This window comes from Lutra lutra, chromosome 5, assembly GCF_902655055.1.
Source record: "Lutra lutra chromosome 5, mLutLut1.2, whole genome shotgun sequence".
In the NCBI taxonomy this organism is placed as follows: domain Eukaryota; kingdom Metazoa; phylum Chordata; class Mammalia; order Carnivora; family Mustelidae; genus Lutra; species Lutra lutra.
This window is the reverse complement of record NC_062282.1, coordinates 153,207,686-153,351,864: the sequence shown is the minus strand read 5'-3', so window position 1 is coordinate 153,351,864 and position 144,179 is coordinate 153,207,686. Positions and strand designations below refer to the sequence as shown.

General features: G+C 43.3%; 4 protein-coding genes across 19 annotated transcripts; all 4 read right to left on the bottom strand.

The window, feature by feature from the left end:
• Positions 1–17,230: 17,230 nt before the first annotated feature.
• Positions 17,231–19,282, bottom strand: LOC125101234 (putative vomeronasal receptor-like protein 4). Its single transcript, XM_047731818.1, is given in 3 exon segments — positions 17,231–17,314; positions 18,442–18,641; positions 18,644–19,282. Coding segments are annotated over 3 exon segments (807 nt in total). The 5' UTR covers positions 19,167–19,282.
• A 23,210-nt stretch (positions 19,283–42,492) lies between these two features.
• MGAT1 (alpha-1,3-mannosyl-glycoprotein 2-beta-N-acetylglucosaminyltransferase) lies at positions 42,493–61,076 on the bottom strand. Of its 7 annotated transcripts, none has more exons than XM_047730824.1 (3): positions 60,925–61,076; positions 59,699–60,130; positions 42,493–45,091 (listed from the first exon to the last, which is right to left on the bottom strand). In XM_047730824.1, the coding sequence occupies exon 3, from the start codon at positions 45,002–45,004 to the stop codon at positions 43,661–43,663; it is 1,344 nt and encodes a 447-aa protein (XP_047586780.1). In that variant the 5' UTR covers positions 45,005–45,091; positions 59,699–60,130; positions 60,925–61,076; the 3' UTR covers positions 42,493–43,660. The 7 variants fall into 7 exon arrangements, with proteins under 7 accessions (XP_047586780.1, XP_047586782.1, XP_047586784.1 ...); XM_047730826.1 differs by lacking the exon at positions 60,925–61,076 and adding an exon at positions 60,203–60,835; XM_047730828.1 differs by lacking the exon at positions 60,925–61,076 and adding an exon at positions 60,416–60,835.
• Positions 52,466–54,935, bottom strand: LOC125101233 (translation initiation factor IF-2-like). The gene is made up of 3 exons (XM_047731817.1): positions 54,830–54,935; positions 54,378–54,714; positions 52,466–52,577 (listed from the first exon to the last, which is right to left on the bottom strand). Exons 1-3 carry the CDS (start codon positions 54,933–54,935, stop codon positions 52,466–52,468), a joined length of 555 nt encoding a protein of 184 aa, XP_047587773.1.
• An 8,641-nt stretch (positions 61,077–69,717) lies between the features above and the next one.
• Positions 69,718–113,706, bottom strand: ZFP62 (ZFP62 zinc finger protein). Of its 10 annotated transcripts, none has more exons than XR_007127591.1 (3): positions 113,618–113,693; positions 95,884–96,005; positions 69,779–69,842 (listed from the first exon to the last, which is right to left on the bottom strand). XR_007127591.1 is itself a non-coding variant. In XM_047730822.1 (3 exons), coding segments are annotated over exons 2-3 (2,781 nt in total). In that variant the 5' UTR covers positions 107,888–107,932; positions 113,618–113,706; the 3' UTR covers positions 96,949–98,020. The 10 variants fall into 10 exon arrangements, 2 of the variants coding, with proteins under 2 accessions (XP_047586778.1, XP_047586777.1); XR_007127593.1 differs by having other exon boundaries at positions 113,614–113,675; XR_007127590.1 differs by lacking the exon at positions 95,884–96,005 and adding an exon at positions 112,100–112,187 and having other exon boundaries at positions 69,783–69,842; positions 113,614–113,678.
• Between the last annotated feature and the right edge of the window lie 30,473 nt (positions 113,707–144,179).

Below are 144,179 nucleotides of genomic sequence, written 5' to 3'. Positions count from 1 at the left end.
GACAACATTTGCAAATGATATATTAGATAAAGGGCTATTATCCAAGATCTACAAAGAGCTTATCAAACTCAACACCCAAAACCCAAATAATCCAGTCAAGAAATGGGCAGAAGACACGAACAGACATCTCTCCAAAGAAGATATGCAAATAGCCAACAGATACTTGAGAAAATGCTCCACATCACTTAGCATCAAGGAAATACAAATTGAGGGGCTCTGGGTGGCTCAGTTGGTTAAGTGTCTACCTTCAGCTCCGGTCATGATCCCAAAGTCCTGGGATCAAGGCCGATAGAGGGTTATCTGCTAGCAGGGAGTCTGCTTCTCCCTCTCCCTCTGCCTGTTGCTCTGCCTACTTGTACTCTCTATCTCTGTGTCAAATAAATGAAAAACCTTTAAAAAAATTTTAGGAAATACAAATTGAAACCATGATGCAGGCAATTCAATGGCACTAAATTCATATCTTTCAATAGTTCCTTGAATGTAAATGGACTGAATGCTCCAATCAAAAGACACAGGGTATCAGACTGGGTAAAAAAGCAGGACCGATCCATTGCTGTCTACAAGATTCTCATTTTGAACATAAAGACACCTCCAGACTGAAAGTGAGGGAATGGATTCATTTACTATGATAATGAACCTCAGAAGAAAGGTGGGGTAGAAATTCTTATCAAAACCAAAGACTGTAGTAAGAGATGTAAAGGAACACTATAGCTTACTTAAAGGGTCTATCAAACAAGAAAATCTAACAACTGTAAATATCTATGCCTCCAACTTGGAAGCAGCAAATTATGTAAACCAAGTAATAACCAAAGTAAAACAGCATATTGAAAATACTACATTAATTACAGGAGTCTTCAACACTCCACTCACAGCAATGCACACATCATCTATGCAGATATCAAAAAAAAAGACATGAGAGCTTTGAATGACACATTGGACCAAATGGACTTTGCAGATATATACAGAACATTCATCTTACAATGACAGAATATTCAGTCTTCTCAAGTGGACATGGAACTTTCTCCAGAATAGACCACATGCTGGGTCACAAATCAGGTCTCAACTTATACCAGAAGATTGAGATTTTTCCCTGCATATTTTCAGACCACAGTGCATTGAAACTGGAACTCCACCTCAAGGAAAAATTTGGAAGGAACTCAAACACTTGGAAGTTAAAGGGCATCCTGCTAAAGGGTGAATGGGCCAATCAGGAAACCAAAGAATTTTCACGATTCACTGAAACTAATGAGAATGAAACACATCATTTCAAAATCTACAGGATGCTGCAAAGGTGGTCCTAAGAGGGAAGTACATAACCATTCAAACCTCTCTCAAAAATTTAGAAAAATCCCAACTACATACACTAACCTTACACCTATAGGAGCTGGAGAAAGAACAGCAAATAAAGCCCAAACCAAGCAGAAGAAGAGAAATAATAAAGTTTAGAGCAGAAATCAATGAAATAGAAACCAGAAGAACAGTCGATGAGACCAACAAAACCAGAAGCTGGTTCTTTGAAAGAATAAATAAGATCAATAAACCTCTGGCCAGACTTATCAAGACAAGGGAAAGGACCTAAATTAATAAAATCATGAATGAAAGGGGAGAAATCATGACCAACACCAAGGAAATAGAAACAATTATTAAAACTTATTATCAGCAACTATATGCCAAGAAACCAGGTAATCTGGAAGAAATGGATGCATCTCTGGAAATTTATAAACTACCAAGGCTGAAAGAGGAAGAAATAGACAATATGAACAGACCAATAGCCACCAAGGAAATGGAAGTGGTAATCAAAAACCTCCCAAAAAACAAGAGTCCAGAGCCAAATGGCTTCCTGAGGGAATTCTAACAAACATTTAAAGAAGAATCATACCTATTCTACTTACACTGCTCCAAAAAATAGAAATAGAAGGAAAACTTCCAAACTCATTCTATTGAGGTCAGCATTACCCTAAACCCAAAACCAGACAAGACCCCATGAAAAAGGAAAATTTCAGACAAATATCCCTGATGAACCTGGATGGTAAAATACTCAACATGATCCTAGTCAATAGAATCCAACAGTACATTAAGATGATTACTCACCATGACCAGGTGGGATTTATTCTTGGGATGCAAGGGTGGTTCAAAATTTGCAAATCAATCAATGTGATAGATTATGGTTTTTCTTCATTAAGATAAAAACTTCTGCACAGGGAAGGAAACAGTCAACAAAACTAAGAGGCAGCCCCTGAAATGGGAGAATATATTTGCAAATGACATTACATAAAAAAGCTGGTATCCAAGATCTATAAAGAATTTCTCAAACTCAACACCCAAAACAGAAATAGTTCAGTCAACAAATGGACAGAATATATGAACAGACACTTCTCCAAAGAAGACAGACAAACAGCACGGACACATGAGAAAATGCTCCACAGGACTTTGGCATCCGGGAAATACAAATAAAAAGCACAATGAGATACCTCCACACACCAGTAAGAATGGCTAAAATTAACAAGACAGGAAACAACAAATGTTGGCGAGGATGTGGAGGAAGTGGAACCCTCTTACACTGTTGGTGGGAATGCAAGCTGGTACAGCCATTCTGGAAAACAATATAGAGGTTCCTCAAGACATTAAAAATAAAGCTGTCTTATGACCCAACAATTGCACTACTAGGTATTTACTCCAAAAATACACAATGTAGTGATCCAAAGGGCCACCTACACCCCAATGTTTATAAGAGCAATGTGGACGATAGCCAAACTGTAGAAGGAGCTGAGATGTCCCTCAACAGATGAATGATAAAGAAGATGTGGTTCATATATGCAATTGAATATTACTCAACCTACTGAAAGGATGAATACCTACCATTTACATCAACATGAATGGAACTGGAGGGGATTATGCTAAGTGAAGTAAGTCAAGGAGAGAAAGACAATTGTCATATGGTTTCACTCATATATGGATTGGATTATAAGGAATAGCACTGAGGATCATTGGGGATGAGAGGAAAAACTGAACTGGAAGAAATCATAGGGAGAGAAAAACCATGAGAGACAGTTGACTCCAGGAAAAAAAAACAGGATTGTGGAAAGGGAGGTTGGCGGGGAGATGGGGTAACTGTATGATGGATGTTAAGGAGGTCATGTGATATGATAAGTACTGGGAGGAAAGTAATGAATCACTGAACACTATACCAAAAACTAAGGTTATACTATATATTGCCTAACTGAATTTAAATAAAATACAACAACATAAAATTTAATTTCATTTAATTAAAAAAATATATATGCATGGTATGAATTCAAACCTTTTTTTCTTTGTTGAGGTCTATTTTGTGACTTAATCTGTGATCTATTCTGGAGAATGTCCCTTGTGTACTTGAAAGAATGTGTATTCTGCTGTTTTCAGATGAATTTTCTGAATTTGTTACACCCATTAGGGCCAGTGTGTCACTCAAAGCTATTGTTTCTTTATATATTTTCTGTTTAGTGATGTGTTCATTGATGTAATTGGGGTGTTAAATCCCCCTACTATTATTATTTTATAATCAGTTCGTTCTTTTATTTTTGTTATTGTTTTATATATTTTCTTGTTCCTCTTTTGTGTGCATATTTACAATGGTTATATCTTCTTCCTGGTTTGTCCCTTTCGTTGTTTTATATTGCCCCTTTTCATCTTATTACAGTGTTTGTTTTAAAACACTGTTTTAGTTTCTCACTGAGGGTTGCTGGAGGGGAGGTATGTTGGAGGATGGGGTAACTGGGTGATGGGCATACAGGAAGGCACTTGATGTAATAAGCACTGGGTGTTATATGCAACTGATGAATCCTTAAACTACCTCTGAAACTAATAGTACACTATAAGTTAATTAATTGAATTTAAATAAAAAATAAGTAAAAATAAAAAATAATAATGAAGTTGTTTGTCAGATATAAATATCACTAGTCTGGCTTTCTTGTGATGGTCCTTTGCTTGATAATTATTTTTCCATCTCCTCACTTTCAATATGCAGGTGACTGTAAGTCTAAAATGAGTCTGTGGTAGGCAGCATATAGATGGGTCTTGTTTTTTTTTTTTTTTAAATCCATTCTGACACCCTATATTTTTTATTGGAGATATAAGTCCATTTATATTCAAAGTAATTTTGATAGATATATATTTATTGCCAATTTACTACCTGTTTTGTCAATGTTTTTGTAGATTTTCTCTGATCATTTCTTGTTTGTCACTCTTGGTCTCTCTTTTTTTTTTTAAAGATTTTATTTATTTATTTGAGAGAGAGACAGTGAGAGAGAGCATGAGCTAGGAGAAGGTCAGAGGGAGAAGCAGACTCCCCATGGAGCTGGGAGCCTCACTCAAGGTGTCCTCTTAACATTTCTTACAGGCCTGATTGAGGGGTCATGAACTTCTTTAGTTTTTGTTTTCCTGGGAAACTCTTTATCTCTCCTTCTATTCTGAATGATAGCCTTGCTGGATGAAGTATTCTTGGCTGCAGATTTCTTCCATTCAGCATTTTGGATATATTATGACACTCCCTTCTGTCTTGACAAGTTTCTGTTGAGACCTCTCCAGCCAGCCCGTGGGCCTTCCCTGGTAAGTCAATTACTTCTTTTGTATTGCTGCTTTTGAGATGTTTTTATTACTATATTTTGTAAATTTAATTACAACATGTCTTGTTGTTTGTTTGCTTTTGTTGTTTCTGTTTGGGGCCCTCTTGTATCCTGGATCTGAATATCTACTTCTTTCCCTAGATAAGGAAATTTTCTACTATTATTTCTTCAGATAAATTTTCTGCCCCCCTATCTTTCTCTTCTCCTTCTGGCATTCCTATAATAAACTTGTTATTATATTTGCTGGAGTCACTGAGTTCCCTAAGTCTATTGTCATTTTGCACAAGTCTCTTTCTTTCTTTCTTTTTTTCCTTTCACTCTCTCTCTTTCTTTCTTCCTTTCCACCTTCTTTCCTTCTTTTTTTTTCTTCCTTTCTACCTTCCTTCCTTCTTTTTTTTTTTTTTTAAGATTTTATTTATTTATTTGACAGAGAGAGATCACAAGTAGGCAGAGAGGCAGGCAGAGAGAGAGAGGAAGGGAAGCAAGCTCCCTGCTGAGCAGAGAGCCCGATGCGGGGCTCGATCCCAGGACCCTGAGACCATTACCTGAGCTGAAGGCAGAGGCTTAACCCACTGAGGCACCCAGGCGCCCCTCCTTCCTCTTTCTTTCTTTTTTTCTTCCTTTCTTGTTGTTCAGCTTGATTACTTTCTATTAACCTGTCTTCTAGGTCACTGATTTGTTCCTCTGCTTCTTCCATCCTTCTTTTCATTCCATCAAGCATGTTTCTCATTTCATATATTGTGCCCTTTATCTCTATTATGCTATTCCTTACCTCTGTGGTAAGGGTCCCACTCACGTTTTCCATTCTTTTCTCAAGTCCTGCAAGTATCCTTATGATTATTGCTTTAAATTCTTTATCAGGCATGTTACTTATATCTATTTCATTTAGATCTCCGGCTGTGGCCTTGTCCTATTTTTTTTGTTTGTTTGTTTGTTTGTTTTTCATTTGGGGTAAATTTCTGTCTCCTCATTTCATCTGCCTCTCTGTGTCGATTTCTCTGTGTTTAAAAAAAAGAAGTCAACTGTGTCTTCTGCTCTTGAAAGTAGTGACTTTATGATGAAGGGGTCCTGTACTGTTTTGTCCCCTGTTTACCAGAACCTGACATTTCAAGAGAGTATCTTATGTTTGTTGCTTACACCCTAATATTATGCCTAATTCACTTTTCTTTTCAATGTAGCTATCTGCCCTGACTCTGCCTGTTGAGGACTATGCTTGCTTTCTGTGTTATTACCAGGACCCACACAGGCCAGCTTTATGGTGGCATTCCCATTGGGTAACTTGGGAGTGGGGCAGCAGTGTTATTAAAATTTGCCCTAGTCCTATGCTGGGTTCCTGAAATACTGTAGTGTCTGGGGGCTGTGCACTTGGACAGCCAAGATGGTGAGGCTGAAGTGGGGCACTAAGTGGCCAGGGGTCATGTGGCTGGGCATGATGAAGTGGCTAGATGAGGTGTGGCTGCAGCTGTGCACTTGGTGGATAGGTGTGGTGCAAGAGGGCGGCCAGGGGTCCATGCAGCTGGGTTTGGTGAGTAAAGACAGCTGGGGCATGCAGCTGGGCCTGGCATGTGTTGGTGGCTGAGGGCACACAGTTGGGCTCAGCCAGGATTTTCTTTTTGTAATCCCAAACAATGGGCTATAAAATAGCTGGTTATTCACCATTAACTGTGACACTGGCTGTACATCTTTCATAGATGCTCTTTGGTGAGTCTAAAAATTTTTCTTCTACTCTTAGTTTGCTGAGAGTTTTATGCAATTGGGTCTTTGCTTTTTCAAGTGTTTTGTATATTTATTGTAATAATTATTTTTAATTCTATAATCTGTCAGTATGTTGCATTACATTGCTTGATTTGGGAATAAAGAAATAAATCAAACAAAATTTGCATTTGAGATATAACCTTTCTGATTCATAGTGTATAATTATTTTATATGTTGGTAGATTCAGTTTGCACATTTTTAAATTATGTGTCTATATTCATGAGAGATAATAGTCTATATTTACTCATGATGGTTTTGTCTGGCTCTGTTTTCTGAGTAATAAATTGCTTCATAAAATGCATTGGTAAATGAATTGGTCAAATTTCTAGTTCTCTTCTTTTGAAAGTATTTGTAAAGGATTGTTATTTTCAAAATTTTTCATTAAATATTTCATAGAGGCACCTGTGAAAGAGTCGATTAAGCATCTGAGTCTTGATTTTGCCTTAAGCCATGATCTCAGGGTCCTGAGATCTAGCCCCATGTCAGGCTCTGTGCTCAGCATGGGGTCTGCTTGTCTGTCTCCCTCTGCTTCTCCCCCAACACTCTCTCTTTCTCAAATAAATAAATAAATAAGTAAAGGAAGAAACAACTAATGTTTCATAAATTTAAGAGGAAATCTATGTAAGTCTGAGCACTCTTCATGTCTGTGAAAACATTTCTTTACTCTCTTTACTTGTTATAGGTCTATTCATTAATTCCTTCTTGAGTTTACTTAGATAATATATATTTATTTGGAATTTAATCTAGTTAGTAGCATTTCATGTTTTTATACTTCCACCAGCTGAAATGGAAAAATAAGGATTAATAATGTAGAAGAATGAGATTTTGGAGGCAACTATAAATACCACACTCACAGTTTCTTCTGTTTTAAGAAGGAGAGTATCACTATCACTGCTATACTTACTACTCATATATATATATATATTTTAAAGATTTTATTTATTTATTTGACAGAGAGAAATCACAAGTAAGCAGAGAGGCAGGCAGAGAGAGAGGAGGAAGCAGGCTCCCCGCTGAGCAGAAAGCCCGATGTGGGGCTCGAACCCAGGACCTGGGATCATGACCTGAGCCGAAGGCAGCGGCTTAACCCACTGAGCCACCCAGGCGCCCCACTACTCATATATTTATGTGGGACAAATACAATACAGAATCAAAACAAATAGGAAACTGCCTTTTGATTTTGGATCTTGTCAAGACCACAGACTAACGCTTCCTTCACTTCTGCATCAATAATTACATAGCAAAAATAAATTTGAGCTAAAACATATAAAATGACATAAAGAATGGCATTGATATGTGAATTTAATGAAATGGAGTGGCTAACAGTTACACATGCAAGTTTGGCAATGTCCAAAACATATCCACATACAGATATAATACCGAAGAATTTATGTATGAAACAAGTATTTGTTGCAAGACAGACACTAAGACACTTACAATTGTATTAGGTGGCAATAAAACTATCATAGTAATAAGGAGTTTGTATATATAGAAAAACAAACTTTTTATAAGTACTAAATAACTTTATTAAATAACTGTATTAGGTAGTTTGAGTAGTCCAGGAGACAGACAAATTGTGAGTGTTGTTGAGAAAAGAGATGATGAACATTTTATATTTGCCAGAGAAAATTATTCTAAATGGCACTACTCAAGGCATAAAAAAAATCATAAAATGTATGAAAGCAGAAACCGTACATGTCATATTCTCTGGGCTCTGTGAAATTATAATGCAAACTGTCAGTTTAAATGGAATCAACAAGTAGTGTCTCACTAAATGAGTATTTCAAGTAAGATCTTTTGCATAACTAACTACTAGATAGAAAACCCAAACAGAGATACTTCTTCAAAGACTTGGATGTACTAAAGAAACATGGCAAGTGGAACACAAGGACTGGAGTTTATAAAACTAGTTCTACCAAGAGTAACTTAATGTCACAAAATAAATAAATAAATAAAGCAATTGTGATGTATGGACACACTCCATTAATAGTGGAAGATTATCCCATTAGAAATTTGTGCAAATCTGGAGAGGAGTCAAGATGGCAGAGAAGTAGCAGGCTGAGACTACTTCGGGTAGCGGGAGATCAGCTAAATAGCTTATCTAAAGATTGCAAACACCTACAAATCCAACGGGAGATTGAAGAGAAGAAGAACAGCAATTCCAGAAACAGAAAATCAACCACTTTCTGCAAGGTAGGACTGGCGGAGAAGTGAATCCAAAGCGACGGGAAGATAGACCGCGGGGGGAGGGGCCGGCTCCCGGCGAGCGGCGGAGCAACGGAGCAAAATCAGGACTTTTAAAAGTCTGTTCCGCTGAGGGACATCGCTCCAGAGGCTTAACTGGGGTGAAGCCCAGGCGGGGTAAGCGTGGCCTCAGGTCCCGCAGGGTCGCAGAAGGATCGGGGGTGTCTGAGTGTCGCAGAGCTTACCGGTATTAGAACGGGGAAGCCGGCTGCAGAGACAGAGCCGAGGAGTGACTCTCAGCTCGGGGTTGCCTTGAACCGGTCGCAGGCTCGGTCAGCTCGGAGCGCGGCCGGAGGCCAGGGTGACGGGAGTCATTTGGCGCTGTTCTCTGAGGGCGCACTGAGGAGTGGGGCCCCGGGCTCTCGGCTCCTCCGGGCCGGAGACCGGGAGGCCGCCATCTTTATTTCCGTCCTCCGGACTCTACGGAAAGCGCTCAGGGAACAAAAGCTCCCGAAAGCGAACCCGAGCGGATGACTCAGCGCGGCCCCGGGTAAGGGCGGTGCAACTCCGCCTGGGGCAAAGACGCTTGAGAATCACTACAACGGGCCCCTCCCCCAGAAGATCTACAGGAAACCCAGCCAGGACCAAGTTCACCTACCAAGGAGAACGGCGGAATTCCAGAGGAGAAGAAAGCAAAGCACGGAACTCATGGCTTTCTCCCCATGATTTTTTAGCCTTGCAGTTAATTTAATTTTTTTTTCTTTTTCAATTTTTTTTTCTTTTTCTCTTCTTCTGCTAAATTTTTTTTAACTTTTACCATTTTCTTTTTTTTAACGTTTTTTAAATAGTTTATCTAATATATATATATATTTTCCTCTTTTTATATTTTTTTCTTTATCGGCTTTCTTTTTTTTAATAGTTTTTTTTTTCTTTCTTTCTGAACCCCTTTTTATACCCTTTCTCCCCCCTCACAATTCAGGATCTCTTCTGATTTGGCTAAAGCATATTTTCCTGGGGTTGTTGCCACCCTTTTAGTATTTTACTTGCTCCTTCATAAACTCTTATCTGGACAAAATGACAAGGCGGAAAAATTCACAACAAAAAAAAGAACAAGAGGCAATACCAAAGGCTAGGGACCTAATAAATACAGACATTGGTAATATGTCAGATATAGAGTTCAGAATGATGATTCTCAAGGTTCTAGCCGGGCTTGAAAAAGGCATGGAAGATATTAAAGCAACCCTCTCGGGAGATATAAAAGCCCTTTCTGGAGAAATAAAAGAACTAAAATCTAACCAAGTTGAAATCAAAAAAGCTATTAATGAGGTGCAATCAAAAATGGAGGCTCTCACTGCTAGGATAAATGAGGCAGAAGAAAGAATTAGCGATATAGAAGACCAAATGACAGAGAATAAAGAAGCTGAGCAAAAGAGGGACAAACAGCTACTGGACCACGAGGGGAGAATTCAAGAGATAAGTGACACCATAAGACAAAACAACATTAGAATAATTGGGATTCCAGAAGAAGAGGAAACGGAGAGGGGAGCAGAAGGTATATTGGAGAGAATTATTGGAGAGAATTTCCCCAATATGGCAAAGGGAACAAGCATCAAAATCCAGGAGGTTCAGAGAACCCCCCTCAAAATCAATAAGAATAGGTCTACACCCCGTCACCTAATAGTAAAATTGACAAGTCTTAGTGACAAAGAAAAGATCCTGAAAGCAGCCCGGGAAAAGAAGTCTGTAACGTACAATGGTAAAAATATTAGATTGGCAGCAGATTATCCACAGAGACCTGGCAGGCCAGAAAGAGCTGGCATGATCTATTCAGAGTACTAAATGAGAAAAACATGCAGCCAAGAATACTATATCCAGCTAGGCTATCATTGAAAATAGACGGAGAGATTAAAAGCTTCCAGGACAAACAAAAACTGAAAGAATTTGCAAATACCAAACCAGCTCTACAGGAAATATTGAAAGGGGTCCTCTAAGCAAAGAGAGACCCTCAAAGTAGTAGATCAGAAAGAAACAGAGACAATATACAATAACAGTCACCTTACAGGCAATACAATGGCACTAAATTCATATCTCTCAATACTTACCCTGAATGTTAATGGGCTAAATGCCCCAATCAAAAGACACAGGGTATCAGAATGGATAAAAAAACAAAAACCGGGATGCCTGGGTGGCTCAGTTGGTTAAGCAGCTGCCTTCGGCTCAGGTCATGATCCCAGCGTCCTGGGATCGAGTCCCGCATCGGGCTCCTTACTCATTGGGGAGCCTGCTTCTCCCTCTGCCTCTGCCTGCCATTCTGTCTGCCTGTGCTTGCTCTCTCTCCCTCTCTCTCTCTCTGACAAATAAATAAATAAAATCTTTAAAAAAAAAACAAAAAAAAAAAAAACAAAAAAAAAACAAAAACCATCTATATGTTGCCTACAAGAAACTCATCTTACACCCGAAGACACCTCCAGGTTTAAAGTGAGGGGGTGGAAAAGAATTTACCAGGCTAATGGACATCAGAAGAAAGCAGGAGTGGCAATCCTTATATCAGATCAATTAGATTTTAAGCCAAAGATTATAATAAGAGATGAGGAAGGACACTATATCATACTCAAAGGAACTGTCCAACAAGAAGATCTAACAATTTTAAATATCTATGCCCCTAACGTGGGAGCAGCCAACTATATAAACCAATTAATAACAAAATCAAAGAAACACATCGACAAGAATACAATAATAGTAGGGGATTTTAACACTCCCCTCACTGAAATGGACAGATCATCCAAGCAAAAGATCAACAAGGAAATCAAGGCCTTAAATGACACACTGGACCAGATGGACATCACAGATATATTCAGAACATTTCATCCCAAAGCAACAGAATACACATTCTTCTCTAGTGCACATGGAACGTTCTCCAGAATAGATCACATTCTTGGTCCTAAATCAAGTCTCAACCGGTATCAAAAGATTGGGATCATTCCCTGCATATTTTCAGACCACAATGCTCTAAAGCTAGAACTCAATAACAAGAGGAAATTTGGAAAGAACCCAAATACATGGAGACTAAACAGCATCCTTCTAAAGAATGAATGGGTCAACCAGGAAATCAAAGAAGAATTGAAAAAATTTATGGAAACAAATGATAATGAAAACACAACAGTTCAGAATCTGTGGGACACAACAAAGGCAGTCCTGAGAGGAAAATATATAGCGGTACAAGCCTTTCTCAAGAAACAAGAAAGGTCTCAGGTACACAACCTAACCCTACACCTAAAGGAGCTGGAGAAAGAACAAGAAAGAAACCTTAAACCCAGCAGGAGAAGAGAAATCATAAAGATCAGAGCAGAAATCAATGAAATAGAAACCAAAAAACAATAGAACAAATCAACAAAACTAGGAGCTGGTTCTTTGAAAGAATTAATAAGATTGATAAACCCCTGGCCAGACTGCTCAAAAAGAAAAGAGAGAGGACCCAAATAAATAAAATCATGAATGAAAGAGGAGAGATCACAACGAACACCAAAGAAATACAGACAATTATAAGAACATACTATGAGCAACTCTACGCCAACAAATTTGACAATCTGGAAGAAATGGATGCATTCCTAGAGACATATAAACTACCACAACTGAACCAGGAAGAAATAGAAAGCCTGAACAGACCCATAACCAGTAAGGAGATTGAAACAGTCATCAAAAATCTCCAAACAAACAAAAGCCCAGGGCCAGACGGCTTCCCGGAGGAATTCTACCAAACATTTAAAGAAGAACTAATTCCTATTCTCCTGAAACTGTTCCAAAAAATAGCAATAGAAGGAAAACTTCCAAACTCATTTTATGAGGCCAGCATCACCTTGATCCCAAAACCAGACAAGGATCCCAACAAAAAAGAGAACTACAGACCCATATCCTTGATGAACACAGATGCAAAAATTCTCGCCAAAATACTAGCTAATAGGATTCAACAGTACGTTAAAAGGATTATTCACCACGACCAAGTGGGATTTATTCCAGGGCTGCAAGGCTGGTTCAACATCCGCAAATCAATCAATGTGATACAACACATTAATAAAAGAAAGAACAAGAACCATATGATACTCTCCATAGATGCTGAAAAAGCATTTGACAAAGTACAGCATCCCTTCCTGATCAAAACTCTTCAAAGTGTAGGGATAGAGGGCACATACCTCAATATTATCAAAGCCATCTATGAAAAACCCACCGCAAATATCATTCTCAATGGAGAAAAACTGAAAGCTTTTCCGCTAAGGTCAGGAACATGGCAGGGATGTCCGTTATCACCACTGCTATTCAACATAGTACTAGAAGTCCTAGCCTCAGCAATCAGACAACAAAAGGAAATTAAAGGCATCCAAATCGGCAAAGAAGAAGTCAAACTATCACTCTTCACAGATGATATGATACTCTATGTGGAAAACCCAAAAGACTCCACTCCAAAACTGCTAGAACTTGTACAGGAATTCAGTAAAGTGTCAGGATATAAAATCAATGCACAGAAATCAGTTGCATTTCTCTACACCAACAACAAGACAGAAGAAAGAGAAATTAAGGAGTCCATCCCATTTACAATTGCACCCAAAACTATAAGATACCTAGGAATAAACCTAACCAAAGAGACTAAGAATCTATACTCAGAAAACTATAAAGTACTCATGAAAGAAATTGAGGAAGACACAAAGAAATGGAAAAATGTTCCATGCTCCTGGATTGGAAGAATAAATATTGTGAAAATGTCTATGCTACCTAAAGCAATCTACACATTTAATGCAATTCCTATCAAAGTACCATCCATTTTTTTCAAAGAAATGGAACAAATAATCCTAAAATTTATATGGAACCAGAAAAGACCTCGAATAGCCAAAGGAATATTGAAAAAGAAAGCCAAAGTTGGTGGCATCACAATTCCGGACTTCAAGCTCTATTACAAAGCTGTCATCATCAAGACAGCATGGTACTGGCACAAAAACAGACACATAGATCAATGGAACAGAATAGAGAGCCCAGAAATGGACCCTCAACTCTATGGTCAACTCATCTTCGACAAAGCAGGAAAGAATGTCCAATGGAACAAAGACAGCCTCTTCAATAAATGGTGTTGGGAAAATTGGACAGCCACATGCAGAAAAATGAAATTGGATCATTTCCTTACACCACACACGAAAATAGACTCAAAATGGATGAAGGATCTCAATGTGAGAAAGGAATCCATCAAAATCCTTGAGGAGAACACAGGCAGCAACCTCTTCGACGTCAGCCGCAGCAACATCTTCCTAGGAACATCACCAAAAGCAAGGGAAGCAAGGGCAAAAATGAACTTTGGGGATTTTATCAAGATCAAAAGCTTTTGCACAGCAAAGGAAACAGTTAACAAAACCAAAAGACAACTGACAGAATGGGAGAAGATATTTGCAAATGACATATCAGATAAAGGGCTAGTGTCCAAAATCTATAAAGAACTTAGCAAACTCAACACCCAAAGAACAAATAATCCAATCAAGAAATGGGCAGAGGACATGAACAGACATTTCTGCAAAGAAGACATCCAGATGGCCAACAGACTCATGAAAAAGTGCTCCATATCACTCGGCATCAGGGAAATACAAATCAAAACCACCATGAGATATCACCTCACACCAGTCAGAATGGCTAAAATGAACAAGTCAGGAAATGACAGATGCTGGCGAGGATGCGGAGAAAGGGGAACCCTCCTACACTGTTGGTGGGAATGCAAGCTGGTGCAACCACTCTGGAAAACAGCATGGAGGTTCCTCAAAATGTTGAAAATAGAACTACCCTATGACCCTGCAATTGCACTGCTGGGTATTTACCCTAAAGATACAAACATAGGGATCCGAAGGGGCACGTGCACCCGAATGTTTATAGCAGCAATGTCTACAATAGCCAAACTATGGAAAGAACCTAGATGTCCATCAACAGACGAATGGATAAAGAAGATGTGGTATATATACACAATGGAATACTATGCAGCCATCAAAAGAAATGAAATCTTGCCATTTGCGACGACGTGGATGGAACTAGAGGGTATCATGCTTAGCGAAATAAGTCAATCGGAGAAAGACAACTATCATATGATCTCCCTGATATGAAGGAGAGGAGATGCAACATGGGGGGTCGAGGGGGTAGGAGAAGAGTAAATGAAACAAGATCGATTGGGAGGGAGACAAACCATAAGTGACTCTTAATCTCACAAAACAAACTGAGGGTTGATGGGGGGAGGGGGTTGGGAGAGGGGGTGGGGTTATGGATATCGGGGAGGGTATGTGCTATGGTGAATGTTGTGAAGTGTGTAAACCTGGCGATTCGCAGACCTGTACCCCTGGGGATAAAAATATATGTTTATAAAGCTGTAAAAAAAAAAAAAAAAAAAAAAGAAAGGATGAATCCCCAAGTTTTGTAGCAACATGGACGGGACTGGAAGAGATTATGCTGAGTGAAATAAGTCAAGCAGAGAGAGTCAATTATCATATGGTTTCACTTATTTGTGGAGCATAACAAATAGCATGGAGGACAAGGGGAGATGGAGAGGAGAAGGGAGTTGAGGGAAATTGGAAGGGGAGGTGAACCATGAGAGACTATGGACTCTGAAAAACGATCTGAGAATTTTGAAGGGGTGGGGGGTGGGAGGTTGGGGGCACCAGGTGGTGGGTATTGTAGAGGGTACGGATTGCATGGAGCACTGGGTGTGGTGCAAAAATAATGAATACTGTTATGCTGAAAAAAATAAAAAAATTAAAAAAAAAAAAAAGAATACCCCCCCCCCAAAAAAAAAAAAAAAGAAATTTGTGCAGATCAAAGTATTTTCAAACACTATCAAAATAATCACATTCTACAAATAGTATTGTGATATAGTAACTTAGAAGATGGAAGAATTTGTCCAAATACATAAAATAGAAATTTTTATAAAATGCTGTTGTCTGCTGGGGTGCCTGGTTGGTGCAGTTGATTAAGTGTCCGATTCTTGGTTTCAAGCTCAGGTTGTGATCTCAGGGTCAGGATATCCAGCCCCATGTCAGGCTCCATGCTCAGCATGGAGGGTGCTTAAGACTCTCTCTCCTACTCTTCCTCTCTCTGCCCCTCCCCACAACTCATTCTCTCTCTCTCTCAAATAAATATTTTTATTTATTTTTTTTTAAAGATTTTATTTATTTATTTGACAGAGAGATCACAAGTAGATGGAGAGGCAGGCAGAGAGAGAGAGAGAGAGAGAGGGAAGCAGGCACCCTGCTGAGCAGAGAGCCCGATGCGGGACTCGATCCCAGGACCCTGAGATCATGACCTGAGCCGAAGGCAGCGGCTTAATCCACTGAGCCACCCAGGCGCCCCTCAAATAAATATTTTTAAATGCTCTTGTCTGCCACAGAAATATCTATGCAAATTATTTTCTCGTGTGCATGTGGATATCTGTGGTTTTAGTATAAATATATATAAATTCCAAACTCCCTTTACTACAGATACCTAAAATTATTCAAAAGTTAAAAGAATCCTTAAAATGTCCAACAAAATTAACAAGAAAATAAAAGAACCAGGACCTGAAGTAAGTAAAGAATCTAGAGAAGTAGTCAAACTAAGAAGCTATTTCTCCATCCAGACACTAGCTGACCACTAGGAGCTCAAACCTGTGTGGATTATCCAACTTGCCTCCAGGGTGATTGGAACAAAGAAAGAAAGGAAGTGCCTAGAAAACTCGAAAATGTGGTGTCCCAAATTTTACAACTGAATTAGAACGATGAGAGACTGTGGACTCTGAGAAATCAGCTGAGGGTTTTGGAGGGGAGAGAGGTTAGGGGTTAGGTGAGCCTGGTGGTGGGTATTACGGAGGGCATGCATTGCATGGAGCACTGGGTGTGGTGCATAAACAATGAATTCTGGAACACTGAAAAAAATAAAATTAAATTAAAAGAAAAAAGAAAGGGTGAAAGACACAAATAAATAAGCTAATGAGTAAAGGGGCAGAAGAAATTACATGTCACATGCTAAAGATATCAGCAATATATTTGTTTAAAATATTAAAGACAATGAGAAAATACAAAATGAAAATGTGGAAAGAGCAATAAAATACACATTTGTCAAGAATATTTGAAAGGAGCCGAATATACTTAAACCATTGAAAAATAAAATAACTCAGTTTTGTACACAACTTTTTGTGAAATATTAAATTAGTCTGAAATGATGAGAGAAAAAATAAACTTGAATAGGGAGCAGAAATATTGCAACCAAGGACATTAAAGAGAAGACATTTATGGAAAATTCTGTAGTCACTATACGTAAATGAGGATTTGAATGAAAAGAAATAAAAATCATTTAATTTGGGGCGCCTGGGTGGCTCAGTGGGTTAGGCCACTGCCTTCAGCTCAGGTCATGATCTCAGAGTCCTGGGATGGAGCCCCGCATCGGGCTCTCTGCTCAGCAGGGAGCCTGCTTCCTCCTCTCTCTGCCTGCCTCTCTGCCTGCTTGTGATCTCTCTGTCAAATAAATAAATAAAATCTTTAAAAAAAAATCATTTAATTGTTTTACTAGAGTATACCAGAGTAATAAAACAAAATTGAAGAAATGATGATGAGGCACGCCTGGGTGTCTCAGTTGGTTAAGCGTGTGCCTTCAGCTCAGGTCATGATCTTGGGGTCCTGGGATTGAGCCTTGTGTCAGGCTCTGTGCTCAGAGGAGTGTCTTCTTCTATCTCTGCCCTCTGCCACTCCTGGTCGCTCATGCTCCTGCACTCTCTTTCTCTCAAATAAATAAATAAAATCTTAAAAAATCTTTAAAAAAACCTTAAAATCTTAAAAAAAATGATGAAAATTTTCTACTTTCAAAAGATATTTTTTAAAAAAAGGTAAGTCAGAGATGCATTGTAACAAAGATGGATAAATAAAAATGCCAGAAATATTAATAAACCGTGTATCACTAAATGAAAGGAAAAAATAAAAGCACTGTAAAAAAGGGAAAATGTTTAAAGGTAATGAAAGATAAAATGAAGAGAAACCTACAAAAGTGAGAGCAAAATCTCTCCAGCCTTAATGGAAGCCAGAACACAGAGAAATAAAGAGTGCAGAGAGAGACTACTGTTCAACTAAAATTGGGTACGTAGTTAAATCTCTTGAAGTAAAAAGAGTAAGTTTAATTTTCAAGAAAGTATTACATTGTCAATAGGTAATACCAATATTGAACGAAAGTACAATTAGTACTTTAATTAATCACTTTAATCACAATTAAATTATTTAATTACTTTTAGTTAAAGTTTATTTTTTATTCATTATAATTATTATTTATAATTTTATTATAAACTAATTTTATTTATTTAAAGCAATTAATAATTATGGAATCAATTAACTGATTATTAATCACTTTAATTAATTTAATCACTAATTAAAGTTCTTTGATTAGTACTTTAAAGTACAGTTAATCCCTCCTTAAGAGAGTTTTAGAAAGGAACTTGTAATCATATAGGAATATTGAATCTCCTTGATAGTAAACTAAAGAAACTGGAGGATTGATGATATTACAGGTTTCAAAAATATTTAGATAAATTCAAATATAATTTAAAATTACATTTAAATTAAAATTAAATTTTAAATGTTATTTAAGTAAATACCATGTCATTTGAAGAAAGGCCAAATAATCATTTTGGGGGGTACCTATCTTATGAATAAGGAGTTAGAAATTGTAATTTTTCCACACTCCCGAAACACATTTTCATCCTTTTATCAGAACTAATGAGTACCAAAGCACTAACAGTGGCATAGACATTGGACAGAAGCCTCTGGAAATCCAAGACGACTGGGTCATAAGTCCATAGCATTGTTGAGGAGAATGAGATGATGACGTCCACCCAGTACACTACCACAAAGAAACTCACCAACAAGAGGACTGTCTGGGTGGCCCTTTTCTCTGGAGAGGCTCTTGAGGAGAAGCTGGTGATGTGAAGGTGTTGGCAACGCCTCTGATGCCTGGACAGGAGAATCACCATGTATGCACTCGAGAGCAGCATGACTCCGACAAAGTAGACATCCCTGGATATCGTTAATGCTAAGATCAGCCCCCTAATGATGGAGTCCAGGGGGAAAGTGAGCAGTGTTTACCGACATTCAGTAGATTGGTCTGGGTCACGTTGAAAGATGTGACAGAAAACAATACGCAGTTACTGCTGAGAGACAAACTGAGAAACCATAAGATGACAAAAGAATGAAAGATGTACTTTGTGCATTTAGATTTAAACCTGGCCAACCAGGAGGTGCTGGGGCTGATGGTGATGACCTGGAGCACACTCAGGAAGCAGGTGGTGCAGATGGAGAGACCCCTCGTCACCCTGTTCAGGCAGAATAAAGCCTTACATTCAACATCATTCGTAGAGCTCAGTGATTCCAACACTTCTGCAGACAATAAAGACAGCTCAATAAAGAGTTTCATTAGGTGAACAAAGGACAAGTGACAGATGATCAGGTCAGTGGGCTTAGGCCTGTGATCCAGAAGGAACATGAAGATGTGGAAGACAAGGAGGAGGATGTTGGCTGAGACTCCAAGACCAGCTTGTAAAAATTGGCATATTTTAACAGTAACATAAATGGCAGATGTGATCACCATAGTGGCAAAAAAAACATATTTTGTATATCTGAAAAAAATAGACCTCACATCATCAATGTCATTATCTTTGTTGTCGAAATCACCACCATCACAATTTTTATTTCACCTAATTTTTATTTTGCCCAATTAATCAGTAAAACTATGTTATATAAAGTCTGAGAAATGCAGTCTCAACATTATTTGTTCACCAATTTGGGTGTGTGAATATATATATATTCACACACACATGTATATACATGTATATATATAATATACATATATATATATATGCCATCTATCTACCTATTTGTCTATCTATCTTTCATCTATCTACAAAAAGAGAGAGAAGAGGAAAAAGAGGTAAGAGAGCGGTGGGGAGAGAGAGGGAGACAGATCTCAAACAACATATCCATAATCATGCCAGGATAATGTACCCATTCTCCATACTCTTATGCATTTCTTTCGTGGAAAGTTTTGCTTTCCCGTTGTGCATTACCCTGTCTCATACTCAATACCAAGAATGCTAAAAAACCATATAAGGACTAATAGATGTTTGTGTAATTAAACTGTTGTAACTTTTATGGTAATGTCAAAAGAATCACCAAGCAATTAGGAAAAAATAACATCCAGGTCATTGTTACATCACACTGTGACATTTTCTCTTCTTCCTCCTTCTGCATTTAGGGACCCGCATGATTACATTTGGTTTATCCTGATACTTCAGCATAATCTCCCCACCTTAAAATCAGATAATTATTAATTTTCCTTGTATCTATAGCTTTAGTTGTTATTGTCATATAACCTAATGCATTCACACTAAGGACATGAAGATTTGGAAGTGGACTATTTATTTTTATTACAAATCTTATTAACAAAATTTATTCAACATGATCCTAGATCACTCCCCTTTATTTTCAATCACGGAGTTTCCTTCTATAATCTCTTTTTACATCAGAAGGGAATTGCTGAAGACCAACTCTCAATTTTCAGGAGGACAAACACACAATTCTACATTATGTCATCCACAAAGTTGTATCAAAATGTTTATATGAAGATTTTTTTTCATGGGACTTCATTTAATAAAAGGATATCCTCCTGTGCCTTTAAGAATCCTCATGTCTTGTCAGAATACTTCCAATATCAGAACACTTTGTAAAATGTCACTGAACAATTTTGCAATTATTTTATCACGTTGTTTGCCCTCTAGGAAAACATAATTATTTTACCTAATTAATGTGATCCAGGAATTTAAAAAAATAGCTATATTACTTATTCTTTTATTTACCCTTCTGTTGAAAGGAAAGAGTATTCATTTTTGTTTTCAGGGGAGAAATTTTGAGAGTTAATATTCTTGGCTGAAACTCAGAACGTCATTGCTGAGGTAAATATCACTCTATAATCACCTGATATATGTGATTTTACAAAGCAATAATTATATATTTGATTAAATGGCTATAACCATTTTTCCAAATGTTTAATCTGTGATGTGACAAATTTACCTCCAATGCCAGAGCCAAAAAACTAGTAGTTCCCACAAGCATATATCTGTACTCATAGAACACCTGGGTTCTGCTGTCATGTTGAGTCCCAGAGATTAGGGTGATATTTGCTTAAAGAGACAAATGATATTCAAATTTTAGGGATCACAGTCCAGTACCAGTAAAACAGCATTTGGGTGTTGACCACTAACAAAAGCGTAATTATTTAATAACTGTACAAGTGAATCATTTTAAAGACATACAGCATGTATCACAAGCCATATGCCAAAAGGAGATAATAAAATATATTAAATAAAATGACATAGATAAAAAATTTTAATATTTAAAACATTTTTAAAATTTTATCATTTTATCAGTTCATGAGATATATGGCTGGCCACTTCAAATTCATGCCTGCTTTCTGTAAATCGCCATCACATACTGAAAAAGTGTATTCTTGCTGGATATATAAAAAAAAAATTTCCAATGACAGTCTTGACGGTATTGGGCCTGGACAGGAAAACACCATGTTTCTCATAGAATCAAGCTGAGCAATAAAATGTAATATACTTGGTTAAATTTGATTATCAGGCAAATAATGACAAATTATTTTAGTATATGTATGTCCTAAATATTGCATACACATATTACATGGAAGTAAGCAAATATTGCATAGTGGTACAAAAAAGTCATTGTTGTCTTTCTGAATTTCAAACTGCTCTGCATCATATGTTTCTATTCAGTAAATCTGGCAACCTTACCATGGAGAAATAATAGGATTTGGAAAACATTCTCAGCACTCACTCTGAGACAAGACAGTTAGTTTTTCCTGGGGTCGAGGGTAAAGCCCATGAGCAGTCCCAGAAGACAAATAATGCTGTTGAAGTTTCTTCTCATTATAGCCTCACCTGAAGTTATTCTCAATATTTTAAACCCAAATTATATACATAATCATAGATAAAGGTGGATAAATATCATCAATAAATAAACCTGGGATGAAACACTCATCACAAATTCCTTGGACTGGCCTGAAATGTCCAAAATAATGAAGTATAATAAAAGGAAGAAGTCATTCACAAGAACTCAAGTAATATTTCTCATTAAACTATACTTTATTGTATATTTTATTGGAGAAAATACAGTTTGATAAAATTTTTTTCCTCATCTTTAGAAAAAAGCTTTCATTTAGAGTTGTATTTTAGTAAGTTATAGAATATATACAGTTGTTTGCAGACTGCCACACACATATATAATATATAATATTTATATTATAAAAATATATAAAACGTGTAATCTATATGGCAAAATCACATCTTTGTTTCTGTTTTATTATTGTGTCACTCGATAATATTATATTCTTCATTAATTTTACCATATTCTATAAAACACTGTAAAACCTATGTTTAGTCATTGAAAGCACAAAGTCATTATGAGAATTACAAGTGACAAAGTGCAGGTAAGTTGGTTGGTTCAGTGGCAATAGGGATGCCATGAAAAACAGAGCTGGCAATCTCAAGAAGGAAAAAATAACTTTGTACATAGATCAGTTGCACAAAAATATTTTGTAAAATGTACAAATGCCTAAAGAATTAGTATGTTAACTATTAGATACCACTGAATGAACTGAAAAGCATGCAACTCGTCTTTCTCTGACTGCCTTAAAACACAATGCTTATTGACAAAGATACCATTCTTTAAAGGCACTATATTCTCAGTAATTCTGGGGAAAAGCACAGGCAGGGAATGTGAGGAAAAGTAAAAAGCATTCAAATTCAAATAGAACATCACAAATATTCCATAAATCTACAAATCTGTATCCTGAAAACATTAAATAAACTTACCTTTAATATGGAAAGGACTAATGGTAGTTATAATTCAGTAAGATAGAAGACTGAAAATATGAGAAATGAATTCTAACACTTCAACAAAAACTCCCATCTAACTCTTGAGCATTCTCTGTTATTAAAACTGAGAAATGGTCACTTACCCAAGTGAGACTTTAGAGTGAGTTTGCTTGTGTGAAATGAGACTATAAGTAGTTGTAGGGAAGGGATGTCCTCAACCCATCTCCCTAATGCCCATTAGTGTCATGTCAGCTGTAGAAGCAGGACAGCCCTAGCTTTGGGATTTGTAGGAAGGAGACAACCACAGGGAAAACTGAAATTACCTGATTGCTGGATAACAAGAGATGGGGGATACCTGGATGCCCAATTTTTCTATGTGAATGATCATTTTCTTATGTAACCTTCCTGGTGAGTTGTACATGTCAGTACATGTTCATGAGTCAGTACATGTCAACAAACAAAAACTACCAATAACCCTACCTTCAAATGAATAGTACGCCATGTCAGATTGCCCAGTGTACCTCCAATGGTTCAAGAACTCATTGGCAGAGGGAGGCCAGATGACAGAGGAGTAGGGGATCCCGTTTCAACAGGTCCCCTGAATTTAGCAGGTTATCTCTCAAACCATTTGGAACACCCACAAAATCAGCCTGAGATATTTTATGTGTATGGATCTCTACAAGCAGAAAAGTGACTGCTTTTTGCAAAGTAGGACATGCAGAGTCATGAATCTGAGGAGAGATATTGGAAGATAAACAGAACGGGGAGAAAGCCTCTATAAGCTGGCTCCTAGAAAGTGATGTAGCACTGGAGCAAAAATTTGGAACCCTTAATAATCTGCTCAACTGAGAGGCAGCCCTCTAAAGGGGCTCTGGAAATGAAAAGGCAGAATTCTAGGTGAGGCACTGTGGTCTGGCAATCCAAGGAGTCACAGAGTGAATGGGGATGCCAGAACCTGTAGAGTGCCTGAACAGTGGAGCAGGGAAGCATGATATGGTCCGTGAGCCACGAAAAGACTCTCAGCTTGGGTCACCATAAACCATTATCCAGGCCAGCTGGTAATCACTCTTTTCCTGAGCAGCCTGAGGACTGGAACCTGGGGGCATTTTACCATCCCCTGGGAGGGGAAAACAGCTGTCCGCATGACTGGGGAAAAGATTACAGGCAATAGCATCCTGGAAAGGACGTTAGGGTGACACCCAAACACAATCCAGGAGTTGTGGGAGCCCTCAGCCACTTATGGTTTTGGAATCACAAAGGGCAGTGGCACTCCTGGGTCCCTGGGACTACCTCTGAGAGAGCTGCAGTGGGTACACACCACAGGAGGCTGTTGTTTTCAGCAATGCATACAGAAGTGGAGACTATTTGTCCAAGACTGCGATCTTGCTGCTCTGGGCCAGAGGTTTGGGCAACGGCCATTTTTTTTTTTTAAAGATTTTATTTATTTATTTGACAGAGAGACAGAGATCACAAGTAGGCAGAGAGGCGAGAGGCGGGGGAGGCAGGTTCCCTGCTGAGCAGAGAGCCAGATGCAGGGCTCGATCCTAAGACCCTGAGATCATGACCCGAGCTAAAGGCAGAGGCTTAACCCACTGAGCCACCCAGACCGGGCAGGCATGTCCATTTTTGCTCTGATCCTCTGAAGAGGTGCAGAAAGCCTCCAGGGAACAAAAGCCACACAGAGGACAGTTTGCACTAAGCCCATCCCCCTGAACAATTTGAAATGAGCCCATCCCCCTGGCGCAACTCCACCCAGGCAGGGATATGTGAGAAACAGTGCAACAGGCCCCTCCCCCAGAAGATGGGCTGGAAGAACAGGTGGACTGCAAGCCTATGGATCCCACAAGACTGTAAAATTCCAATGCCAGGGTAGACTGAGAGCTTTCTGCTCTGGGCCAGAGGTTTGGGCATAGACATTTTTGCTCTGATCCTCTAAAGAACTGTGGAAACAAAAGTTACACTGAACCCATCTCCGTGACAGGGGGTGGGACAACTCTGCCCAGGCAGGGATACCTGAGAAACAGTGTGGTGGGGTCCTCCCCCAGAAAACAGTCTGGAAGAACAGATGGATGACAAGTGTATGGATTCCACAAGACTGCAAAATTCCAGCATCAGGGTAAAATAGTATATTGAGCTCCAGGTGTTGCCACATGACTCACTTATTTTTCAGATAAAACTCTTCTTTTTTCTTTCTTATGCTTTTTCTCTTTTCTCTTTTTTCCTTTTTCCTATTTCAACTAGATGCTTATTATACCCACTTATATTTCATAGTTGCTTTTTAACTTGTATTTTTTCACATCTACATTTTATAGATATATGTGTCATTTTACTCTTTTTTTTACTTTATTCAATTTTACACATACACACATATATAAAGTTATATACATAATATGTATATAAATATGTATATAAAGTTTATATATATAAAGCATATATATGTATGCTTTATATATATTTATATGTATATATGTATACATACACATACATATATGTATATATGTATACACATAAATGTATATATACATATATACATATACATAGGTATATACATGTATTATGTATAAGTATATATAATGTATATATATACATAAGTAAAACTTCATATATGTGTGTGTGATATGTATACACATATGTATGTGTATATGTATACACACATATATACACATACACATGTATATGTGCACACACATACATACATATATGTATGTGTATGTATACATATATACATATGTGTGTATACACACATATACATGTATGTGTGCATATGTATATATGTATACACACATATATATGTGTGTGTATACATATCACATACACATATATGAAGTTTTACTTTCCTTGCAATGTATTGTCTTCTAACACACAGACCAAAACTCACACAGGAACAAGTGGATCACCGTGTTTTCTCTACACTGTGAGATTACAGTCTCCCTTCCCCTCCCTTATTTTTTTTTTCAATTTTATTCTTGTGTTTCCTTTTGGTTTTGTTTATTTTTCTGTGGTGGCTTCTGACCACTCCAGGTTTTTCTAGGGTGCATCTTGCTTGGGTCCTATTGATATTTTGGACTCTGTTCACTTGCCCACCCATCATTCTCTGGGCAGAATTATTAGAAGGAGGAACTCACACACAGAAAGAAAGAAAGAAAGAAAGAAGAAAAGAAAAGAGAAAAGAACCAGAGGCAGTGTTCTCTGCCACAGAGATAATCGATATGAATATAAGTAAGATGTCAGAAAGAGCATTCAGGATAGCAATCAAAGTTAACAGCTAGGCATGGAAAAAAAGCATAAATGACAATATAGAATCTCTAAGTACAGAAATGAGATCTAGTCAGGCCACTCTTAAAAATACTATGGATGAACTTATTATTTTAGAGTATTGGTTGGTTATGAAGATACTATTATCTATTTGTAAATCGCTACTTTGTATTTTATGCATGCTCTGTAACTTGATTTATTTTTGTTTTAATTTTATTTTTTAGTTATTGATTTGGAATATATTCACATTCTAATAAACAGTTATAGGGGGAAAAAAAATACTATGGATGAGATTCAGTCTAAACAGGATAGGCAAACAGCTAGAGTCAAAGAAGCAGAAGAGAGAATAACTGACCTACAGGATAAGCTGATGGAAAGGAAGGAATTTGAGGAAAACAGAGATAGTCAACTAAAAGCCCATTAAAAAGGGGCACCTGGGTTCTCAATGGGTTAAGCCTCTGCCTTCGGCTCAGGTCATGGTCTCAGGGTCCTGGGATTGAGCCCTGCATCAGGTTCTCTGCTCAGTGGGGATCCTGCTTCCCACCCCCCCGCCTGCCTCTCTGCCTACTTGTGATCTCTCTCTGTCAAATAAATAAATAAAACCTTTAAAAAAATAAAAGCCCATAAAAAAGTCTTGGAGAGATTAATGATGTCATGAAATGTTCCAGTGTCAGAATTATTGGGATCCCTGAGGGGCATGGAGAGAAAGAGAAGACTAGAAGGTATATTTGAGAAAATCATAGCTGAGAACTTCCCTAATCTGGGAAATGAAACAAGCATTAATGTCCAAGAGGCAGAGAGAAACCCTCTCCAAATCAATAAAAATAGATCAACACCCCAACATATAATAGTGAGGCTTGCAAATCTTATAGACAAAGAAACTATCCTGAGAGCAGCTAGGGAGAGGAGGTTCCTAATGTATGGAGGGAAGAACATCAGAATAATATCAGACCTATCTCCAGAAACCTGGCAAACCAGAAAAGGGCTGCCAAGACATATTCAGGGTAGTAAATGAGAAGAACATGCAGCCAAGAATACATTATCCAGCAAGGCCGTCATTCAGAATGAATGGAGAGATAAAGATCTTCCAGGACAGGCAGAAACTGGAAGAATATGGGACCACCAAGACAACCCTGTAAGAAATATTTTTTTTAAAGATTTTATTTATTTATTTGACAGACAGAGATCACAAGTAGGCAGAGAGACAGGCAGAGAGACAGGAGGAAGCAGGCTCCCTGCTGAGCAGAGAGCCTGATGTGGGGCTTGATCCCAAGACCCTGAGATCATGACCTGAGCCGAAGGCAGAAGCTTAACCCTCTGAGCCACCCAGGCGCCCCACCCTGTAAGAAATATTAAGGGGGATTCTGTAAGTGAAGAGAAACCCCAAGAGGAATATAGACCAGAAAGTACCAGAGACAATCTACAGAAACAGGGACTTTACAGGCAATACAATGGCACTAAATGCATATCTTTCAATAGTTACTCTAAATGTAAATGGGTTGAATGTTCCCATCAAAAGACACGGGGTATCAAATTGGATCAAAAAAGCAGGACCAATCCATATGCTGTCTACAAAAGACTCATTTTGAGCTGGTTCTTCGAAAGAATTAGTAAGATCAATAAACCTCTGGTCAGACTTACCCAAAAGAAAAGAGTAAGAATCAAATTAATAGAATCATGAATGAAAGGAGAGATCATGACCAACACCAAGGACATAGAGACAACTGTTAGAAATCATTACCAGCAGCTATATGGCAATAAATTAAGCAATCTGGAAGACATGGATGCATTTCTGGAAACTTATCAACTACCAAGACTGAAACAAGAAGAAATAGGCAATCTGAACAAACCAATAGCAGCAAGGAAATTGAAACAGTCATCAGAAACCTCCCAAAAGGGGCACCTGGGTGGCTCAGATGATTAAGCATCTGCCTTTGGCTCAGGCCATGATCCCAAGGTCCTGGGACTGAGCCCCACATCGGTCTCCCTGTTCAGTGGGAAGTCTGCTTCTCCCTCTCCCACTTCCCCTACTTGTGTTCCTGCTCTTGCTCTGTCTCTCTCTGTCAAATAAACAAATAAAATCTTTTTAAAAAATAAGAGTCCAGGGACAGATGCCTTCCTGGGGGAATTATACCAAACATTTATTTATTTTTTTTATTTTTTTTTAAGATTTTATTTATTTATTTGACAGACAGAGATGACAAGCAGGCAGAGAGGCAGGAATTCTCAATTGATACAGAAAAAGCTCTTGACAAAATACAGCATCTTATCTTGATTAAAAATCAAATATATAGATAGAAGGAGCAGACTTCAACATCATAAAAGTCACTCATGAAAAGCCCACAGCAAATATCATTCTCAATGGGGAAAAACTGAGAGCTTTTCCGCTAAGGTCAGGAACATGACAGGGATGCCCACTCTCACCACTTTTGTTCATCATAGTACTAGAATTTCTAGCCTCAGCAACCAGACAATAAAAAGAAATAAAAGGCATTCGGATTGGCAAAGATGAAGTCAAATTCTCTCTCTTAGCAGGTGACATGATACTTTATGTGGAAAGTCCAAAAGACTCCACCTTAAAATTACTAGAACTTATACAGCAATTCAGCAATGTGGCAGTATACCAAAATCAATGCACAGAAATCAATTGCATTTCTATACACTAACAAGATAACTGAAGAAAAAAATTAAGGAATCCATCCCATTTACAATTTCATCAAAAACCATAAGCTACCTAGAAAGAAACCTAACCAAAGATGTAAAGGATCTATACTCTAGAAACTACAGAACACTTATGAAAGAAATTGAGGGAGTCACAAGGAAATGGAAATACATTCCATGCTCATGGATTGGAAGAATAAACATTGTGAAAATGTCTATGCTGCCCAGAGCAATCTACACATTCAATGCAATCCCTATCAAAATACAATTGACAATTTTCAGAGAGCTTTAACAAACAACCCTCACATTTGTATGGAACCAGAAAAAGACCCAAAATAGCCAGAGGAGTGTTGAAAAAGAAAACCAAAGCATTACATGCCTGATTTCATGCTGTATTACAAAGTTCTAATCATCAGCATGGTACTAAAACAAAAATGGACACACAGGTTAGTGGAAGAGAATAGAGAACCCAGAAATGGACCAGCAACTCTATAGTCAACTACTCTTCAACAAAGTAGAAAGAATGTCCAATGGAAAAAAAGACAGCCTCTTCAATAAATGGTGCTGGGAAAATTGGACAGCCACAGGTAGAAGAATAAGATTGGACTGTTCCCTTACACCGTACACAAAGATAAACCCCAAATGAGTGAAAGACCTCAATGTGTGACAGGAATCCATCAAAAGCCCAGAGGGGAAGACAGGTAGTAACCTCTTTGACCTTCACCAGAGCAACTTCTTACTAGACACATCTCCAGAGGCAAGGGAAAGAAAAGCAAAAATGAACTATTGAGGCTTCATCAAGAAAAAAAAAGCTTCTGCACAGTCAACAAGACTAAAAGGCAGCTAACAGAATGGGAGAAGATATTTGCAAGTGACATTTCCGATAAAGGGTTAGCAACCAAAATCTATGCAGAACTTATCAAATTCAACGCCAGGGGAAAGGACACAGGGTTTGAAACATGGCAGATGATATGTACCAGCAATAAAGGACCAACACTGCAGAACCATCCCTGGGTCTCATCAGGTTCAGCCTGGATGAATGAATTTACATGAAAATGAGAAATGACAGAAAGCTTCAAAGCAGATTACATGCCTATGGTCAGCATTTAAATATGATTTGGAGGAAACGGTGACTGCTATAGAAACTGATGAGGAAACACATGAAAGAGATATATAAATCAACAAAATAGAATATTCTGATGCTTTTGTCTGGGGAGATGATAGTGTATGAGTTGTTCCTCCATTAAGAGTTGGTTGAAACAAAGAATTTATTGTGTATGGAATACAGAAGACTTTGTATGGCTGCCTCTTCAAATGTAGAAGACATTCAAAATAGAAACCTGTGTAAATTTTGATATAAGACATGATCAAGGATTCTTCCACTACTGAATTTAATTTTCTGATAACTCAAGAATTCTTAATCTAAAGGGCATTTTTATTTTTTTTCCAACTGTTTCAATAAATGTGATCACCAACATGCAGCACTCTTTTTTTAGGAATTTATTTGCTCTGTTGTCTTCTCAGACAATTTCTGGGTTTTTTTTGTCTTTAAATTAAATTTGATGTTTCCTTAAAAAAAAAACAAACTCAACACCCAAAGGAGGCATAATACTCCATAGTGTATATGGACCATACCTTCCTTATCCATTCGTCCGTTGAAGGGCATCTTGGTTCGTTTCACAGTTTGGCAACCGTGGCCATTGCTGCTATAAACATTGGGGTACAGATGGCCCTTCTTTTCACTACATCTGTATCTTTGGGGTAAATACCCAGTAGTGCAATTGCAGGGTCATAGGGTAGCTCTATTTTTAATTTCTTGAGGAATCTCCACACTGTTCTCCAAAGAGGCTGCACCAACTTGCATTCCCACCAACAGTGTAAGAGGGTTCCCTTTTCTCCACATCCCCTCCAACACATGTTGTTTCCTGTCTTGCTAATTTTGGCCATTCTAACTGGTGTAAGGTGATATCTCAATGTGGTTTTCATTTGAACCTCCCTGATGGCTAGTGTTGATGAACATTTTTTCATGTGTCTGACAGCCATTTGTATGTCTTCATTGGAGAAGTGTCTGTCCATATCTTCTGCCCATTTTTTGATATGATTATCTGTTTTGTGTGTGTTGAGTTTGAGGAGTTCTTTATAGATCCTGGATATCAATCTTTTGTCTGTACTGTCATTTGCAAATATCTTCTCCCATTCCGTGGGTTGCCTCTTTGTTTTGTTGACTGCTTCCTTTGCTGTGCAGAAGCTTTTGATTTTGATGAAGTCCCAAAAGTTTATTTTGGCTTTTGTTTCCTTTGCCTTTGGAGACATATCTGAAAGAAGTTGCTGTGGCTAATATCGAAGAGATTACTGCCTATGTTCTCCTCTAGGATTCTGATGGATTCCTGTCTCACGTTGAGGTCTTTTATCCATTTTGAGTTTATCTTTGTGTACGGTGTAAGAGAATGGTCGAGTTTCACTCTTCTACATATAGCTGTCCAGTTTTCCCAGCACCATTTATTGAAGAGACTGTCTTTTTTCCACTGTATATTTTTTTCCTGTTTTGTCAAAGATTAACTGACCATAGAGTTGAGGGTGCATATCTGGGCTCTCTACTCTGTTCCACTGTTCTATGTGTCTGTTTTTATGCCAGTACCATGCTGTCTTGGTGATCACAGCTTTGTAATAAAGCTTGAAATCAGGTAATGTGATGCCCCAGTTTTATTTTTGTTTTTCAACATTTCCTTAGTGATTCGGGGTCTCTTCTGGTTCCATACAAATTTTAGGATTATTTGCTCCAGCTCTCTGAAGAATACCAGTGGAATTTTGATCAGAATGGCATTAAAAGTATAGATTGCTCTAGGCAGTATAGACATTTTAACAATGTTTATTCTTCTGATCCAAGAGCATGGAATGGTGTTCCATCTTTTTGTGTCTTCTTCAATTTCTTTCATGAGTGTTCTGTAGTTCCTTGAGTACAGATCCTTTACCTCTTTGGTTAGGTTTATTCCCAGGTATCTTAGGGTTCTTGGTGCTATAGTAAATGGAATCGATTCTCTAATTTCCCTTTCTGTATTTTCATTGTTAGTGTATAAGAAAGCCACTGATTTCTGTACATTGACTTTGTATCCTGCCACGTTACTGAATTGCTGTATGAGTTCTAGTAGTTTGGGGGTGGAGTCTTTTGGGTTTTCCATATAAAGAATCAAGACAATTCCTTTTTAATTGATCACCAGCTAGGCTCTCATGGATACCTCAAGCAGAAAATCAAAGGCTGTTGCATACTTAGAAAGCAAGATATTTTATATACTACATTTGGTTTATTTTCTCCTGTCAGCATCATTTGAAAATTTTCTCCTTTTTAAAATTAAAAAATTTTTTTATTATGTTCAGTTAGCCACTGTGTAGTACATAATTAGTCCTTGATGCAGTGTTCAGTAAATCATTAGTTAAGTATAGCACCCAGTGCTCATAAGAGCACATGTCCTCTTCAATACCCATCACCCTGTTACCCCTTCCCCCACTCTCCTCCCCTCTGAAAACCCCAGATTGTTTATCAGGGTCCACAGTATCTCATGGTTCAATGGCACCTCCTTCTCTTCAGTTACTCCTGCAAGAAATCCAAGAGTCACCTGCTGGTTCACTTTCTATCTCCATTCTCCTCTTCATCTTTAACAATAGACTCCCACATCATGTTTTATTTATGTGTGAATTAATTTACCTATTTATAATATAATCATTATATAGAAACACTCTGACACAAGAGCTATATATTTCCAATAATTCATATATCCCTATTGTACCCTGTTGCTGTTTTCTGCACCATCCTGTCCACACACCTCCCCACAGGTGGTAAGTGCTAGTCTGCATTTGTGTTTTTAATTCCTTTGCATCACAGATAAGCAGGGAGGAAGGTACACAGAGATGTATGCCTAACCAACATTGTTTAGTTTTGCTTGTATATAGCCCTTCTACAAATGGCATTGTACTGTATATATTCTTCTAGGACTTGCTTTTCCCACTCATCATTGTTACAAAGACTCAGCAAAGTTGCCCCCATTAATTGTGGGACAGTTCCTTGTATTGGGATTACCATTCCATGGTGTAGCTATACCATAATTTATGTTACCTGCTCCCACAAATGGGCATCTCAGTGTTTTCAATTTTTTGCTACCATGAACAGTGTTGGTATGGACATCTTTGCACACATCTCCTGAGATTCGTGTGCAAGAATTTTCCAGGTTCTATTCATGGGTGTTAAAGTATGCAAATATTCAACCATCTGAATTCATCGCAAATTGTTTTCCAAGCAGTTGCTCTAAATCACATTCCCTTGACCCCCAACGGTGGATCCACTTCTATGTTTGGTAATGTCAAATGTCTTAATTTTGATCAATGAAGTGTCTATAAAATTATCTTAATGCAGTTTTGGTTTTCATGTCCCTGATTAATAGAAATTAGGGATCACTTCATATATTTAAAGGCTAAAAGGTTTTCCTCTTTTCAGAATTGGATATCACATCTTTTGCCCTTTTTCTACTGAAAAAAATGTTTGAATATATCTTCTGGTCTGTAAAAGTTCTTTATCCATTGTTCCAATCCCTTGTCAATTATACATATTACAATGATAACTTCACAGTTTATGACTTTTTTTCCCACTTTCATAAAGGCATATTTGGATGACAACATTTAATTTTAATGAGGGACCTGAGATCTGTCTACATGGAGCTCATTTTTATTTCCACACATTTGGAATTCAAAGAACTCTGTGTGGCCTGGGTCAGAGCAGTTGTCCACCATCCACTGAAAATGAGTCAGGTATTTAAGAAGGCTCCCCACCTGCTAGTGGAAGGAGAGTGAGAGCAGGTCCAGGTTAGCTTAAGTGGAGAGCACTGTGAGACACATCTGTTCTAGACATCACATCAGGTTCTCTGAATGGCTGAAACAGCAAAGGGTTTGGAACAGTTTCACATTCCAAAGCACAATGCTTTGGAGCCCCTTGGGAAGGAGCTGACATAGAAAAAATGAGGCAATGGGGGAACTATTGGCTGAAAAGTCAGAGAGTGATGTAGTCCTATCCCTTTGTTGGACTTCAGCCCATTCTAGATTGATGCTTCCAGTTTTTGAGATCTTCAAATGCCTCCCTCCCTCCTTCACTCCACTCACTACACTCATATCAAAAACCCAAATCATCCCTTGAGTTTCCCCTGGTAGAAAGATTATGGCAGTAAACCTTGAAATTTTTAAATTACTGTATTCATTTACCTTAAATCACTTCAGTTTCTAACATGGGATGAAGGTAGACAACAAGGTAATTAAAGGTGAGCTCAGTGTGATGGCTGTTTGGAACAATGTTTATAGCAGCAGTGTCCACAATAGCCAAACTACAGAAAGAGCCCAGATGCCCATGGACAGATGAATGGATAAAGGAGATGTGGTATGTATATATATATATTTGGATGACAAATATATATATATACATATATATATGTATATATATATATATATACACACACACACACACACACACACAAACAATAGTAATGGAATATTACTCAGCCATCAAAAAATGAAATCTTACCATTTGCAATGATGTGGATGGAACTACAGGGTATTATGCTAAGTGAAATAAGTCAGTCAAACTAAGGCAAATACCATATGATTTCACTTATATGTGGAATTCAAGAAACAAAACAGAGGGAACATAGGGGAAGGGAAGGAAAAATAAAGTATGATTAAAAACAGAGAAGGAGGCAAATCATAAGAGACTCTTAAGACTTGGAAATAAATTAAGGGTTGCTGGAGGGAAAGTGGGTTGGAGGAATGGGGTAACTGGGAGACGGGCATTAAAGAGGGCACTTGATGGAACAAGTAACCGATAATCACTAAATTCTACCCCTGAAACTAATAATACACTGTATGTCAACTAAATTGAATTTAAATAATTTTTTAAAAAAAGAAGTGGGCAGAATATTAAGGGGGGGTTAGATGGAGAGAGGTGTTATTCTTTTTATAAATCTTATAGAGACCTTGTTATAGAAATGTGAATACTTGAATGTGCTAATTTTCCAATGAGGCATAAGTTGGTGGAAAAAAGAAGAAAAGTAAAATGAATTCATCCCCGTGGCCCCAGAAGTGGTAAGTGTAAACAAGACACGATTGGAGAAAAAGAGATAAGAAGGAAAAACCAAAGGAAGAAACAGAAAAGGAATCTAAGAAAAATTGAGATTGTTAGTTCAGTGGGAGAAGACCGGTGTTTGGAGCCACGCACGTGTGTCCTCATGGGGTGGAGAACACCGGGGGCAGATTGGAGCCTATGTTCATCTTTCACAGGAGCAATATAGCAGATCAGACAAGTCAGACGAGCTGTTGGAGGTCAGGCCTCACCCAAGACCCTGGTAAAATCCCCAGGCAGGGGTCCATAAGGATCTTTTCTGCGGTGTGGTGTATAAACAATGACTCTTGGAAACTGAAAAAATGAAATGAAATGAAATGAATAAAAGTAAAATAAAACTAAATAAATAAAATAAAAAATAAAATAAAATAATAAATACTCAACTTTTCCGATTCATCCATGAATAAGGAATCTGAGGAGGAATCGTTTCAACCCAAATCCCCCAGAGACTATGCAAGTGGAAATCCCACTACTTGACAAATCACCAAGCTGTCAGCAGAGGGCGCGCCTGCCCAAGGAAGACAGAATTCAGATCCGCAGCTCGTCTTTTTCAGATCTAGAAGAGTTTATTTTGGAGAAGGACTGTTATATTTTCTATTTTTTCCCCTACATTTTACAAGAGCTATAATATGAGCAATATTATTTATACGATCAGGAAAAAATGTTATTTGAAAATAAAATTCATTCTTCAACTTTCTAGTCAAATAGTACAGAAAATTATAGGTATTTGCCATATGGCAAAATACCAATTGTTGAATCATCTCAGTAGAAGAAATATGAATCTTCTTGGCACGAGTCTTTCAAATCTGTGGGTTTGGGAATTTTTGTAATAAAACTTTGGGGAATATCTTGAATATAAAATTGAGAAAAGTCTTAGGAGAAAAAAAGCAATTCACATCTATAAATTCTAGGACTTCTATCTAAATAATAGAACCAGTCTCTTAGACACCCTCACTCCTAGGTACTGATGAGCAAATGTTGAAAAATTCTCATTCTTATTAAGTATTTGTTCAAACATTCCCTTCTGAGTATGTAAAATCTTCTAACATTTCCATGACAGAACATAGACTACCAGGTACTGTCGTCACTTAACAAATTACCCCAAAACTTAGCGTCAGAAAACAGCCACTTTAGTTTGCTCACTGTTTGTGGGTCATAAATGCAGGAAGGGCTTGGCTTGCCTGGACAGTGGCCACTTGGGATGTCCTGTGCAGGTGCACTCGGAGGTCAGCAGGCTGGTGCAAAATGGCTCGCTCACATGGCCGTGGCCTCCCCAGCAAGACAGTCTCAGAGTCATGAGACTTCTCACATGGGAGCTCTGCCCAGCCCACGGCTCCTAGCTTGAGCAGCCCAGCAAACCAGGCAGAAGCTGGGTCCCTTTTCATGTTCTGACCTCAGTCCTGCTGCATGGCTTCATGGTTGGTCCCACAGTGGGACAAACCTGTTGTCTTCATCCAGGAGGGCATTAAGGGCTCTAGTGAGGCCTGACCACCACTCACCTACCCCATTTGGGGCTGAGGGGCTGCTCCCTTTTCTTAAATAGAAACTTAAAAAAATAGTAATAATAATAATAAGCAAACGCTATCTTCAAGGAGAGGTTTTTGACGGGTTTGGCCACATGGCTCGTACTCAGAGAAGACTGACTGACCCTCATATCTTTTACAGGGTGAGAGAAGTTTTAGCTGAACACATGGCTGCCACTCCATTTCCTTAGTCTCCCCTGAAAGCTGGGGAGCAAGAACAAGTTCTTGTGAGTGGGAGGTGAGGGAAGGTCTTCTGTACAAAGTCTGGGTATCGTTCTAAAACAAAAAAGGTTCATCCTCTCCTCCGTCCTGACCGGAGCCGGGACATCATCTTTGACTGGGAGCTGGGATGCGCGTGTTGAAGATATTAGGATGACAAATGAAAGACTGGGTCCCTAGTAGGTGTGGATGTGTTAGAGCAGTCCAGAAACACCACCCACTTGGATCCTTGAGCAAGTGAGAAACAGTCCATCTTATTTAGGCCAGGATCATGTTGGGTCTCTGTTCCAGCTGCCAGACTGACATCCCGTCAGATAAAGGTCCTCTGCTTTTTAACACAGATCGACTGTGCATCTCCTGGGAAAAGGCAAACAGATCCCTGGGTACATGGCTTAGGCAGTGGTCACAAGAATGTAAGTAAGTCCTTTCTCCTCCCCTTAGAAAGAAAGAGCAGTAGGAATAATAAAATAAAATAAAATAAAATAAAATAAAATAAAATAAAATAAAATAAAATAAAACGGAATTATAACATCAAGTGGGGATCAATCAGAAGGTGCCAGGCTCTCTGACTTTTCCTGGAGGGTCTCCCACAACAGTGCACCAGCAGCCAGAGGATCTGGGAAGGATGTGGGGTCTACACTGTCAAAAATAGTGGGTGTCTGGGTGGCTCAGTCGGTCAGGCACCTGACTCTTGGTTTCAGCTCAGGTCAAGATCTCAGAGTCCTGGGATCAAGCCCCGTGTCGGGCTTCGTGCTCGGGGGGGCTGGGGGGAATGCTTTTGGATTCTCTCTCTCCCTCTGCCCTTCCTCCCCCATTTGTGCACGCTCTCTCTCTCAAATAAATAAATCTTTTTAAAAACACTTAAGGAAAAACAATCTGCTCCCTTCTCAGTAAGCATTTCTGGGGCTAAGTGGCCTTGAAGAATTTCAGTTGTCATGTGTGACCCTGGGAAAGCCTCTCCCGCGGAAGCACCCTGGCCTTGCTTCTCACACAGTCCACTAGGATTAGGGCCATGCGGCTTAAACTCTGCCCCCCTCCAGGTCAAGGTTCCTAATGCACTCCCCAGGATCTCTCCACCACCCTGCCCTCTCAAATACTCTCTGTCACTGTCCTAAATCAGGCCCCCGGGCCCAGTGTGTGCCAGAGGTCCCAAAACTTCCCACACAATCACTGGTCCCTCCCTTAGTAAGAGGAATCTGACTAAACAGTTACTTTTTCCAGCAGGCTGGTATGTCCGTGTGAGCCAGTTCCGGCCAGGGAGCTATAATCGGGCTGTTTGCTGGCTTCCAAGAAAGGAGCGCTGGCCTCAGGAATTCACCTTTTGCCCTTCTTCCTTCCTCTTTCGTCCTGCCTAAAACGTGAGCATGCTGACCAGAGCTCCCACAGATGAAGAGTAACATCTAGGATGGCAGTCCCCTGCGAAGGAGTGAGACACAGAGACAGAAGACAGCTGGGCCCTATACCCACCTAGAGCCCTAGACCACCCGGCTCTCACTTCCCTAAGATGCTGTGATGAGTTTTCTGCTGTATGCAGCTGGATCTGATCCAGCATCCTGTCCGAGTGTTTTAGTATCAAGAGCCAGATTTCAAGGAAGCTGAAGGGGCAGCAGGAGAGAGAGTAACAGCCTCAGGACCACCCAGGCCCCTTTCTCTCAACAGATAAGCCTGTACTCACTCGCCTTCCTCCCACCATCAGGTGGGGTCAAAAAGGAAACCTGGGGAAAGAGAGCACCCGGGACAGAGATTTCTCAAGGACGTAGACGGTTGCTTTCCACGCATACTAATCCTCACAAGCACCCCAAAGGGAGGCAGGCACTGTTGTCCCTGCCCCTCAGGAAGAGGCCCTGGCAGGACAAAATGGCTGAGGCAGAGCTGGGCCCAGTGTAGGTCTTCCCGTGACAGGACTTCACCACCACGCCCGGTCTCTGGGCCTCAGAACAGAGGTGGTGCTCCTCCCCTCCCCTCTGCTCCAAGTATAAGCTCTCTGTGACATGCCCAGGTTAGACAGAGGGTGGTTGGGACAACGGATGGCGGTTCAAGGGCCCCACCTGAGGCAAACCACTGATCTCTACAGAAATCCTGTTGGGAAGCCTGAAATCCAGCATTTGTGGAAGATTATCAAGAAAGAGGATAAGTGAGGAAAATTATGACACAGGTAAATATTTGATATGGTTATGAAACAGTGTGCAGAGCATATATAAGTGTTCCACTCATATAAAGCTAAATAAATATTTCTGTGCCTTCATGAATTTTATTGATGAATAAGTGTTTTATTTATTTATGCAAGAAAGAAACTTGGCAGGTATAAATAGAGACGGGGGGGAATGTGGAAGTGTGAATGTTTTTATTATTATCTGCTTCCTGATTTTCTAAGATGCAAATGTATTGCTTTTGTAATAAGAAAGGCTAAGTGGCCTTTAAGAATTTCAGTTGTCAAGTGTTGGAGAGGATGTGGAGAAAGGGGAACCCTCTTACACTGCTGGTGGGAATGCAAGTTGGTGCAGCCACTGTGGAAAACAGTGTGGAGATTCCTTAAGAAATTAAAAATAGAGCTTCCCTATGACCCTGCAATTGTACTACTGGGTATTTACCCCAAAGATACAGATGTAGTGAAAAGAAGGGCCATCTGTACCCCAGTGTTCATAGCAGCAATGGCCACAATGGACGAATGGATAAGGAAGATGTGGTCCATATACACTATGGAGTATTATGCCTCCATCAGAAAGGATGAAAACCCAACTTTTTTTTTTTTTAAAGATTTATTTATTTGACACACAGAGAGAGAAATCACAAGTAGACAGAGAGGCAGGCAGAGGGTGGGGGGGAGCAGGCTTTCTGCTGAACAGAGAGCCCAATGCGGCACTCGATCCCAGGATGCTGAGATCATGACCTGAGCCGAAGGCAGAGGCTTAACCCACTGAGCCACCCAAGCGCCCAATACCCAACTTTTGTACCTACACAGAGGGGACTGGAAGAGATTATGCTGAGTGAAATAAGTCAAGCTGAGAGAGTAAATTATCATACGGTTTCACTTATTTGTGGAGCATAAGGAATAACACGGAGGACATGGGGAGATGGAGAGGAGAAGGGAGTTGAGGGAAATTGGAAGGGGAAATGAACCATGACAGACTGTGGACTCTGAGAAACAGACTGAAGGTTTTGGAGGGGAGGGGGGTGGGAAGTTGGGTGAGCCTGGTGGTGGGTATTATGGAGGGCATGTATTGCATGGAGCACTGGGTGTGCTGCGTAAATAATGAATTCTGGAACACTGAAAAGAAATTTAAAAAATAAATAAAAATTAAAAAAAAAAGAATTTCAGTTGTCATGTGCAAACCTGGGAAAGGGTCACACATAATTTTTTATTATTCTTTAAAAGATTTTATTTATTTATTTGACACGGAGAGAGAGAGAAAAAGAGAGCACGAGCAGGGGGAACGGCAGGCAGGGGAGAAGCAGGCTCCCCAGGACCCTGGGATCATGACCTGAGCCGAAGGCAGCTGCTTAACTAAGCCATCCAGGCGACCCTACTTTTCATTTTTAGAAGGCATTGAAATCTAACATCAAACGCAGACCCCTCCAGCCCAGTCAGGTCCCCAGCCTCAGCACCTGCTTGGTCCCCTACTGTTCCCTGGTCCCCATGTTCCACTCCTCGCCCTTGCACCTTAGCCCTGGCAGGATTCTGAACACACCCAGGAGGGTCAGCTCAGGGAAAACATGGTCAGGGTCATCACCCATTTGTCCACACTGATGTATCTGTTACCTCACAAATGAAAATCCACCAGGAAGAAGAGAGAAAATCCACCAGAAAAGAGAGAAAACGGCTAAAAAGAGAGAAAATCCACCAGAAAAGAGAGAAAACGGTTAAAAAGAGAGAAAATCCACCAGAAAAGAGAGAAAATGGTTAAAAAGAAACAATAGATCCAAAATGGAGTCACTTGTGGTAAACCCATGTCGCTAAACAGGGCTTCATACCCAACCTGAATGCAGTTTCAATCTTCCCCAAGAATGCAGTCTTAACCAGTTTGGAATTTCCTGGTCAGCCCTGATGATGTAATCCACCAAAGACCCTTCTGTTTCGCAAAAGGAGGTGAACTTGCCCAAAATAAGTTTTTTTTTGTTGTTAAGTCTGTTTAGGACTTCCTTGTCCTGCCTTTAAAAACCTTCCCTTTCTGGAGCCCTTTACAACTCTTTTCTAGTTGCCAGATGGGATGCGACGATCATGAAAAGATTCAGCAAGGCCAATTAGATCTTCAAAATTTAATATTTGTTATTCAACAACAGCAAAGGCCAAGAGACTGGGGGAGAGAAGGCAGAAAGAGTGGTTCTCAGGAATCTGGAGCGGGAGGATGGCTGGAAGTGGAGGAAGGGCTAGGGGACACAGGCAGAGGTCTGGCCTGAGCAGCTACTGGACCCACAGGCACGCTGCATCCCTGCAAGGCCTTCTGTAGGCAGCTGAGACCCTCTTCGCCCTGGGAACTTGCCACCAGCACCAGCCATGCCAGTCAGTCACCAGGTGTTTTGGGGAGGACCCACCCAGCAGGGGAGCTGCAGGGAGCTGGGTGAACTCTTTGGAATTACCTTTGAATCTCTGACCTCAAGGTTCATCCTGACATTTTTATCATGTACTTTTGTGTTATCATGTACATTTGTGCACACAGGAGGATCACAGTCCTTCAGGGACAGCAGCCATGCACCCATAAACCACACCTGAAGATGACGTGACAGGGCAAATGCGGCCTGAGGACCTACATCAAAAGGGAGAGAAACAGGACCCGGAGGCCTCTGGAAGTTCTCCTTGCTTCAGGAGAAACCTGAGAAATCAGCCGGTATCTTCCAAGAGTGTCCTCTCCTCGGAGATCCCTCCCAGAGGGCTGCCCCCCACCAGCCCACCATGTCAGGCTGACCATGTGCTGCTTGGCCAGGAAGGCTGGCCCCATCCACCACTCTGTGGCTTGACAGAGGGGAGACCAGAGTACAAAGGAGACCGGGGAGGCATCCCTGGAGGAAAGCAGTAAAGGACAGAAGGGAACAGTCCAGTAGTAGGTGGTCGTTAATAGCATGTGCCCTGTTCAAATCTGCCACTCCATCCCAACCAGGTGGTGGGTCAAAGGAACCTCGGTGTGCCCATTTCCTCACCTATAAAACAGGAGTTTTACCCCCACAATTACCTGGAGGATTACATGAGTTCATGTTAACCACGGAGCACTCAGAACAATGCACTTCATGAGCAATTGTTTTAATACTTTGAGTGCTAAGAGCATGGAGTTTGGCAGCCCAAGTACTCCCGGCCAGGGCATCACTGCACCCTTCCCCGTCTGCAAATCATGGATAACAACCCTACCCCAATTTATTTACCCCACAGGATTAAATGATCCGTCTGCGAGCACACGGGAAGGCAAAACTAGCTCTACAGAAATCTGAAAGATTAAAATGAATGTCTGACTCCGGTTCCCGTAGCACACTCAGCATTCCTAAGCCCAAGAGAAGGGAGGCCGGAGCTACTCCCTTTGGCACCAGGTGACCCCACTCCCCCTACAGCTAGTATGTGTGAAGCTCCAGAATGGTATAAGTGAACAAAGTCACCTCCCCAGGGTTGTCAAACGCACTAGTGAATCATCAAAAAGAGAAGGAATAGAGAACAGAAACTCTCGGCATGTGTTTCCCATGATTCAAAGTCTCAGGGCATGCTTGCCAGCTGTGTGTGTGTGTTGTAGGTGGCAGGATAAAAGCATTCTCACTGGGATCATGGTCAGGACTCTGAATGTCTCTCCCTGACAGAGCTTGCCCTGATATCAGGTCTGCATCCTGGAGCTCGGGGGCAGGCCCAGGAAATGGGGCACCCAGCACATAGCACCCACTTTGTGAGGGACTGCCTGGGTCCTCTCAGACCAGGCCTTCAGCCTTACAGCAAGCTCAAGTCCACCAAGGGCTCACAGCACAACTTCAGAGATGAGCAACAGGGTACTGTAACCTTGGACCAACCCCTCCACCCCTGCACCTCCTCTCCCAACCCTACCCACACGTCTGGCCTTTCTTTCACACCCAGCCCCTCCCAGCTCCCATCTTCCGGTCATCTGCTTTCCTTGCTTTAGCTGATCCACTTCCTCTTGCCATCCAGGCCCTTCCCTCAGCCGTTGTCCTCCCTTCTTTTTCCTTCTTCCTCTACCCTTCAGCTCCTTCCTGTTCCAGGACACAAACACATGCACACAGTTTTTCAGACAATTCAGCCTTTATTTTTGAAAATAATTCTGTAGCTTCAACTTTCTTCCATGAACTGAGGTCAGGCCAGAAGCAAACACACATACATTGCTCTCCGACCTGCCATCCTCACTACAATCTGAGCAGACAGGGGGATGCCCGGTGGACAGGGGAGGGAGGCAGGAGCTATCTTTCCACATCACCCTGAGAGGGCCACCTGAGGCCTCAACCTTCAGAGAGGGGCCTGTGCCCCAAACCCCAGGGGAAAAACGACACAAGGAGCTAATCTGTCTTCCAGAAAGCCAGCATGAAACCTCCTACTGCAACAGGAAAGGGGTCAATTTTTAGAAAGGCCAGGATCCAGGAACAGAGTCTGTTTCTTTGAGGCAGGATGAGGGAGGCATGTCCCAGCACACCAAGGCTTTCTCCCTACCACATTCTCTGCTCCTCCCACCCCAACTTCTGCGGATAAGCTGAGAAGTCTGGCTTTCCCCCTTCGACTTCTCATCTTAGAATCACACACTGCTAAGCTGCAAGGAAAGAAGAGCAGAGAGGAGGTCAGGATTAGGAGAGGGGCAGAAGAGAAACAGGGGTGGGCAGCAGTAAACCCTGAAAGCCCAACAGCTCCACCCAGACTCTGATGATGACACCCCTTTGGTTAGTCTCACTCTGGCCACAGGTAAGTGCCCTTTGCAAAGAACCCAACAACCCCTCCAACGGGGGGAAGGTGGGAATGGGGAGCAGATACAGGAGGTGAGCCCACACCCTGGTTGGAAGAGGCAGGACAGGGATAAGAGAGCTGGTCAAGACAGCTAAAGCTGCCCACCTCTGCAGATGCTCTGAGAAAACCTGGAATGTGGAAGTCTGTGGCCCCAACATGCCCAAGTATCTCCCTGCCACACAGTGGCTTCCTGCTAATACCACCCAACATACCCCGCCAAGGTTCCCCTGATCTGACCCCCTTGAGAACAGGAGAATAACCCTCATCTCACCCTCTGTGCTCTCGAATGCCATTCAAAAAAGAAAAAGAAAAAAAAAAGGAAAGAAAAAGAAAGAAAAGAAAAGGTAAATGTACCCAAGAGAGACACACAGAGAGGAGATGCAGCCCAGGGGCTCGGTCTGTCTCAGCCCACCATGTGTAGAGGAAGGAGCCCAGCAGGAGCAGGGCGGGCAGGCGCAGCTAATTCCAGCTCGGATCGTAGCCATCCCAAGTCTGCGGGGGCGCCAGGTGGACACGGCGGCCCCGGAACAGGAAGCTGACGATGCCCCGGTAGCCGGCCCTGGGGACTCCGGACTTGAGGTCGTCCATGACACCCAGGGCTTTCGCAAAGGCCTTGAAGCTGTCCCTGCCGGTGTACTGCACACGCACCTCCCCCAGCTCGCTGCGCTCACTGGTCCTCACCTTCTCCACCTGCAGCAGGGGTGCCGCGTAGACGCGGGCCAGGAAATCTCTGTCGTAGGTCTCCTGCCGCAGGTAGGACAGGTCCAGCTGGGTGAAGGGCACGAAGTGCTGGTTCAGCTTGATGAACTTGAGGTGCTGGTCGAAGAACTGCCCGTGGCTGACGCCCTTGCGGCCAAAGGTCATCGTTCTGGAGATCTCGGGGCGCACGCAGGCCCGGCCCTGCCGCTGCTCCGGCCGGCGCATCCAGTCGTCCCAGAAGGCCCGCGGCCACTTGGGCTCCAGCTCGGCCCAGAGCTCGGCCAGCAGCAGCCAGCCGAGGCCGGGGAAGAAGTCGGTGCGGTAGAGCAGCTCGGGCTTGCCGGCGTCCACCATCTGCTCCTTGCCATTGTCGTTCCAGGCTGACACGCACCAAAGGGACGGGTCGGCGCGCAGCAGCGGGTAGGTGGCCTGGAAGTACTCGAAGAAGTCCGGGGCCACTTCCAGGTCATCCTCCACCACCACGGCGGCCGCGAACTGGAAGCTGCGGAACACCTGGCCCAGCGCCCAGCGGTAGTGGCGTGCGATCTTGTAGTAGCCCTGGAACTTGCGGTGGTCGGGGGGCACGGCGATGCTGCTCAGGTCCGGCTGCCGGATGTGCGTGACGGCACTGCCATAGGAGGCGATGACCCGCGCCGTCTCCTCGTGCCCGCAGTCCTGGCTGACGATGATGGGGAAGAGCTCGGCCGACGGCCGGTAGTGCAGCAGCTTGTCCAGGCAGCGCCGCACCGTGCTGCGGTCACACGCGATGACCAGGATGGGGATCACGGCCGGCGCGGGGGACGCGGGCGGGCGTGGCGGGCCGGGCGGGGCTGCTGAGGGCGCCCGCCACCGCCGGCTCCAGCGGGCATGGTGCTCACGGATCTGCTGCAGCAGCCCCCGCTGCCGCTCCAGCTCGGCCTCGGCGTCCTCGGCCAGGCGGATCACCTCACGCGTGAGGCCGGCCGGGTCGTCCTCGAGAGCGCTGTCCGAGGGCAGCCTGCCGGGCGCCGGGCGCGTCCAGAAGAAGAGCAGCAGCAGGGCGTTCCAGGCCACGAAGAGGACGGCGCCCCACAGCACCAGCCCTGCGGACTGCTTCTTCAGCATCCTGGCCCCCGCGGGGGAGGCCGGCCGGGGTGGGACCGGGGGCTGCCCGGGGCTCGCCTACTACGCGGCTAGGAAGGAGCCATGCACCTGCGGAGAGGACACAGAAAACCAGCCTTCATCACAGAGGCAAATGGCGTGCTGGGTGGAGGGAGGCCAGGAGGCTGACCCAGAGCTCCCTCAGAAAAGCGCTACCTGTCTCCTAAGCTGGGACAGATGGGACAGGACACCATACTCCCCCCACTCCGCAGTGAGTCCATGAGTCCTCAGAAAAGCAATGTGGTGTGAAGGGGAAGTAGTGAGTGATGTTGCAGAGGAGGAAGCAAGGGAATCCTCCTTTCCCTGCCATACCAGACACCCTTCTGTCTCATCTTCCATTCAGAGTTCAGGGGCAGGGCTGGACGTGAGACCACCTGTCTCCCATTGCTCAAAGATTACTGCTTTTAAAACTCTAATGTCAGCGGCACCTAGGTGGCTCAGTCAGTTGAGCGATGACCCTTGCTATCAGCTCTGGTCAAGATCTCAGGGTCCTGAGACAGAGCATGCAGGGGCTCTGGGCTCAGCCGGGAGTCTGCTGCAGTTTCTCTCCCTCTGCCAGCTCACAAGACCATGCTTTTTTCCTCTCTCTCTCTCTCAAATAAATAAATAAATAAATAAATAAATAAATAAATCTTTTAAAAAATAAAAATAAAAACTCTAATATTGCACCTTTAAGCTAAAGTCAGACCTTACCCAGTAAGGAAGCACTGGGGGCATTCTCACAAGGGTCAGGGGCAAAGCCAAGCTGCCCACCATCTATATGATTATTTAACCTTCCGTTGCAGGGATCAGCCAATGTGAACGGACTACAGAAGACAAAGGCAGAAGTTGCAAAAGAAGCAAGACTATCTTTATTTGTTGATACTGTAAGAATATGCCTGGAAAACTCTAAGAGAATTAATGATAAAACAAATCCAGACAACTGAGGAATTGAGAAAAGTAGCAGGATATAAAAAGTAACCTGCACAAATCAATAGCCTTCATATCCACAAATAATAAACTCATTACAAGTCACAATGGCTGAGAAGACCCTATTTACGGCAGCCATAAAAATGATAAGCTATGTAAGAATAAACTTAACAAGAAATATTCAAAACCTATATGAAAAAGACTATGGTTCTTGAAAGACACAAAAGAGGACTTACATATCCTTGTTCTTAGGACATTTCAGCATCATCAGAAATCTCAATAAAAATATGGCTTTTGGGAGCCAAAGTGACACTAATGGGCACTGGGTGTTATATGCAATTAATGAATCCTGAACATTATATCAAAAATCAATGATGCACCATATGTTGGCTACCTAAAATTAAATTTTTTAAAAAATGAAAAAAATAAACATACAAGATCATCTAGGAAAATAATGAAGATGTGAAAAGGGACTAGCCCTACCACCACTAAAGTACTACATATTACAAATCTTCTATAAATAAAACTATGTGATATTAGTACATAGATAAACAGATCATCCAAAGGAATACAATTTCAACTACAGAAAATAGCCACAAATTCAGGTAGAAATCTGATATATGATACAGGTGATATTTAAAATTACTAGGACAAAAAAATGGTCTTATTAGTTGTTACAGCAACTATATAGCTATTTGGAAAGACAAAATTAGAGCTGTACAGAAGAATAACTTCCAAGTGGATTAGAGAACTAAATATAATAAATATAACTATGTAAGTGCTAGAAGAAAATATGGGTCAATTCCTCTATAACCTGGGTACAGAGAAAGGCTTTCTAAGTTTGATTCAAAATCGAGAGGGAGTAATAAGTAAAAACACTTTTGCATGATATAAACACCATTAGCCAGCCAAGTTAAAAGACAAACTGGAGAGAATATTTGTAATATACATACAAATAAAAAGCCAATACTCTAAGAGACAAAGAACTTTTAAACTGAGGGGATAAAAAGCCAAAACACAAAAAGATACTGAAATGGTCCTTAGACATATGAAAAGATAATCAATTTCACTTAAAATAAGAAAAATGCAAACTAAACTATACGAAGATAAAATTTTCTCACTCATCAGATGCAAAAGTTCAAACAGTTGTCCTCTTAAGAATGTCAAATGAAAAACAGAAGTTATTAATTTTAATGATATTCAATTATCAAGGGTTTCATCTTTTATGGATCATGCTTTTCACACTATATCTAAGGAATCTTTGCCAAAATCACACATATCTTTCCCTCTGTTTTCTCTTTCAGGTTTTACATTTAGGTTTATAGTTCATTTAGAGTTAATTTTTGTATATGGTGTAAGGTATGAAACTAATGTCCTTTTTTTTTTTTCTTAAAGATTTTATTTATTTGACAGACAGAGATCACAAGTAGGCAGAGAGGCAGGTAGAGAGAGAGAGGAGGAAGCAGGCTCCCTGCGGAGCAGACAGCCCGATGTGGGGCTTGATCCCAGGACCCTGGGATCATGACCTGAGCTGAAGGCAGAGGCTTTAACCCACTGAGCCACCCAGGTGCCCTGAAACTAATGTCCTTTTACAGCAGTTTGGTAGTTTGTCAAATGCTAAACAGAGAGTTACCAAGTCCACACTTAGACATATACTGAAGAGGAATAAAAACATACGTCCATGCAAAAACTATCTGGAATGTTTATAGCAGCTTTATTCAAAATCACCACAAACTGGGGAAAACCCAATGCCCATCCACAAAGGAATATGGATAAACAAATTGTGGCTTACCTATAAAGCGGAGTAATACTCAATGGCATAAACTACTGATATAACACATGGGTGGATCTCAAAATAATCCAGTGATATGTGAAAGATGGAAAGAAGAGCACATACACTGATTCCACATACATAAATCTCCAGAAAATACAAAGTAACCTAGAGTGACAGAATGCAGAGTGGTTGCCTAGGCATGGAGGCAGTAAGGACAGTGAGGGGAGGTATTACAAAGGGACAGTTGGAAAGTTTGCTATTATCTTGACTGTGGTAACAGCTTCATGGGTGTATATATACTTACAGACTTATAATACTGTACATTTTAAATATGTGCCCTTTATGTCAATTGTACCTCAATAAAACTTTTTATTTAAAAAAAGACATTATTTGGTCAAATTACAAAACTGGAATGTAGATAGTCAATTAAGTATCAATGCAGACTGACAAATAGCCATACTGTGCTTATGGAAAATAAAATCCCAATTCTTAGCTAATTCAGACTGAAGTAATTAGGAGTAGAGAGCCACGAAAGATGCAACTTCTCAAAAGGCTCAGAAAAAAAGTATGTATACAGAGAGAGAGAGAGCAAATGTGGCAAAATGCTAATAGGTGAATCTGAGTAAAGGAATGAGTTTCCTTACACCATTCTAACTCTTGATCTTTTTTGCAAATTGAAATTTCCAAGTAAAGTTTCTTAAAATCAATATGGGAATGTGGCCCACAGTTTTGATTAACTTTGTCCAAGATGGCCCCAGTTAGGCACCTTAGTAGGGGTAAATGAAGCAATCCATTTGTCCTGAACTCCTTAAACACCCATGGCACACACCTGCTGTCTGCCAAGCTCTGGGAAGGGACTGGGACACACATCTTACAAGAAAAAGGCATGGTCCTACCAACCCTCTTACCCAACTAGAACCCACTACTTGAAAGATCTACCATACCATCCAGTTTCCAGACAGCTGACGTTATTGACAATGCAACTCTCTCCCTGGCCCTCCTACTTCTGGTCCCACTTTTCACACCCTAAAGCTTCAGGTATGTGCCCTCTTGTGCCCACTGCTCTGCCAGTTACCCTCTGCCTCACCGCCACCAAAATCTCAGGTTCCAGATCTCATATCTGCACTTCTGGACTCTTGGGCAGGCAGATCCAGGGTCAAAGAATCAAAGTGTTGATCCTGAAGGATCTCTAGAGGAACCTGGATTCAGTCTCCCTCCCGGGGAGACTCCCGCAGCCTCTGCTAGCAGCACCACCACCTATCTTCCTTTGAGAAACCATCCACCCCCACAACTCCACAGCACCAGTCTTCCTCAGAAAACTCAAGTCCATTTCCACTTTACTGTGTCATTAAATTCCTGTGTTATCAGTGCTCATACACAAATCAGAGTTTCCTAGAAGAGAGAGACAACAGATTTCCAGTTTCTTTCTCACTCTGCCTCAGAGAGGATGTGGTCATTGATGGACCATTCCCTCTAATCTCCTCGTCAGGATTTCCTATCTCCTGAATTCCTGCCTCCTAACTGACTGGGCAGGAACAGTCTTTAGATAAAGGGATGGCAGAAGGAAAAAAGAGACTGACCCCCATATCCGAAGCTACCTCAAGGCTGGAGAAGCAGATCTGTCTCTGACTTACTGATGAACCATCTCAGACCAGGAAGCTTTCAGACTGGTGGCAAAACCCCAGGGGACCACATCCTCTCTGCCCTGCAGATGACATGTAAAAGCCTTCACTCTCCTCCAGACATTAGAACTAGGTGGCTCACATCTACTTCCAGAAGACCTGAAGCAGCCCCCCCATCCCATACACCCATCCTTCTAAGCCATGCAGTTCAGAGCACTCTTGTCAGTCTCTCAGAGGACTGGACTCTAAGCAGGTCTGTAACCATCAGGCCTGGCCAGATGGCCCACAGGAAACAGCTGTCCCAGTCCAGCCCAGGCCTCTACCTTAGCACTCAGGCCCTCATTCTTCAGACCATGACCACTTTTTGCTAAACTGTGTCACAGAACTTGCTCTTCTTTCCGCAGAGAACACAACATGTCTATTCCCAAGCCCCACTGTTTCTCTACACAGACTCATCCAGAGTCCCAGTGCCATTTCCCACTGCTTCCTCACACATTCTCTGGGACAGGACCCTCCTTTCTAAATGGAAGTTAATGAACGGTGTGTGTATACACAAGCACCTGTGCTCTCCAGCAGCTGGCTGTGTCCGAGGGATGATGAAGCCCCAAAGGCCAGCCCAGCCTTTGGCCAGCAAGCCAACCAGTTCATTGAGGAGGTGCAGCTCTTGTTCCTACTGTCAGGAGTAACAAGGGCAAGCCGAACAAATGCTTGGCACCATCCCACATTTTTTCACATCTCTGAAAACTCAAACTTCTCACCTCTAAGACAGAAATCATAATAGAATACATCACTGGACTGCTAAAAAGCCTGGGTGAGATATCTACATCAGGTGTTTAGAATAGTGCCCATCTGTGACACAGATGCTAGCCAGTCCTTCCTCTGTCCCCTCTCTAGCTGGCTCTCTTTGCTCCACTCTACTAGATCCTTCTGGGCTACAAACACCTGAGCCTGCCTCAAGGCCTTCACATGAGCCTGTATGCCTGGTGTCTTCTTCCCTCCCTCCTTCACTTGGTGTGCCCTCATGTCTCTGCCAGGGAAGATGTCAGACAATGTGAAGTCTATCTCCCCTTCACCATCACTGACATCAGTGCAACTTCTTGCTCAAGATCTTTTAAATCCCCAGGGCTACAAGCTATTCAAGGACGGGGACCAGCTCCCCCAGTGCATCCAAGCTGTTGTGCTAGGATCCTTGACCATCAAGAGATTTGCTAATGACCTAAAAAGTGACTTCTGTATGGATGCCACTCACCCACAATCCCTTAACTGCAATCCCCAAGCCCAAAAAGCACTGACAAAGAGAAGTTTCCTTCACTCATATGGCAGTAAAACCTTTGGTGAAATCCGATGTGATCTAATGTAAGGCTATTTATAGTATTTATTATCCATTTAGTGTGACTATTTATATATTTGCCAAAGAAGTCAAGATGCTGGATTATGGTGCGGTTCCACACTTTACATCATAAATGTGCCAGATTATCTTTTTAAAATCCAAAAAAATTTTAAATTCTGAAACATATCCAGCTCCAAGCATTTCACAATTCTGAAAATCGAAGAGACAGTTACTCATTCACTGCCAGTGCCCTGAACTCTTTGCTTATGCCATACTGCTTTAAGCCTGAACTCCTGATATATGTAGCTCATCTACCTATCGCTAATCTTGCTTCCCCCTAAGCAACCTTCCCAACAGCAACAGAGCACCCTTCTTTATTAAAATGCACAGCTGGTCACAACACCAGTCTGCCATAAAAAACCATCAGGGGCTAGCTACCACTGCCTACAGAATAAAACTCAACTTCATCATGACACACAAGGCCTTCAGAAGAAATTAACTCAAACATCCTTTTTCAAGCTCACCTCCAACCACTAGCCTCTGAACCCCATTCTCTGGTGTCAGCAAGCTACTTGTTTCCCCTAATGAGTACACTTACTTACATGCTGCAGTCTTTGCTCTGGCTGTTCCTTCATCCTGAAACATCACCTGTGGACCCACACTGTGGGCACCTGCAAATCCTTTACAGCCCAGGTCAGCAAATCCTTCCACAGCACCACAGCCAGAGCTAGGCCTTCCCGCAACTACCCTCACGCCACTCTCTCTCCCCTCCTCCTGTTTCTCCCCTCCACACTGTAACAGAATCTGTGACTGTGCTTATGTGGTTCTCACCTTACTCCTTAGGGGAAAAGCTCTATGACCCTTAACCCCGCTACAGTGCTTGACGCACATTATGAAGTCCAAGTGGCTAGCTGGCAGACTGCTTGCATTATTAGCTAAATTAGGGAGAAAGAAGACCAAACCAGCAGCATGACAGGGCTTTTCCAAAGATGATCATCACATATCCCATCCCACATGCTCTTCTTACAAGGACATAATGCCATTTCTCCCACTAGAGGTGGGGGATGTGAGGTCTGTGTTCCCTCTTTGATCTGTGGCTACAGAGGAAGTGACCATGCATGAATTGCAAAACCTGTCCACGAAAGGCAATGCAATTTCCACCTGTTGCTCCTGAGATGCATGCTCTTTGACTGTGACCACAGAGGTTAGAGGAAGCCCAAGCCACATGAACAGGACACCTACAGGTGTTCCAGCTCACGACCCTTAGCTCACCAGCTAAGGTTCTAGCCAACAGCAAGCACCAACCACTAGACATGGGAGGAGGGCTTTTGGATGATCCCAGCCCTGGCCACACTGGACTGCAACCGCAGGAATGACCATGAGGAAGAACCACAAGCTAAGATAGGAATAAAATGCTTCTGCTGTTTCAGACCATTAGGTTTTGAGTGATGTGTGATAGAGCAGTAAGTACCTGAAATAATGAGAAGAGAATCTAAGCACCCTTGGTAAGCACAGCACGTGCTTCTCCTGTCCTCTGGCTCAGATCCCCAAGTCCAAAATCTGAGGGTCTGCCTCTACTGCTATTCCCTTCCTCATCAACAGCTATTATTGAACAATAAAAACATTTAATGTCCAACAGCAATCATTTACTCTCTCTCACAGTTTCAACAGGTCAGGAATTTGGACTGTTGGGCAGAGGGGAATGACCTGTTTCTGCTCCATGATGTCTGGGACCTCAGCTGAAGGCTCGAATGTTGGGGATGGGTGGAGGGGAACTCTCCCTCAAAGGCTTATTCAGGCACATGCCTGCAGGTTGATGTTAGCACGGTTAGATGAAGTTCTGGCTGCAACGCCCTGCACATAGCCTCTTCACATGGCCTGGGTTTCCTCTGAACTTGACGGCTGGGTTCCAAAGATGAGTGTCCCGAGAAAAACAGTAAGCCAGGTGAAACTGTATCCTTTTCATAATCCAGCCTGGGATCACTTCTGTATTTTACTCATAAGTCAGAGGAATCATAAGTGTCTGCCCACACTCAAAGGGAGAAAAACTACAGATCCACCACTCGTGGGGGTAGAACAATGTGCAATTTTAACAAAAAGTGGAATGGGATATTTATGGAGTGACCATTTTGGGAAAATATAATCTGCCACACCTTCCTTTACTAAAATAGAACGATAGTCCTTAACCCTGATATAAGCTCCTGATGTTCTGAAATTAATGACATTTGCCTGCAAGTCGCAGATTCAAACCTAGTTGTGATTTGCTAGTCTTTACACTCCTTTAGGGAAGTGACACAGCTGATCCACACCACCAAGTACAAAGACATCAGCACTGTGGTGGAAGATGAGGAGTGAGCATTTTTAGTGTGAACCCTCAGCCAAAACCCAGGAAGCTCTGAGGAGGTCCCACCAACTCCTGTGGGTCTCAGTTTCTTCCCCTGAAGGACTGCCTAGAAGCTGTGATCCCTTTCCACCACCCTGATTCCATGGTATTCTGCAGCCAGCTCCCCCCTCTCTGGCAAAACTATTTTTTACACAGTAAGAGAACACTAGATAGTTAACTTCCCTTCATGAGCAATAATGGAGAAGTCATACTTAGCTTCAAAAAGTATGGGAGTTAAAGTAATATTGACAGGCTTTCCCTTCTATCTTTGTCTTGCTTACCAGGTTAAAATGCACTGCCTAAAAAAACCCAAAGCACAGAATATACTTCAGACAATGGAGACCTAACTGAATTACTTTCTCGTTCATTATTAGACCTCTGCTAGACTCCTGAATCATGTATCAGTCTCCATACTTTCACAAGGACGGAAGAAATGAGAAGAAGTCAGGGAAAATACACTAAATAATTCAAGAGCTTAGAGAGTAAGACCTAGGAGGAAGGCACGCAGGTTATTCATCCTGAAAAAGAAAAGACTAAGAGGAAGCATGATGTTAGTGCAGCAAAAAGCCTTAAGGCCTGGGAAACCAGGTAACCTTGGGCAAGTCCCTTGACCCACTTGTGCCTTGGTTCCCTTATTTGAACAGAAAAAGAATCGATTTGGATCTTCCTCAGGTTCCCTGGTTTCTGATGATGAAAAGGACAGCGACAACTTCCCCAACATCCCAAACAGGAAGTGAGCTGAAAGTGTCACATATGGCACCGAAGTTAAACATGACTACAGTGCGGTCCGACTCTGACAACAGGACACAGGCAGGAATCCAGAAGAGCTCAACAGTCTCCCGCAATGGGGTCAGACGGGGGTGATTCACCATGGGAGGCAGACTCGGGGGATGTAAGCGTCTAGGAGAAAAGGCTCCGGGGTCTGAAAACTGTGACAAACGACAGAAAACAAAGCTGGTCCCTCAGCCAGTGATGACCTAAAGCAAAGAGTCATGAAACAGGCCTCAGGGGCAAGGGGTGGCCGAGGTGGAGCCTCTCACCCTGGGCTCACGGGTCAGTCCGAAAGCGGATCAGCGGGCCACACAGCGCCCCCGCCCCGGCTTCCGAGATGGGGCCCCGCACGGCTCCGAGACCCCGACCCCACACACGCTGGCTAACAGGTGGTGAAAGTTTTCTTTCCCGTCTACATATTTTTCACATGGAGTCACTCCTTCTCGAGGCTGAGGAGGAGGAACCTCAGTCGCCCGTGGAAGGACGCTGGGGTGGGTCCGGGGAAAGGCCACCTCCCCTCCCCGCTCCCCGCCTCCCCGGCCCCGCACCCACGGACGCCCCGCCAGCGCGTTTCACAACCGCCTCCCGCCCGCGGAGCCCGCCCGTGCTCCAGCAGCTGGAGGCCCGGGGTTCCGAGAACCGAACGCGGAGTTCCCCTTCCCGGCTCGCGAGTGCCGCGCGGCCAAACCCGCGCCGAGCCGAGCCCTTCCCGCTGGGGCCGCCCGGGGCTGCGCGGGGCCGCGAAGCGCTCAGAAAGCCGCTGCCTCCCGCGCCGGGACCCGAGCCCCGGAGCGCCCTCTCCGCTCCGCGGGGCCTCCTTCAGCCCGACCCCCGTCCCCTCCCCGGGGCCGGCCTCCCAGCCGACGGACGCCGGCGCTCCGGGCCCTACTCACCAGGTCCTCCCGACCTCCCGGCCCCGAAAGCGGCCGCCCCGGGGCGCGTAGCCGGCGCTCGCGCGGAGGCCGGCGCCCCGCTCCCGGCCGGCCCTCCCTGCTCGCGCCTGGCCGGCCCGCCAGCAGAGCAACGTGGCCCTTCCCCGGCGAGGGCGGGGCGGGGCGGGGAGGGCCGAGGGGCGGGGCCGGACGCCCTCGCCGGAGCCCCTGCATCCCGGGCCCGCCCCTCGGCCGACTTAGCCGTCCCCGCCCGCCGGGCGTCCCAAGTTCCCCGGGTTCCGAACTTCGGGACGCGCAGTGCCGAAGCGGCTACACAGCGCCCTTCCCGGCTCACGATCCCGACCCCACTCGCACACTCAACCCGTCCCGCGGAGACTTCGGGAGCCTCGTCATCCCCCTCAGCCCCCAGCCCCAGCGCCTGGAGCCTCACAGAGGGGATGGGGTCAGTCCGGCCTCAGGTAGGCCTGGCAGCCGGACGGTGCGTCCACCAAAGTCCACCAAATCCAAGGCCGAGGTCGTGCGGACAGCGCTCATCAACCCGCTAAAGTCTAGCTTCCGGGGGGAGGAGCCGGGGCAACAGAGGGGCCCCCAGAGTGCGGGGATGTGAGAACAAGAACCAAGGTGCCAAAAAAGAAGCCAGAGAGGAAACACCTGCTGCCAGAAGCAGAAGGGGGGCCAACTGTTTTCTTATTTCTTTTTTTTTTTTAATACCTTTTTTTCTTTCGAGGTGGGGAATGAGAGCTGTTCACTCTGAGTAAAGGAGCAGAGGACAGACCTGTCCCAGGGATAAGAACCATAAGACCCAAGGAATACAGGACTTCATCTCAGGATTTTGTGGAAGCCCTGTGAAAGGGGGTGAGGGAGCACCCTGGAAAAGCCCCGATGTCTGTATCTGATCCTGGGACGTGAGGGTGGGGCACTGAGAGCTCCTGGCTACTCACGCACACCCGGTCTAGAGCCAGCCCCACCAAGTGATGAGGACAGTCTACAGGCTCCAGGCCCTCCCTGAATCCACTTCCCTCTTGTGTTCCACACAGCTGGCAGGAACTTAGCAGTGTGGGGTTACTGACTGCTTTCACTCACTAACGTGTTTCTACATGAAACCAGGAATGATGAAGGGTTCCAGACCTCCCCCCAAAAAGGCAGAGTATGCCCTAAAGCCCCCACTCCCACCCCCACCAGGGGCTAAGGAAATAAACCAGTTGCACAGAGGCCTCCACATGCAGAACCTTCCCAACAGCAGAGTGTGCATTATCATCCCATTCTACAGAAGGGGGGCCAACTCTATCCAAGGCAGTGTGAATCTCAGGGTAAATGCCAACTGGCTGAAGGTCACAAGACCTAGTGAGGGGCATGGCCAGGTTTTAGACCCAGGCATTCCTGCACTCATTCCTTCCTCTTACACACCCTTGAGTGAAAATACACTGAGATGGCTGTGTGTCCAGCCTGACAGGTGCACACTGGGGCAGCAGGGAAATTCTCGAAGAAGCAGCTGGAGCCTAGCTCTGAAGGGGCAGAGTGAGAAAAGAGCGGACACCTCACTGAGACTGGACTGTGTGTGTGTCTTCAAGGTTTCCAGCTGAGCTGACTTTATGGACCATGGTAAGAAATGCAAGCCCACACTCATATGCTAGCCAATAGCCACTGTCTCTGCACATCTGCCCTCTCTTTATGCTTTCCTTATGAAGGGAGTTGGGGGATGCAGGAGGCCTACACACTCACACTCCACATCAAAGTAAGAAAGAAAACAGTAATTCCTAAAAGTGTAAAGAGTTGGGAAGTACTAGTTTGTAGATCCAAGATATCAGAAGCTAAAATCACCCTCTGGGACAAAGGACATAGTAGGGTGCTGAAAAATGAAAAAGACCAGCCCACGAGATGTCACATTCCCACTCTAATAATCCTCCTCTATCCAAGGCAGTTCAGTGAGGACAAGAATGGGGAACTGCTTGTGCATGAGAACTAACACCCAATGACTACTCTGTTGAAATTCCAAGGCTTACAGAAGATCTACAGGTAGAAATTCCCCAGCTACAAAAGGACTGTCCCAAGCAGAAAGAGCCTGGTTAGAGAACTGGTTTGGGCTGAATTCTTGGGATGGAAACAAAAGAAAACACTTGGTCTAGGAGGCAAGAAGCCAGGGTGACATGTGCCACACTGACCTGGGAAAAGAGGCCCAGGGCTTTTGCTGGAGATTTCATGAGGAGGTGTTATGGGCTGAGGGGGAAGGGGAAGAAGGGCAGAAACAAGGAGCTAGGTGCCTGAATTCTGGGAATGAAACCGAAACTGGAGTGTGCGAAAACGGAAAAAATAGGAAGATCTGATCATAAGATAAGAGAGAATTTAGAAGCGAAAATACTGTATCCTGCCCACCCCCACTACCTCCAAAAGAGGACTGGAGACATAAGGAGAAGGACATGAAAATCTTCCAATTGCCTTCCCATAAACCATACCTAAGATACCCTGAAATTTTTTACAACTTGGAAAGAATTCATGATCTGAACTTAAGGCAGATCTTGGCTAGAAACTATCAGAAGAAGTAAAATCAAAGTTTTAAATCAGCGTTGTGTCTAATTTTCCCTCTCCCATTCTCCCAACATCGATACCCCCCTTGGAGGCCCAGAAACACAGCTCATCAAGATCAAAGTAAAGAGAAAAGATTAATAAAAGGACCAGTGAGCAATGTCTATGAAATGAGACTTTTGGTTAACTACATACAATTCCTTTTGTGTGACACAATGGTATAAATAAATTCAGTTAAAACACATCCACAACTTTTGATTAAGTCTACCACTGCTCCTGGCTAAGTGGTCTGAGATCCTGTACCCCTGTGAGAAGGCACTCCTGTGAGAAGGCCGATGACAGTCTTGAGAAGACTATCTTGAGACAGGGTCAGGCAGAGCACAGGACTAGCACTTTCAGTGAAAATGACAGGGGAGACGAATTCTGGTTCAATCTAGGGAGGAAATGTCTTACCAGAGAGGCTGTCTGACAGGGCACTAAATTTCCCTCCCTGAAGGTTTGCAGCAGGATCCAGATGGCCCTTATTAGGTCAGATGCTGTAGAAGCAGCCCAGCACTGGGCAGGCAATTACGGTATCTCCCTCTCAACACTGAGGCAAGTCCTTTGTGCTCAGAGCTTCTGTAGCTTCCCCTTACCTACCAAACTAGGGAAATAATCCCTGCTCTCTCTTCCTTACAACAGCGTGGTGACAGAAAAGTGACCCAACTGGACACTTCATGTAACAAAAGCGCCATATATATACAGCACAACTCTGTACACTCGCAGGCCTTCCAGGTAAGATGAGGGCTGCAAAAGGATCCTGGGACCAGAAAGCCCTTGCAAGGACTGGCACTAGGAATGTGGGAACTAGGAATGCCAAGCTGGGGCAGGTGACTTGCCACCCTGAAATCTAGACCTTCTAAAGTAGAACTTTGGCCTGAAAGGTACTGCTCCAAGCCAGCCTCAGACCAGAAAAGAAACAGCTCACCACTGGGGGAAGGCAGGCAAGAAAGGAAGGAGGGGAAAAAAGAAGCTAAGTCATAAATAACATGATTTTCAGCTTGCAAATGATCTTAGTTATTGCGCCAACCCCAATGAATATGAGCTCCAGGTGTTACACAGCTACTGAGAGGCAGAGATGCTAGAAGCCAAGCCTTCTGCCCCATGCCCCCAGGCCACCATACCCTACCACCTATCAAAATTGCCAACATATCTCCTTTCTGTTTGTTGTAACTGAGAAAAGCAGGTATCTCGGCATAAGTAAACTGGGGTTCAAGGAAGGAGCAGGAAGGAGGTGAGACGGTAACTATGAACAGGTCTGTGGGAACAGCCTGCAAAAATAGAAAGGACTAAGAGATGGAAGTCCAAAAACACTGTCATCTTCAAGAGCAGGAGAGAATACCAGGATATGGCACAGGAAGAAAGGCCCAGAATTTACTCCAAGAAATGGAGCTCCACCTCCTAACCACACACTTGGCCCTCTTTAATCTGCTACCCCAAGAGGCACACTTATCACAAGTGTGGAGAGCCCTAAGGACCAGAATCCCCAACCTAAGCTCTCCTAGGACCTGTGTACCTTTTCCACTACTTGATGATCCCAGGGATTGTTTAACAGCAACAAGATGAGACACATTCAGGGCAGGCTTTTAATTGAGGACATCCAAGGCTTTTGCCAATATACTGATTCAATAAAAGAACAGAACTCCTCATTCAGAGTTTTTTTGTATGTACCAATTACACAAGCATTATCAAGCAATGTCAACAGTACTGTTTTCCACACACATGGCCCTGGACACTTTTCAAGATCTATCCCCCATTTGCTCCCTGTGACAACCTGTGAGGAAGCTCTAAAGCTAGGTACCCGTCTTACAGGTGAACAGAACATGACAGATCTTAACCGACATTCCTAGGGTTACACACTAAGAAAGTCAGAGCAAGAACGAAAATTCAACTGATTTTAAACCTGTGTTCTGTTCTTCTGTGGTCTGCATAAGGTTTCATGGCCTAAATCTGAAGAGAGACAATTTAGGAAGTTATCCAGACCATCGTCTAACCTCCCCCCAGGCAGTTCCACTCAGTTAGTTCCCCCAAAACACAGCAGCCTGCCTCTGCCTAAGTAACCCACCCTAGAGTCTTATTTAGCCTAAGATGTGTTGACTCAGTGTTAGTCCTTATTGATAGTCTAACCCAGCCTCTCCTCAGAAGCTGAAATTCTCTTCATGTTCTCCTTAGCCTAACCTCTCAAATGCCACCGCACAAAACATCTTACAACGTACTCCTCCTACCTGGGTAATGAGAGGCCGGGAACAAGTCTACACTCTTATAGAGTGAAACAGAGGTAAAGCTTCCTGTGTATCCTTTGGGGTAAGGGATCTCATCGGGCACTTCCTAAATGGCAGCATCCCCAGATTGGCCCCACTCAACATTTTCTGCGTAAGAGCAGCAAGACACCCACTGGGAAGTGAGACAGGAACCTTACCTTTCTTCTCTCAGCTGCTCCCCTGGAGATCATCAAACCCCCTTCTGGCACTCCATTTCCAAAACTCAGAATCCCAAATCAGATACAACAAACAAAGTGCAGCTTCTTTTCCCTTATCCAGGTCCAAAGTCCATGGCTGAGTGGACTCTGAGGGGGAGGAGTCTGGGGGGGAAGGGGTATGTCCAGGCCCCTCCCCCCCCACGGCAGGGTTCAGTGTCCCTCCCAGGGGTCTGTTACATTCCTTCATTCAGCTGGCTTATTACGCCCAGAGTCTGGTGTGGGGCAGATCCCGGGTTCTATCCCATCTCTTGCTCAGGGAAGGGAAGTCATCCACTGTGAGGACCCGCCGGTCTGTCTTCTGCTGGGGTTCATGAGAAGAAACAGGCCATAGAACCGGCATGGCCAGAAGGCTGGTGTCAGTGTTAACCTGTGGAATATTTAAACATTACGACACTTTCTATCCTACGCTGTACCCCAACGGATGCCTAAGGCCCCTTACCTAGATTGGATTCCTCTACCATCAATGGAGACTGTCTTCTAAGACACATGGAAAAGAACATCCCTCTCCCTTCTCCCTCTTGTCCTGTTACTGCCACACACTAATCAACTCCAGCTTCCAAGCTTAGGGAGTTCAGTGTTTTAATCGCCCGGTCAGCGCTCCCAGATTGAACTCAATCCACTCCAGACCCCGACCCGGGCCCCTTCCGCATACATTCTCTGCTCCTTTCCCTTCGGCCTCGCCTCTCCCTCGGCTCCCAAAACTGTGGCAGGGCTGGGATTCCTAATCTCGAACTCCCTCCCGGGGCCGCGGAGAGCACTCTGCGGGGAGAGAGGCCCGAGTCCGGCCGGCAGCAGCCTCCCCGCGCTCCAGTTTCTCAGCTGGGAAGCCCATCCCGGTCGCCCCCTCTCTTCTAAGTTTATTCTCACACACACACACCCCGTCGCCTCCTCCCTTCTAAATTTATTCCTAAACACACACACACACACACACACACACACACACACACACACACCCGTCCTTCCTGTAGGGGCGTGGCGTTCACATGACCCCCCCCCCTCCGTGAGTTTAACTCCTCCCACCCGTCTCCTCCGCACCCCATGCTCCGCGCTCACCCGGGAAGGGAGTGACACGGCGACCCTCCCTAGACTCTGACCCCCACCCCTCACCCCGCACCCCCTACCGCCCGGACGACCCTCGCTCCGGCGGCTCTGGGTCGTTACCTGGATCCCGCCCGCCTGGTCTCAGCTGGAAGCCGTGGCCCTCCCAGGTCGGAGTCCAGGCCCCAAGCTGGGTCCCGACAGGCGGCCCAGGCCCCACCCCCTCGACCCCCGGCGGCCGGGCCCTCCCCTTGCGCTCCTTCCCCCCCTCCCACCATCCCCCGCAGCCACTTCCGCCCGTGCTCCGGAAGTGAGTCCGCGGTAACGGCCACCTCCCTTCGTCCCGCCTCATTCTTCCTTCGCACCCCGCTCCCTCCCCCCCCGCCCGTCACCACCGCCACCACGGGAGCGCGGGACGTGGGTCTGCACTGTTCCCAAGACCGGAGACGAGGTGTGGGCCGGACCGGGTCTGGAAGAGAACTGAGCGTGGGGCGAGAGTACGAGAAGGGGCGGGGCAGAGAGTACGGCGGCGAGCGGGAGCGCGCGTCACCGGGCGCCGCGCGGCGGGAAGCGCGCATGCGCCTCGGCGCCCCGGCCGGTCGCGGGTGTTGACGCTCCGCGGGCGGGGCGGGGTGGGACCTGGGCAGGGAGGGGGGAGGATCGCCTTGGCCCCTGGCCCTGCTCGGGTTGCCTAGCAACCGCCTGTCGCCCGGGTGGTGCGGTAGGCCGGGGCGGCTCGGCTCTCGGGCTGCGGGTCTCGCCGGCCGGGCGCGGTTCGGGAAGCTGCGAGGCCCGGGTTAACCGTGCCTGCGCCAGCGGCTCCGGAGCGACGCCAGCGGCTCCGGAGCGGCACCCGCGGGAAGTGTCGCTCTGCGCGTCGCTTCTTTTTTCTCGCTGCTTCTGTCGCCCCTGCAGGACGTTTCCTTGGGTCAGAAAAGAGAAATAAAATGGTAAGAGTGCTCTAAAATGAATGCCCCCCCCCCCCGGCCCCGCGCCCTCAGTGCGCGTTGTACACGCTGTGCGAAGCACTTTGCAAGTATTAATACTGCGGTATTAATTGTATTACTTGGTCACCACCACCCCCCGCGAACAGCGGGGAGTCAGCCTTTGGTTACAGGACAGGAGAGCGGTAGAGGCGGCCTCCGACCTAACACGACCCCGCGCGGCCGCTGCCGCCTTCCGCTTGACACCTCTCGAAAGAAACCTGTCCGCTTCTGCAGGGGGCTTGCAAGTCCCAAAATGGCCCTGGTTGCTTTTTTTTTTCTTCTTTTTGTCCTAAATATATTGGCCTGACTCGCTCAGCTTGAATCAGTAGTAGTAGAGGAGCTACTACTAATTTTTGGAGTTAATGTGTCATCCCCTAAGGACATGTCCTAGAGTCTTGCCGAGACAGAATGGATTGGCAGCCTCTGTTTTTACCTCCTCTCTGAAAACGCTAGCCTGGGCTTCAGTCTTCTGGCCTGCCTTGTGAGATGTTATGATTTATAAGGATTGTGTATGTTTGCTCTTCATTTCATTCCTGGATCAAAGTTCCTAAAACCCTTGAAACTTCCTAAGTGGTAACAGCACTAGGTGCATCTTCTGTTCTAATGTTTGGTCATTGACAGCGGTTCCATTGGTTCCTAGCTCTTGGTAGCTCTTCATCTGGCTGTTCATCCGTATCCTTTTTTTATATCCTTTAATAAATTGTTGAGTGTAAGTAAGTGTTTTCAGCTCACAGAACTGCTCTAGCAAATAATCAAGTCCAAGAGAAGGAGGTCCTGGGAACTGCCAATGTGTAGCCAGGTCAGGCAGAAGTTGTGGGTAACTTGGGGACCTGCTACATGTCATTGGTGTCTGAAGTGTGGTCAGTCTCAGATGGACTGTGGAGTCTGATGCTAGCTGTCTCCAGGTAGATATTGTCTACCTGGATAGTTAAATTGTAGGACAACCAGCTGGTGTCACAGAAAATTGCTAGGTGGGGGGGAGTAAACCCCACATATTTGGTGTCAGAAATTATCAGAAGTGAAGAGTTCTATAAAATAGGAAAGAAGACATGGAAGGAAAGTCTGGGTTTTTCTAGTACATGCATTGGTCTGACTTGTTAGACTCCAAGCTGAATCCAAGAGGAGCTGTAACTAATTTTTGGAGTTCACTTGTTCTAGAATATGGCCAGGACTGTGGATGGATTTGCAGCCCTCGTTTTTTTTTCTGTTTTTTAAAACTGGAACCTGGGCTCCAGTCTTCTGGCATATCTTCTGTTCCTGTGATTTCTCCAGTTTGCTAGCAGTGACTAACACATATTTTCAGTAGTGGGAGTGTAATAATTGCTGAGTCAGGAGTCTTGAAATGATTTATTTGGAAAGATGTCATATTAGAAACATTCTTTAAACAGAACTTATATTGCTGTTACACTCAAACATAACAGGTTCACAAATAAGTTCTTTCTCCAACCCAAACCTACTGCATCCAGCTGTCCTTCTCATGTGAATTAACAGCAACTCCACTTCATTTATTCAGGCCCAAACCTTAAGACTCATCCTCATACACTGCTCTCACATCCTCTACCCAATTGGGAAATTTTGTTGACTGTGCATTCAAACTATATCTAGTATCCAACACCTCAGCATCCCCACAGCAACCTGCATCTGTCACCCAATCAGGTCTCTGCTGTACAACCCCTCCCCCAAAAGCCTAATCTCCATACAACAGCCAGAGGAATCCTGGCTTTGGTTTCCCTGTTCACTTGGAGTGAAAAGCCAAACTCCTTACAGAGCCCAACACCTAGTAGCTGCCCTGCTTTTCTCTGACCTGCTCTCCCTCTGCTTAGTCTGACTCGGCCACACTGCCTTCATTGGTTTTCCTTGAGCCCATTTCAGGACCTTGGCACTGGTGGCTCCCTCTGCTTAGAAGGCTCTTCCAGATATTTGCCTGACTCACCTCTCACCTCTTTTCAGACGTTTTCTCAAATGTCAGCTCAGTGAGGCCTTCCCTGATCAACCCCTGTAACCCTCCTCCTCACTCAGCTGTGCCAGTCTGTCTTCATCATCTCCGGTTTCTCCGTAGCACTCACTTAACCGACATATTTATTATGCTTACTGCTTATTGTCCGTCTGCCCCTACTGCCATATAAATTCCATGAGGGGGGCCGTATTTGGCTATTTCATTCCTTGCTGTCTCCCAAGTGCCTAGCCCTTAGTTGGTGCTCAACAAATATTTGTGGAATAAAGGAACTAATAAATGAACTGGAGAAACTATTTTCATGATAGAGTATTCCCACCCAGGCCTTTCCCATCAGTAGGTACATGATATAGTATATTTTGCATTATGATTTTTTTTCTCCCGTACCATAGATAGACTTCACATTTCTAAATATTCATAATAATGCTTGTTAAAGATACTTAGATTTTTTGCATGCTTGTTCTAATTAGTCAAATGATAAAGAATAGCATCAAGAAAAAATTAACTATCTTCCTCTAATCCCACCCTGCTGAACAGGACCACTTTTAAATTTAGTGGATACCTTTCCAAATACTTGCTAGACACACATATAAACACATAACAAGTACAGACTTCATAGTTCAGAGACAGGTAATGCCAGAATTGTAACTTTATTTTCTGTAACTCAAGTCACTTTTAATTCTAGGCCTTATTACCTCTGATGGCAGAAAAGCTAAATCTAGTTAATTCAAGGCAAATGCTGGCACTTTATGATTTATTTGTTAATGATCAGCTACAGTTTAATTCCAGTGAATTCAGAACTTATTAATACCTTTGCTTCTATCCTTTTATTTTCACATAATTACCCAGTTTTTAAAATTATTATAAAAGAAATGGACATTCATTGCAGAAAAACAGTAAACCATAAATAAGCAAAATGAAAAAATTAAAACATCCAGAAATAATCAAATTTTAAAAAAACACCCAGTGATAGTCAATCTTAAAATCTTATATCTTAATCTAATCAAATCTTTTTTAAAAAAAGATTTTATTTAGTTATCTCTCAGAAAGAGAGGGGGAGAGAGAGCATAAGCAGGGGAAGCTGCAGGTACAAAGAGAAGCAGGCTCCCCTGCTGAGCAAAGAGCCCAATGTGGGGCTCCATCCCAGGACCTGGGAATCATGATCTGAGCCAAAGGCAGAGGCTTAACTGAGTGAGCCATCCAGGTGTCCCAAGTGGAACCTGTTTTTATGTCACTTCTGTGAATTGCCTACTTTTATCTTTTACAGTCATGTTACTCATTTGCTAGGACTCTTTATAGACTATAAAATAAAATACTGTGTTACTTATGTTGTAAACATTTTCCCAGATTGTTATTTGCCTTTTAAGTCTGTCTCTGGCTCATTTGACATTGCAGGTTTCAACAGCTCTTAGGCCAGAAGTCTGGTCTTGCTGCCCATGCTCTGCCTTCAGAATAAATTAATGCTTAGGAGTTGACTAGAGACTTTTGTGTCTGTTTTTGCCCATGTGATATAAGGAGTAAATAAGAAGACAGGACCATAGTCTCCAAAGAAAAGGCCAGAGTCCCCAGATGTAGAAGGAGGCGTTTGGGGGACCATTTGTGTTTTCTGGAGAGCATTGATACCCAAGTGCCATCCTAGATTTTTGGAAATCTCAATTTTAAATGATCTGTTATTCCTATTAGTTATCCCTATCCATACACACATAATTATCACACAATTATTCTTCTGTGTCAGGTGACGATAGTCCTGACCATGGGCATGTTCTGACTTTGTCTTCTCTTTGGCCTGGTTGGTATTCTTTCCTAAAACACCGTCCTCTTAAATGTCTTTCTTAGTGTCTGATGCATTAGTCACCACATCGCTCTCTGAACTCTGCTCCCTTCAGCAAATCCAGCGGGTGAGGGCGGACTTTTTGGGAACACTGAAGATAGATCTCCCCCAATCCCTTTTTCATGTTCCTTGTGGCAAAAAAAAAAAAAAAAAAAAAAAAAAGCAAGAGGGTGGGGAGGGCCGGAGTTTCACTGCGAGTACAGGACTGAAGAGGATGTGACAAGCTCAGACATCACCATAGCTAAGTGTAAAGCTGGACTTCTTACAGACACTAGGATTCCTTATCCTAGTAAAACCCAGGATATTAAGCAGAGACTTGAGATGAAGGTTAGGTAGCAGGTGGAGGACGCTGGGGATTGCAGTTCAGTCACGGGATGAAAGCTACTTAAGTACACTTAGAATCCTAGTGCTTTCTTCATTTCATTTCACAGTGAAGGATGCACTGATCATACTGCACTGTACCTGGTCTTTCCTTACTAAATTGTATTGTTATTTTAATTATTTTAATTTTGAGCATCTCTCCCCAAACAGACAATGAATTTCTTCACTTGATCTTAGCCAAAAGGCTGAGAAGTGATGACAATGAATTTCTTTGGGGCAGAGACCTGTTTACCTTAAAACACTTCTATATTTCTGTATTTGTTTAATTTAGTGAACATTTACCTGCCAGCTCAGATCCTGGCTCCTCTGATTTCTGTGGTGGAAGATCTGGTTTCCTTTTGCAAGGTGCAGATAAGGAAATGTATCCTTCACCCCTGGCAAGGTATTCATGAGGATCAAATGAAACCAAGACTGTGGGAATGCTTTTAAAACTGCACACAGCAATGTAAATATCTGTGAGGTTTAGAAGTTTACAGATAGCAATCGGAAAGTGCCAGGGTGGTGGTCACATTGAATTTTCATGGGAGATCACTTCATGCCCTGACCATCTGAGACCAGAGAAAGCCTGAGGGCCACCTTCCCCCTGGTCCCCTTAGGAAACCACTCCTGTTTCTCACCTGGTCTGTCCCTTTTTCAGGGCTCTCAAAGTATGATTAGGCCATAGTGAAAGCTGGTCTGCTTTCAAACACCATTCTTTAACAATTACAAGTTCTGACTATCCCTGGGTGATTTTGTTTTTAAATCTGTGAATTTGCATTTAAACCCAGAGCAGCTTGGGTCAGCATTTCCATAGACCAGCACCATTAGTGAGGGTCATCCAGTTACATAGTGAGTAAAAAACCTTGGCTCCCGATGCCAGGAGGCTGAGGTTTCCCTGTACTGAGCCTCCATAGGTGGTGGGGGTGGCTGGGAGAGAGGAGGAGATGGAGAAGGGAGAAGTCAAAGGAGCACAGACAGTCCAAAATAAAAGTGCCTTTTGCCTTCAAGACTTACCAGTCACAGGGAAAGAGGAGACTTATTCTCAAGAAAGACCAGGGAAATTTACAAGTAAAAAACTGAAGACATTTCAGAAGTACTGAAGAAGTGTTTGGAGAGACAAAAAAAAATAATCCAAGTAACTCCTGGTTTGGGGTCATGAATGCTTTGCTTCAAGCAGAACCAAGCTCAAATGGGAATATTCCTACTCCTTATAACCTAAGCTGGTTTTGGTGTCAGGGTGCTTGGATTCTAAAGGTCCTGGCTGCAGTGACCAGCTCTCACATACCCCAGCCAAATCCTTCAAAGCTTCTCCTATACTGGAGCAGTTCAAAGTACTTGGGAGAAAACGATTACAACTCTTACCCCCAAATTATCATTATAACCTTATCATAATTCCCTTATCTTTTTGAAATGGGTTTTAAACCCGAATAACTATTTCTAATTATTGGAAACATTTTAAATAACTTTTAGTAACAATCTTTATGAGTCATAAAAAGGAAAGGACATACCTAAATTTTTTCAAAGGAACATCTTTGATCTTTTGCTAGGTGGGTGTTTCACTGTTTTCCATCCTATTCTGGGACAAAGGTGTCCACATGTGTCTCCACATTCTCCTCCACCCCACCCCTACAATAGGCTACTTGGGAATAATGGAAGAATGTATAAATTAAAGGCAACCCAACACCCCAGCTAACACTCATTAAGAATCATCTGGAAACTGTTTAAGGAAAAAAAAAAAAAGCCACAGGATTCTGGGAGTTAAATTCTTCCCTGTGCCTCCCAAATGTCTCACTGCAGTGTGGCAATCACCTCTTGTGTTGTGTCATACACTGATTCATTCCTAGTGCCTGTTAAAGGGCTGGCCTGTTCAGGTGACTGACCCTGCTAAGGAATCAGACCCATTTGAAGTCATGTCTGGAAATATCAGGCTTGCATTCTTGCATTTTCTTTTAAGATTCATTTATTTATTTGAGAGAACATGCATGAAGAGGAGGGCAGAGGGAGTGGGAGAGAGAATCTCAAGCAGCCTCCACACTGATCATAGAGCCTTATGCAGGCATTGACATGGGGCTGGATCTCATGTCAAATGCATTTTATTATCTACTTTTAGGGCCATCCTGAAATGGCTTTTTTTTTTTTTTTTAAAGATTTTATTTATTTATTTGACAGACAGAGATCACAAGCAGGCAGAGAGGCAGGCAGAGAGAGAGAGAGGAGGAAGCAGGCTCCCTGCGGAGCAGAGAGCCTGATGTGGGGCTCGATCCCAGGACCCTGGGATCATGACCTGAGCTGAAGGCAGAGGCTTTAACCCACTGAGCCACCCAGGCGCCCCCTGAAATGGCTTTTTAATGTATTCAGATCTTGACCTGTGCTATGATTCTTGAATGCAGGAACTTGTGTCTTCACCTTGTGTGACCCTAACAGTGTTAGGCACAAACAGCAGAACTTAATAAATATCTATGAGGGGTTTTGTTTTGTTTTGTTTTTTTAAATAAAGAATTTCAAACTTATCCCAGTGGCAGCCATTTAGACAGTTAACAAGGGGAGAGAAGGCCCTGGAAGAAACTTTGGCCTAGGCAACAAGTCCTGATGGATCTCAGCAGTCAGGAGGGAGGCGTGTTTCCTGAAAAAGTCTGATGGAAGGGACAGCAAGGATCATGGCCCATACCTTTCAACTGCCCCTCTCCATCCACCTGCAGCAGACTCTGCTACACGTACTAATTCCACAAATGTGGAGCCCCTGTCCTTGTGCTGTCACTGCTTCCTGAAGAAACACAGTAACTACCTTACAACCCAATCCAAGCCATGAAGGGAGGCCCTTGAAGGCCCCCAAGCTCAGAACTCAGACTCAAAGCCATCACCAGGAGGTGAGATTTATTCTTGCCATTAACCAAACGGGAAGGGAACGGCCAGAACAACCCAAACAGCACACAGGGAGGGAAGATCCCAGCACTTTGGACAATGACTGATTGTCTTAGGGTGTCATGGGGTGGACAATGAGAGGAAAAACCAAGTCCAAAGATCCTAATTCTGAGGGGATGAAGAGGCTTGGCCTGTATGGACAGATAGTGCGTTTTGATGGCAAGGCAAGGCTTTTCTTTGAGATACATAGACTTGGAAGCAGACGGAGGCTGGGGATGTCTGCCGGGAGGCGTGGAGCAGGACGCAATTCCCTGTCCACCTTGCAGGCTCTCCCTCATGGAGAGGATCACTTATGGAGATTGCTGCAAGGAGAGACTGTGATTCTGTGAAACAGCTAGATAGGGCTGGTGACTCACCTTTGGCATCCCTGAGGTTTGGATGCCAAGGTTCCAAGAGGATCTGAAGGCCAAGTGGACACAGCAGGAGCAGGGTTTGTAGCATCTTGCCTATCCAATGCCAAGTCTAAGAGGGCGACCACCAGATGGGAGAACCCTGAAGGGGGTTGTGGGCCATGTAGCCAGCAGTTAAAACTGAGGAAAGCAGAAGGAGGCTAAGCCAAAATGCCCCCCCCTCCTAAGAGCAGTGCCTACATCCTGTCCAGCCTAGATCTATCCTTAAGACTTAAGATGTTCAAAGTAAAAGGAAACAGTGTGGCCAACTGGGTTGTCAGATACAATACAAAACACCCAGTTAAATTTGAACTTCAGATAAAGAATTATTGTTAATGCATGAGACATACACTAAAAAATTGTTTATCTGCAATTCAAACATAACTGGGCATCTTGGTTTTGTTGGCTTGCTTCACTTTGCCAAATCTGGCAATCCAAGCGATGTGCCAACATGGTAAGTGAATCTGAACATTTTTGAAGATGTAATAAAACAAGTAGTGGCAGCTTCTACACTGAGTCTTCCAGGCTCCAGAGTTTAGTTATTGATTCTGAGATGACCGTACCTTCTCCATGCACTGAGCCTCTCTTCCTTCTGGGAGCTGTGGGACAAAAAGAGAAAATAAATATTTGACACAGGCTGGTTTGATTGGCCAGCCAAAGCAATAAGCAGTGACAGCTTAGGGATTTCACACATACAGGGATGCCGGCATTTGGGGAAAAGGAGGGGATAGAGTAGAGTAGGTCGAGGGGAGGGGATCAGACTGTTTTACCTGTACTATGTCTCATGAAACTTTGCATCTTTGAGTGGCTGTGTGTATACAGTGCTAACAATATTTCTTACTGTAGTTGGGATCCAAAATATTTGGAAACCACTGACAAGAGGTTGGTGCTTGCAGGGCAGTATGAAAACTGTTGGATCAACAGGCAAAATGAGTTTGCTTCACACTCATAGGGGAGGGTGAGCTTTGCCTTGATTTAGAACAATCACCTTCTGGAACCACCTTCCCTTTTCACGGAATCTGCAGTTCCTTGCCTATATGGATGGCCAATGCTTCATTTAAAGTGGAGTTCCTAGTTTTGTCATTTTGTTCATTTTGCTGCAATCGCTTACTAGAAACACACTGGGATCCAGAATTGTTGCACCCAATTTTAGCAATAAATAGACTAATTAAACATACCATATAAATATAACAAATAATGTGGGACTAAATGCACCATCGAAATGGCCTTTAGAAATTTTTTTATTTCCTCCTCTAAAAGGAAGGTTTTTCAACTTTAAAATCGTTGGAGCTTACGTGGCTTAATTCCTCAGAACTACCCCAAATGGTTTTCTAAGAGTCACTATTTCTCTCATGCAGTGAACATATGATGCTTTTACTGAGGAAGAGGCAGAAAAAAATGTTTACCGTCTGTCTCACTTTGTACTTTAAGAGATGTCTATAACATTAGCTCTTGATTCAGAAATTATAAATAAAGCTGTTTTATCTTCCAATGTTACTGAAACACTGTGTCCTGTGATGTTTTCATCTTTATTGTTCCAGGGATTTCATTTTTATTTTGCACTTATTTTTTGTAAGAATAGCTTATTAATTCTAAGCCTAAATATTTACTCTCCCACACCAGTTGCTCTGATCTCCAGCATTTCTGCAGATTTTGCTTTTATGCATGGATTGAAATGGGTTTGCTGTTTTTTTTTTTTTAAGTGAACAATACCAGATACACCTGGATCTGAAATTAATCCCAACACACAGGAACACCATAATTTTGAAAGGCATATGGAGGCTTGAAGCCTCAATGTCCTTTGCTGTAAAATGGGCATAGTAAAAGTACCTATGTTGTAGAGCTGTGGTGGGATTTCTATGAGAGAATGAATGTGAAGTCTGGTGTGGCAGAGACAATGCTCTATGATTCACCAAATTCCATTTCTGTTTCCTCTTCATGAAGAATGAGACACATTTTCAACCTCTCTTGTATTGGTTTGGGGCCATGTGACTGGGCTCTGGCGTGACTACTCAGCCTGGCTACCACGGGGGACATCTGTTCCAAGACACGTGGCTATAAGACATGGTGGGTGTCCTACCATACACAGGACTTTATGTGAGCAAGAAACCAAACTTTATTTGTAAAGATTTGAGGATTTGTTACTACAACATTGCCTGGCCTATCCTGACTAATACACTTGACATATATATGTAGTAAACAGTTAATGAATTTTAGTATTTAACTTAAATCTATGAACAGTATGAAACAATTTCTTGCATATATGTTACAAAAAGAAAAAAATCTAGACAAAGAACAGTGTGTAGTGTTCTGCATTTTGTGTAATAAGGAAGGGGAAATTAAACTGTATTTGACCCTTGAACTGTAGTTTGAACTGTGTGGTCCACTTATACAGTATAGTACTGTACTGTAAATGTATTTTCTTAACCTTTCCTCTAGCTTACTTTATTATAAGAACACAGTATATAATACTTACTATAGTAAGGTAATTAAGTGTTAAGGGAGTCAAAAGTTGCACATGGATTTTCGACTGCATGGGAAGTTGGTACCCCTAACCCTCATGTTCTTCAAGAGTCGACTCTAGCTCCGTATTTGCTGATTTTTGCAAAAAGAAATACAGTAAAGGAGAAACCAGGAACTAATGAAAATGAAACAGTGGAGAGGATGCTCAATGGGAGAGGGCTTCTCTGATTAAATACGTTGATACAATGTTCATTTTTGAATCATGTATTTTATATACTCAAAAAAAAGTTAATCATAAAGAAAAGGCATTAAACCTGGACCTTAAACAAACAAATGACCTCACTCTATATAAAATTAGTTACTAAACCAACAATGAAAGACAAAGTTATTTTGGTAACTTGAGCACACTACTCTGACTATACCTACATTAATAGTATTGGGAACCAAGAATTTCCAATATCAAGGGAAAAATAAAATATAAAAAGTATTTTAAGAAAAGTATTGTTTAATAAAACCAAAAACAATATGAACTCATGCTACTTCATATATATATGTATATAAGTATATATGTGTATGTTTATGTATATATATATATACATAAACATACACATATATACTTATATACATATATATATGAAGTAGCATGAGTGTATATATGTATGTGTATATATATATACACATATATTCCCAGTTGTGTTCCTGAAGAACCTAGAAGAAGTGACACCCTAGTATAGTAACAGTGGTTACCACTAGCCCCCATACCTTGCAACTCCTGATGTAACAAGTGATTCAGGCACAAATAAACAATGGGTACTAAAACCAGTGCATAAAAAGTAGTTGGGCAATAGGCTAGTCCAACGGGGGCAAACTATCATTCCGCAGCATTACTAGTTTCAAAGAGAAAGATGTTCCTTTTGGTATTGAATCCAATATTTGCCCATTCCCCACAGATGTGTCTGGCCCTGTCTGCCGGCCTGCCTCTCAGGACCCACTTGCCCTGATGAGGTCCCAGTGATGGTTGTAAAGCTCCAGGCTCCATCTTGTCACCTCTCCTCCTACAATAACAGGTATCTCTGCCTCTGGCAAGGCTGTCATTACACTGGAAAGCTCTACAGAAGCTCCCATACCCAAGTCAAACACAGTGGGACCCACAGAATCCTGACTTTCCCAGGGGCTGCCCAGAGGCACTGGTAACACAATCTGGAAGTACAGGGGCATTTACACACTGTGGGCTTTTTGCCAGAGAACAGCTCCACCCATATGAAACGGTGCCCAGAGCACCTCCAGAGATGCCCCACATGACCAAGTGGGGCTGTGTACGAAACCATGGTCAGCTTGGCAACAAACTATGTTGCATTCATTTTCCCTTTTTTGCTGCTTTAATTCTTTTCTCCCACCTTTTTTGCAGTCATAGGATTGCACCTGTCATCCGACATTAGCATGTGAACGTTCCCTCAGTCTCCATGGGAGTTTCGCAGTCACTTTGTCAACTAAGGCATTACCCTCTGCATCACTATGAGTGGAAAAACCCGATGCATGAACATTCTGAGATGCTTCTGTGGTATTCCTGGAAAAAAAAAAAGTTTAAACCTAATTGAGAGTCTCTAGATCTAACTTCCATTTTAAGGACAATACAGGCTTGAAAGCAAATGTTAAAGAGCACCATCCAGATACAATCAGACAGATGAAGAATGTGTGACTTTCTGTGAGTTATTTGGTCTGGATTCTTGAAAAATCAGCCTCATAGGTCAAAACCAAACAGAAGTTAAGGTGGAGAAAATTTTCCAGATTAACCTCCAGATGGAATCCTTAAACCTTGACTAGATCATAGCAAATTGCATAGAAATCTCTAGGAGACAATGGGGGAAATTTAAGCATGGCTTGGATATGAGTTACGATTGTAGAATGATTGTTAATTTGCTTAGACGTGATAGTGACAGTGGGGTTATTTAGGAGGTTGCCCTTGTTTTGAGGAGATTCGTGCTGAAGTATTTAGAGATCATAAAGGTCAGATTAATAACTTGTTTTCAAAACTGGTGTATTTGGGTATGTTGGGAGGGGGGAGAGAAGGGAAAAAAAGAAGTATGGTAAAACATTAACAACCACTGAATCTAGATGGAAGGCGTTTGTGGTTCTAGTCTTTTAACATTTTTAAGTGTTTTTAAATTGTCACACCAAAAGGTAGGAAGTTATTAAATACCAAAAAACAAAAACAACAAACAAAGCCTAGATAAAATTCAGGATATGTTTGTAACTGAAGAAATGCTTTAAGCTATGTTTTATTTTCCTCAGTTTCAAATAAGCAGCTAATACTAATACAGGGATGAATTCATCTACCTCAGAAGGGATATTCACCACTAAACTGCTGTGCTTTCCAAAGCTTTTCACCTCCTGCATATTTCTAGCAGTGTCCCGGGTAGAAAAATATTCAATGCCAATCCTGTATACTCAAGTTCTTGGCAGAATAGTCAGCAAGTAATACGGAGAGCTGCCTCCTTCAAAAGGCTGCATTTATCACACAAGTTTTGAGTGCTGTGGAGCCAGGGCACCGTGGAGAAATGCTCCTTTAGAGGTAAAGTTTGATCCCGCAGAAGCAGCAGCTGTCTCCCCACGCATTGCTAAACCTGTATGGGATGCAGACCGGAGTGGCCGCTTTCTCCCCAGCCATACTGGCAACAGATGGACACTGATTAACCATTTAATATGCTGAAGCGCACATTTATTTCAGGCTGCCACTGTTAGCACCACCTCTCGACTCACAGAGAAAACTCTTCCCAAACTTTTTTAGTTAGTGGGACCATCTTGTTAAGGCAAACAGTTTTCCATTATCATCACTCTCCCACGCAGAACCTGCCCTTCATTTCCAAGATGCCTCTGGACAGAGGGGCTCCTGGTCTGCTCTCACCAGTCCACTTGGCCCAGGTCAGCCCATCTCCAGGGCTTCCATCCACAATACAGTCTCAGGAAAGGGCTCCCCTCATGTTATATTCATGCACATTACACTGGCTCGGCCATCCTCTGATGCCTAAAGGAGCCCTCCACAAGTTGCATGGTCCTGCTCTGTCCAGAAAGGACCCCTATCTTACCCACGGAATTCTCATGCTACACCAGTGTTAAGATTTTATTTACGGGGCGCCTGGGTGGCTCAGTGGGTTAAGCCTCTGCCTTCGGCTCAGGTCATGATCTCAGGGTTCTGGGATCGAGTCCCGCATCGGGCTCTCTGCTCACAGGGAGCCTGCTTCCCCCTCTCTCTCTGCCTGCCTCTCTGCCTACTTGTGATCTCTCTCTGTCAAATAAATAAATAAAAATCTAAAAAAAAAAAAGATTTTATTTACTTATTTGAGAGAGACAGAGAGAACCCAGAGGGAGAGGGAGAAGCAGACTCTCCACTAAGCAGGGAGCCTGATGCAGGACTTGAACCCAGGACCCTGGTATCATGACCTGAGCTGAAGGTAGATGCTCAACTGACTGACCCACCCAGATGCCTGCATTCTTTCCATCTTTAACAGTAGAACTCCTCAGTGAAGGCTGAACTTGTGGGCACTGCATGAAGTTTCTGTTGCGTAGCAAGCAACCCCAAATCTCAGTGACTTCCCTCCCAAAAGCCGTTTATTTTTCTTGCAGTTTAACAGAGGCAGCTCTGCTTCAGGCCATGAACAGATTGAGGGGGGCTCCGCTTGTCTTGAGCTCTGGCCCCCTTAGCTCTCTGGGGCAGGCTCTTATGGAGGGTGGCAGCTGTGCCGGTGGGGTGGGGAGGAACACAAGAGGCCACTTAAGGCCTCAGCTCAGAACTGACACATTGTCGCTTCTGTCCACATTCCCCTGGCCGGAGCAGAACATCAGTGGAGTAGGGAAGTACTCCCCGCCTTGGGGAAGCTCGCCAAGGGCAGGGAGGGGAGGAACAAGGGCAGGCGCATGACACCTTCAGCCTCAGCCTTTCTTGTAGCTTGATGTGTGCCTGCAACTCAATCCTGGCCCAAGGGGAGCAATGTGCGCAATGTCTAGGCCTTGCACTTGGAGGCACTGGGCATGCCAGGACTTTCCCCTGCCCATCGGCTGAGGACATGGTGGGCTGCAGCCAACCCCGGGCACAGAGGCAGATGGCACAGCCGTCCTCACCAGTCCTACCTCTGGACTGTGGACTGTTGTATGGATGTCATTTACGTTGGTGGATTTTTGCATCCCCTTTCTGGCTTCTGAGAACCCTAGCTAGCTAGCACAGCGCTCATTCACTCAACGAGGATTTACTGAGTGACTTCTTTGCGGCAGCCATTGCTCTAGGTCTGGGAGGAAAGGAGTGTGAACAGAAACAAGGTTGGTCTGTCTGCATCTTGGCCATGGAGGTGGTCACACAAACCCACACACGTGATAAAACTGCACAGAACTAAATGACACACACACACACACGAATACAAGTAAAACTGAGGACCTCCATACAAGATCTTGGTGTTGTACTAATATCGACATCCTAGTAGTGATATTACATTAGAGTTTTGCAAGAAGTCATTGCTCCGGAAACACTAGGTAAAAGGATCTCTGTGTTCTTGCAACTGCTTGTGACTCTAATGATTGCAAGATAAGAAGTTAGAAGCAAAAACATTTGGACTCTGGTGTCAAATGGTGTCAAGAGAAAATCCAGAGAGACTTACTTGATATGAATATTTTATTGAGCCAGGAAACAAGCTACTGGTGAACAGGAAGACTTCGACAGAAAGTGGTTATAGCTGGCTCCCAGCAACTGATAGAGCATGAGGAAATACTTTGTTTCTCTTGCGATTGATTACTAGGAACTGATAGTCCTTCTAGGGTAGAAAAGCAACGGAAGTTTAAGTGTGTGTACGCTATAGATTATGCTGACATGAAGAAAGCTTAATTTTTTTATGACTTTCTTCTTTTTTATTTTTTTAAGATTTTATTTATTTATTTGAAAGACAGAGGTCACAAGTAGGTAGAGAGGCAGACAGAGAAAGAGGAGGAAGTAGGCTTCCCGCTGAGCAGAGAGCCCGATGCAGGGTTCAATCCCAGGACCCTGAGATCATGACCTGAGCCGAAGACAGAGGCTTTAACCCACTTTAACCCACTGAGCCACCCAGGCGCCCCGAAAGCTTAATTTTGATTATGGTGAGAATCAGCATTATCAAAAAATCACGACAGTTTTAGGTTTCAATACATGACTAAGAGTGTTTGGGCTAGGGGTATATTCAAACTGTGGCCTCTACCTTGGTCTTTCTTTAACCATGGGAATTGGAAGATTCAAAAAATTAAAAAGTTGGGGTGCCTGGGTGGCCCCTTTGGTTCAGCATCCGACTCTTAATTTCGGCTTAAGTCATGATCCCAGGGTGATGAGATCAGGCCCCACAGCAGGCTCCGCACTAGGCGTGAAGTTTGCTTGAGATTCTCTCTCTCCCCCTCACCTCTCCCGACATGAGCACACTCACTGTTACTCTCTAAAAAAAAAAAAAGAAAGAAAAGAAAAAAAAAAGAAAGGAAGGAAGAAAAGAAAAATAAGTGAAAAAGTCCCCGATGACAACTTCTGCCTGGCAACAGCCCAGCTCCAACCATCCAGATGACAGCAGCGCCCTGAATTCTGCAGAGCCATTACATAAAAGGAACTCAGGACAGAGCTGCCAGGTAGGAATGCTCACTTTGGACTGGGAAGCGAGAGAGATTTAAAGTTCTTTGTTCCTTAAATAGGGTGTCCATATAACATCACCCACATGGAGACACCTGTGAAAATAATCACAGGGAGCAGGCTGTGTAAACAGATCTGTCAGTTTTACAAACATTGTGTCATTGATTCTCCATGTTCCCGCAGCCTAGCTTCCTCTAACCAACAGAGACTAATGGATGCTGCCTTTGTCAGCCCAGACTAGCCTAGGAAGAGGAAACCAGTAAACCCCAAATCTCAGTTGAGTTAATGTGCAAGGGTTATTTCTTGCTCATACAAAGTCTAATATGGTGCCGGTGGCCCTGTTCCTTCTTTTCGTCAACTCTTTTTGAGCATGAACTCACCAGGTCGCGGGAATGGGGGAAGAGAGAGCTGGAGGATTACAGAAATTTTGGGGGGCCACGCCAGGAAGCAGTTTACATCATACCACCCACCCTTCCTTGACCAGAACCCAGTCACAACATCACCCCTAACTGCAAAGGAGACTGGGAAAAGCCATCCTCCTACGAGCCCAGGAAGAGGCACTCCTTCATGCATGTGTGATTACAGACTGGGAGAGGACACCAGTCTGGCCTCAGCCTCATTACACAGCTCACGACCCCCTGTGCCGTTCACAGAGAAACCGCTGAAGATGCTGGACAGTCGTTCAGTACAGCCTAGAGCCTCGAACCCACCTCACTTTCTCTCTGGGGCTTTCGGTTTGTGATGTACTGGCATTCATCTCCAAGAACACTGTATCCTCCAAAATCTGCAGGCAGGAGACCCAAGGACTAGCTCTGATGCTGTGGTTGAAGTCTGTAGCCCAAAGCTGAAAGAATTCCTCTTGGCTCAAAGGACGTCCATCTGTCTGGTGTACGCATGCCTTCAATTAATTGGAGGAGGATCACCCCCATTATGGAGGGCAATCTGCTTTAGTCCACCAATTTAAATGTTAATCTCTTATCCAGATACACCCTCACAGAAACATCCAGAAGGATGTTTGACTGCATACCTGGGCACCATGGCCAGCGAAAATGACACACGAATTTCAGCCCATCCTCTAAGGCCAGCTCTTAATACTTTATGTTTCTTGTCTAAAGTGGAGGAAAGGGGACAAAGGGTCATGGCTGGGTCCAAATCCCTAATCTTACTCTGAACTCCAGTCTCATTTTTTAAAATATTTATTTTTAAATCAGAGAGAGAGAGAGAGAGAGAAAATGCAGGACTCCATCCCAGGACCCTGGGATCATGACCTGAGCCTAAGGCAGAGGCAGAGGCATAACCAGCCACCCAGGTGTCCTCTCCAGTATCATTTGTAAAATGTGAATAAGAATGTTTACCTTGAGTAATTCTGTAATGATAAGATGTTGTGTCTGTGAGATACCTAGACCTATGACTGACTCCTAAAGGATGGCAATCATTAAGATTTCAACTTGAAAAGAAAGTCCACTAAACATTTTAGGATTCTTTCACAGCTGCTTCTTACTTCTAGGTGACTCTTAACTTTTTTCCATTTTCCCTCTGAGGTTTAGCCGCGTCTCAGCAGGAAGGTCCCTGCTCTCCTGCGGTGTCACCATCCCCTGGTATTCAAGTCATTATCACTCAGCTGTGTCCTACTTTTCCATGAGCCATCAATGAAGACCCATGTAATGTCACATGTTTGAACAACTTACATAGGCACTCCAGAGAAAATCCAAAGGGGAAAGAGAAGTGAGGAAGAATTGCCTTATAAATAAATTGAAAAGGTGGGAGCTGGCAGGAAATGATGCAAGGAGAAAAGGAAATAGAAATCAGCTTTTTGGGGCACCTGGGTGGCTCAGTGGGTTAAAGCCTCTGCCTTCAGCTGGGGTCATGATCCCAGGGTCCTGGGATTGAGCCCCATGTTGGGCTCTCTGCTCAGCAGGGAACCTGCTCCCCCCTCCCCACCGCCTACCTCTCTACCTACTTGTGATCTCTGTCAAATAAATAAATAAAATCTTAAAAAAAAAATCAGCTTTTCTACTAATTTCCTTTGCGTTCTTACACCATTTCGGAAATTAGCATCTACGGGATGACTGACTGGATGAACTGACTCTGATCTTCTCATTCAACAAACCTGCAGACTTCTTTATTGGGGTGGAGTTGAGGAAGGTTTAAACCTGGGCCAAAGCCACATGGGGAACCTAATAAGCGAAATGGTCTTCCATACGTCGAGCATGTAGAACTTACCAAACTCCTCCTTTGAGGATCCTTGGTCCTCTGGTTTTGCTGAATGGCTGAGTGAGCCACTTTCCCAAAAGACCCAGACACATGGGCTTTAACGAGACAGGCCTCTGTTTCTCTTTCAGGTGATAGTATAGTGGGGTCGGGGGGTCAGAGCAATGGTTGCTCTGCTCTACGAGGTCACTGGGCAATGAGGGTGACATCTTGGGCTTCACATTGTCAATATGTGATATCTACCTGTGGGTTCAAGATGCCACTCCAGCTGTTCCCTTCCCCAGCCAGGCGGAAGAAGGCAGAGGAAGCAGAGTGCTAAGAGCTTTCTTTTCAGAGAATCACTGAGAGAGGCCCTTTTACTTCTGCTCATATCCCATTGGCCAGAAGCCTGAGGGAAGCCAGACGGGTGCCCTTCCAACACTCTGCTGGGCAGGGTCTGATTGCTCAGTGGAAGAAGGTGAGACTGGGTGCCTTGGAGGAGCCAGTAGTTCCTGCCACAACTGGTTCTTTGGAGGTGATTCAGTTCTCCCTGGAGAGTCTGTTAGACCCCGCGGGCAACCCCTCAATTCCCCACTCTACAAAAGAGGATCTACTTTTATCTGTTTGGGAACATTATCTAAATTTGTATCAGAAAAAAAATGGCGTTTCTACACGTAAACAAGTTTGAAGACCATTTTAGGGATTAGTGTGCCGAGGAGGAAAAAGAGGATCAAGTCAATGAGAGGCTGAGTTACCCCTCAGAGCTGGTCTGATGAGCAGAACCTGAGGTAAGGGGGTAATAATCCGCCGAGAGCCAGCCATACGTCCTCACACATGAAGCTCATTTGTTTTGCCACCCAATCCCTCTCCCACACTCATACCAAATGGTTCCCAGTCTCAGGAGAAGCTAAGAATCCCAACATTGAAAAATCCCAACTTTCTCTGAATGTAGTCACCAGGAGTGGCGAGCAGAATTGGGGAAGTGGAAAGATACCCATGCAGGCTTGGGCTAACTGGATTTGCTAACTGGCGCTTATGGAAGCTAGGCTCCTACCCTCCTACAGAGACTGGGAGACTGGGACCTTGTCCTCACATGTTGGCTGGAGTACACTAAATTCTTCTGGCAGCTCAAAGCTTTTCCACGCAGGAACTTCCGGGGGCCAGAGTAGACATCCCAGGGACATGACCTTGACCTGTTAGAAACTATGCAAGTGTTTGTTCCAGTCTTTTCATGCAGGGTTTGGACAAAGTGATGACGTGCCAAGAGTTCTTCTGCTGGGCTCACAGCCCAGCCCACTTCCACATCTGGGATCTTTGTGGGCTGGCCCCAGAACAGCACAGCCCTTAGCATAGGGAGACTGAATCAGACCCAGGGCGTCTCTGCTCGCAGCCCCACACATCCCTGACGGCTCCTAAGCACCTCCGGACACAAGCTGGGAGAAGAGGAGCCTCGGGGCCATCACCCATCTTCTTGGTCATCCTCATATTTTTACAAATTAGAATGGGCCTTTAGTCAAAACCTGGGTGCCCAAGCTTCCTGAGCAGCCAAGCGGGGCGCAGGACCCCAGATCACACTTCTGGAGGCGCCTGACAGCTTTGGCTGGGTTGTGGGTTTGAGCTCTGTCTGCAGAGTGTGCTGGGCGGTGGGGTGGGGGCTGGCAGGCCCCAGAGCTTTGTAGAGGCGACAATCCAGGCTGTCTTTGGAGCTCGAGCCCCCTGCCATGTATACCTCACTCCCCAGCTCTTCATACCCCACCTCCAACCCCGGCCCTATCCCCAGAGGATTTTCCTTCTCTCTTTTACACGCGCCCTTGACCCACCCCAGTTGCCTTGTGTATTTGCCGGTGCAGCCTCTTTTTAGCAGCATGTCTGCCTGTAACTTTCTTCTTCCTTTGCTCGGCTAATGCCTCCTCAGCCATCACCCATCAGCAAGAACGCTGCCTCTTCATTATGTCTTTCCCTGAGCCCCCAGACCAGGTCAATCTCTGCTCCCTCCCATCTCTGGACTTCTACCAAAGTGAGGCCCCAGCTCCTGAAGTCTAAGGGTGGAAAGAGGCAGAAGAATAGAGAAGTAGTTTGCTGGCACAGCAGAGTTAAGGCAAGGCTGACTCAGCACTGGGGTTAAGGCCAGCAGGTTGGAAAGCAGAAGTTAAAGTACCAGTGGAGAGGAGAAAGCAGAAGAAGGTGGTGAGGGCAGCAGAGGTGGAGAAGGAGACGCGGTTTAAAAAAGGCAACAAGAGAGACAGGAAACTAGGCCCAGTGAGACAAAAGAAACAGGCATCACAGGCATTCCTAGTGCACCTGCCCTGTGCCTGTTCAATAAATGTTTGAAGGGAGGAGGTGAAAAACTGTGGTTGCCTATTTCAGAGGACCTCAGTCTTCTTAGGGAAGTAGGAGGTTTGGGTCTTACGAAATATGGGCATTAGGAGTCAAGGGCCGATGAAGAAACATTCCATTTGTTGATGGAACAGTTAGGATTGACTGACTATTGAAGGATCAACTACTACAACAAGCAGACCCAAAATGCAAGGCTCTACAATGTCATCTCCGTGCTATAGAATTTTAATTTTTTACTTACTTAATAACTAGGATGGGTGTTCAGGTCAGCGATTACCTAGGCTCCCCATCGTCCAAGGTCCCGCCCGAGAAAGGAGAAAGAACAGGAGGAGCATGCAAAGGAGGTTCCCACAGGCCTGGAAAGCACACACACTTCCACTCACATTCCTTTTGAGAGATCTTACCCATTTGCAAGGAAGACCGGAAAACGTAGTCTAGCTCTGTGCCCCTAAGAGGGAAGAACAGAGTTTGGTAGACAGCCAGCGGTCTTCACTATGGTAGGCAGAGTAATGCACCCCAAAGGTGTGCTAATCCCCAGAATCGGTGAGTGTATTGCCTCATGTGGCAAAAGGGACCTTGCGGGTGTTTAGGATCTTGAAATGAGGGTGTTATTCTGGATTATCCCAGGGGCCCATTGTAATCATGAGGGTTCTTCTAAGTGAAAGATGGAGTCAGAACTGATGCAGCATGAGAAAGACTTGTCTGGCCATTGTTGGCTTTGAAGTTGGAAGGGCCTTTTGAAGATGGAAGGGTATGAGCAGGAGGCAGAGAGCCTGTAGAAGCTGGAAAAGACGAGGAATGGATTCTCCTCTACAGCTTCAAGGAAGAATGCAACTTCCGCTGACATCTTTATCTTGGGCCAAAGACCCCTATTTTGGACTTCTGGTCTCCAGAACGCTAAGATAATAAATTTATATTGTTTTAAGCCACCGAATTGTGGCACTGGGAAACTAGTACAACCACATTCAGTATTTCCTTTTTCCAAACACTACCTATTGCTAGTATGAAGCATTATTTTAAATGCTAAGAAGATAAGACTATGTCTTGACCTTCTACCTTGTGCAATAGCCTACTGACTGTCTCAGGAGCAATCTGGGACCAGTCAGGCTGGTGGACTTTAGTGTGGAGAGGTCCCTGGACCAACAGAATCTGTGTCACCTGAGAATTTTCTGCAAAGTCTTAGCCACACCCTAAATCAGGAGCTCTGGGACCCAGTAATTTTACCAAGTCCACCACATGATTCTGACACTTGTGCAAGATTGAAAAGCACTGTTCTAGGGTGGGAGCACTATTCCATATTGAAGGAGACCAAAAAGATGCAGAAACTCAGCACTGCATGATTCTGAACTGAATATTTTTTTTTCCAAATGACATTACTGGGACAATTAAAGAAACTTGGACAGGGTCAGGACATTGGATGGTCATACTTAGTCAATGTTAATTTTCTGATTTTGATGATTTTGTGGTGGTGTTGTAGAAGATCCTTGCTTGTACGAAATATACACTAAAAGTCTTCAAAGGTGATGGGGTACCTTGTCAGCCATTTAGTTTTCAAATAGTTCAGGAAGAGAAGAAGTCTTACATTGTACTTTCCATTTTTCTTTGAGACAGTTTTCAAGATAAAAAAAAAAAACAGTAGATACCATTTTTAAAATATCAGCCTGTCAAAGATGAAAAATGTCGATAGTACCTAGTGTGGGTGAAGGTGTTCTACCAAGTACTGTTGGAAGTATAAGTTTTGCGATATTTTTGGACAGTAAGTGGATGCTATCAAAAATTTAAGGCAAATTTTGACTCAAGAACTCTGCCTATAGAAATGTAATCTTCAGGGGCGCCTGGGTGGCTCAGTGGGTTAAAGCCTCTGCCTTCAGCTCAGGTCATGATCCCGGAGTTCTGGGATCGAGCCCCGCATGGGGCTCTCTGCTCAGTGGGGAGCCTGCTTCCCCTTCTCTCTCTGCCTGCCTCTCTGCCTACTTTGATCTCTGTCAAATAAATAAATAAAATCTTAAAAAAAAAAAAAGAAATGTAACCTTCAAACATAGCCAATGATATTGTAAGAGTGTTTTGTGGTGATACTTGCGGTAAGCATATCATAAGGTATAAACTTGTCAAATCATTATGTTGTAATCCTCAAACTAATGTAACATTGTATGTCAACTATATTCAGATTTTTAAAAAAAATTTTAAACCGAAAAAAGTGATTAATTTTTATGATTCTAAAAAAAGGAAAAAAAGGGCGCCTGGGTGGCTCAGTGGGTTAAGCTGCTGCCTTGGGCTCAGGTCATGATCTCAGGGTCCTGGGATCGAGTCCCGCATCGGGCTCTCTGCTCAGCAGGGAGCCTGCTTCCCTCTCTCTCTCTCTCTCTCTCTGCCTGCCTCTCTGTCTACTTGTGATCTCTGTCAAATAAATAAATAAAATCTTTAAAAAAAAAGAAAAAAAATAAATGTATCCTTCGGATTAATTTCTGTAAGGGTGGGAAAATATATTTTATTGCAAAACTGCTTATACTAGCAAAAAACCAAAAAACAAAAAACAAAAAACAAACAAACAAACAAAACTGGAAACAACCCAAATATTTATCACTAGGGACTGGGTAAGTTATGGTGTAACTATACAGTAAGTTACTAGGAAGCCTTTAGAGACAATGCAAAAGATGTCTACGTCCTTTCGCAGAAAGGAGAACCACCACATTAATGCATGTATGGTAAGGTTCCTTTCTGTGAAAAATTGGAAGTGAATGTTTGGAAGCAACAGTGCAAGTGCTATTTCAAGTTCACTTTCCTTCATGTGCTCCCTGGTGCTGCTGGGTCCAGTTCCACCAGTGAGAGCCTCTTGTCTGTACAGATTCTTGAAAGTATAAATGCACAGCTTTTTGGTTGGGATTCCAAAGACAGATTGAGTTTAAAATGGCTGTATCCTGACAAGAAAAAAAATGCTCCAGATCTGGTCAGATCTTTGGTCAGAGCCTAGCTGCTCAGGGACCCTGGGCACTGAGGTGAACATCCCTGTGAGGTCCTGAATCCTGCCCACATGCCGTCTTGCTTCTGATAAGATTTTGAAGCTGGTTAACTAAACAAGGAGCTTATTCTAACCCCACAATGGGTGTATGTTTGTGGTACCTTTACACCAGTCTGCAGCCCACTCGAAATACTGCACTTTGGGACTGGCTGAAGAGGTGAGTGGGGATCCCCAGATGGGGGCCTCATTTAGTCCTCAAGACTGTGTTCTGTGCATAAGTTCTAGGACGGTGTTTTTCTGCTGTCCATCTAGGATGGTGTTTATCTGCTGTCCCTTCCCCCTGACTGATCAGGCACTGAGGCACTGTCAGTCTTCAGACTGGTCTCCGTTAAGGGCTGGTGTGCCCAATGGCAGATCTCCCCACAGGCCATGAGAGGGTCAGTCAACCTCCGAGAGGGCTAAGGGGCTGGGGAGGAAGGCCCTGAGTTTGCTCCTCAAGGCCCCACTAGTCAGCACATCCCCAGACAAAATAAACTAGGTAACCACCAAGATTCTAGATTGGGGAAGGGAGGAGTGAGAGCAGAACTGGGAAATGATGTAACTCTTCCCATTAAAGTGGCTAAAAGTGGAGGACGGAAATAAGATCACAGGAAGAAATGCTAGTCAGAGTATTGCTATTATAGTATTTCTGCTGTAACATGTTTTATCTTTATTTTTTGAGGGGGGGGGGGGAAAACCTCCTGATAAAGAAGCTGGGACCTGGGAGTTCTGAAGTTTGTGTTCACTGAAGTGTTTTGTTGTTTTGTTTTTTGTTTTTTAAAGATTTTATTTATTTATTTGACATAGAGAGATCACAAGCAGGCAGAGAGGCAGGAGGAAGCAGGCTCCCTGCTGAGCAGAGAGCCCGATGCCGATGCCGGGTTCCATCCCAGGACCCTGACATCATGACCTGAGCCGAAGGCAGCGGCTTAACCCACTGAGCCACCCAGGCGCCCCTGTTGTTTTAATTGTATCTTCAGAGGACAGGCTCTAAGAAAAAAAATTTTTTGGAAGAAGTGACTTCTGACTGAAAAATTTTAAATACGTAATTGAGATAGCTTCAGGATGACTTAACTATTAGTGAATAACTAACATATGTATCCCAGATATTGTTTTGTGGAAGGAGATGATGAACTTGCGTGATGACAGGCCAACTGAAACAAAATTGGGGGGATGGTAGTGTCCCCTCTAAAAATGTTCCTCCAAAATTATTTACTAAGAGTAGGAGTCTTTGGGAAGGGATTCTTTTTTCCTGTTTGTGTTCACTTTAGACCCCTGGCTTTAGACCACAAATTCTGTAGCTCCTTAATCAAGTTTCCTTTTGCCAGAAGTTAACAAAATATAAAGAGGAGCTGAAGGTAGTGAAAAAAAAAAAATTGTAGAAAGTTGTAAAGCCCAGGGTTGAGAGCTTGGCAGATAGCAGTGTATCAGTCAGATTCCAAGCAGGAAAACAGAAACCACTCTAAGTATTTGGGCAGAGGGAATCTAATGCAGGGAACTTGTGACACACAAAGAGACCAGCAGCAGGGGAAGCCCCTGCCAGATGTCATCAGATACAGCTTTTAAAATAATGTTTGAGAAAAAAAAAGACATGTTTGGAATACTATAAAAAAGGAAACAAATGGAAAGTCTCCAGCTGTAAAACAGAATATCGACTTAATGGCAGATTACACAGCCAATGAGAGACTTAGTGAACTGAAATATATAAAAGTTACATCCAGAATGAAGCCTGGGCAGAGAGGGGGGACAAAGGGATGAAAATGAGAGGGTAAGGTTACTACTTAACTATAGAGTTACGGTGATAAGGTCTAATATGCCTTTGCTGGAGTCACAGAAGAAAAGAGAAAGAATGAGGGCACCCAAACGGCTGAGAATTTACCAAAATTGAAGATACGAATCCACAAATTTAAAAGCCCAAAGGATCTGAAGCAGCATTACTATATATATATATATATAAAATCCACACCCAAACGTATCTTGGTAAAACTGGAGTAAACCAAAGACACAGAGAAAAAAAAACTTAAAGAAGGCATTAAACAGGAAGATGAACCGCTCACCAACCAATATGGAAGTCAGGAACTGGTGGCTTGATGCTTCCACTGGGACAAAAAACACTCAACCTAGAATTCTATTCCTAGGTAAAAATATCTTTTAAGAATGAGGTGGAATAAAGCTATTTTTAGGCAAACAAAAATTGGAAGGTGTTACCTCTAACAGGACAGATTGTTCCTATAGGCTGTTTTTCAGACAAAAGGAAGGAAAATGGCCCCATATGGAAAGTTGAGGAGACAGAGAAGTAAGTAGTAAAGAGGAAGATAAATCTCAATAAATATTTGTTATAGAAAATAATAATACTGTATTTCCATGCATACCCATATACCTTTATATGCACATAATTAACGTTCACAAAAACAACGGCATGTAAGATAACAGGCAAGTGAAGCTGAAGTGTTCTAAGATCCTTCAATGGTCTAGTACGAAGATAAAACTGCCAGTTAACATCAGGCTTTGGTAAATCAAGAATGGATCTTTTAAGTCCTTGGTCAGTAAAGGAGGAGAGAAAGCAATATAACTTCCAAACCAGCAGAGAGAAAAGTAGAATAATAGAATCCTAACGGAAGAATGCTAACCCAATCTGAAGGAAGCCAAGAAAAGAGATAACAGGGATGCCTGGGTGGCTTAGTCAGTTAAGCGTCTGCCTTCAGCTCGGGTCATGATCCCAGGGTCCTGGGATGGAGCCCTGTGTCGGGCTCCCTGCTTGGCGAGAAGCCTGCTTCTCCCTCTTTCTTCCCTTCTCTCTCTGCTCGTGCTCTTTCTCTTGTTTCTCTCTCTCTCAAATAAATGAATAAAATCTTGAAAAAAAAAAAAGAGAGAGACCAAACATAACTTATACCAGGAAAGCAGTGAATAAGATATAAGCCCAAACATAGTGGAAATTATACATGGAAAGCCTAATGTTCCTGTTAAAAGAAGTTACCACATGCTATTTCCAAAAGACACATCTCCAAGAGACACATCTAAGCACATCTTTGGGCTTTTATTTTACTTACTTATTTACTTTTTAAAATTTATTTGACAGAGAGAAACACAGCTAGAGAGGGAATACAACAGGGGGAGTGAGAGAGGGAGAAGCAGGCTTCCTGCCAAGCAGGGACCCCGGGATCATGACCCGAGCCGAAGGCAGACGCTTAATGTCTGAATCACCCAGGCGCCCTATTCTTTGGGCTTTTAAATCTAGTGAAAGAATGAAAAGAATATGCCATGTAACAGTAATTTTAAAAAAGCTGATGTTATTAATATCAGAAAAAAATGGACTTTAAGCAAAAGGCATCACAACAGAGAAGAGGCTTTCTTCTTACAATTTCAATTCACCAGGAGGATATAATAATTCTATATTTACATGCATCTAATAACATAGCCACCAATATACAAAGCAAACTGCACAGATATTTAAGTGGAAATGGGGAACTCCACAATTACCTCATTCATTGACAGAAAAAGCAGCTAAACCATTGAGAGCAGAGAGGATCTGAACAATGCATTACGAAGGTGATCTAATGTGTCATCTAGAGGAGTGTACCCAGCATCAGCAGAACACACATTCTTTCGCAGCACCCATGGAAATTTCACGAGATCAAACACGGGCTGGACCATAAGCAGATCCCAACAGATGTCAAAGGGTAGCAATCATGTGGGGTGTATTTTCTGACCACAATGTGATAATAAAATATAACTAGGAAGTCCTTGTACATTTTAAAAGCGTACTTCTAAATAATCTATGGGATCTGTTGTGATTGTGATTTTTGTTCTTTCTTTATTACACCAGAGGTTTGCCAATTTTAATGCTCTTTCCAAAATACCAACCTTGATTTTTTTTTATCCTTTCTGTTGTGTCATTTTGTTTCATTAATCTTTGCTCTTATTTTTATCTCCTCCTTTTAACTTTAAAAAACAAGACCGTTCACTAGTCAATTTAACAATGATGTTCATATAGAGATTTTCAAAATACAAAATGCTTTTTCACGAATCTTTAAAGCAACCTTGTGAGTTGGGTCATTTCCCTTTTTATAGATGGGGAAATTATAAACAGGAAGAGAAATTCATAGTTGTTGCATTCCCTGGAATGCTGACCCTAAGGTTTACATCCAAGACCAGAGGAACTTTTGTTCCCCTCCAGGGCTTTGCCCTGCCAACCCCTGGATCTTCTCTTATCCTTTGAGATCTTAAGGGACTCTCCCCCCTCAAACAGCCATGGTTAAGATGGTGGAGGCTTGGCTCCTGCCAACCCTTTCTGTATTAATTTCTAGCCTATCTATTGCCAGGAAAACGGGGAGAGGGAGAGAAGCAAAATGCATATAGTATGAGTGGGCAGGCTGCCTAAGCTGAAGAAGCAAGTGTGAAGCAGCGTTGGTCCCAGGCAACACTTTACTGGAGTAGAGCTGGAAGCTTCTTCTGCTGACCCTTTTTCCAGCCTGAAAAAGCAACGCATTTTCGCTTAGAAACAGTGGATTGCTTGCTTAGAAGCAAGATACTGCTGAGTAACCAGATTCAATCGTTTTTCTCGAATCTCATCTTCAGTTGTATCTGTGTGTAGGGTGGTCATTCAGCTCTTTTCTTGGCTTTCAGATGGGACTGCTTTCTACCACCTGACTGTCGGGTCGCTAGAGTCCTGGGACATGGACCACCACATGGTGAGACTCACTTCACACACTTTTATGCTAAAGCTTCTCATTCCAGGCACACTTCTAAAGGCTCTAATAACCCAACTTCTCCAACTCACTTCTTTTTTTTTTTAATTTTTTTTTATAAACATATAATATATTTTTATCCCCAGGGGTACAGGTCTGTGAATCACCAGGTTTACACACTTCACAGCACTTACCATAGCACATACCCTCTCCAATGTCCATAACCCCACCCCCCTCTCCCAACCCCCCTCTCCCCAGCAACCCTCAGTTTGTTTTGTGAGATTAAGAGTCACTTATGGTTTGTCTCCCTCCCAATCCCATCTTGTTTCATTTATTCTTCTCCTACCCCCTTAACCCCCCATGTTGCAACTCACTTCTATTGTTATTCCAGTAAGAGACCGCTGAGGACACACAGCATAAAACAGAAGATTTAATTACTTGCCTGAAGTCATTTGGGTAAGTGAAACAGCTCTTATTTGCATCTGGGCTTTGTTGTGGAAAGACCATGTTTTGGCCACTATACTTTGTAGTCTCTCTACGTGGGATTCACACATACTGAGCATAACCAACATGCTCCACACCCTGAGAAGAACTGCCAGGTCTAAATAGAAACACCCTGTAGAAAGAATTGAGTTAAAATTTGTGACTTCTTTCTCTGGGTCTCCAAGCTGAGGCTGGAGAAACCTCCCAGCCCAAAGTAATCCCTTGGAAGCGGTTATACCCAATTTTTAAAGGTCCTGATGCAGACGGACTGCAGGTCCCCACTGTCTGTCCTCAGCTAACTGGTCCTCAGTGGACCCTCTTGTTTTTGAAACCCATGAGGGAAAAGTTCCCTTGCATTGCATGACTGGTACTCAGTACCTCTTCACTACTAGAGTGTCCATACATAAACACAGATGAAATTATTTTTCAGAGGGCGCATGGGTGGCTCAGTGGGTTGGGCCTCTGCCTTCAGCTCAGGTCATGATCTCAGGGTCCTGGGATTTAGTCCCGCATTGGGCTCTCTGCTCAGCAGGGAGCCTGCTTCCCCCTCTCTCTCTGCCTGCTTCTCTGCCTACTTGTGATCTCTGTCAAATGAATAAATAAAATAAAATAAAATAAAATTATTTTTCAGGTTTTCACTTTCAAATTCATTAATAGAGAGAGTGCTACGGAAGGCTTTTCCATACTCACTGTTGATTAAGGTTTTGCCTTTCTGCTTTTTACCCCTTCCTCCTCTCTCCTCTGGCTTCTCCGTCAAGTTCCCTAAGGACTGTAACTCACTCCATTGTCTTTCCATACACTCCACCTCTTTAAGATGGGAGACCCTTAGTAAGTTTTGGTAGGGGGCGCCTGGGTGGCTCAGTGGGGTAGGCCGCTGCCTTCGGCTCAGGTCATGATCTCGGGGTCCTGGGATCGAGTCCCGCATCGGGCTCTCTGCTCGGCAGGGAGCCTGCTTCCCTCTCTCTCTCTGTCTGCTTGTGATCTCTGCCTGTCAGATTAAAAAAAAAAAAAAAAAAAAAAAAAAAAAAAAAGAGAGATTCTGTTAAAAGTTTTGGTAAGTTACACTTTTCTAGGATTTTTTAAATTTCAAATAACATTTCTAACTTACTGTAATAAAGTTGTAATATCTTAACTGTTTTAATACCTGTAGCATTTGTAACATCAAACTTTAGAAATCTATGAGACTTCAGCTCCAAGGGACTGGGTGCTTTATTCAAATGGTTGCAACAAGGGACGTTCTCAAAGGAACTGTCTCTCCAAACATGAGGAATGAGCTGGGGTTTGTAGGGGAAATAAACTAAAGCCACAGTGTTCACTGCCATTTTGGTGGGCTTTGGTCATGTAGGTGTTGTGATCTTGCAGAAATGGATTGTGTTTCTTTGTGACTTGGCTCACTTATTTTACAGCCTGTTCTCAGAATTGCTGCTCAAGGAATTTGGAGGGAGTGGGTAGTTCTCTCAGTAGCAGGGAATGGGGAGGTCAGTGCATGTCCACAGAGTAGAAAATTTCACAGCTCTCCTTATTCTGACTTTGGTGTTCTTTTTGTTTTGATCAATCTCACCAGAGGCTTGTCAGTTTAACTAGTCTTTTCCAAAATACACACACGCATTTGGTTTTGTTGATTATATTGTGCTTGTTTTCCTATTTCATAAAAGTCTATCTTTTATTACTTTAACTTCTTTGGGATTTATTTTGATCATTCTAACTTTTTGAGATGGTACTTAGATGATTAATTACCAGGTTTTCTAAAATATCTTTTTAGGCTATAAATGTCTCTCTAAGCACTGCTTAAGCAATATCCCACTGGTCTTGATTACAGTATTCAGTTCAAAATATTTTCTTCCTTGAACCACGATTAAAAAAAGTATTTGTAAATTTCTGAATATAATGGGGATGGCCTAAGTATCTTTTTATTACTCATTTCTAACTTAATTGCATAGTCAAGATAACATACTCTGTATGATTTTAATTCTTTAAAATTTGTTAAGGTTTACTTTATGATCTGGCATATGGTCAATTTCTTCCCCAGCTTCATTGAGATATAATTGACATCTCACATTGTATAGGTCAATTTTTGAAAATGTTTCATGTGTGCTTGGGAAAAAAAATTGTATCCTTAATACAATGGTGCAGGGTTCCATGTATTAGATTGCTTACTAAATTACAGTGTTCAAATCTGTAACTTTACTAATATTTAATATTCTTGTCCCACTAATTACTGAAAGGTATCAAAAGTCTCCCATCATGATTTTGGATTTTATATTTCTCCTTTGAGTTCTGCATATATTTGCCAACTCTTGAGCTATGTTATTAAGTAGATACTAACTTAAAACTTTTGTATCTTTCCAGTATATTCTCTTCCCTGGACCTTTTGTCTTAATGTAATAAAGTTTTAGTTGTTTTATCCCTTTATCTGTAGGAATAGTTTATGACTTAAAGTATTTATTTCATCTAATATTAGTAGAGCCACACCAGCTTCTAATGGTTACTATTTGCTTCAAATAACTTTTTTCCCATTCTTTTACTTTCAAAATTTTGAATGTCTTCATATTTAAGGTGATTCTCTTGTACACAGTATACAGTGGAGTTTTATATTTTTGTCTTGTTACAGTGTGAATGTTCATATTCTCCCCAAATTCACATGTTGGAATCTTTTTTTTTTTTTTAAAGATTTTATTTATTTGTCAGAGAGAGAGAGAGAGAGCGAGCACAGGCAGACAGAGTGGCAGGCAGAGGCAGAGGGAGAAGCAGGCTCCCCACAGAACAAGGAGCCCGATGTGGGACTCGATCCCAGGACGCTGGGATCATGACCTGAGCCGAAGGCAGCTGCTTAACCAACTGAGCCACCCAGGCGTTCCCACATGTTGGAATCTTAATGCCCAGTGTGATAGTGTTAGGAAGTTGGGATTTGGGAAGTGATTGAGTCATGAGAGTGGAGCCCTGATGAATGGGATCAGTGCTAATATCTGAGACCCCAAAGAACTTCCAGCCCTTTCCACCACATGAGGGTACAATTAGAAATCTGCAACCTGGAAGAGAGCCCTCACCCAACCATACTGATCTCTAACCACTGTGACCTTCAACTTCCAGGCTCCAGAACTGTGGGAAATACAGTTCTGTTGTTGATAAGCCACCCAGTCTATGGTATTTTGTTAGAGTGGCCTGAATTGACTAAGACATTTTTTGACAATCTTTGTCATTTAAAAAGAAATAACTCGTATTTTTAGCTTAAGATCTGCCACTGTTTTTCCTTCTCCTTCTCCTGTTGTTTTTAATTGATCTCTTAAAAACTCATTTTTCCAGGGTGCCTGGGTGGCTCAGTGGGTTAAAGCCTCTGCTTTCGGCTCAGGTCGTGATTCCAGGGTCCTGGGATCGAGCCCCGCATCGGGCTCTCTGCTCAGCAAGGAGCTTGCTTCCCCCTCTCTCTCCCTGCCTGCCTCTCTGCCTTCTTGTGATCTCTGTCAAATAAATAAAATCTTTAAAAAAATTCATTTTTCCTCTACTAGTATTAAAAATATATATTCTATTTCATGATTCCCCTGGATTTTACAATGTGTATGATATTAACCAAAGCCTTACATCATATTATACTTGAATCCTTTTTTACTCTCTCTTGACAGATATTATTGTTGTCTGGTATTTTGAGTCTATCTTAACAACTTTAAATCTTTATTGTTTTGTACAAAAAATGTTCATTTACATTTGCCTACATAGCTCTTACTCTTTGCTCTTCCTTTTTGCATCTCAGAACATCATCTGGGATCACTCTCTTTCTGTATTAAAATGCCTTCTTTAGAATTGCTCTTAGTGAGGGTCGGCAGGGGAAAATGAAACAAGTTTTGTTCTAAAATGTATTTATTTTGTCCTCACTCTCGAGAGGTATTTTCACTGGGTGTGAATGTTCGGGCAGATGGTCATTGTCTACCTTTACACTCATGTTTTCATTCCAATCTTTCTTCTGTTGTTGCTGAGAAGTCTCCTGCCCTTTGAAGGTAATTTCTCCTTAGCTGTTAATTTTTTTCTTTTTCCGCAGTTACACTATGATGTGTGATGTGGTTTTTTTTTTTTTTGAGATTTTATTTATTTGACAGAGACAAGTTGGCAGAGAGGCAGGCAGAGAGAGAGAGGGGGGAAGCAGGCTCCCCGCTGAGCAGAGAGCCCAATGTGGGACTCGATCCCAGAACCCTGGGATCATGACCTGAGCCAGGCAGAGGCAGAGGCTTTAGCCCACTGAGCCACCCAGGCACCCTTAGATGTGATTTTTGTAAATTCATTCTTTGGGCTTTTCAATCTGCAGACGTTTTTCATCAGCTCTGGAAAATTCTCAGTCCCAGTCCCTTTGGCCCTCTTTTTTCTGTCCTTGCCTTCTGAGACTGTAACTTTACATATATTTGCATGTAAAACTTCCCACTGAAACCTTCCTTTCTCTATTTTCCCATATTTTTCTAACCCTGCACTGCATTCTGGATAATTTCTTCACCTTTACCTTTGAGTTCACCAATTTTTTAAATTTTGTTCCAATCTGTAGCCAAATACATCTTTAAATATTTTAAGCAGTTGTTTTTTTAAAAGAGCCCCCCACGCCAAAAAAAGCCAAAATAAAACAAAAAAATTTTAAAAAGTAACTGATAGTATGTGAAGTCTATATGAATCTGTTCTTTTCTGGTTTTGTCATGTTGCCTTTTCCCCTTGTGCCTGATTATCTTCTCATACTTATTAACTGCTCCTGAAAAATGAACTTTAAAATGTTCCCTGAGGTCTAGTTGAAGAAGTCCTCTTCCAAAGATGTCTTGTGTTGCTTTGGCTGGGGCTCAGGTTGTGTTTACCTGGGTCATAAGGGTTGGTCAGCGACCCACAAGGTGTTGGGGAGATTTTCTTTTCCCTTTCTTTTCTACTGCTCTGATCAGGTAAACAGCCACTTTCTCTACAGCCCCCTGGGATGGAGGGATGGTTTCTCTTGAGGATGTGGCACTTTGGGAACCCAGCTTAACTTCAGAAAGTTCTTGTATAAGACTCTCCATTGTGGGTGGGTCTGGCCCTGACCTTGTCTCTCTCACTCCCTGTGGCTGGTTAACAGGGTATAGCCCCAGGGTTATCCTGAGGCTGGTTAAGTGGGACCCAGCTCTGCAGCATCAGCTGACAGTTTAGGACAGAAGTTGCTTTGGTGTTCCCCTCTCTGGTGACAGGATCTCATTTTTAAACTGTCCTGTCTGTTTAAACTACAGTCTTTTTATCCTCAATGCTCTCTTGAGAGGAAGGGTGGCATGCCATTTACATTTTTAAAAATGCAGACTTTCATGGCTGTTGGTATGAAACTGACCCAACTAACTTAGCCCACCTTTTCCAGAAGGTACTGCCCTGCCTTTTCAGTGTTGTTTTATTCTCTTTCCAGATTTTGAGGTTCTCCAGCCCAGATCTTTAGATACTTCGTACACCTGATCCTTCTGGTTTGCCCATGACATTTTACCATAGTTAGTGTAACAAAATGCAGAGCTAAGAGCATCTTGACCTCCCCAGAAATAACACAAGCACTTTGGGGCACTTTCATGTGGATCTTCCAGCTTCCAATTTAACCTACTAGGGTCCAACATTTCAATTCTTTTTTTTTTTTTCCAAAGATTTTATTTATTTGTCAGAGAGAGTGAGCATAAGCAGAGGGAGTGTAGGCAGAGCCAGCAGAGGGAGAAGCAGGGTCCCCGCCAAGCAAGGAGCCCCATGCAGCACTCGAACCCATGACCTGAGTCGAAGGCAGCAGCTTAACTGAGCCACCCTGGCATCCCCAACATTTCAATTCTATCTTTAGTCCTTTGCATTAGACTCTGCCTTTTGAAAAGAGTGTTTAGATTTACCTACATGTTGGCAAGTTTTTCTTCTTGCGCATCAGGCATTTTCTCTGGAAAGAGGTGGCGGATGGTGCTCCCTAAACATCTCCAGTCTGAACAGCTCGTTGAATCTGTGCCACAAAGTCCACCTGGCACAAGTGGAAATCTTGTGAGATCAGCTTGAGCAGCGTGTTACTGGCCCTCTTCCCCTTTGGTGGTGGTCACTCTCCGCTCAACACTGCAGAGTTCAGTTCAGTATTCATTAATGTGATTTTCTTGAGGACTTTCTCCCTTACCTACCCTTTATTTACTCCTGCTGCCTAGCTCCTAGGAGAGGGGATTGTGCCTAGCAGATCCTCAGTGAGTAATTGCTGAATCCATTAATCCAAGTCTGTGGAGAGGGTCAGTGTTCCAAGATGGACATAACAAGTGTGGCAGTGATGTAAGTGGAGCTGAGTGGCAGAAATACTCTTCCCCTCTTCCTTTCCTAGCTCTGTCCCTCCCCTTCTATCAAAACTTACTGGTGGAGGCTGGAGACAAAGTGGAAGAATTATACACCTAGAGAGGGTCAGGGAAACCATGAGAGACTAGAATGCGGCTAGAAAGCCAGGAAACTATCAGCTAGAGGAGACTGCTCTCTGGTAGGGAGAATGGATTTTGGAGCCCCAGATAAGACCAGGATTTAGCCTCTACAGACAGGCGCTATCCAAAGTATTCTTGGACAGCTTACTTAACGCTCAGAAGACTCCTTTTACCCTTTGAGTCACCTTGTTAACAGCTTTAACACATAAACCACATTTTGTTAAGTTCTGTTCCCAAAGGAAGTATTTGTGTGAGGTGACAGATCAGCCCCATAGCCTGCCCACTCCCAGGAGCTATGACCCAGGCCCAGTATGAGGATCAGTCCATTCTGCACGTCTCCTGGTAGAGACACCACATAATTTCTTGTGAAACCTGAGCTACTAGCCCTATGGGATAAGTCCCCTGCTGTCCTCCCTGCCTCACATCTGGTCTCACTTACCTCACAAAGATGTGACACGCAAACTGTTTTCTCTGTGTACCGTTCCATCTCCAGTCAGTCAGAGCCTGTTCACTTTTGAAGAGTTTCTTTATTGGACTTCCACCTTACCTCACCATATCTATCTGGCTTTTCATGGCCAAGACAGAGTGAGCCCTGGACAAAGTATTCATAACATTTTACAACAGACAATACACACATGTAGTGCATGAAATCTTTACAATAACACATTCCAAAACAATCAAACATTTAACAGGAATATTAAGAATCATGAATTTCCTCCAATCCCTCAATTATCAATAGGTACTTAGCTTTCTAGCTTTTCCAATAAAATCTCTTTCTCAGCATTCCTATTCACAGGAATCCCTGAATCAAATATTTTTGTGTAGGTGCAAATTCATGTTGAAGACGTGTTCCATTAGTTATTTAATGTGCTGAATTTCTGGTTATGGTAGAACCTTGTATGTGTAGCATGATGTGTGATGTTTTCACTCACCACAATTCATCATTCATTGAGGGGGTTCATTTGAAAATTTTTAAAAAGTTTTGCCCATTCAGTGTATTTCATTACAACTGTATAGTCCAATCAACTTACATTTTTTAAATTACTATTTCCTGCTAGATTCATGTCTATACTTTTTATTCTTCCTACAACAAATCCAATTTGTTTCAAAATTTATCATCACCCCTCACAAATTACTCAATTATATCAAATTTATACTTTACAATCACCACTATTAAATAAATTTTTATTCCCTGAAGCCTATCTCTCTCCTGAATTTGCCTGTTGGGAGGCCCTCCTTGTATTTTTCCCACCGACCAATGTATAATTAGGATTCAAAGCTATACCTGAATTTCCCCCATTTCTATTCACAAAATTTACCCAAATATGAGCTTTCTGATGGTAATTATATGAACTCTAAGTTCTTTCCTCATCCATGTGTTTTATGTCCAGAAATGTCTGCTTGTTTGGAAGGTTTTTAAATCACTGTTACTTGGATCGGTTTTATCCCCAGGACAAACTGTGTCTCATCCAGGCTCAACTACCTTGACACTGGAGGCTTCCTTGTTGGCTGTGATGCAGATCACCCCGAAGAGCACTGGCAGTCTCATGTACACTATGTAAATTACAAATGAACAAAGAGCTCAGATGTTCATACATTCATAAGGTTTTTCTTCCATTTGAGCTGAGACTTGGTAAGCTCGGCCACCTACAGATATGCTCATGTTGGTCATATCCAGAGTACTCCCTCCCTCATAAGTTCTCTTCTGTGATGTGTCACTGTGACTCCCCACAGCAGTCACACTGAAAGACTCCTCTCCAGTATGGATTCTTTTGTGCTTGGTGAGATTCGATCGGATATTAAAAGCCTTCCCACAGTCATTACATCGGTATGGCTTCTTTCCAGTGTGGATCCTTTTGTGTTGGTCAAGAACTGATCTGTAATTGAAGGACTTCCCACACTCGCAATTATAGGGCTGCTGCCCACGATGGACACTTTTATGGTTAATGAGACTTGAGTGTGAGATGTATGCCTTCCCACACTCATCACATTCATAGGGTTTCTCGCCTGTGTGAATCCTTTTATGCACTGTGAGGCCTGAGCTGTTCCTGAACGCCTTCCCACACCTATCACATATATAAGGTTTTTCCCCTGTGTGGATCCTCTTGTGTTGAGAAAGGAGTGAACTGTAATTGAAAGATTTCCCACACTCGATACATTTGAAGGGCTTCTCCCCAAGATGGACTCTTTTATGGCTTAGAAGAGTTCTGCTTGAGAAAAAAGCTTTTCCACATTCATCACATGTGAAAGGTGTCTTGCCAGGGTGGGTACTTTTATGGTTAATAAGGCTTGAGTGTGAGATGTAGGCTTTTCCACATACATCACACTCATAGGGCTTCTCCCCAGTATGGATTCTTTTATGCACTTTAAGGCTCGAGTTGTTTCTGAAGACCTTCTCACACCTGTCGCATTCATAAGGTTTCTCTCTAGTGTGGACCCTTTTGTGTTGAGAAAGGAGTGAAGTGTAATTAAAAGATTTCTCACATACATCACATTTGTAGGGCTTCTCCCCAAGATGGATTTTTTTGTGGTTTATAAGGGTTCGGTATGTGATGAAGGCTTTTTCACACTCATCACACTTATAGGGTTTTTCCCCAGGGTGTACACTTTTATGATTTATAAGGCTTGAGAGTGAGATGTAGGCTTTCCCACATTCTTCACATTTGTAAGGTCTCTCCCCAGTATGGATCCGTTTATGTACTTTAAGGCCTGAATTATTTCTGAAGGCTTTTCCACACTCATCACACCCAAAAGGTTTCTCCCTTGTATGAATCCTTTTATGTTGTTCAAGGGCAGAACTGTAATTGAAAGATTTCTCACAATAGGTACATTTATAGGGCTTTTCCCCAAGATGGATTCCTTTGTGGTTTTTAAGGCTAGAGCGTGAGATATAGGCTTTCCCACACACGTCACACTTATATGGTTTTTCCCCAGTATGGAGCCTCCTGTGGACCTTTAGGCCTGAATTGTTCCTGAAAGTTTTCCCACACAAATCACATACATAAGGTCTCTCTCCAGTATGAATGGTCTTATGCTGAAGCAGAAGTGAGTTATAGCTGAAGGATTTTCCACACTCCTTACATTCATGAGCTTTCTTCCCAGGGTGAATGCTTTTATGAACGGCAAGGCCTGAGCTATAGCTGAACGCTTTGCCACAGACATCACACTTGTAAGGTTTCTCTCCTGTGTGGATCCTTTTGTGCACTATAAGGCCTGAGCTGTTCCTGAAGGCCTTCCCACATTCATCACATTCATAAGGTTTCTCTCCAGTGTGGATCACTTTATGCTGAATGAGGAGAGAGCTGTAATTAAACGATTTCTCACATTCATCACATTTATAAGGTTTATCTCCAAAGTGGATGCTTTTATGGTTTAGAAGTGTTCTGCAAGTAATGAAGGCCTTCCCACACTCATCGCATTCATAAGGTTTCTCACCTGTGTGGATCCTCTTATGGACCCTAAGGCCAGAGCTATTACTGAAAGTTTTCCCACAGATGTCACATTCGTAGGGCTTCTCCCCTGTGTGAATCCTTTTGTGGACTCTGAGACCAGAGCTGTTCCTGAAAGCCTTCCCACACTCACCACATTCATAGGGCTTTTCTCCTGTGTGGATCCTCTTATGCTGGTCCAAAACAGAGCTATAATTGAAGGATTTCCCACACTCATCACACTTACAGTTCTTTTCCCCAGAATGGGTGCTTTTGTGGTTTATAAGGCTGGAGTAGGACATGTAGGCCTTCCCACACTCCTCACACTTATAGGGCTTCTCCCCAGTATGGATCCTTTTATGGACTCGAAGACTGGAGCTGCTCCGGAAAGTCCCTCCACAGTCATCACACTCGTAGCGTTTTTCTCCAGTGTGCATAATTTTATGTTGAACGAGGCGGGAATTATATTTGAAAGACTTCCCACACTCATCACATTTGTGTGACTTCTTAACAGCACTGGTTTTCTGCTGCAGACCAGGATGAGAGGTTCCATTAAAGTTCTCCACACATCTGTCTTGTTCACTGCTTATCTGTTCTACAGAGAGAGTCTGGTGTATAACATGTTTTGAACTTGGATGTAAGCTTTTCTCAGATGCCTCGTCTTCCTGTTCCGTCTTTATATTTGCTGCGTTCTTGGCTTTGTCGATCTTTTCCCTGATGCCACTTTTGTCTTCCTTCATTCTTTTTCCCTCAGGATTTTGCAGCTGATTCTCTACCTTGCTATTCCAGTCACAAGTTTCACCAACCTTATATTCCTGTATACGATCCTTATGAAGACCTTCCACTTTTGGCCACAAAGATTCTGCATTTCCAACATTTTCATACTTTTCAGTTGATTTCTCATCCTCAGTGCCCCTCGTCTTCAAATGTGACACTAAAGCAAGAAAATGAAAATGATACCTGTTCACTTTGTTTAGAGGAAACTGGAAGAATTACAACCAAATTTACTTATTCACTTGACAAATGTTTATTGACTGCATACTGTATGATCAAGTACCATTTTTAGCTGCAGGGGATACAAGATGGCACATGCCAAAATTTCTGACCCTTTGGAGTTAATGTTAAAATGTTAGAGCCCTGGATTTTCAATGGAACAAAGAGCTTTTCTATTCTTGCATAACAGTTTAGCATAAGGGCAACTTGAAATGATGCACAGAACCAAGGACAACATTGATCAGTTTTTGGGAATGATCACCTAGTAATGGAAAAACAAAAAGCAGAAGAAATCTCTGAATAAGAAGCAGAAAAATAAAAAGACAAAAGAGACATAATCAGCAGAACTAAAGGGGCAAAGCTAAAAGGAAGAAATCAGTACCTAAGTGATGGTATTAGGGCGATGGGAATGAAACCATGAAGAGAGTCACAACAGACATGAGAAAGAAAGCAAACTGCAGCTTCCTGGAGTTGGTCCGGCCTCCTGGGACTTCCCCCTCGCAGAAAACCTGACCCTGGAGACTGGGCAGTCGGGGGAATCTGCATGGAACAGCGTGCTCCAGCGTGCCAGGCAGAGGCTTCCATGCCCACTTTATGAACAAGCTAACTGCAATTGGAGCATATCAAAGATCAGAAGCTAAAATACAAACTGCCAAGCAAAGGAAACACTACCGCCTGGGTTGAAATACCCAGCCGCGTGACCTTGAGAAAGTTATTTAAAGTGTTGTGAACAATGCCTACTACTTGGTGAGTGCTAGATGCCTAGTTATTACTATTTATTATTTGAGGCTGGGTTATCTGATCCAGGCTGGAACCGGAGTATAAAGCACAGGACTCAGGAAAGGTAAACTCCTTCCTAAAACAGATTTTAGGGCTCAGGCAGGAATTCTTTGCTCCCCCTGAAAGTACTCCACTTGTCCATGTTGCTTAAATGTGAGGCCTACTGGGCAGGCAGTGGAATTCCATAACCATACACAGCAACGTGCCTTTTATCCGTCCTCTGAATCCTGCTCCCACACACATCAGGGTCCATGCTCCATTAATTCCCTTTGGCCTTGGCCCCTCCACCTCTATTCATCCTTGGCCCTCAGGAGAGAAAGATGTTCAAGTTCCTACACCCATAAAACCAAATCCTCTAAAATAAATATACAAGGGGTGCCTGGCTGGCTTAGTCAGTAGAGCATAGGACTCATAGTCTCAGGATCTTCGATTTCAAGGTCCATGCTGGGCCCGAAGCCTACTTAAAATTAAAAAAATAAAACACAAAAAAATTACCAGAGAGAAACATAAAAGGGCTGTGAGTCGGGACTAGCCCCATTAGGTATTAAAATATACCACAAAGCCTCTACAACAAAAGCAGCATGGTACCAGTGTATAGACCAAAGGAAAAGAACAGAAAGTCCAGAAGTAATCCTAATCACACACAGAAATCAAGCAATGATAAAGATGATATATCAAATTCTTGGAGCAAAGATGGTCTTTAGTGTTGGAACAACTCTAAAGCCACCTGGAAAAAGACACAATTAGGGGCGCCTGGGTGGCTCAGTGGGTTAAGCCGCTGCCTTCGGCTCAGGTCATGGTCTCAGGGTCCTGGGATCGAGTCCCGCATCGGGCTCTCTGCTCTGCGGGGAGCCTGCTTCCTCCTCTCTCTCTGCCTGCCTCTCTGCCTACTTGTGATCTCTGTCTGTCAAATGAATAAATAAAATCTTTAAAAAATAAATAAATAAATAAAATCTTTAAAAAAAAAAAAAAAGACACAATTAGATCATTCTTCACACCACACTCAAGAATGTTACTCCAAATGGAGCAGAGCTCTAAATATAAAAACGTGCTGCCATACAAATACTGAAAGAAAACATGAGAGAATGCCTCTATAACCTGCGTACAGAAAAAGTTTTCAAACTATGACTCACATGCAATAAGAAGGAATGGATAAATTTGACTGTATAAATATAAATTATATGGCAAATATAAATTATATGCTATAAGCAAAATTGAGAAATGACAAATGAAAAAATATTTGCAACATGCATCATGTATAAGCACTAATATCTCTTATATAAAAACTTTTCAGGGGCGCCTGGGTGGCTCAGTGGGTTAAGCCGCTGCCTTCGGCTCAGGTCATGATCTCAGAGTCCTGGGATCGAGCCCCGCATCGGGCTCTCTGCTCAGCAGGGAGCCTGCTTCCTCCTCTCTCTCTGCCTGCCTCTCTGCCTGCTTGTGATCTCTCTGTCAAATAAATAAATAAAATCTTTAAAAAAAAAAAAACTTTTCAGAAGTTGAAAAAATATACTAAAATTCCTATAGAAAAATGTACAAGACAAAAACAGACAATTCACAAAAAGAAATATTAAAATGTCCCTTAAACATGTTTTTAATTCCATTCATAAGAGAAATGCAGGGGTGCCTGGGTGGCTCAGTGGGTTGAGCCTCTGCCTTCGGCCCAGGTCATGATTTCAGAGTCCTAGGATCGAGCCCCACATCAGGCTCTCTGCTCGCAGGGAGCCTGCTTCCTCCTCTCTCTCTGCATGCTTCTCTGCCTACTTGTAATCTCTCTCTCTGTCAAATAAATAAATAAAATCTTAAAAAAAAAAAAAAGAGAAATGCAAATAAGAACTACACTAAGATACCACTTCTCACCTGTCATATTAAAAAGCACGACAACATACATTGTTGGGGAGGTTGTGGTGGAAAAAAGGCACTCTCATATATTAATGGCACTGTAAAGCAGCATAACCCTTATTGAGGGGCATCTGCCAATAGCTAAGTGAACTGTATGTATTTACACCTCAATCCAGAAATCCCACCTAGGAATTTATACTGAAGATCTACTTCCAACAATACAAAAAAGTACATGTGCACAAAGCTATTCATGGTAGTACTGTTTGTAACTACAGAATCCAGATAACTACCCGAGTGTCCTAGCATAGAAGACCAGTTAAATAAACTATGGCACATGTATACAATGGAGTACTAAGCAAGAACGAGGAACATCTCTATCAATTGATTGAGAGGGAGCAAATTCCAGGATACCATGTAAAGAGAAAAAGAGCATATATGCTCTGCTTTTTCACAGAAAGAAAAATACAAAAACAAAGATATAACTGCTTATCTTTATAATAATGAGAGAAATCAGAAATGAAGAAAGCCCCATTCTCTGTAAGTGGTGAGGTGGGGAGAAAAGAGCAGAGGGGCAGGGAAGAGAGACATTCTAAGTACAGCTTTCTGCACAGTTTTTACTACGGAAGCATGATAATGATCTGCATATTCAAAGAATAAAATTAAATCAATGAGAAATGGAAAAAGGTAAAGCAGCTAAACCACAAAGCAAATGGCAACATATGAACTTAACTGTGTTTCACATGGATACTGTAACCATAGGAAGGGAACAAAAAGAAACAAAGAACCCATAATTTAGACATATAATATCACAGAACATGTAACCATATACCTATTCTTTCAGTCTTGGGAAGGACGGAGAGGATGGTGGTGAATGCCTGAAAACACATGAATTTTTAAGCAGCTTTGTCTTCTGCAGAGGTATGAACAAAGTAATTTGAAGCAATTTTAGATGTGTTGGGGGACTGAGTAAATGTGTTGATTTAGTTGCAAGCCAGGGCTCTCCTGGAGGAAGAATCAAATTCCAAATATGGAATAGGGGAGGACAAGAAAGAACCCTGTGGGGATGAATCAGATAATCGGTGTGAATTCACGATTTCTAAATTACCTGTGTGCACACACACATCTATGCATTCACATGTGTGTATATTTGTATGTGTATATATGTACACATATTCCCTAGCTCTCTGCTGAAAAGCTAAGAAGCAAAAAACACCTTAGTGGGATGGTAGTAAGGACATCCAGCACCCTGTTCCTGGTCTCTACTCCCATTGCCTACTAAAAGGAACCAGAGCTCTTCAGAGAAATGGCGGATTCTAGGCTGGGGCAGAATACACACAAGATGAACAGCATCTTGTTACTCCAACAAGGAGATAGTTAAAAATGACAGGCACATGTCACAAGACCACAAGTCAGCTTGACCACCCAATTTAGGCTCCATAATAATTACATACAATAAGAATTATAAACCACTGAAAATAGGATTTTGTGAATCCATACATATACAAACGGGAGAAAGAGAGGCCACTTATTTACAGCAGAATGCCAGGGCTAGCTGGTAAATGTGGGGAGAGCTGAGTTGAAAAAAGAAAAAAACAAAATCAGCATTCTGTAACTATCTGAGCAGAACGGATCAGGGCAGACCGATCACTGGATTCTAAGTGTGGGGGGAAATTTTGAGAAGGGGCAGTATATACACATGAGCTTGAAATATTCCCCCCCAGAATGAAAGGGAAAAAACAGTAATTACACACTGGAAAAATCAGACAATGCCTTGGCCAAGTGTTCTAAATTAAGATCAGCAATGGTGGCAGAGGCACATCACATGCTCCAGAAGTGACATCCTGAGGACATATCACCTATGAGAATGCATAGCTTCAGAATCACAAGCAAACATCAGATAATCCAAAATATAGACTATTCTACTCTAAGTAGTATTTGTAGTATTCTTCAAAAGTATCACTTTCATAAAAGACAAGAGAGGCTATAGAAACGTTCCAGATTAAAAAAGGCTAAAGAGACTAGACCACTACACTTAATACCTGACCTGCAGTGGCTCTGTACTGGAAGGAAAATTATAAAAGAATAATTGTGCCAACTGACAGAACTGGAATACTGACTGCAAAGTATCAACTTTAAATGTGCTGAAGTTGACAGTTGTATTGTACTCAGGCAAGAGAATATGCCTATCCTTAGTAAATGTATACTGAAGTATTTAGGGGCAGGAGGCCATGACCTATGCATTATCTTCAAATGGTTTAGAAAAAAAATCACATGTATGAAAGAGCAAAAGAGAGAAGACTAAATGAAGTAAAATGTCAGCTATTAGTGAATATGAATAAAGGCTATCTTTTTACCATTCTTATTCTTGACATATTTCTATATATATTTAAGACAATTTTCAAATAAAAAGTTTAAAGAAAGTCAAAAAGTAAACTTAAAGTTCCTTTAACTGTACCTTCCCCTCCAGGTACTGCTTTTACTGTCTGCCTCCTGCTTAGTTATCTCTTGAAAAAGTGGTCTTCATGTCCCATCTCCCCTTATGCCTCATCTACTCAGTCTGACTTCTCACACTCAGACCACACTGCATTAGCTTCTTTGGGGCCAGGCACTCACTCCCCCACCTGCTGTCTCTTAGATATTCCTGGCCTCCCTGTTCCACCTTAAACCTTTCCCCTCTGACTCTACATATTCTCCCTAAGCATTTGGATCTATATGGGTGGTTCCTACCATTCCTACAAGCCACTGCTCAGATCACCTCTGGTCCAGACTGCTCTCTGCAATTATAGACCCTCATGTCCACCCCGTCTTCCCCTTTGCCTAAATTAGAAATGGGCTTTTCTCTTCGCCTCACCCTTCCACATCCAAAAGAGCCCACACCACCAGCTGATTCTATTACCTCAACAGTTCTCAAGTCCCTACCCCTAATTCTATTCCCACTGCTAAAGGCCTTAGTTTAAGCCTTCCTAAATTATCCTTCTGAACTTTTGCCATAGTCTCCCTATCTTAAGTATTGAAAATTGCACACCTGGTCACTCCCTATATCAAGTCTTCCCAGGCTACGTAGTTGGCACTTGAAGCTTTCTGCATCTGGCCACCTCAAGTGACTTGCTGGACACCAAATGAGCCATGCTAACCCACCCCTACTATTGCATTCACTGATCCTTGGCCCGGCTGAACCCTTCCCCTGACCTTCTCTGATAGATAGGCTAATTCTTCATCTACTTCACACTCCCTGGGATTCCTCGTGTGGCTGCTGACTGGTCTGGTTTGGTCTGCACCACACGTATTTCACTGCTTATTGTTCTGACCTAGGCAGACACCAGGAGTCTCCCTGTTTCAGGCATGCTTAAATTAACCCCCTGGAGGCACAGTGTACAATATCACCCGATACAGTTCACCCAACCTCTTAATGACTGAAGTCAAACAAATTAATATAAATGTGCCTCTTCACTGAAAACTGATCATTTGCAATGAGATTCATATTAACCAATGCTGAGTCTAAGAAAAGTTTAGTCAAAACATAGGCAGAGATGTGCCAAGACATGAAAAGCCAGAAACAGGATAAATGCTATTGCTTTGGTCCTAATGTTTGTGTCTCCTCCTCCCAAATTCATGTTACAATTGTAACCCTTAAAGATTATGGTTTAGGGGCAAGGGCTATGAGAGGTGCTTAGGTCATGAGAGCAGAATCTTCACAAATGAGATTAGTGTTCTTTTAAAAAAGTCATCCCAGAGATGACTTGGCACCTTGATCTTGAACTTCCCAGCCTCCAGAACTGTAAGAAATAAATTTCTGCTGTTTATATACCATCCAGCGTGTACTCTGTTATAATAGCCCAAATGGATTAAGATATCTGCTAAAATATAAAGACAATCAAGAGTTTCTAATAAAATATTAAGTTATCTTTACAAACAATAAAATGTATTCTAGTATCTGTTATCTTTGAGGGTTAGTGTTGCCCAAGAATTTAGATTATGACCTATATCCTGCTTTTTTTCCCCAGGCACTGGGCTGGTCCTAGGGATGTAGAGATAGGTAAGATCTTGTCTTCAAGGAGCTGGCAGACTAGCAGGTTTGTAGGAAATAAAAAACCGACAACAACAACAACAACAACAACAAACTAACACATGATAAAAATGGCAAAGGACACACATAACAGAGGAGAGGGAAAGGGCCAACTCTGCCTTGAAGGACTAGGAAAGCTTCAGAAACAGAGTAGTTCCAGCAGAGGGAAGAACAGGTACAAAGGAACTAGTGGTCACTGCTCTGAAGTAGAGGGTGGTGGACACAGCTGAACAGGTGGGCAAAAGTAAGGGCAGCACCAGGGTCTGCCCTTTACTCTAAGGAGTCCAGTCTCGATCCTGAGGAGTTTTAGGCAAAGGAATAGCAAACTCAGATACGCATTTTGGAAGATCACATATTCTTTTGAATCAGGGGTTGGTAACCTTTTCTGCAAAGGAAGAAAAGGAAAATATTTTAGGCTTTGTAGGCCACATATGACTCTGTCACTAACTTTTGTTTGCTTTTAAATATCCTTTTATTTTTTAATTTTTTCAGAGACAGCAAACGTGAGGGGCTGGGTGACAGGCAGGGGGAGAGGGAGAAAGGGAATCTTGAGCAGGCTCCACGCCCAGCATGAGCCCAATATGGGGCTCGATCTCATGACCCTGAGATCATTACCTGAGCAGGAATCAAGAGTTGGTCGCTCAACCAACTGAGCCACCCAGGCAACCCTAAACATCCTTTTAAAAATGTAAAAACAATTCTTAGCTTGCAGGTCATACAAAAATAGCTATAGGCTCAGTAGTTTGCCAACCTTCGAATCTGAATTCTGAATCAGAATTAATTTAGGATGATGTGACAATGGCACTGCGGTTATGTTAGAAGTTTCTATTTTTTTTCTTCTTTTTTGGTAGACTGAAGTACGCCAGGATGAAATGGCATGATGTCTGGAATTTCCTTTAAAATTCTTTAACAAAGGGGTGCCTGGGTAGCCCAGTCAGTTAAGCATCTGCCTTCCGCTCAGGTCATGATCATATGGTTCCTGGATCAAGCCCCACATCAGGCTCCCTGCTCAGCAGGCAGTCTGCTTCTCCCACTCCCTCTGCCTCTTCCCCTGGCTCACATACACTCATGCGCGCGCTCGCTCTGTGTCAAATAAATAAGTAAATGAGATAAGTAAAGAAATAAAATCTTTAAAAAAATGTTTTAAAAATAAATAAAATAAATAAAATCTTTAAAAAATTTTTAAATAATAAAGAAAAAATAAAAAGGGAAAGGTGAGACAAATGCAGCAGAATCATAGTAATTATTGAATCTGAGCTATGGGTGCATGGGGTTCATTGTATTATTTTACTTTCCTGTGTGTTTAAATTTTTTCCTAATAATAAAAGAAATAAAGATCACTCATACCAGCTGCAGTGAAATGAATTGAAGAGAAAACTGAGTCCTGGAGTCTGGAAGAGGTTATTATAAGCCAATCAAGACTGACGTGCCCTATCAAAATACCAGCAGCATTTTTCACAGAGCTACAACAAATAATCCTAAAATTTGTATGGAATCAGAAAAGACCCTGAATAAACAAAGCAACCTTGAAAAAGAAAAGCAAAGCTAGAGGCATCACAATTCCGGACTTCAAGGTATATTAAAAACCTCCAGTGAATAAAACAGTAGGGTACTGGCACAAAAACAGACACATAGACCAATGGACCAGAATACAAAACCCAGAAATGAACCCAAAATTATATGGTCAATTAATCTTTGACAAAGCAGGAAAGAATATCCAATGGGAAAAGACAGTCTCTTCAACAAATGGTATTGGTAAAACTAGCCAGCAACATGCAAAGAATGAAACTGGACCACTTTCTTACAACATACACAAAAATAAATTCAAAATGGATGAGGCGTCTGGATGGCTCAGGTGGTTAACCATCTTGATTCTTGATTTTGGCTCAGGTCATGATCTCAGGGTCATGAGATGGAGCCTGTGTCAGGCTCCCTGCTCAGCTTGCTACTCAGGGAGTCTGCCTGAGATTCTCTCTTCCTCTGCCCCTCCCTGCTCTTATGTGTGTGCTCTCTCTAAAATAAATAAATCTTTAAAAAAAAAATGGATAAAAGACCTAAATATGAGACCTGAAACCATAACAATCCTAGATGAGAACACACATAGTAACTTCTTTGACATCGGCCAGAGCAACTTCTTTCTCAGTATGTCTCCTAAGGCAAGGGAGACAAAAGCAGAAAGAAACAATTGGGACTTCATCAAAATAAAAGCCTTCTGCACAGGGATGGAAATAATCAATAAAACTAAAAGGCAACCTACAGAATGAAAGAAGACATTTGCAAATGACATATCTGATAAAGGGTTAGTATCCAAAATATATTAAGAACTTATAAAATTCAACACCCCAAAAACGAATAATCCAATTAGAAAATGGGCAGAAGAGATGAAGAGACATTTCTCCAAAGGAGACACAGATGGTCAACAGACACACACAAAAATGCTCAACATCACTCATCAACAGGGAAAGACAAATCAACAGTACAATGAGATACCACCCTACACCTGCCAGAATGGCTAAAATTAACAATACAAGAAACAATAGGTGCTGCTGAGGATACAGAAAAAGGGGAACCCTCCTCCTGCACTGTTGGTGGGAATGTAAGCTGGTACAGCCAGTGTGGAAAACAGGATGGAGGTCCCTCAAAAAGGTAAAAGTAGAGCTACCCTATGACCCAGCAATTGCAATGCTAGGTATTTACCCCCAAAGATACAAAAATAGTGATTTGAAGGGGCACATACACCCCAATGTTTATAGTAGTATCATTTACCACAGCTGAGACACAGAAACAGTTCAAGTGTCTGTCAACTGATGAATAAAGAAGTGATGTGTGTGTGTGTGTGTGTGTATATGCGTACGTACGCACATGTATGCACACACACACACCATAGAATATTACTCAGCCATAAAAAAAAAAGAATGAAATCTTGTCATTTGCAAGGACATAGATGGACCTAGAGTATTACGCTAAATGAAATAAGTCAGTCAGAGAAAGACAAATACCGTATGAATTCACTCATATGTAGAATTTAAGAAACAGAACAAATGAGTAAAAGGAAAAAAAAGAGAGAGAGAGAAGCAAACCAAAAAACAGACTCTTAACTCCAGAGAACAAACTGATATTTCCAGAGGGAAAGTAGCTGTGGGATGAAGGGGGGGATAGGTGATGGGGATTAAGGAAAGCGCTGTTTGTGATGAGCACCGGGCTTTGTATGGAAGTGCTGAATCACTATACTGTACACCTGAAACTAGTATTATACTCTATGTCAACTCACTAGAATTTTATTTTTTATTATGTTATGTTAGTCACCATACAGTACAGCATTAGTTTTTGATGTAGTGGTCCATGATCCATTGTTTGCATATAACTAACTGGAATTTAAAAAAACAACTTAAACAAAAAGGGGGGGTGCCTGGGTGGCTCAGTTAGTTAAGCGTCTGCCTGCCACTCAGTTCATGATCCCAGGGTCATGGGTTCAAGCCCCACATCAGACTCTCTGCTCCGCAGGAAGCCTGCTTCTCCCTCTCAGGCTGCCCTTGCTTGTGTTCCCTCTCTCACTATCTTTCTTTGTCAAACAAATAAAATCTTTGGAAAAAAAAAAAAAAAGACTGATGTGTTGGCTAAGTCACACATCCCAGATGACATAAGAAAACAATCATTCCGAAAGCACAACTTCTGTATAGCGCAGACTGGAAAGGTTTAATTTTTTAGAAGTTCTACAAGCTGGATGGGAAACTGCTCTTAACTCCTCTCTAGTTATCAGTAGAAAGCATGACCCAACAGCCAGCTTTGGAATGCCATCCACTCCTTCCAAATTACACATGTCCCACCACCTCTGGACACCTCTGTGCCTGTTGTTCATGTTCTACTATCAATGCCCCAAAAGCCTGTGTACAGAGTAAGAACCTGCCCCTCATTCTTGCTGTCCGGGGGTTTGGGCTTGGGACGATGAGCGGGGGCAAACCTTCTCACTCTGCACAGGCATCCACTTATATATATTTTAAACCACTGGGCGGTGTGACTACTGAACAGGTTAGCCCACAGGAGTCAGGAGCCAATTCTCCCCAGCCTGGACAACCCTAGGAGAGCTGTGGCTCATTGTGGCCGAAAAGCCCTGCCATTCACAGGCTGCAACAAGCAACCCACTGGCAGCTACTCCATTCCAGACTACCAAACACACTCCACAAGTCAACCTGCCGTCAAGGGTGACCCCTGGGTTCTGTACCTTAAGTTCTTGGATGTCCCATTTGAACTGGAAGTGACCAGAGAAAGAAAATGAAAAAATACGGCGTGTGGGCACACAACGCTTACTAATTCAGAAGGAAGGATACCAAGGACGTTGGAGGAGGAGACGGATGAAAGACGGAACCAAGAAGTGAGAGATGTACAGATGAAAAGGGCGAGAATACGGTGTGGGCTGTAGGTGTTACTGCATCTAGCTCACGAATGCACTACAAATGGTTAACAGGAGTGGGTTCTATTGCTTAAAAGTAGAAATAAGGACTACAGGTGATTTTTCCTTAAAGTGAAAAACGGAAACAGAACATTCCCATACCTGGTGGCGGTGAAGAGATTTCTAGTCATCCTGGGGGAAAAGGTAAGCAAAGGACACTCTGAAAGGGAGGCTGGGAGATTTTCGGAAGCTAAAGGGGCAGAGAAGGGCGGGAAGGCGGTCAGTCACGGAGTCAGTTGGCGAGGCTCGCACACCCGCTCGGCATTATGAACCCAAGAGCCGGGACGGAGAACCCATCGGCTCTGCTGGTTCTCGGAACACTCGGGGAGCTGTCGCGGTCACGACCGGGCTACTGAACAGCGCATCAGTCACAGGCTGAGCTGGGACAGGACACACACGGCCCTGGTCGACCCCCTTCCCTCTGTGCAAACCCTTGCTGACGCATCCCCTAGGAGCCGCCGAGCGGGCCACCGAAGTAACAGCAAACGGGAAACCGCCCGGAAGGCTCCGAACAGAGCTGAAAACTCACGGAACATTCAGAACATGCAAACAATAGCCAGGCCGCTACCCCAGCGCTGGTTTTGGGTCTGTCTGCTCGATTTCGAAAGCTGCGTGTGTTCGGAGGCTCCTAAAGCACAGCGAGAGGAAGGCAGGCAGGGGGACGGGTGCGGCGCACAACCGCCGCCCGCGCGGAGGACCGGGCGCTCGCGCACTGCCGCTGGCCGGGGTCGGCGTCGGTGGGCCGGCTGTGCGCGGACACGCGCGGCCGGGGGTCGGGCTTGGGACGGCGAGCGGGGCCAACCTCGCTCTGCACAGGCATACGCTCATGTGTTTTGAATATCTGGGCCGCGAGGCTACGCACAGGCGCGCCCGCAGACTTGGAGATCCCCTAACGCAGCACAACCCTCGCGCCCTCCGAAGGAGCCCGGGGCCGCCGGTCCCAGCGCCGGGGAGCGCAGCGCACGCAGCCCCGCACCTCCCCGCCGGCCGCGCGTCCGCGGGCCTCTCGCGCGCTCCCCACCGAGGCCGCTCGGCCGGCGGGTCCTCCGCTGCTCCCCCAGGCCAAGGGCCGGCAGCAGCTCCCCGGGCCCCGAGCCTGGGCACACCATGCCCGCAACCGTCGGGGAGAAGGGAGGGAGGCGGGGGGGCTCGCATCAGGTTTCCCCCCCGCCCCCGGGGTCCCTGTAACGCCCACCACGGTCCAGCCCTGGCGCCGAACTTCGCGGCAGGGCGCCCCGAGGAGAAATCCGAAGCGTCCCTGTCCGGCGCTCGCCCCCGACCCGGGAAGCCGCGAACAGCGGAGACGGGACAAGCGCCAGGCCCCAGCCCGTCTCCGGACACCGGGCAGCCGCAGCCCGGCCCCGGCCGCTCCCGGACGGCCCGAGCGGGGGCCCACAGCGAGCCCGGTCCGCACCCGGGCCCGCCCCCACCCTCCTCGGCCGGCCCGAGATCCTCCCTCCGCTCCGCTCCCCCGGAACGTGCCTCCTGAGCGCGCAGGGCGACGGGGGACGCTCCCGCCCGGATCCCGCCCGAGACCCGAGGGGCAGCGGGGACCCGGCCACCAAGAGAAGAGCGTGGCAGGCCGGGGGCGGGAGCGCGGGCGGCCGCGGACTCACGTACTGGCTGTGGCGGCGCCGCGAGAGCCCTGCCGCCGGAGGGACAAAAGCGCGGACGGCCCGGCCGGAAGGGCCCACGCCAGCGGCAGGACACTTCCGAGTCCGCTCTGGGAGCCGGAGGACGGACTCGATGATCGTTCTGGTCTGGGCACGTGACCCACGGCGCGCGGGGAGGGCGTGGGCGCGGAGAGACGTCGGTGGGTGTGCAGCCTCTCGGCTCTTGCCTGGTGTCTGGCTTCGGGCTCCTCCCCGGGAGGTGCGGGCGAGGCGTCCGGGTTGCGGGGACTTTATAGCCCGGAGTGGGGCGCACAGCAAGGCACGGTGGCGGGTGGAGTAACACCGAGCAGCCCAACACTGCAGAGTGAGGCCGTGGGGACCCCCGCGGGAGGAGGAAGCGGAGCCCACGGTGCTGTGGGCCCGGCGGACCACTCCGAGAACGCGGCCACCCCAGGCCGCGGAGGGCGCCCAGAGAAGAGCCCGGCCTGCGGGAGCACCCTGGAACCAGACTGCACCCCGGGCTTGGCGCCCCAACGCCCCGCCTGGAAGGACGTTAAGTGATCCTTTTTAAAAAATGAAGTAACACCTAGATTTTTTCAGCTCTTAAGTCTAAGCAATTGCGAAGAACCTGTTTGGGCAGCTGGGAATGCTGACCTGTATTTTTTTTTTTTAACTTTATTTTATTTTTTCAGTGTTCCAGAATTCATTGTTTATGTACCACACCCAGTGCTCCATGCAATAGGTGCCCTCCATGATACCCACTACCAAGCTCACCCAACCCCCAACCCCCTCCCCTCCCAAATCCTCAATTTGTTTCTCAGAGTCCACAGTCTCTCATGGTTCATCTCCCCCTCCGATTTCTCCCAACTCACTTCTCTCCATCTCCCCGTGTCCTCCCTGATACTCTTTATGCTCGGCAAATAAGTGAAACCATATAATTGACTTTCTCTGCTTATTTCACTCAGCATAATCTCTTCCAGTCCCGTCCATGTTGCTACAAAAGTTGGGTATTCATCCTTTCTGATGGAGGCATAATACTCCATAGTGTATATGGACCACATCTTCCTTATCCATTCGTTTGTTGAAGGGCATCTTGGTTCTTTCCACAGTTTGGCGACCGTGGCCATTGCTGTTATGAACATTGGGGTACAGATGGCTCTTCTTTTCACTACATCTGTATCTTTGGGGTAAATACCCAGTAGTACAATTGCAGGGTCATAGGGAAGCTCTTTTTAATTTCTTGAGGAATCTCCACACTGTTCTCCAAAGTGGCTGCACCAACTTGCATTCCCACGAACAGTGAAAGAGGGTTCCCCTTTCTCCACATCCTCTACAACACCTGTTGTTTACTGTCTTGTTAATTTTGGCTATTCTAACTGGTGGAAGGTCGTATCTCAATGTGGTTTTGATTTGAATTTCCTGATGGCTAATGATAATGAATGTTTTTTCATGTGTCTGTTAGCCATTTTTATGTCTTCTTTGGAGAAGTGTCTGTTCATGTCTTCTCATTTTTGATGATTATCTTTTTTGTTTGTTTGTTTAAGATTTTGTTTATTTATTTGACAGAGATCACAAGCAGGCAGAGAGAGAGGAGGAAACAGACTCCCTGATGATCAGAGAGCCCGATGTGGGGCTTGATCCCAGGATCCTGGGATCATGACCTGAGTTGAAGGCAGAGGCTTTAACCCACTGAGCCACCCAGGCACCCCATGTTTTTTGAGTCTTGAGTTTGAAGAGTTCTTTATAGATCTTGGATATCAGCTCTTTGTCTGTAGTGTCATTTCTGAGTATCTTCTCCCATTCCATAAGTTGCCTCTTGGTTTTGTTGACTGTTTCCTTTGCTGTGCAGAAGCTTTTGACCTTGATGAAGTCCCAAAAGTTCATTTTTGCTTTTGTTTCCTTTGCCTTTGGAGACATGTTTTGAAAGAGGTTGCTGTGGCCAATGTTGAAGAGGTTACCTCTTTCAAGACATGTCTCCAAATGCTGACATTTAAACAAAACTGCTTATTTCAGACATACACAATGGACTCTAAATCCACAATTTAATACTATCTTTTGCTTTTTTTTTTTTTTGACTTTATTTATTTATTTGACAGACAGAGATCACAAGTAAGCAGAGAGGCAGGCAGAGAGAGAGGGGGAAGCAGGCTCCCTGCTGAGCAGAGCGCCCAATGCAGGGCTCCATCCCAGGACCCTGGGATCATGACCTGAGCTGAAGGCAGAGGCTCAACCCGCTGAGCCACCCAGGCATCCCTATAATTTGCTTTTTTTTTTTTTTTAAATAATTCCTTTTGACAGAGATTTTATACCATTTGGATTTGAAATGTTGTAAATTTGAACCTTTTTATGTCCCTCAAATATTTTCATTCTCATTGAATGTTAACCTAATGTAAAATAGTTTAATGCCTTAAGTTTTATTGTTTAGGATATGTCTCTGTAATGAAATTAGAAGTTTACATTTTTTTTCTCAAATGTTCTTTTCTGGATTTTTAGCAAAATTATATATAATTGCTAAATTTTATTATCAGTCCTTAGACAAAGATGAAATGTTTGGAAGCAAACTTTTAATAAGATGGATTTTTAAAAACAGTTCAAGTCATGCAAAGTATTTGGGTGGATTTCACTTCTCACTGGAGTGAGCCCATGTTCAGCATCAATTCTGTGTCTAATTTTCACTTTTTATACATGTAGGTGCAGGGTAAATAGAGGGAATAGAAGGCGTTTCCTTGGAGCTATGGGTTCTTGATAACATTTGGCTCCATGCCAGAACTCCAGACATCTCAGAGTGAGTCTAAGCCAGTGTGATGAGGGGTGTCCTGTGTTAGAGGAGACCAAGACAGCTGGGAGACCCTAGGAAGAAGCAGAGACCCAGGCCCTTCTCAAGCCTTGCAGTTTTAGGCAAAAGCACATGCAGGGATTGAAGTTTGGACATGGATTGCCCTAGAGCTTCCCCAACAGGTACTCTGGCCAACATGTAACTAGAGAGAGCCCTTGAAATGTGACTAGTGCAACTTTTATTCAAATATGCACATGGAGGGGTGCCTGGGTGGTGGCTCAGTCCCTTAAGCATGGGACTCTGGTTTGGCTTGGGATCATGATCTCAGGGTTGTGAGATCAAGCCCTGCATGGGGCTCCCTGCTCATCCTGGAGTCTGCTTCTCCTCTCCCTTTCCCTCCCCCCATCCCGTGCATTCTCTCTTTCTCTGTCTCTCTAAAATAAATCTTAAATAAGTAAATAGGCACATGTAGGTAATGCCCTCCATATAGGGCTTCTAGCACAGCTCTAGAAGTTGCTTCAGGCAGTCCTCATGACATGCCACCAGAAGAATTCATGATGTACGGTTGTGGTGTTACTTGCCACTTATGGCAGAGAAGACTGGGTTTTTCTTTTTACGCAGCAAGGTGCCTAATGCTTACGTCCAGATTAGGGGGTTTTCCTCACTGAAAGGTTCTATGTGTGTGGGAGGGATCATTGGGAAGCCACATAAATCATCTTAATTAAAGTGATTTTTTACTTTAGGTGGTAGTTTTTCCTCCATGAGCGTTGTCATACTTCAGGCATCTTTGTTTGGCCTTGTTTCTACACACACAGGCTAGCCTTCTCCAATACCTGTCTCTTCTAGATATCTACAAATCAAAGCAAAGTGTCTAGCCCTGCACTGATCAGTATGCAAGCCATTTTTTACATGTGGGTATTAAGCACATGAAACGAGAAAAAAAAAGCACATAAAATTTGCCTAGTCTAAATTGAGATGTGCTGTAAATATAAAATCCGCATCTAATATCTAAGACTTAGTAGAAAAAGAGATTGTAAAATAGTATTTTAAAATGTTGATTACATGCTGAAATAATATTTGGGGTTTATAGGGTTAAATAAAATATATCATTAAAATGAATTTTACACATTTCTTTTTATTTTAGGTGTGTTTACAAAAAAATTAGAAATTGTTTATAAGATGGTACAGCTCTAAGAGCCCAACATGTACAGCAATGGTTTTGTCCTGAGTTTGCTCTTCATTTAGAGCTCACCTACCTCCTTTGAAGTAGTTCAAGTACAGATTAATGTTAAGTGCCAAAGGGGCTTAATACCAACTCCACTTTTAGTCATCGAATTTGGTCAGTATTATTAAAAATCCCCCTCCACTCTAACATATGTATCAAGCTCATTATGTAAAAATTGGAAAAGAAAGAAAAATTAGAAACACTAACCACTTTTACTCCTGTTACCTAGTGACAACTACTGTTAACGTCTTAATCAACTTCCTTGTCTGCTACCAATTTGCAGATATTTTTCAGATGGTTGTAATAGCACTACATCTGCAATTCTTATCGACTCTTTTTACAAATATTATACAGTATCATTTTCATTTAACAACTCTTTGTGATATTCCATTGAACTATGATCTCCTTAACTCTTCTGTGGTTGATCTTTGAGGTTCTTTCCAATTGGGTCTCAATCAGTCAATCAATGCTGTAATAAATAGTATACAAGAGCTTTTTCCATGCTTTCTTTGGAACAGTTGGCAAGAAGAATGGAGAATCAGACAAGGATGTAACCCATCACTACCATTATTTCCTACTGCAGCTGGATAAGGGGGGAAAAAAGCAGAATATAAATAATGGAAAGCAGGAGTATAATTATCCTATTTGTAGATAAAAGGGTTTTATTTATGGAAAGCCAATGAGACTCATCCAAAAAAAAAAAAAAATCCCTAGATAAACAATAAAAGAATTCTGTAAGGGGTGTGGTTTCAAAATTATCATGAGAAATCAATATTTTCCTTATATACAAGCTACAATTAAAGTAATGGAAGGAAAGATTACATTTACAACAGAAGTGAGCAAGCAAAAAACCAAATACCCAGGAATCAAGAAGACACATCCAAGACCTATGTGAAGAAAAGTTGCAGTGCTCTAGGAATCACAAAAGATGAACTAACCTTATGGAACATTCTTGGATGCACAATTTGCATGAATGGAAAGAGTTATCAGAATGATGTCATCTCTTTCTAAGTTAATCTATATAATAATAGCAACGAAATCTTTAGCAACACGCAAATGATTCTAAAGTTCAAATGATGAAGATCATTTGTTTCTAGCTAGAAAGTGCCTTGAAAAAAAAATCCAATTGATGGGGTTGGGGCACTATTATAGCATATTAACAAGCTGGTGTAATTCTGAGACACAAAGTCTAAAACTTGTCAGGTATTTAGTATTTGATAAAGGTAGCATTTCAAATCAGTGGGGGAACAGAGGATATAAGGACAACTATGAAGAATTAAGGAAATATAAGTTTGGATTCAAACCTCAGTCTTTATATCAGGATAAACTCCAGATGTATTGAAGACATAAACTCTGTCCACATTGTGGGGCGCCTGGGTGGCTCAGGTTATGAGCCAGGGTCCTGGGAACATGCCCCACAATGGGCTCCCTTCTCAGCGGGGAACCTGCTTCTACTTCTCTCTCTCTTCTCCTCCCCCGCTGCTCACATGCTCATGTGATCTCTCATGAGTAAATAAGCAATTAAACAAAAATGTGCCCACGTTATTGATCCATAAGAGTAAAAACATACTGCTGCTTCTACCACCTCCATAAAAGAATGACGGAAAAAAAGAACCAGAGACACACATACACAGGAGAATTCTTTGATCATTTTGGAGTGGGGAAGGTTTTGTTTTCTTCCCTGCTATAAGCACAAAATCCAGAAACCATAAAAGTAAAAACTAATTCATATGCATAAAAATAAAATGTTTTTGTATGGCAAAACCACCATACGTTAAAAAAAAAAAGAATAACTGGGAAAAAATATTTGGGTCTTATATTGAAAAGGATAAATTAAAGAGCTTGGGAAGATGTCAGACTAGGAGGGCCCTGAGCTCACCCCTGCCCACATTTAGAACCAGAGATCATCCAAATTCAAGTCAATCAACCAGAAAGCAATCTGAAGACTAGCAGAATAAACTCCACAACTAAGTATCAAGAAGACGCTGCAGCTGAAAGGTTAGGAAGGTCAGTGCTGTAGAAGGAGACTGCCTGCAGGAGGGAGGGAGCTGCGTGCATGGAGAGGGCAGAGAAATGGGCCCCAGCACCCGGCAGCTCACATGGGTTAGATTACTCCCTGTAATGTTTGGCTGTAAAAACCAGAGGGGCTGAATTCCTTGAGTTTGTAAAAACAGTGGGACTTGGAACAGGGAACTGTAAAAGTCAGCTCACTCAGCACTGGGCAGGCAGGGAGGGTGAGTGACAGCTGGGTCACCACTCTTTAAGAGACAGCAGACTGTGTGGAGAGGCCTTTGCAAGAAGTCAGGGGTAAACAGGAGACAGATCAGAGAGTCCAGAGACTTCTCCAAAAAATGAGGGAACTGGTAGGTGCCACTCTCCTCTCAGTCCCCAGCACAAACCTCTGAGGGAGGCAGGGCTGCGCAGACACGTGCTTCCTAACTTGCTAGCGGTGCACCAAGCCCACCCATCCTCCTAAAAACTCACCCAGTCAGCCCCGGGCTCTGAGTAAATTTTTTTTTTTAAGCTGTGCCAGCATCCAGACCTGTCACCTGGTGCACAGCTGCTATACCCAGCATGCTCTGCCCAGCCTCCATGCCTTACCCAGCCGGGCCTCCCTAACCACCACCCTGTACCATGCCCAGCCATGCATGTGCCCCACACCCACTCCTAGCACACAGCCTCCACCCACTGTAGTGCTTTGGGGGATCTGGCACAGGACTAGGACCCAAATTTTGCTAACACTGTGGCCCCTCTCCCCAATTCCCCAGCAACCATGCCCCCCTCAGAGCTGGCCCGCCTGGGTCCTCCTAATGCCACAGAAAGCAAGCACAGCCCCCAACAGGAAGACAGTACAGGCAAGGGTATTGAAAAGAAAAGTGACTCAGGCATATCAGCAGAGTTTAAGCAACACACACAGGATATTCTCCTGAAATGCCAGGTTCTGGGGGACAGAGCACACTGCACACCAGAGCACTCTGGGACCTCTTCTTCATAAAGTCATCACTTTCAAGAGTGGAGACTTAGCTGGCTTTTTTTTTCTTTTTAAGATTTTATTTATTTGTCGGAAGGAGAGAGAGAAAGCGAGTACAAGCAGGTGGAACAGCAGGCAGAGGGAGAAGCAGGCTCCCTGCTGAGCAAGGAGTCCTACACAGGACTTGATTCCAAGACCCTGGGATCATGACCTGAGCCAAAGGCAGACGCTTAACTGACTGAGGCACCCAGGCGTCCCATATAGCTGACTTTCTTGACCAACATAAACAGAGAGGCAGACAAAATGAGGAGACAGAAATTTATCCCAAATGAAAGAACAGGACGAGGCCACAGCCAGAAATCTAAGTGAAACAAATGTAAGTAACATGCCTGATAGAGAATTTAAAGCAATATAATAAGGCACTCACTGGATGTGAGAAAAGACTGGAAGACATGAATGAGACCCTTAACACAGAGATAAGGAAAAACATAGCAGAGGTAAAGGGCACAATAATGAAAGGGAAACACACTTGATGGAATGAACAGCAGACTGGAAGAAGCAGAGGAAGGAATTAATGATCTAGAAGACAGAGGAATGGAAAGAAAGCTGAACAAAAGATAAGGGAAAAAGAATTATGCAAAATGAGAATAGACCTAGGGAACTCAGTGACTGCATCAAATGTAATAACATTTGCATTATAAGAGTCCCAAAGAAGAAGAAAGAGGGGCACTTGGGTGGCTAAGTTGGTTAAGCATCCAACTCTTGATTTCAACTCAGGTCATGGTCTCAGAGTCATTAGACAGAGCTCCATGTTGGGTTCCCTGCTCAGCAAGGAGTCTGCTTGAGGATTTTCTCTCTCCCTCTGCCCTCCCACTCATGCTTCTCTCTTTCAAGTAAATATTTTTTTTAAAAATGGGCAGAAAACATGAATAGGCATTTTTCCACAGATGACATACAGATGGCCAACAGAAACATGAAAAGGTGCTTAACACCACTTCTCTTCAGAGAAATGCAAATCAAAACTACAATGTCACCTAACACTTGTCAGAATGACTAAAATTAACAACATAAGAAATAAGAGGTGTTGGTGAGGATGTGGAGAAAAAGGAACCTTCTTACTGTTGGGGAGAACGCAAACTGGTGCAGCCACTGTGGAAAACAGCATGGCTGTTCCTCAAAAAGTTAAAAACAGAACCACCTTGGGGCACCTGGGTGACTCAGTTGGTTGGGTGTCTGACCCTTGTTTTCAACTCAGGTCATGGTCTCAGAGTCATGAGATCAAGCCCTGCACTGGGCTCCTTGCTGATCGTGGAACCTGCTTGGGATTCTCTCTCTCCCTCTCCCTTTGCCCCTCCCCCACTCATTCTCTCTCTCTCTCTCTCTCTCTCTCTCTCTCTCAAAAAAAAAAGAACTATGTTACAGTCCAACAATTGCACTACTGACTACTTACTCAGAGTATGAGAACACTAATTCGAAGGGATACATGCACCCCTGAGTTTATAGCAGCATTATTTACAAGAGCCAACATATGGAAGCAGCCCAAGTGTCCAACAATTAATGAATAGATTAAAAATATGTGGTGTGTATAAATATGCATATATATGATGCAATTTTATTCAGCCATAAAAAGGAATGAAATCTTGACATTTGCAACGACATGGATGAAGCTAGAGAGTATTGTGTTAAGTGAAATAAGTCAGAAAAAGACAAATACCATATAATTTCACTCATACATGGAATTTAAAAAACAAAGCAAACAAGCAAAGAGAAGGGGGGGAAGAGAGTAAGAGAGAGAAATTAAAAAAAAAAAGACTCTTAATTAAAGAAAACAAACTGATGGTTACCAGAGAGGAGAGGGATGGGGAAGGGTAGATGGAGGGATGACGGAGATTAAAGAGCACACTTGTCATGATGAGCACCAGGTGTGTGTGGAATTGTTGAATCACTAAATTATACACCTGGAGCTAATAGAACACTGTTTGTTAACTAACTGGAATTAAAATAATAACTTAAAAAAAAAAGGACAGGGACGCCTGGGTGGCTCAGTTGGTTGGACGACTGCCTTCGGCTCAGGTCATGATCCTGGAGTCCCGGGATCGAGTCCCGCATCGGCTCCCGGCTCTGCGGGGAGTCTGCTTCTCTCTCTGACCTTCTCCTCGCTCATGCTCTCTCTCACTGTCTCTCTCTCAAATAAATAAATAAAATCTTAAAAAAAAAAAAAAAGGACAAATGTCCCTGTAGCACAAAGAGCTCCTCCAAAACTGATAAGCAAGACCAACAACCCAATAGAAAAATACATTCAAAGGAAAATATTCAAGTGACTCATAATAAAAAATGCAAACCCAAAAAAGCACAGAGATACCATTTTTTCCTCTTATCAGAATGGCCAGTATCCAAAAGTTTGATAACAAGCTGTGGTCATCAGAACAGAGGGAAAGCACTGTCTTGGCCGGCTGGTGGGAGTGCTGACTTTCCGAACCTCTAAGGAGGTACTTGGCAGAAAGGATCACCACACACACACACACACACACACTCTTTGCTGAATCCATTCTACTCTAGCAATTCACCATGTTGGTGTAGTTACACACCTGTGAAATGGCATGTAGAAATATTTTTCACTGAAGCATTGTTAAAAGTAAAGATTGAAAAAAACCCAACACCTCTGAACGACCAAGGTAAGGAAGTGATCAAAGAAATTATGATACTTGCAAGTGTATTAGTTTGCTCGCAATGCCAAAACAAAGCACCACAGACTGCACGGCTTAAACAACAGAAATGTTGTGACTCAAAGTTTCGGAGGCTAGAAGACCACGAACAAGGGGTCAAGAGGGTTGGTTGCTCCTGAGAGCTGTGAGGGAGTGTTTGTTCCATGCTTCTCATCTAGCTTCTGGTGATTTGGTGGCAGTCTTTGGCGTTCCTTGGCTTGGGTATGTAACAACCCAAATTTGCCTTCACCTCCGTAGAGCATTTTCTCCCTGTATGCATATCTGTGTTCAAATTCCCCCCCCTTTATAAGGAAACCAATCATGCAAGATTAGGATCAACTTACTCTCAAATGACCTCATCCTAAATAATGATGCCTGCAGTGACCCTATTTCCCCATAAGGTCATATTCTCAGGTATTCAGAGTTAGAACTTCAAAATAGGAAATTTCAAGGGGACATGCAATGGTGTTACGCCATAAAAAGAAAGGTGAGGCTCTTTATGAAATGGTATGGGAAAATCTCCAAGATGCAAAGAAATCAATATTCTAAATTACATTATGTCGCGGCTGGCGTGACAAATCGACCAGGAAATGTGAGGGTAAGAGGATGGTGAAAAGAAATTAAGAGACAAAGAGATGGGGGCAGGAGGAGCACTGAGGATGATGTCCAACAGTACCGATTTTATTCCACATCTTACAAGCATTTATAAGGCAGACCACAATAGGAGGAGTAATACATCAGTACCTAGTCAGATGACCGCAAGTTTCTATAACAAGTTTACATTAACTACAAGCAAACCTCATGATGCCAGGTGGTCTCGGCTAATGCCATTAGCAAGACAATCAACCAGGGAGTGGGTTATGGGAGGTACAGGAACAAAAAGGACCAACTAAGAATTCATGACCCTGACCACATCGTTCCCTTCTGTAGGGAGAGTGTGTGGGAAGTCATGTAGGCGAGCGCACGACACATAGCACAGACCCTTTCTCAGTGTTACTCAACTTTCCTGTCCTTGACTCCTTATCAAGGTGTCCGGACTTTATTTTTTATTTTTTTTTAAAGATTTTATTTATTTATTTGACAGAGAGAGATCACAAGCAGGCAGAGAGGCAGGCAGAGAGAGAGGAGGAAGCAGGCTCCCCGCTGAGCAGAGAGCCCAATGCGGGGCTCGATCCCAGGACTCTGAGATCATGACCTGAGACGAAGGCAGCGGCTTAACCCACTGAGCCACCCAGGCGCCCCAAGGTGTCCGGACTTTAAAGGAGACACATGTCAGGGCCTGGTTTGATCCACAACTCCAACCATGCCATGGCCTCCAACAACATTATGCTATACTTTGTGTAAGAAAGGATGAAAAGGACATGTACATATTTCTGTATGTTCATAGAACTATCCATGAAAGTTTGCACCAGGAATCACCAACATGGGTGTCTGCGGGGAGGTATCTGAGCTGCTGGAGGAGAAGAGTGGAAAGGAGAATTTTTAGTACATATCTTTTCAATAATCCTTGCATTTCAAACCATAAGAATGTACTATTTATTAAAAAAATATTTAAGCATAATAAATCGAATCAAATTGCTAAACTACTCTCAAGAAGAATTATACCAATTTATGAAGCCCCCAACCATAAGTGCAGAGTGTCTTATATGCTTGCCTCCCCGGGATTGGGTTTTAGCAGATTTTTTCCTCTAAATTTGCAGGCAAAAAAAAATCATATATGATTGTTTAATTTGCTTACCCTTACAGCAATATCCTCCAAGGATCACCTTCCCTCCTTAGGTCAATTATAGCCTTAACCTCTTTTGTGAAATTTTTGTCTGTCATAGGAACACATTCTGTAGCAAAGAGCTTCACCTTTTGAATTTGCCATAAATGCTGCTAATGTTTTTAATGTCAGCGAGTTCCCTTCACATATTAAAGATTTAAAGAGATATGTAAAAACTGTCCAGCTGCCAGAGAGATAGGAATGAGCCTGGAGTTCCCTGAATTATCAGCAGTTCTTAGGGATTGCTCACAATCCCTGGAGGAAGATCTAGAAGGAATAGCAGCCCAACCACCATTCTCATTTGTGGGCCCTGTGCTAAAGGGGATGTGTCTTTTTAATTAATAGTAGTGAGCACTTTTTGGTGCCTATTTTGTGCCAGGTTCTGTTTTAAGTGGACTATGTATACGGATACACTACTTCTTTTTTTTTTTTTTTTAATATATTTATTTATTTGTCAGAGAGAGTGAGCACAGGCAGAGGCAGAGGGAGAAGCAGGCTCCCCGCTGAGCAAGGAGCCCGATGTGGGACTCGATCCCAGGATGCTGGGATCATGACCTGAGCTGAAGGCAGCCGCTTAACCAACTGAGCCACCCAGGTGTCCCAGGATAACCTGTCTATAGGTGAGGAAACAGAGAAGATAAGCAAATGCCCAAGGACACACAGTTGGGCAGTTTTGAAGCCGAGCTCTTTGATATTTTTCAGGGGCACCTGGGTGGCTCAGTTGGTTAAGCGTTGGACTTGGTTTCAGTTCAGGTCATGATCTCAGGGTTGTGAGATCCATCCCCACATTGGGCTCCCTGCTCAGCACAATGTCTGCTTGAGATTCTATCTTTCTCCGTGTGCACCTGGGGGGCACTCAATCAATCAATCAATCAATCAACCAGTCAGTCATTAACATCTTCCAAACGCTCTGTCTTGAGATTTGGCACCTGCTGGTCTAAGCCTGGCTGTCTGGTCTCCTCTTGGAGGTGCCATTCTTCTCCAGTTGTCCCTCACAGACCACAGGGTACCAAGACCAAGAGGCCATGGAGAGGCCAACTTGGCAGGAGGAAGGAATTGTTTTTTAAAAAGAGGCAGAACTGAACTTCCTGTGGTATTCGTGGGTCAACTCAGTTATAAAAGGCTTTGGAGAAGTTAAAAATCAGAGGAATTGTACTTCATTTCCCTAATCTGGAGGGTGAGCTCTTGGAAAATGGCATCTTGCTCTAAGGTATTTCTCTTGAATTAGTGTTGGACTCTGGGTTTCTTTTTTTTTTAAATTCTTTATTTAAATTCAATTTATGGGGACATCAGTGTATAGTTAACATATACTGTATTATTAGTTTCAGAGGTAGAATTTAGTGATTTATCAGTTACATAGAACACCCAGTGCTCAGTCCATCAAATGCCCTCCTTAATGCCCATCACCCAGTTACCCCATCCTACCACCCACCTCCCCTCCAGTAACCCTCAGCCTGTTTCCTAGAGTTCAACATCTCTTATGGTTTGCCTTCTTCTCTATTTTCATCTTATTTCATTTTTCCTTCCCTTCTCCTATGATCCTTTGTTTCCTAAATTCCACAAGTGAAATCATATAGTATTTGTCTTTCTCTGACTTATTTCACTTAGCATAATACCCTCTAGTTCCATCCATGTTGTGGCAAATGGCAAGATTCCATTCTTTCCAATGGCTGAGTGACATTCCGTTGTACCTATGTACCACATCTTCCTTATTCATTCATCTGTCAATGGACATCTTGGCTCTTTCCATATGGGTTCTGGGTTTCTTATGGGCTAGGTAGCTGTGTAAACCAGCACTGGTGTCACCTCCCTGGGTCTCAGCTTCCTCATGAGGATAGGTAGCTGTCCTACCTTATAGGGTTGTTGTGAAACAACCTACTTTACAGAGTTGTGGTGAAAATGAAATTAGTATATGTAAAGCACTTACACCAAGACCCACCATACTGTAAGCATTATATCAGTATTAACTACCATTGTTGTTGTGGTCACTTTCCTACAGACCCTGGGTCTGGAGGGGAGTGGATCATCCCCCTCTATCCCCTGGGGAAGAGATGGAACCCAAGGACTCAGAGGAGACACTTTATGCTGGGTAGTCGGTTGACTTCTTCTCCCTCAATCTGGTTCTTTCGGAATCACGTGGGGAGCAGGCCAGGAGCTAGCAGGGTGCCCTGTAGGGATCACTTAATACTGCCCAGGGCCTGGGGGTGTTGAGTCTTGTGAAACATGATAGCCTGGTCTTGGCTGGGCTATAGAGAATCCTGGTCAAGGCTCAGGTCCGTATTTGTGCCTGCACGGTGGGCACCATGATCCCTGCAATTCTGGTGATAATCTGTCTATGCAAAAAACTGTAACTAAGCTGGAGGGGACACCAGTGTAGACATACACACAACCTGGATGGACCCTGGTGGATACAGGGAATGTCCCAGTGACCCAGAGACAGGTTCTACAAAGTACTAGTACTAGAGGTACTACAGGTACTAGAGGTACTAGAAAGAGGAAATGGTTTCATCAGGATGGGCTAGACCAGGTGACAGTAAACACATAAACCCTCTATCTCCATGGCTAGACACAAGGTTTACTTGCTGCTCACAGAGAGTTCTGTGCAGACCAGACTGTCCTTCTCCACCTTGCAGCCATAACATCTGGAATATGTGAACTTCAGTGTTTTCACTGTAGGGGGACAGGAAGCTGGAAGGGCCTATGGGATGTTTTTAAGGGACAGGCCCAGAGGTGCCTTATATCCCTGAGCCCCACGTCTCTTGCACCAGAACCAAGTCACAAGGCTCCCTTCTAACTGCAAAGGAGGCTGGGAAGTGGAGGACCTCGTGGATATTTGGCGAACACTAATAATCTTGCCACGGTCAGGGAATCACAAAAAGGGGAAGGAGAGAGGCCCTGTGGCCATGCTGAACTCTTGATTCATGCAACAAGTTGATCAGGAGGCCTCATCCCTTATGTGGGCTGGCGACACTTACATTCAGGTACTCAGGAATCTCTCATTAGACTGCAGAGGGTTCCTTCCCCTCCAATGCCCACTTGTGTTGTATTTTCTTTTCTTTTCTTTCTTTCTTCTTCTTCTTTTTTTTAATATTTTGCTGTTTATTCTTTGTTTTGTGTGTCGCTGTGTGACATACTACTTCTCAAAATTCAGTGGGTTAAAATCACTCACATTTATTATCTCAGTTTCCTTGGGTCGGGAGTCGAAAGCATCTTAACTGAATGGTTCTGACTTGAGTTCTCTCATGGCACAGTCGCACAGTCGGCAAGTTGTTGGCTGGGGCTGCATTCCCTCGGGAGTGCCCCTGGGGGTGGAGAATCTGCTTCCAGGATGGCTCCTCACATAGCTGTTCTCAGGAAGCCTCAGCCCCTCACCACGGGCCTCTCAATGGCCTGCTAGAGTGTCCCTCTGACACGGCAGCCCGTGGTCAGAGAGAGAGAGAGCAAGCGAGGCAGAAGTCATGGTGCTTTTCATGCTCTGGTCTCTGCAGTTGCACTAGGCTCTTCATTAGAAGCAAATCACTAAGTCCAGCCCACCCTCAAGGACAGGGGACTTAAGCCCCATTGCTTGAAAGGAAGTCTATAAAAGAACTTGTGAACATATTTCAAAACCACAGCAGTCTTCCTAGAATTCATTTAAAATACGAATTTCTTTCCCTTTCCAAGAGCTGATTGCCGCATTGTTTGTATCCCCTATTGATTTGAAATACCTCATTTTATCACATAAATTATTCTTTAGAGGGGCACCTGGGTGACTCAGTTGGTTAAGCATTGGACTCTTGGTTTCGGCTCAGGTTGTGATCTTAGGGTCATGAGATTAAACCACACGTCAGGCTCCACAGTCAGTGGTGAGAGTCTGCTGGAGATTCCCTCTCCCTCTGCCTCTCCCCTGCTGTATCTCTCTCTCTCTCTCTCTCAAATAAATAAATAAATAAATAAATCTTTAAAATTTAAAAACAAATCTTTAAAAATTATTATTTAGGGGGCACCTGGGTGGCTCAGTGGGTTAAAGCCTCTGCCTTCGGCTCAGGTCATGATCCGAGGGTCCTGGGATCGAGCCCCACATCAGGCTCTCTGCTCAGCAGGGAGCTTGCTTCTCCCTTTCTCTCTGCCTGCCTCTCTGCCTACTTGTGATCTCTGTCTGTCAAATAAATAAATAAAATCTTTAAAACTTATTATTTAGAAAAGGGTCTGTTATGGGCGTGGACCAGCCATTCTCTTGTTCAAGTAGCATTAATTATTGCAGCTGTCCTAAAACTAACTCAGACCACAATTCCTAGTATTCTAGCTTGAAATGTGTAAGTGATTGCAACATACAGTACTAAGTGCAAGAGTAAAGTGGTAGCATGGGGAATTGGGAGGGGTGGATAGTAAAGTCTCCCCAGGAGAGAAAGTTAACACCAACTATCCTTGAGGGATTGGTAACTGGAGCAGGCCAGGCAGTGATCACGCCCAGGGTGAGGTAAACCATGTGGGTGCACGTGTGTGTGTGTGTGTGTGTCTGTGTTTTGAAGGAAGAGCTCCACAGACAGGACTTGGTGATAGATCAGACTGTGGGGGAGGTGGCAGGAAGAATTGCAGTTGGACTCCATCCTTTGTTAGAAATCCTAAATTTTAGGTCCTGGGACTTCATTCTTCGGGTGTGGGCATCATAAATGATCTGAATCATGAAAGCAGCAACATCTCATCTACATCCTGCAGAACTGGCCCCTGGTCCAGTCTAAGACAAGGCACTGCGTGGGGCACTGGGTCAGAAAATGGGATGGGAGGGGAGGAAGGTAGCACAGGCATTACCTGTGAGCATATCCAGGCCATTTGCCAGAACCAGCATAGGAAGGTAAGGTGGGAGTCTTTTGATTGCAACGGAGAGGGACCAGCTCTGGAAATGAGTGGTTTGCCCTGGGATCTGGGCAGATCAACAGAGCCACAGAGACCAACAGTCAGTGCCAGGACCCCCATCTTCCACTCTGAGAAGTTTCAATTCAACCATACAAAGGGTCCATGGCAGGACACCCTCCCCCAACCCCAAGAGACATAGAAACAGGAGAAAGAAGGCTGCCATCTGGGAATGAAACTGTTAAAGTCCAAACCTAATAATTATAATAATAAAGTTTTAATAAATAAAATGTTTGTTTTGTTTATGTTTAATAATAATAATAAACATAATAATCAAGTTTTACAAGCCAAGAAGTCGTCTATACAAATGTGATTGAGTTTATAAACATCCCAAGCCCTAAAGAAGCCAAGGATACAGTCTCAGAGAGGCAGGGCTGGACTGGGATTTCTGTTTGAGAACTATGTCCGATACTGTTGTATGCCCCACTCCCTCCCTTCTCAGCTAGTGGAGCCCCCAGATTATAAGAGGTAGCAATAAGCCCAAACCAATCACGATTACTGTAAGATGACCAAACATAATGATTCTTACTCCCATTTTCTTGATATTCAATTCCCCAAGCCCCCCCACCCCCACCCCACCTTGCAACCAAAGGCCAGGTGACCATTTGGGGTATTGAGGTGCGTAAGGAAGTCTGCTGTGGACTTCAGGAATGTTTTTTCTTAAACTATAGTAGTAATAATAATAACAATAATAATAACAACCAGCACAGAGGACAGCTGGCTGGTATCGCCTGTTCCCTCTTCCTCCTGTTTAAAGATCCTACCTAGATGTGCCTAGAGCTCATCCTTTCTTCCTCTAAGCATAAAGCAGCACCCAGGACGATCTAAAGGCGACTCGCTGGTGATGGGGTGTGATGGTTAATTTTGAATTTTGGGTCCACTTGACTAGACCACAGAATGCCCATACTTGGTCAGACATTACTCACCTGTCCGCAAGAGTATTTCTGCACAAAACTCACATTTGAACTGGCAGACTGAGTAGAGCAGATTACCCTTCGTGATTTGGGTGGGATCCATCCAATTCGTTGAAGGCCTGAAATGAACAAAAAGGCTGACACTTCTGCAAGGAAGAGAATTCTTCCTGCCTGGTGACCTTCCAACTAGGCCTTTTCCCACCCCTTTGGGTTGTAACTAAAATGGTGGCTTTTTCTGCGTCTTAAGGGAGCTGACCTGAGCTGCACATCTTGGGACTTCCTGGCCTCCATCACTGCATGAGCCAATGTCTTACCTCTCCGTCTCTCCCCTGTTGTTTCTCTCTCTGAAGAACTCTGTCCAACACAGGGTGCAAGCCTGACTCTCCACTCATGCAAAGGTAAAGATGCGCAAAGAAATGTGAAAGCTCTAGACCTAGAAGTGCTAGGAGAGCAGACAGAGGCTTTCCACGGAAACGCAACCCAGACTCTGCAGATACCAGGGGGCTGTCTAGCCGTCTCCAGGGCGGATGAGGCCTGTGAGCCGTCGACGAATCCTTCTTGACTCCCTCTGAGCTGGGAGCTGGGCAGGTCAACTCGCGAAGGGCTGACCCGCAGGAGACAATAGCACACAACTGTATTCAAGTTCTGCACACAGGGGGATGTGCAGGGACGAAGTGGGACTGCGGGACGTCAGACCCGGAAGCACAGGCACGGCCCCCGCGAAGGGACGGCTTCGGCCTCAAGGACGTCGCCAGGAGCCGCGTGGACGAGCGGACGAAAGGTGCGGGCGTTCAGGGAAGCCCGCCGGCGCAGACTTACCGCGGTGCCAGAGCTGTCCCGGACAGGAGTCGCCCCTCCCGACGCAGAAGCACGCCTTCCCACGAGCACAGTCGTGCCCCGCTCCCGGGCGCACAGGCAGGCGGGGATCCTTCCCCCACCCGGGGGTCAGCGCACATACTCCCCACGCCGAGGGGCCCGGTGTCGGGGCGGCACAGGCTACCTCCCTCCCCATCCAAACAACTCTTCCCAGCGGGTAAGATACATCAAAATGTCACCCAGCCACGTTCAAAGTGCTCTCCGAAGAGGACCCCGCGGGGCGCGCACAGCAGGGGAGACTCCGCGGACGCCAAGCCGGGGGACACAGAGCAGGCGGGGCGGAGGCACCCTCCCGGACAGGCTGCCCCGCCGCTGCCCCAGCCCTGCACGCCGACCCGCAACCGTCGGAGCGCGCAGGCACCCTGCGAGGAATGTGCGCGCGTCCTTCCTCCGCAGCCCCGCGGCCCTGCTCACGCTCCGGACAACCCGTGGTCTCCGTCCCCGTTTTTGCGCGCCCGGAACCAAGGCGAAGGGGCTGCTGCGGAGCGCCGCTCGCGAGTTCTGCGGGTGCAGTTTCGGTTCCGCTCTAGGAGGGCGGGCGGACTGCCTCTCGCTGGTTCCGGCCGCCTTTGACCCGGAGAGCTTAGGTTCCCTGTCCGAGCTCTAGATGAGGGTGTCTTAGAGTTAAGCGCGGAAGGGAGGGTGGCCGCGACACCGTTAGGACTGGTAACGGGAACAGGGGTGGAGAACTGAGAGGTCCGTAAATAGGGACGACCATGTAAATCCCATGTTGCACACAGAGGAGCCGGTGTCTCCGGGAGCCACGACTGATTGGGGGATGAGCCTGACACCCCACCTGGTCCAGGCAAGAGGAATTGGGGTGACTCTGACCGAGCTCCCTTTGGGCGAGCAGATTGGAGCTTCAGCGAGCGCGATAAGTGCAAAGGACTGAAATACATCTAGTGCGTTTAAATCTACCAACTCACAACCGCCCTAAAAAGAGCGCCCGGAACCTCCTTTGGGGCCGGCGAACCACGTCGTTATTTAGAAGACTGGTGCGTGAGGGGAGAAAAAGATCCGGCCTTTATCCTGCACCTGAGTATGACCAAATACTGAGCCAGAAGTTTCTTTTCCAAAGGCTTTCCTGGTAATCGGGAAGGGAAGGATGAGGTTAGGATGGTCACGAACCAGACAGTGTCCATCGCTTGTGGACATCAGCCGATGGACCAGCCCAAGTCTCCTGGTTTGAGCAAAAGCTTTTTTTGTTTGTTTTGTTTTGTTTTAAATTACGTGCAACAAGTAAGGAGACGGAAACAATCCCGAAACCCCGTTTTCCATTGGGGTTCGTGCAGGAAGCTTTCATTCAGTGTGCTGGGGGTGCTTGATACATTAGGGAACTTCTAAATATTTTGTTAGTTAGGTTGTTTGCTTCACGTGTGCAAACTCAGCTTGTCAACAGGCTAGTGCATATACTCTGTGTTCAAAAAACACCAAAAGACCTTGCCCATAGGTGATCTTAGTATTAAGAGCAGAAGACGTTGCCCATAGGAGATCTTAGTATTAAGAGCCGGAGGGGCTCATGCAAGGGTGAATCCCCGTTGGAACACCTGGCCGTGGGTCTCCTTGGTGGGAGCTGCTTGTTCTGCAAAACAGAGACATTCTTTCTCCGTTTTTGGCCCTTCTCCCTCCTCCCCTCTGCAGACAGCCTTCTGATCTTAGTAGCCCCCCATCGCCTCCTAGCTAACAGGATGTCCTTGTCACTGCTAGTAAACAGAGGGATGTAGGGCAAACAAAAACAAAAAAACAAGGTAAAATAACAAAACCAACCAACAACAGCAACAACAAAAACCCACCCTGAATCTTATCAGGCCTCGAGACCCAGTTGCTAATTTTCAGGAAATATGGGGAGAGAGAAACATGTTAAAAGTGATTCAGCCAATGACATACAGACTACCAGAAAAATTTTATTTTCTTTCACAAAAAAATTGCAAGGAAAAATAAAAGGAGAGAGAACTAACAGATTACAACGTACTTAAGAGATTTATCCACAAGTTATATTTGTTACAAATTCGTAGTGTATTTGCATCCTGATTAAACACACAGACCAAATACAGCTATATGTTGTTTATGGAAGATAGTTGGGGAAACTAGAATAATCAGATATTTGATGACAGAAAGTAGGTACTATTACTTTTTTAAAGAGATGTAACGGTTATGCATACTATCACATAATATCTCTAAAGGATTATAGTTTTAGAGGTATACACTGAAATATTTGTGGGTGAAATAATGTCTGAAATTTGCTTCAAAATTACATGAAGGGTTGAGGGGATAGATGGGCATTTAAATGACAGGAGATGACCAGGAATTGGTGATTTAAAAAAAAATTATATTTACTCATTTGAGAGGGAGAGTGCACAAGTAGGGGGAGCAGCAGGCAGAGGGAGAAGCAAACTCCCCACTGAGCGAGGAGCCCGATGCAGGACTTGATCCCAGGACCCCAAGACCATGACCTGAGCTGAAGGCAGATGCTTAACCAGCTGAGCCACCCAGATGTCCCTGGAATTGGTGATTTTTGAAGCTAATGATGGGTAGGAACATCGGGGTTCACTATATTTTCCTTTGTATATGTTCAAACATCTCCAACTTATAAGTTAAGAAGCAGGGCGTCTGGATGCCTCAGGCATTAAGTGTCTGCCTTTGGCTCAGGTCATGATCCCAGGGTCTGGGATGGAGCCCCACATTGGGCTCCCTGCTCAGTGGGAAGCCTGCTTCTCCCTCTCCTACTCCCCTTGCTTGTGTTCCCTCTCTCTGTGTGTCAAATGAACAAATAAAATATTAAAAGAAAAAAAAGTTAAGCAGCTGTGGGAAGGTGTGGTTAGGGGAAGGAACAGACCCTTGGTGCTTGTCACAGCAATCCCTGCTCAGTCCGCTAGGGAGGTTGTGCAGCTCAGGTCACTCGGGGCTGGGAACGAAGAAGGTGAAGGCCTTTCCTAAGTCCGGGAGCTTCGGAGGGTGTGTTCAATGAGAAAAGCCTCAGTCACATTTTGGAAAGGGGAAGACAGAAATGAAAGTTATTTGGTGGATACACACACAGACTCTGCACCTTCACCCTCAGGCCTCTGGACCTCTGCTCTCAGAGCCCCTTTCAAATCCACAGTCAGGGGTGCTCTCATCAAAGCAAAAGGAATAAACCTTTTAGAATTTCTTTAGAGAAAGGACGAGAGTTTTATGAGATCACAAGCGCAAGTGAGGACAGCGGCCCGGGTATACACAAACTTCACAAAGAAGACAGTGCTCCAGAGAAGGAATGTTTAATCCTGTGTTATATATGGTTTTTTTCTGTTACATCAAGAGTTACGATTCATTATGATGAAGGACATTTCAGAAAAATACACACTTTGTTTTTGCTTTTAGCAGGTGCAAGGTTGCAGGCTTTGAAGGTATGGGAACAGAACTGTAGGGAGATTTTTACTCTTATCTTTAGCTTGAAATGTTTCTTTTAGGTCATTGGCTAACAAAGCAGATGTACAGTGTGTGCTTAGGGCAGAAATAGAGCCCATATTTTGAAGTGTGGTGAAGACATTCTGACCTTGGTAAAAGTGTGGCTTCCTTGGGAGACCAGGAGCAGGGCCCACAAACATTAAAACTTGAAAATTTCCTTCATCACACTCAGGGTTCCAGCTGGCCGAGGGTGCCACATCTCTGCAGCAGGGAGAAACACCCACTGAGAGGTGGTGAATGGCTTGAGGGGCCTCAGGGCTTCCCAGAGCCGAGTCCCATGCCCCTGGTGCAGGGACCTTAGAACAGCGGACATAGGACCCAGCGTGGGATACACAGGAACAGCAAAAAGGGTCCTTGGCTTTGCTCAGGGTAGACACCAAACTCGAGCCAGGAGGAAGTGAAAGCAGAAATTATTAATTATTATTACTAAATAATAATCATTTTAGTTAATTAGTTCATTAAAAGAGTCAATAATAATAATTAAATATTATTAATAAATTATCATCATTAATATTACATAATATTATTATTAATGATAATAATTATTAAATAGAATATAGCAGGTGGATTGTTTGAGAGACTTGGAAAGGAAAGGAGAGTGAGTCTCTGTGCTGCTTGGGGCTAGGAGTTTATATTGGAAAGGGGTCTAGGGTACGAGTTTGTTCAGGGATCCAGGGTAGGTGCTGGTCAAGGGCAAATGAGAGGTAAACAACAGGTGTTATTTATGAATCATTGTTATTTATTAATCACTCATTAATCACTGAAGGTCCTGGGTATTGATGCCATTGTCAGCTGAGGTCTGTCAGAAGCTAGAGTCCTAGAACATGTTTGGGATCCAGTTCTTAGATGTTATCAGGGGCTTGGGGGCCTAGAAGGAACTCAGAGAATGACTTAACTTTCTTCTGTTCCCTTTGGAGTAAGAACATAGCTTCTTGGGTTTCATTCAGATGCAAGGTGACATACAGAACATGAGTAAATGGGGTCTAGCATAGAAACAGCAGAGAGGGAGCCTTTCTAAAAATGGAGTCCCTTCAGTCTCCAGCCTCACAACAGCAGCATTCCTCAGTCTACACCAGCCTTCCTGCTCCCAGAAAGGACAGACAACCTCAGGAGCATGGCCTTTTTCGGTCATGCGTCTCCCTCTCGGATTCATGGTTCCATTAGACTACTCATTGGCTTTGAGAATCCTGCAGTAACTATAATTTTATTTAACTATTTCCCAATTTTTTCCCCCATAGAAACCTCTTTTGCTTAGGGTACCTAGTAGTGCCTCTTCACCCCCTTGGGCGTCTTACGTAAAATCACCTCCCTGTTCCCGCCCTGTGACAATCCAGCCTGGGACTCTGCTGTACTGTCTCTTTAGCACATATCAACACCTGACATCACGTTGGATATTTGTCCATTTGTTTTCCCTTGGTGTTCAGTAAACAGCACTACTGCTGAACCAGTTGCTCGGGCACCAAACATGAACTCCTTGCTTTCACTCATATCCCAAGGGAAATCCATCCAAACATCCTGTGAAAAGTGTGAGAACAAACTTGCAGCCAAGTTCAAGGCTCCTATTCCATTTCTGATGCCCATTTCTGAAATAGCATGTTGCTACAATCCCCAGGCATTCTCAAGACCCTCAAGGTGAGATGGAACTAAAGGTGGGAAGGTGAGTGTTTACACATGTATGTGTTTTTAGAAAATGTGTACTAAACAGTCTTTTTATTTTGAGGTGATTGGGGATTCACATATAGTTGTAAAATATAATACAGCAGTATCAACCCAGTGGTAACATCTTGCAAAGCTCTAGTACAATATCATAGCTGGGTTGTTAACACGGATACAGACAGAGCAGAGAAGAGGTCTGTGATCACAAGGATTCCTTCTGTTGCCTTTTCATAGCTACAACCACCTCCCTCCCTGACCCTCCCATCCCTAACGACTGGGAAACACCAAAATGCTCTCCATCACTCTAACAGTGATATTCAAGAATATTAAAAGTATTCAGCTACATGCACGGTATATAGTAGATGTTTGGGGAGACTGACAGCACAGCATTTCTCTTTTCTCGAGCAGTTGTAAGTGGTATTATATTTTATATGTCAGTGCCTACTTGTTTATTGAGATGTATCCTAAGGAATCTTGAGAAAGAAGAGCAAAACTACAGATTATCACAAGACATACTACAAAACTATAGTAATCAAAACATTATGGTATCGGCATAAAATAGACATATAGATCAGTAGAATAGAATTGAGATCCCAAAAGTAAACCCATGTGTCGCGGCCGGCGCGACAAATCGACCAGGGTCGAGAGGGTAAGAGGATGCTGAAAAGAAATTAAGAGACAAAGAGATGGGGGCAGGAGGAGCACCAAGGAGGATGTCCAATAGTGCCAATTTTATTCAAGGCAGCAAGGCATTATATAGCTAACAGAAACAGTCATAAGAAAGTATCTATTTTTAGCTGATTACTAAAGAGTTTGTAACATGCACAGAAAATCCTTCAAGCTTTCCCATTATCTATTTCCCAAGCACCAATAGCAGACCGTCTAGCACCAGAGGTACTGACGTCAAGGCCACTCAAGACATAGTTTATGTAAGCACAGCACAGTCTTACAGTGGTGTAGTCTATAGCCCGTGCAAGGACAGCAAGGACCAGCCAAGAATTTCTGACCCCGACCAAATCGTCTCTATCTGACTAGCAAATGTGTGGGAAGTCACATAGGCGAGCGCACAACACATAGCACAGACCCTTTCTCAGTCCTACTCGACTTTATCGACCTAAACCTTTTGTTCGGCTATTCAGCCTTTAAAGGAGGCACAAGTCAGGGCCTGGTTTGGTTCTCTCAAGCCTTACCGTGGCCTCCCACACCCATGCTTATATGGCCAGTTTATCTACAACAAAGGAGGCAAGAATATACAATGGTCTCTTCAATTAATGGCGTTGGGAAAACTCAACAGCTACATACAAAAGGATGAAACTGGGCCACTTTCTTTTCTTTTTTAAAAACTGGGTCACTTTCTTTCACGATTCACAGAAATAAACTAAAAAATGGGTTAAAGACCTAAATATGAGACCTGAAACCATAAAACTCCTAAAAGAAATCACAAGCAGTAATTTCTTGGACATCACCCTTAGCAATGCTTTTCTAGATATGTCTCTTCAAGCAACAGAAACATAACCCAACACAGACTATTGGGACTTCACCAAGATAAAGCCGTTTGCACAGTGAAGGAAACCATCAGCAAAACAAAAAAATAACCTACTTAATGGGAGAAAATATTTGCAAAGCAGATATCTGATGAGGTGTAATGCCCAAAACATACAAAGAACTTATGCAACTCCAAAAAACAGACAAATAAACTGATTTAAAAACGGGCAGAGGACCCGAATAGACATTTTTTCCAAAGAAGAAGTACAGATGGCCAACAGACACACAAAAAGGTGGTCAACATCACATCATCAGGGAAATACAAATCATAATCACAATGAAATATTACCTTACACAAGTCAGAATGGCTAGTATCAAAAAGATAAGAACTAGTAAGTGTTGGTGAGGATGTGGAGAAAAGGGAACTCTCGTGCCTTGGTGGAAATGTAAATTGGTGATGCCACTGTGGAAAAGAGTATAGAAGTTCCCCCCAAAATTAGAAATAGAATTACGTATGATCCAATAATTCCACTACTGGGTATTTACCCAAAGAAAATGAAAACACTAATTCAAAAAGATACATGTACTCCTATGTTCATCACTGCATTATTAATAACAGCCAAGATATGGAAGCAACCTAAATGTCCATCAGTAGATGACTAAAGAAGATCACACACACACACACACACACACACACACAGAAATATTACCCAGCCATAAAAAAGAATGCAATCTTGCCATTGGTGACAACGTGAATAGACCTAGAAGTTATTATGCTAAACGCGGTGTATAGAATTGTCAGGTCACTATGCTGTACACCTGAAACTAATATAACATTTTATCTTTTGATAATAATAAAAAAAGATTTTGGAAACTTCATTTAAGTAGGCATATAATAAAAAAGTATTGTTGAAATAAAGTTTGTTAGAATGACATTACTTGATTACGTGAAAATTTATAATTTTTATAGTCTTACACATCTAACAAATATAATATTTGCTTATTTGATTAGTAAGTTTAAGTAGAATAAGAATGTATGCCTGTATTTTATTTAATGCTAACAATTAGGAAGACATGGCTGTTTTTTAGTAAAATCTACAGTATCAAAATAATTGTGTTTATCCAAGATTTACTCAAATCAAATGAATTTGAAAAATATTTCCATAATCTCAGAAATTTTAGGAATTTTTAATATAGGCACTTACTTTTTATCTAAATTAATTTGGTAACACCATCTGGAGGGAAAATATCACATACATGTAATATACATATAGACAGACACAAGCAGAGATTTTATGGTTTTCATGCCAAAATCTTAACCACGAGTCAGGCATAAACACAGAATATAAAACTCACTAGAGTGTATAAGCATTGGTCCTTGCCACTGCCCTTCTTTACATTTCATCAGAATTGTGTTTCTGCTAGATGGAAGAAGTTATGGTTACAGGCTCAATATGGGGGTTAAACTCTTCACTTTTGTGGGAGGCAACTTTTATGATTGCCTTTGCCCCAGTATGTAATCTTACGGAAGCTGTGGACTAAATCTGGGCTGAGGGACTGAGGAGACATTGGATATTTGGGTGTCTCCAAAGCCCATACGAGTGGGCAAAACAACTAGTCTACCTCCAGTTAGTTTTTTTTTGCTTTTCAACCTCAAGTGGTTACTTTAGGGGTCCCTGCGTCCTTGAGACCCCTGATGGGGGAGCGTGGATTTTGAGTGACTACAAGGAGTTGAGGGTCTAGAACGGACAGGGAAGGGTCTGACATGGGTGAGCAGAAGAATTCAGGAGGTAGGGGTATGAAAGGTGATATATCAAAAGGTCTAAGGGAGCTGAGGGGAGGATTGGAGGAGGTAAAAGGACGGAGGCATGAAGGGGATGGGAGAGGATACATCTTAGAGGAGATGGTTTGGAAGATATTAAGTTTCCCAAAGAAGCCCTTGAAACGACAAATTACTTGCAGTAACATTATGTTTCCAAGAGGAAAGAAAGTAAACAGAAGGAATGCCATAGCAAAGGAGCATATAGTTAGTGAGGGTTTGGGAAGGAAGGATTTCAATGGACTGAAAAGCTGCCATGGTCGCAATGGTATCTATCAAACAAAGAAGCTTGCCTTTAACACAGGCTTTCTGTCTTAAGAACAGGGACATCTGGGACTCTACCCCAGCCTCTGTTTGCCTGGGATTCCAATTTAGCTTCTAGAATATACTCAGAATCTTAAGAGTCCAAAAATCTGCCCTTCCTGGCTTCAACAGACCTTTTTTCCCCCTATTTTTCCTAGCACTGAATCAGGAGTCAGCTTCACCAATAAATTTCCAATCAGTAAATCAGGAGTGAAGACAAAGCCTTCAAAGTTATGCAGCTGGGGCCACTAGCTAAGTCAGTCACATATAAAATCTGACTTCACATACCAGATCTGGTTGGAACTAAGAAGCTCCTTTGTATTTTTCTTTGTATTTAGAAAGACTTATTATAATGAAAGTAATGCCTGCTCCTGTTTGAAGAGTGAAATGGGACAAAAGCATTGTAATAAAATGCAACTGTCCCCTAAACTCTTTCTCTCCTTTCCTCTACCCCTCTTAATCTTTTTGCGCAGAGGGAGAACTCTGTGGCTTTTTTTTTTTTTTAATTTATTTTCAGCATAACAGTATTCATTGTTTTTGCACCACACCCAGTGCTCCATGCAATCCGTGCCCTCTCCAATACCCACCACCTGGTTCCCCCAACCTCCCACCCCACTGCCGCTTCAAACCCCTCAGATTGTTTTTCAGAGTCCATAGTCTCTCATTGTTCACCTCCCCTTCCAATTTCCCTCAACTCCCTTCTCCTCTCCAACTCCCCTTGTCCTCCATGCTATTTGTTATGCTCCACAAATAAGTGAAACCATATGATAATTGACTCTCTCTGCTTGACTTATTTCACTGATTTTGATTTTTCTGTAGTTACTTCCTTGCGTCGGTTGAATGAGAAAAAAAGGAAGAGCTGAAATAAAAGCATTTATCTGAGGTCTCAGAGTTACAATTTGGGAAGTCTAGACTTGGGGAGCAAATTGTGTTCCTCTAGCAAGCAGAAGTCAAGGGTTTTCAAAAGACAAAATGAAATGTTTGTATATGGACTCTGAGAAACAAACTGAGGGTTTTGGAGGGGAGGGCCGGGGCGGGGGGCGGGTTGGGTGAGCCTGGTTGGGTATTAAGGAGGGCACCGATTGCATGGAACACTGGGTGTGGTGCATAAACAGTGAATTCTGGAACAGTGAAAAGAAATTAAAAACATAAATAAAATTTTTTTAAAAAGAGAGAAATGTTTATATGGGTTGTTTCCAAAGACTTTTGGTTGAGGTTGGCAGCGGAACACTAAGGTTGGCTGCATATAGTTGACTGTTAAGGCTAAGGTTATCACTAAACAAAGTCTCTTACTGTAGCAAGTTGCAAGTGTTTGGGTAGAGTCCTAGGAATATTTGCGGTTTAGACCAGTTCAAATTGTATGGTTTCATCTTGTGAGAACGTGCATAAAGCCCAACTCCTTAGTGACCTCTAGTGGCCTCTTGGCTCTCTGTAAAAACTCCTTGACCTAAGTGACTGCCTCACTTAACCTCTCACATGTCTAAACTACTGTGTTTTTGCATTGCGACTTCCTGTCGGTTGACTCTGTTCTGAGGGATCAGAATCATCTCTTTCATCCCACCCTGTACCTTCCCACTCCTCTTCCCACTTGACTCTGTCACGATCCTCTTTCCTCCCATGGTCACACCCACATTTTTAAACAATCATCTTCCAATTAAGAAAGTAGAAGAAAATCTTCAGAAAAGAAGAGAGTCAGAGAAATGACATTTCCAAAAGAAATGTATTGAAATAAAATACTGGAGGATTTTTCAAGCAAAATAAACCCAAGGAAAGATGGACGAGACATGTGACACAAGAAACAGAGATGAGCAACAAAATTTCCCCGATGGTGATTGTGCCTGTAACCTGCTGCTAATGCACCTTTAATGTAACTCCTAGAAAATAGTTCCTAAAATGGAAGGAAAGTTGTATGTAAGTGTTGCCCCCCCCCAAAATGGGTACCCTAATAATGGGTCCGTGATTAAAGGAGAGAGACTGATACAAAGCGAAAGTCAAGCAAAGCTTTATTTCACGCCAAGCATCAAGAATCAAACCGACCGTCAAACAGACTGGTCGGGGTGGGGGCTTACAGAGAGGACGACCCCTTCCTGCTTTTCAGACTAACTTTTATAGAGCAAAGGCCATGTGGTTGGGCCTGGCCACACATAGGTGGCCAATGAAATTGTAACACAAAGAGAAAGCTGCATAGTCATGCTAGGTGACCAGTTGAATTACAATTTACCCTAGTAGACATTTGAACCAGCCTATCACCTTGTTCAGAATTGGCGCCCAAAAGGTACCCAAAGGGCGGGGCCCATACTCCTTGGTAGCTAGGAGACAGTATGCTCCCCCACTGACTGAATACCTCCACCTGGCCTGACCCACCCTTGTACTTGGACTTTGTTACCTGGGACTGGTTTCCGGGACTTGTTTTTAAGTAAGTTCCCCTTGGTCGGGGGGCAGAGTCAATATAAGTTTTACAACAAAATGGCAGTTCAACTGGGGTGGGGCTGCTCTGGCTGAATAGGCCCTTACAGTAAGAGCATCTGAAACAAAGCTTTCAGGTGGTTTCAACCAAGTCTGGGAGGAAGAGCAGAAATAAAGGCAAGCTCAATATTTTGTCTCATTCAGAAGTTGACCAGCACTTCTAGACATTGAGAAAAAAATATATATAGGGGCGCCTGGGTGGCTCAGTGGGTTTGAGCCTCTGCCTTCAGCTTGGGTCATGATCTCAGGGTCCTGGGATGGAGCCCAGGGTTGGGCTCTCTGCTCGGAGGGGGGCGTGCTTCCTCTCTCTCTCTGCCTGCCTCTCTGCCTACTTGTGATCTCTCTCTGTCAAATAAATAAATAGAATCTTTAATGTCTATATCTATATCTATCTATCTATCTATCTATCTATCTATCTATATATAGATAGAGAGAAAGAGAGAGATGCATAAATTGTTAAGGGGACTTACAGATTTAAAAAAAAAAAAAAGGTTTTAGAGCTTTCAAACCACTAGAGGGGGCAGGAAGAAAGATCTCCATGATCCACTTAGGAATGAAAATAAGAAGGAAGCATGTTTCATAGGAACATAAAATGAACGGAGAATAAGTCCAAGAAAATCAATAACCACAATAAATCTGACTTAAGTTCTCTTATTAAAAGATGGAGACTTTGGGACACCTGGGTGGCTCAGTTGGTTAACCTGCTGCCTTTAGCTCAGATCATGATCCCAGGGTCTTGGGATCGAGCCCCGCATCTGGCTCCTTGCTCAGCGGGGAGCCTGCTTCTCTCTCTGCCTCTGCCTGCCACTCTGCCTGTTGTGTGCTCTCTCTGACAAATAAATAACATCATAAAAAAAAGATGGAGACTTTATCTTGTGACAGAAAAAAAATCTTATGTTTCTTAAAATATAATAATGATGAAAACAGCATATGCTTATTAACTATATGCTTGACACTGTTCTATATACATTGTATGTAGTAACTTATTTAGAGGAATATCTAAAACAAGATCACAGAGAAAGTGTATAAACAAAGGGGGGACAATGAAAAGTATTCTTCTGAATAATTTGTGCATTAAACAGGAAATCAGGGGCACCTGGGTAGCTCAGTCAGTTAAGCTGACTCTTACAGTTTCAGTTCAGGTCATGATCTCAGGGTTCTGGGATCGAGCCCTGCTTCAGGCTTCCCACTCAGCAGTGAGTCTGCTTGTCCCCTCCCCCACCCCCACTTTCTCTCTTTCAAATAAATAAAATCTTTGTTCTTATTGTGTT

Excerpts from the sequence above, each read along its gene's own strand:
- MGAT1 (XM_047730824.1), bottom strand. The coding sequence starts at position 45,004 with ATGCTGAAGAAGCAGTCCGCAGGGCTGGTGCTGTGGGGCGCCGTCCTC.
- LOC125101233 (XM_047731817.1), bottom strand. The coding sequence starts at position 54,935 with ATGCAGGGGCTCCGGCGAGGGCGTCCGGCCCCGCCCCTCGGCCCTCCC. Across the intron at positions 54,715-54,829 it reads TCTGCTGGCGGGCCGGCCAG|GGCCCGGAGCGCCGGCGTCC; the intron begins GCGCGAGCAGGG and ends CCTGGTGAGTAG. Across the intron at positions 52,578-54,377 it reads CGCTGGCGGGGCGTCCGTGG|CCGTCAAGTTCAGAGGAAAC; the intron begins GTGCGGGGCCGG and ends TTTGGAACCCAG.